The 144179-nt window shown below is 38.9% G+C and overlaps 2 protein-coding genes across 2 annotated transcripts in view; both read left to right on the top strand.

Moving 5' to 3' along the window:
- The first annotated feature begins 69659 nt into the window (after nucleotides 1–69659).
- LOC149230832 (uncharacterized) lies at nucleotides 69660–107444 on the top strand. Its single transcript, XM_089379060.1, has 11 exons — nucleotides 69660–69957; nucleotides 71786–71894; nucleotides 72072–72146; nucleotides 72267–72297; nucleotides 72520–72602; nucleotides 73047–73079; nucleotides 73587–73665; nucleotides 73791–73843; nucleotides 106187–106247; nucleotides 106812–106894; nucleotides 107044–107444. The coding sequence occupies exons 2-11, from the start codon at nucleotides 71874–71876 to the stop codon at nucleotides 107134–107136; spliced, it is 612 nt and encodes a 203-aa protein (XP_089235186.1). The 5' UTR covers nucleotides 69660–69957; nucleotides 71786–71873; the 3' UTR covers nucleotides 107137–107444.
- Nucleotides 107445–142089: 34645 nt separating this feature from the next.
- LOC149230831 (uncharacterized) overlaps nucleotides 142090–144179 on the top strand; it is a 2194-nt gene continuing 104 nt past the window's right edge. The window contains exons 1-2 of the mRNA XM_089381432.1: nucleotides 142090–143180; nucleotides 143842–144179. The exon at nucleotides 143842–144179 is cut by the window's right edge and continues 104 nt beyond it. Coding sequence (XP_089237558.1) covers nucleotides 142090–143180; nucleotides 143842–144179 — 1429 coding nt within the window. The remainder of the gene's footprint in view (nucleotides 143181–143841) is intronic.

Below are 144179 nucleotides of genomic sequence, written 5' to 3'. Positions count from 1 at the left end.
ATGGCATCCTTTTTCTCGCTTTTTCCTGACTCCCAACTGCACTTCCAAGCAAAGCCATCTTCTACCATCCCTACAAACTTTGTTGGTCCTATGAACTTTTTTGGGCCAGTGGCCTCCTCTAACTCTCCCTCGCGTGTCCAACCAGTTCACAAACTCATCAATGGTCCTTTAGGTCGTGTTTCCTTCATGAATGCATCTCTTCAATAACCTTATGCTCATTCCTCCTCTCTTTTGGTGCACAAATTCCCCTCCATCTCCATCCTCATTGGCTCCAAGGAGGATGAGGACGTTGATTTTCTTTAGTCTGGTAGTTTGGTTTTCCATTTCTTTGAGTTTTAGTCATGACTTGTTGATCTTCATGTTTGGCTAACAAATATTGTATCCACGTGATCATGCATGATGTTTTTTCCCACCCCTATGCAAGGAGCTCTTTGTTGTTGAGTTTGACAATGCTAAGATAGAGATCTGACCCTAAAAAATTGATATGTAGTTTTGGGGTAATGCATGCCTATGCTTGAAGCCTTAGTCTCCCTCTTTCAATCCTTAGACAAACTTTATGAGCACAACTCCTATTTGGGTGTGTCTCCCAAATCTGCCACTACATCTTTAGGGTTTATCCTCTCTTTTAGCTAATGGGTTTGCTCTTGGAAAGTTTCATTCTATTTCTCATGAAACTCAAAGGCAAAGTATTACAACATATACCAAAATCTCTGTGAAAATAGATTTCATCATAGAGCTCTTAACTAAATAATTTTGACTAGAAAGACTTTTCATAGACTCAAAAATTAGACTATGAGAGAGTCTCTCTATAGTGTATGGATTGTTTTGAATGAGGGCATATAACAATTCAATATCTAAATGGTTTTAAGAAAAATAAGAAACAACAGCAAAAATTAACTTGGTGGATTAATTCTTTAGAGGATTGCCAGCTAGTCCTATGGGATAAACATCTACCAATTGCTCCTTCACCATAACAGATTAGAATTTCCTAAGAAAAAAAAACAAGAAAAGGTTTCTGAAAGCCCAAAGATGAAAGATCATGTCCCACATGACCAAGGACAAGAATGTTATGGTAAGTCAAGCCCTTAGCTAGTGGAAAGTTTGGTAGATCAAGCTGATGAAGTCAAACATTTAGCTCAAGAAGAACCTCTAGATCAAGATCCTATTCCACCTACATCAAAAGAATTTTGGATAAAGGTAGGGAAAAATAACAAATTCCTATTGAATCTCAATTGATGGTGACAAGAAGTCAGACATAAAAAATAGTTTAATCATGTATTACTTTTTCCTATTGTTATGTAACCAATTAGTAAGAATATAACCATGTAGGAAAAGTTGGAATGTAACTCTTTTAAGCATTTGGAAAAATAAGTCAATCACATTCTTCTTGGGAGTGTTGGAAAACTCTAAATTAGAATTTCCTACCTTAGAACTTTGTCAAATTAGTACTTCTCGGTGTATTCAATTGTGTACTATAAATAAATAAATCAAAACCCTTTAAATGCCATGAGAACATTATTATATCAATTTTAAAAATTACACTTAGAAATTTAAAAAAAATGGGTGACTTTTTTCTTTAAAAGGAGAATAAGGCAGTACAAAAATCTATCATAATTTAGTCATTAACTAAATGTGAGGATAACCCCTAGGAGTGTAGATCGATCAACGATAGAGTGTATTTTTAAGGCACTCCTTGCAACGTCGTTGGTTCAAACCTCGCTTAACTAGTGTAGCATGCTTGGGAGTTGCGCAGTGCCCCTAGAGGTTGTAGCGGTAATGGTCATAATCAACCTTATGTTAGGCAAGTACCAACCCGACCTATTTGTTGATTCCCCTGGACAAAGAAAACACACTAAACTTACAAATGAGGATAGTCATCACTAGTTGTTATCCATGAATGTGAGTTGACTCATTTTCCTTATTTAAGAAAAACCACACCACCTAAAATGACCCACGGATAGTCCATAATGAGACAAACTTTCATTCCTATCAAATACTTTGAATTTTGGATCATTAACGTGTTTCTTTACCTCATAAAAAATAAATTTTGATAAATCAAAAACAATTTAAAATATTAGTTTAAAATATGAAGATTGTTTTCACCAAAATAATATTAATTACAAAGCAAGTGTCCATGGTCGTTATTACTAAAACTGCCTTTAAATAATTAGATATCATTTTTGGGGTTCAACTGTGTTAAGTAAGTCATTCATCTATGACCATTTCCATGAGAGGTAGTCGTAGCTAGCTAATTTCTCATGATTTTTGAATAGTCCACTTAGTACTCATTGCATCGGGTGATGCTCACAAGGGTGAAGAAATGGGATTGAAATTAGTGAAATGAATACATAGCATCAATCATCACTTCCGGGCTTGCACCCGGTAACTAGGACTTCCTAGGAGGTCACCCATCCCAGATCGCCTCGGGCTCAAGCACGCTTAGCTATGAAGTTTCCCCACAATCAAGCCCACTTAGCTTGCTACCCCACAATGAGGCACAATATTTGCTAAGGTTTTGCAAATGGGGTATTTCTCTATCGCTTGAGCCAAAGGCGATCTGGGGTGGGTGACCTCCCAGGAAGTCCTGGTTACCATGTGCAAGCCCCGAAAGTGTTGATTGACACTACGTGATTCATTTCACAAGTTTAAATCCTGTTTCTTCACCCATGTGAGCATCACTCAATGCAATGAGTACTAAGTGGACTATTCAAAAATCATGAGAAATTAGTCAATTACGACTACCTCTCATAGAAATTGTCATAAATAAATGACTTACTTAACGCAGGTGAATCCCAAAAATAATATCTAATATAATGCACTGCGAAAACCCCCAATAGTAAAAAAATACCTTTAAATAAATTATATACTTTTAAATAACCTTAATTCTATACCTAACATTATATTATTCCTATTTTAAATATGTATGAAAAAATATCAATATGAAACCCTTCCAACCTAAAAAATTATAAAACAAAATTCCAACCTCAAAAATCATAAAAATTATGCACACAATTAGAAATATTATTATAATGTATAACGTTCCCCACGCTCCAAAGAGAGCTTTATACTCGGGTCCCTCGCTTGAAATTATTTGTGGCAGATGCTAATTAACGCAACAAATGGGATTAATTATTCATAAGAGTGGATATGTGGGACGTTTTTTAAACTAAACTGTAGTGGAATGGTATTTGAGGTATTTCTCCATACACTTGAATTCTTAAATAGATGTTATGGTGGTCGTTAATAATGTAAGTTTTTCTTGTTTCATTATTCTAAAGATTGAATGTGGAAGGGGTGACACAATCATTTTTATTAACTTAATTAATGTAATGATTTTTATTAGCTTAATTTATATTTTAGGGTGATTTTTTAATTTATATTTTAGGGTGATTTTTTAATTTATATTTTATAATGATTTTTACGATGTTTATAGATAATTATACAATGTTTTTTATGATTTCTATAGATAATTTTGTGTTAGAAAAATTTAGCATAAAAAGATTAAATTAATGTAAATTTATTTTAATATTTGATTTTTTTTAAATTTTTTAACATGTAATTTTTTTATTATTTAAAATGATTTTAGGTTGTTTTATTTAAGATTTAAATTGGAAACTTATATGAAGACGAATATTTATAAATACAATGTTGTTAGTTTTAAGATATTTATATTGGTATTGTGATGTTTTTTTATGGGAAAATAATAATAATAATAAAATCGTAATTTTTATTAAGGAAATAAAATTACATTTTGTATGTGTATTATATGTACTCAAAATAAAGTTGTTCATCCATATCATATATTAAAACCATGGAAACAAACCTTACTTATTCTATATATGTTGTCAAAAAACAATCTCTTAGTCAAAAGATGCATGATACCATGTTTTCTACACAACCATAAACATCAAAAAGGGCTTGTATACCACAACCATATCACCTAACAATCAGCATAAAGAGTCCATAGAAAATAGTGTCCTGAAATATACAATACATTTATCAAAATCTATCAATCCCTATCATGTGGATGGACCAGCTAAAGGCCCTCTAAATGTGATGACATATTATATGATCAAAGGAAAGTTTTAGTTGTAAAACATCTTCAAGAATGGGAATCAATGTGTGCATGCAGTTTTTCTAAATTTCATTAAACCAATTTATAATTATCTTAATCTCAAAGATATGCAATGAATGACATCCTTTTTCAATGGCAAAAAGTAGAAGCAACTTAAGGCTTAGCAGCTCTACATAGTTGTTTATTCCGCTGCCTAGACCACTACGAAGCTTGAAAAAATGGTTTTCATGCATATATAGAACAACCCCCACCCCGCCCACGGCACAAACATTGCCATCTATAGAAGCCCTGTCAAAGTATGCCTAGGGCGAAGATGTGTCAATATCTTCTATTAATATTATCTGAGGGATATGTTCAAAAATCGTCAAAGGAGCACATAATTAGCCACGATTTTTGTGGCCACCCTATCAGGAATAGAGAATTTGTTGGAAAATGGATTTGTTTTTAGCGATTCAAATTCCTAGCATGTGAGAAGGGAATATTTCGACTCTCTTTTCAACCAACTTACTCCCACCATGACTTCCAAATTTCCAAAAATGAAAATCCTTGCCAATTTGTTCGCAATATCAGTCTATTTTTTATTGAGTTCCAAACTACCAAAGAAAAGGGGCAATATTGGAAAAGATGTTCCACTATTTCAACAACATTATTGCATAATGCATACCAGTTAGGGCCATTCATGTATCACCTTTGGAGATTGTCCCATTTCGAGGCCTTGTTTTCCAATAGGCACCATAAGAATAAACATGCCTTGAAAAGGTAATTAAGCTTCCATAGTTTTTCCACCATCAAGCCTCTTCGTCTGGATTCCTCTCATTGTTCAAGAACAAATAACTTGTTTTGGGAGTATAATCCCTAAACAGGGAATGGACCCACCATAGAGTGTCCTCCTCTTCCCAAATGCGCACATGAAAGGTGTTCAGGGCGACAATATAATTGTTCCAATGATCTATGAAATTGATTAGTAGATTGAGTTGGTTGGCATCAACCCATATTTGGGCCCAAATGGACGAATGGGCATGATTATCCAAATGTTTTAAAGAGCTCCTTCCATGTGTGTTTAAGAATATCCCGATCTTCCCCCGATCGGGGAGACGAAGTGGGAGAGTACGAACAAAATGATTGACAAGAGGAGAGGATGGCCGCCTACTGTCCTCAAGCTGGAATAGTTGGGCGTGGTGGCGTCCTGCATGACTGTGAGCACATCAATGGAGAGAGGTGGCATGATTATGAGGAGAGAGGTGGGCAAGAACGGCGGCGGTAGCAGGATGGGACGTAGGGTAGGTGGGAAGGGATACATGAGGGTGGCAGGACTAGGGAGAGAGCATAGAACGCGGAGAAGGGAAGACGGGAGCAGGGCAGCGCAAGCGTTGGGGAGCTCTGAGGCCGAGCACAATTCTGGGTATGTTTCTTTTCGCTTACCTCCTATAATTCTCTCTGAGAAGAATAGTATGTTGAAGGAGGGGAGTAAGCTTGGACACGTGAGGAAGGGGCTGCAACAGGGCAGGCCTGAGGACAGGGACGAGAGGTAGAGAGCTAGCTAAGATCCGCTGCATAATAGAAGCCAGAGAATAGACATGACTAGGGAGTGTAGTCTCAAGATAAAGGGTCGGCCCTGGGAAACTAAGGACGAAAATTTTTGGAAGGATTGGAGGTTAGATTGGCTGGCCGCCTCCCTTAGTCCAGGGTGGGAGAGAGCCATGACTCTCCAGAGAGATGGGAAGGGATTAAATAGGTTGGGAATTCTTAGAAATAAGGAAAGGCTGGAAGACTGGACGTATGAAGATCTTGAAGAGCTAACGTTTTATGTTGATAACTGTAAGCAGGAGTCTGAAAACGAAGAGATGGCTCGCATAGGCAGAGGTAGGGGTCGCGGGGGTAGAGGGCACCAGAGCCAGACAGTTAAAAAAGATCATACCACTACGGGGATTGCAGAGCCCAGAAGGGGTAGGAAACCCATCGAGGTGGTGGTCAATGAGGCAGCCCGAGCATACAAAGAAGGAACGGATGTCGACATCCATAAGTTGATCCAGGAGATGGAGGACATCATCATGGAAGAAGACTCCGAGCCAGAAATGGAAGAATGGGGGAGCATAGTCCCCGACCCAGGGCATACCAGGGGTAGGATGACTCTATTCAAACAAACCCTGCATATATACTGGGTCATGAAGTGCTTGCTAGCCAGAGCCCTAGAACAGGTGGCGGGTGAGATGGCAGAAATTTCCCAAGGCATGCCCAACCTCAAAAAGGAAATGAAGAATCTGCAAATTAGGATGTTTTTGCAGGATAGTAAGCTGGATCAGATCCAGCAACGAATGATGGAGCTGTATCTAGCGCCGGGTGACTCTACTGTTGTACCGGCTATCGTGGATTTTGAACAGGATTATGGCATGGAATAGCATTTTACCTTCCAGGTTTTACTGGTCTTTTTAGCGGATAGCCTTTACTTTTCTTGTCTTTGTATGTCAGCTCGAACCTTAAACAGTGTATTTAGTTGTGAAGTGTATTTATCTTGGGTTGAAAGACTTGTAAAATTTGCTACTGGATGGCTTATAAGAGACTAAGGTGGCCAACAGACTTAGTTTCCCATGTGGGCAAGTTGAGGCCACCAAGTTTTTGTATATGGAACAACTTACTTTTATAAATAGAAAAAGAAGGAACTACCGTAACTTACAATAAAAAAGAATATCCCGATCTCTTTGGGGAGGCAGAAGTTTGCACCATATCCTACCTACAAATCCATACCAATTTTCATTATTTCTCCATCCCCAACTTTCCACACCAAACCTCCCTCAATAACTGAAAAGGAGGATAGGACTGATTTTCGAATAATCGAGTTCTTAATGCATTTCTTGTAGAAATTACAATGTCTATTTGCAACTTCTCATGAAATTTTAATGAAGATCACACGACACAAACCTACTCTACTACTCTGTGGAAAGTAATTCATAGCCTAGAACAAAAAATTTAGACATGCAATAAGAAATCACACACATGCAACAAGTATTTTTCCCAAGGAAATCAAACTGCTAAAAACCCCAATGCATGCTTGCATTAAATCAGAAGAATAGAGATGTATTACAATTTCTTTACTCAATTGAGCACAACTTGCAAGTGCATAACCAATCTCTTTGCTCACTAAAAGCCTCTGACCTAGACTTATTCAAATTCTTCCTATGCTTGAGCTCTTATTTCCTTGAGTTGTTCCCTTGAGGAATTAGGCCGCTATTATTTAGGAAATTCTTGAAATTGATTGTGCAATTCCGTTAGGTTGATCCTATGATTACATGCAACACTTGTACACTCAACACTAGTCTACAACTGATGTTACATTGCTTTGGAATCTCCACCAAGCCTGGGGAGCTCGACTTCTCTGCATACACTAGCTATTTTGGGTTGACTGATCATTTAACTGGATAATCATTGAGTTTGACTGAAGTCCCACGGCTTAACTAACCTTCCACTAGTTCCACCAAAAGTAGGAACTAGTTTAACTGAAAACAACATGAGATCACTGACCTTGATTGCTACAAATTATAAATCACACATGCATAATTGAAATTTAACTCCTCCAACTAAAATTTACTAAGTAAACTAGGTGACACAAGCCATATCACACAAGTTAACATCATCCAAGTTGTTTGCTGACGTGGAAATTCAAATTTTCTCAATTTAATCAAGTAGAAATCAAATTGAGAATTTCTTGCTGCTTTTTTCAACACTCCCTCTCAACAAGAAAGGGATTATAAACCACCCCTATCCTGCACCTGTGGAACTCGAACTTCCCTCTTGACAAGGCCTTTGTCAAAATGTCAACATCTTGTTCCTCTATCGGAATGTACTACAACAACATTATTCGCCTCTGCACACAGTCTCGTAAATGGTGGTACCAAATATCTATATGCTTGGATTGATCATGAAAAATAGGACTCTCAAAGAGCTTTATGTAACTCTGATTATCACAGAAGATAACAATTGGATCCATTAATCTGACCAAATAATCTAACAAGTATCTTTCTCATCCTGATCGCCTCACATGTTGCTTGACTTGCAACCATGTATTATGCTTCTGCCGAGCTAAGAGCCACAAATATTTGCTTCTTGTTGTGCTAGGAAAAAACTACGGACCCAACACTAAAAATTCCACCTGATGTACTCTTTCAGTCTAATGGACTCCCCGCCCAATCTGCATTTGTGAAGCCACAAAACTTCACTCCCTCTTTTCGTCTATACCAAAGTCCAAACTGGGTAGTGCCTCTAAGGTACTGTAAAACATGCTTAGATGCCCTCCAAAATAATTTGGTTGGCTGAACCATAGCTTGGCTCAGTTGTTTGACTGCATAACATATATTTGGTTGTGTGTTCACAAGGTACATCAGTGAACCCACGAGTTTTCAGTAAATGGTAGCATCCACTTCCTCATCTGAGGTGGCATCCTTCTTCCTCTAGTTGGTCACTAGAGGTGTCTCCATGGGTTTGCAACTGTCCATGCAGAACCTCTGTAGTATCTCATTTGCATACTTTCCTTGAGAGACAAACAATTCCCTCTAGTCCGACCTGGCTTTAATACTTCATGTTTGACTTGTGTATTAGATACCAGAATGAATAACTTTCATGATGCTTTGTTAGGAGGATTCTAGAGCCCTCTCAATAATGGCCCTGTTTGGTCTTCTGTCATTCCTCGCTATCAAGTTTCCTTAACTGACCCATATATCAATGAATTCCTTAATGCTTATATACAGTTTTATGGTTTTGATGTTGCTCCCCAATCTCAAATTGCTCAGCTGCATGCATCTATTTGCCTACGGTTTGTCTCTACTTCTATGCCTGCACTCAATCCTAAGTTGAAAGACAGAGCTTTGAAAGAAGGAGTAATTGTTGGCCCTGGAAATAATGCTCCACTACAGATTGGCTTTTGTGAATGTACTTTTCCTGATGAGTGGAATAGTACTTATGTTCCATTATCACAGAAATACCCTCAGCTTAATACTCCAAAGACACCTCAACACTTGTCTTTGATTCAACATCCTGATGGTACATCTGGATTAAAGCTTAGTTCTCCCACACTTACTCGCTCCATGTCTGCTGTCAATGCATCTCCACTCTTAAGAGGTAGGGATCCTACATCCTCTTCCTACCTCTCTGTGCCCAGACACATGCCAGCTATCCCAAGAAGGATGACCCAAAGGTCCCAATCTCATAAATCTGTTGATTGCCAGTTTTGTGTTCCATCTACTTCCTTTCAGACTGAAGAACCTCATTCTCCTAAAAATGATTCTCAAGTCTTCATTCCTGATATTAAAATCTTTTCTCTTCCTAGAGCTCAATCTAAGATATCTGCAAAAATAAGTGAGAGACATTTAGAACCTGGAAATACTAGAAGAACATTCAGCAGTGGAACAAAGAAAGCAGATTTACAATGGTTATCTATGAAAGATATGTCTGATCCAGATCAGACAGAATCAGCAAAGTTACACAACTATACAAACTATCAAATTGTTTGTATGTTGCAAAATATTGATGATATAGCCAGAGATGTTTTAGAAGTCAAAGAGCATATTAAGAAATTGCACTCTTGCTACAATGAAATTTTGGGCACACAGAATGAACATACCCAACAATTGAATGATATTAATTCTAATATGGGTATTATTTCCAAATCTCTTGGTCATCTAAAAGATGCTCTTCCGACCCCTACTTCTCCTCCACATTACAGAGAAGTAGACCTGTCAAGTTCCAAATTAACATTTACTTCTTCTGAACATGAGTTTTCCAATAAAAGTATTCTTTTTAAGGGGTAGAGAATATTGGTAAACTTCAGATTGAAAGAATTCGGAAAGGAGTAGATTTAGCCAAGGAGAAAACAGAATTAATGAGAAATCGGCTAAACAGATTTCCTTCTCTTGATAGTCTAAGGCTACCAAAATAGTATGTTAGTCTCAAAAGTTTGATTGAAAATGGTCAACCATCTGCTCCAAAAGAAATATTAGCCATGTCTGGAGTAATTACTAACCAAGTAGAGTCAAGTTTTAAGAGAGATAGACATGAGCCTTATTTCTTTTCTCACAAAGGAAGGAAAGACCAAGAGGACACTACTGCTCATGAAGCTTCTGCTTCTAGTCCTTTTGGTAGATATTCAGAAAGATTACAGACCACCTCCACAAACTTAGATAATCCCTCAGGAAAGGGATATGGTAATACTTTGCTAGTGAATATTGATTGCTTAAGTAATGAAGAAGTGATTAATGTCCTACATAATATTCATGCTTGGGCATTACAAAGGAAAGCAGAAACTAAGGCAAGTTGGTCTGATATTGTTACCCAGATTGTTTGGTCTTTTACTAGTATTGCAAAAATGTGGTGGGATAAATTGTCTGATAGAGATATGACACAGATTGTTGAAAATGAAAATGATCCCTTGAAAGCCTTGTTTGATGCTTTAAAACATGAGTTTGTGGGATGGGTGCCAGAAGACTCAGCTCATCATGCCCAGTTATTCCTGTCTCAGAAATTATGTGATATTGATTATCTACAAGAATATTTTTGCACTATGCAAAAATTGCTTTATCAAGCTCATGACTCTCATAATGTTGCATATCTGAGATATTATATAGCCTCTATGCCAGGAAAAATCCCAGATCTGATAAATCAGTACATAGAGACTAATAAGGTCAATATTGAAAATTCATCTTTTGCAGCCGTCCATCAGATGATAGTCTCTATACTTCAAAGAGAGTGTGTTGCGGAAAAGGCTAAAAAGAATTTCAAGAAGCAGATGCATTTCAGCACCAAGTTATGCAATACTTTTCCTAAAACATATAATTTTGGTTGCCATTCAAAATCCAAGAACAAAGCATTGAAGAAATCTAAGGCTACTTGTTCATGTAAGCCTGAGAGGTATTTTCCTAAGAAAAAGAAACATTATCCTTCCAGAAAAACTTTCAGCAAAAGAAGAGTAGTATTTAGGAAAAGATCAAGACCTTCAAAGAAAGTTACTTGCTTTATTTGTGGGAAAGAAGGTCACTATGCAAATAATTGTAGAGAGAAGAAAGATAAGAAACAAATGAAAATTATGGATATTTTCTCTACAATTCATGATCCGAAATAATGGGATCTTATATCTCATTCTGAAGGTGAATATTTTGAGGTTTCTAGTTCCTCTTCATCTGATACTGAAGAAGATATTCCTGATATAAGAAGAATAGATCTGGATGACAGTTCCTCTGATTCAGAAGAAACTTTTATTCCTGACATAAAAATGTTTTACAGTTCTTCTGACAATTTACAGATGAAGATTGCAATAGTCAAAGCTGAATTGGCTCAGCTTGATCCAGTCCAGTTCACTGCAAGAAGAAGATTGGCAAAAAAACTTGAAAGTCTAGAAAAACAGCTACCTTCTGGGAAGAGGAATAAAGAAAAATTCACAGATGAAGAGTTCATAGAAAAAGAATTTGATTCCCTGTTCAAGCCACTCCAGATAAAAGAAAGTTCATCATCAGATTCAGGTATGGATAAAATCAGTTCTTTAAAGAACAATTAGAATCCTCAATTCATCATACTAGGTCAGAGATGATTCAGTTATCATCCAAACTCTAAATGCTTATCTCAGATTATGATGATTGTAATTCCAAATTATCCAGTTTGTTGCTTAAGAATGTTTCAAAAGAATTCCCTCAGAAAGATACCAGTATAGAAGTAGTCAAAGTAATGGGAATTGGGGATAGAGTGGTAATCCCTATAAATATCAAATTGCCAAAAATAAAAGATTACACTCTAGATGCTCAAATTGATTCTGGAGCCATGAGTAGTTGTTGCAAGTATGGTTCAATCCCTTCCTATTATTGGCAGCCAACTAAATTGCAGTTTAGAGCTATTACAAAATATGTGATGGAAATCAATCACATAGCTCCTGGTTTTCCAATTTATTTAAATGATGTCCAGGCGAAAGTTACATTGTACAGTTTTGATATAGGTTTTGTCTTTCTTTTAGGACAGGATTTTTTGAATGATCTATTGCCTGTCACTTTTGGTAAAGGCACAGTCACCTTCAGCACCTCTGAAGGTCCAGTTAGCTTGCCCTCGTCTAGTGATTATCAAATAAAAGTACAGCCGACAGACCAAGATTTAGTCTACCACAGCCTACAAGATCTAACCAAGATTAACAGGATTGTCAAGAATGCAGAACTTCATGGTCCCAAAACTTTGGAGAAAATATCAGACAAGCTTCGGAAAGATTGCACTGCCTCTAGGCCTGATGCATTCTGGACCCGCGAAAAGTATTTTGTGGCCCTTCCTTATAAAGAAAATTACGTTCCAAAGCCACAAAAAGCCAGTGCTAATCATATGAGCCCCTCAAAGCAAGATTTATGTCGACAAGAGATAGCACAATTATTAGAACAAAAACTGATAGAGCCTTGTAAAAGCCCTTGGGCTTGTCCTGCATTTTATGTGAATAAACACAGTGAGCAGAAAAGAGGTAAGAAGCGGCTAGTCATCAACTACAAAGCTCTGAATGATGCCTTGTTGCCAATCTAGTATCCTTTGCCCAACAAAGAACTATTACTTGCCAAAATTACTAATGCCAATGTTTTCAGCAAATTTGACTTAAAAAGTGGGTTTTGGCAGATAGGCATTCTTCCTGACGACAGATACAAGACTGCTTTTACAGTCCCCCATGGCCAATATCAATGGACTGTAATGCCTTTTGGTTTGAAAAATGCTCCATCAGAATTTCAGAAAAGGATGGAAGACATTTTTGGTGGGGAGGAGTACATAATAGTCTACATAGATGATTTGCTTGTTTTTAGCAGAGATGTAAATAGTCACAAGATGCATTTAGAGAAGTTTTATGAGCTGGTTTATAAGCATGGTCTCGTTCTTTCAGATTCAGAAGAAAAATTTCAGATTGGTAAAGTCAAAATAGATTATTTGGGACTGCATATAGAACAAGGACATGTAAATCTGCAACCTCATGTTCTAACCCATTTGTTGAAATTTCCTGACGTTATTCCAGATATTAAAACATTGCAGAGATTTCTTGGTTGCTTGAATTATATAAGACAGTTTTATGAGAAACAAGCAGATGATACAAAAGTCCTTCAGAAAAGATTAAAGAAGCAAGCAGCAGGATGGACAAAAGAGATGACCAATGCAGTCAGAAGCATTAAAAGCAAAATCACAGATTTGCCAAAGCTTAAGCTGCCAGATACTAATCTTCCATTTATTATCGAGACAGATGCTTCGGATCATACTTGTGATGCAGTATTGTTGCAGAAGCATGGAAGAAAAGAACTGGTATGTGCCTATTCCTCAGGTACATTTGATGATACTGAAAGAAAGTATCCTTCTTCACATAAAGAGATACTAGCTGTTAAAAGAGGAATAAAACGGTTTCATTTGTTCCTAAAATGTGTCAGATTCTTAGTCAGAATGGATTTGAAACATATGAAGAGCATTTTGGCAAACAAAAGACTGCTTGAGCAAGGAAGTACCAGGCTATTGAGATGGGCATTATGGCTTGATGGTTTTGATTTTGATATAGTCTATAAATCCGGTGCTGAAAATTATCTTGCTGATATGCTCACAAGAGAAGGTTCACAAGAAATCAAAGAAATCAAAATGTTCAGGCCATTACGACAAGATGAAGCTTCAAGTTCAGTCCAGTCTAGAAGAGTCAGTCAAGTAATAGTTTGTAGTCAGTGTCATTACCATTTTTGTTGGGATTGTTTTGTAAAAAAGTTTGAGTCTTTACCGTTAAGTCTTAGGGAACTAGTTCTGCAAAAATGGTTTGATTCTGAGGATAGCATGTGGTCATATGCTAGAGAGTTACCATATAGAGAGAGACCTTGGAGAGTTTATTATACCTTGTCTAGAGAAGCAGAGCCTTCATATCTTGCATTCATCCAAAACACTGACTGGACATGGCATGATTACTTTACCATTCATCAGAAAGCCAGGATACATGGGTCTGTCAGAGTCATATTTTTTGCTATAAATATAGATAGTGTTGTCAATTGGTGGAGTCCTTGGTTCAAAATATTTTTGGTCAAGTATATGCCAAGAGTCAATTGGATGTTAGAACATGATACTAAGTGTACACTTAGTACTCTAATGTGGGAATTGCATATAGCTGCTCAGAATGATTATGTCATAGAGTTCACATTAGTTCATCAGGATTCAATGGTAGTTGCAAATGAAAGAGACCAATCTTTTAGTGTCTTTGTAAGTTTCCAAGGTAGGATTTCTGTCGAAGAACAATACAGGCCTCAAAATATGTATTCATTCCCATTTTATTGTTGTTTCAAAGAACAAGATCCCCCATGGTTATACATTCCTAATGAAGTTTTTGCCCCTGAGTTAAATGGCTTAGTAGATTATTATCAAGAAAGGGATCCTCATCATCAACATGATCATGAAGAAAGGGCAAACAGTGACTGATTGCAAAAGATCACTCTAATGAAATCTTTGCAAATCACCTCTATTGAAATGGAATAATTGCTTTTGGTTTCCATGGGATTTGGTCCAGTTAAAAATCTCCACTGTGTAAATATTTTTGTAAAAAGAGCCGATGTCCTAGATTCTGGCCATTCTGTTGATAGGATTTGTTTTCCATATGTCAAGATTCGGTCCCCATATGGCCTAGCCTCTAAGGGACGAGATAACAAGTGGTTGTCCCCACTTGCCCGAATCTTTACTTTTAGTACATTTCTTTAGTCAGTTCTTGATTCATGTACATCTCATTATTGTACTCCTACATTCGGACTATGATATCTTGCATGATAATCTAGCCGAAAGGAGATTCTTTTGGTTTCCAGTTTCCAGTAAAAGTTATGACCGGATAACCAGTTCTAAGGCTATATATTGCTGAGCCTTGCATTGTAAAGATCATCCGAAAAATTAATGAAGAATTGTTCTGGGCAAGTGTTCTGTGTTGTTTTTTGAGTTTTATTCTTATTTTGGTTCTAAGTGTTGAGTTCTATAGCTCCCTGCTCTGCATCTGCGAGATTTATTCTTGATCTATTGATCTAGTGGATGAGTACCTTGCTGCTGGAGAAAAGGTATCCTCATAGTCAATTCCTTCAACTTGAGAGTACCCCTTGGCCACAAATTTGGCCTTGTACTTTTCTATGCTTCCGCCTGTTGCCTGCTTTATCTTGAAGATTCATCTCAAACCCACAATTGATTTATCTGCTGGTCTTAGGACCATTTCCCAAACATTTTTCTTTACAATGGATTCATGTTCCTCCAAAATTGCATCAACCCATATAGGTTGCTCTATTGATTCCTCAAAAGGGGATGGCTCAGTCATTATATCCATGTAGCTAGTGTACCAATCTAGTGACCTTCTCTGCATGCGCTAATTTCAAGGAGCAACCACATTCTCCCTCGCATCCAGCACAAGTCTCTTAGATTTCCTAGTCCTTTTCCTGCCTTCTATGGATGGTTCTGCTTATGTGGTTATCTCCACCCTCTTCTCCTCAATTTGTGGTTGCTCCACAACTGCTTGAGTTTCCTCCTTTGGAGCTAAAAGCTCCTCTTCTGGTGGGATCTGAAGCTCCCTCTCAAGAGAGCCCCACATCGCTTTCTCCTCATCAAACTTTACATCCCGTTGCACAACTATCATTCTAAGGGATGGCAAGTACACATGATAGTTGTGGGGAGTTTATGTGTAACCCACAAATACCCCCAATTCTGTTGTTGACTCTAGCTTCTTCCTTAATTCTTAGAAGACATGGAAATAAATAGAGGCTCCAAAAATCCTGAAGTGTGACACATCCAGCTTTCACCCCGAGAAATCCTCCTCCGGTGTAATCATGCCCAAAATCCGACGAGGATTCCAGTTCTGCAAATATATTGTTGTGTTGCATGCTTCACCCCACAAGTGTAGAGGTAGGCCTTGGTCATGAAACATCGCCCTCGCTACTCCCACAATGCTACAGTTCTTTCTCTCAGCCACCCCATTCTATTATGCATTGTGGGGTGTTGTCAACTCTCATCGAATGCCTTCTTTTGCACATAAATTTTTAAATTCATTCGACACGTACTCACCTCCATTATCACTTTTGAGAGCCTTCATACTCTTGTCGGTTTCTTTCTCAACCATTGCCTTGAATTATACAAACTTGGAGAATGTCTCATATTTCTTCCACATTAAGAAGATCCAACACTTTTGTGATAATTCATCTACAAAGATAACATAATATTTGTGTTTATCAATGGAGGTTATTGAGAAAGGTCCATAGACATCACAGTGGATCCTTTCAAGGACTACATGTGCTTTGTTGTCCCGATCATGGAAAGTGGATTTTGTGACTTCCCCAAAGTAAATCCTTTGCATACATCCTACTTCTCAAGTGCTCATTTGGGGAGGCCTGTGGTTATTTGTTTCATAATCTTCAAGGCGTCGTGATGCAAATGGCTAAGTCTTATATGCTAAATTTCACTGACATTGTGGCTCTTCACCTTCTCCACCTTGATGCTTAATGCAGCAAAATCCTCCACATCTAGCTTATACAGGTTCTTCACATGAACCCTAATCTTCTTCACCTATCCCATGGCTATGTGCCTCAGGAATGCCTTTCCTTTGTTTAAGATAACATCATAACCACGGTCTTCCAAAACTGCAACATAGGCAAGATTTTTCTTTAGGCCCGGACAAGCATGACATCCTTGAGCTTGACTCCCTCTAAAAGGTGACTATTCCAACCCTAGTCGCGCTATACCTTCCATCATCCCCCATCTCAATATGCATCTGCAAATCTTTCTTCTCGAGGTCACTGAAAAAGTCTCTACACCTTGTCATGTGAAATGATTTGCCAAAGTCCAAGTACCACATGCTCCCCATCATTGTGTTTACCATGAATGCAATGAGGGTAAAGTCAAGCTCGAAATTTGAAGCTAAGGCTTCACCTACCGCTCCTCCTAAGGTCTTCTTGCTTCACTTATTTTGTGGACACTTAGTGGCATAGTGCCTGAATTCATGACAATGGAAGCATTTAATTTTTGACAAATATTTCTTCTTGCCCCTTGCTTGGATTCTACTTTAGATTGGGATTTCTTCCCTTTTCACTTTTTTTCCTTTCTAGCCAATGCAAAGTTTTCTTCATCCTCGCCCTTGGATGAAGTCTCATCTCTGGTATTCTGCCTTATTTCCTCTTGTACCAAATTGGACCATAAGTGCTCCCAATTCAGTAGTTTCTCCTTCCCATTCACCGAAACTTGGTAGCTATGCCAGCTCTTGGGAAGGCCTAGAAGGGCTAGGCTTACCAGTCATATTATGCAATAGTAACACCAACTCCACCAAATTTATCATGAATTTGTGTGAAATTGCTCAGATACTACGGAATAGTGTCATTCTTTTGCATCTTTATATTTCGAAGTTTATCCTTGAGTGCCAACTTCTGGTGGTCACTACTATTCTCGAACAATTTTGTCAGTTCTTTCCACATTGTGAGTGGAGTTTCTTTTCCGTGGATATTTGAGACAATGTGATCTAGTACTCCCTCCAATATTATTCTCCTCACCTTTGCTACATCTTTCTTCCACTGAGAAAGTTTGTGGGCATCAGATGCTTGTAGTTTTGCAACATTTGTCTTGATGTATTATAGCAATCCAGTGTCATCCAATATTGACTCCATGTGATCCTTCCATGCAAAAAAATTAGAGGTTCCTTCCAAGGAATACTCTAGCCTTATTCCAATGAAGTTCGTCTTCTTAGCTCTGATGAGATCTTGTTGCATTGAACTCCAAATTTGAACCTCCTGAGAAACAACTTTGAAATTCCCGCTCTAATGTGAATCCTCCTTTGATACAATGTAGAAAGTACGATGCAGATTTGCAGTTACTCATGAATTTTTAATCAATATCACAAGAAATAAGCCTATTGTACTTCTTTGTGGAAAGTAATTCACAACCTTGAATAAAAAATTTAGACATGCAATAAGAAATCACACACATGTAACAAGTATTTTTCCTGGGGAAAGAAAATTGCTAAAAAACCCAATGCTTGTTTGCATTAAATCACAAGAATAAAGATGTATTACAATTTCTTTGCTCAATTGAGCAAAACTTGCAAGTGAATAACCTGTCTCTCTGCTCACTAAAGGCCTATGACCCAGAATTAGTCAAATTCTACCTCTACTTGAGCTCCTATTTCCTTGTGTTGTTCCCTTAAGGAATTAGGCCCCTATTATTTAGGAAATTCCTCAAATTGATTGAGCAATTCCTTTAGGTTGATCCTCTAACTGCATGCAACATCTGTACACTCAAGACTAGTCTACAACTGATGTTACACTGCCTTGGAATCTCCACAAACGTTGGGGAACTCGAATTCTTTGCATGCAATATTTATTTTGGGTTGATTGATCAATTAATTGGATGATCATTGAGTTTGACTGAAGTCCCACTTCTTAACTGACCTTCCACTAGTTCCTCCAAAAGTTGGAACTAGTTTAACTGGAAAAAAAAATGTGATAACTGACCTTGACTGCTACAAATTAGCAATCACACATGCAGAACTAAACTCTAACTCCTCCAACTTGAATTCACTGAGTAAACTGGGTGACACAAGCCATGTCACACAATTTAACATCATCGAAGTTGTTTTTTAATGTGGAAATTCATTTTTTCTCAATTAAATCAAGGCAACATCAAATTGAGAATTTCCTGCTGCATTTTTCAACACTTCTTGTCAGGGGATCGCAACAAATCATTAAGAGAACTAGGGTGGATATATTTCCTATGAACAATTATTTTCCATAAACTGTCAATAGAAAGAAGCCTCCATCCAACTTTTGTTTCCAATTCCTTGGAAAAGTAGGGGAGATATTTAAATCCCCATTGTCCCCAACCTTTCGGAAATGACATTTTATACCATTTCACCCATGGGAAGACCCTCCCATCATTTGAATCGAGCCATAAGAAATAGTTTCAAATCTTCTGAATAACAATCAACATACTAGATGAAATCTAAGATAATGACATCCATAAGACTGGAATAGCTTCCAAAACTCATTTGATAAGTACCAGTATGTCGGTTTTGGACAACCATCTAAAACTCCATACTTGAAGCCTTTTTTCAATCTTAGCAATTAACCAATTCCAATCTTCCTTCCTGTAGCCGTTAGGTTTAAGGTGAAAACCGAGATATTTTATACCATCATTAAAATGATATTGGTATTTTCATAATATTTATGTGTAAATCAATAATATTTATATGTATTCATAAAAAAGGTATTTATTTATTTAATTATTTTTATCTTTATATAGTCTTTTGTATTAAGTGTTTATACAAATCTCTCTTTTAGTTGAATTTATGTTTGGCTAACATATAGCAACATCATTATTATTATTTATAACTATTACATATTTTTTAATAATGACCCAAGTGTTACCTATATGACAACATCTCTATCATGTTGAGTTGTAGATGCACTTCACCACTCTTGATTTAATGATTTACCAATAATTATTAAGTAACAATAATAATAATAAAATCCTACCCTTTAACCTTGATTTTAATGCTCCATGTGAAGGTAGAACGATCAAATTAGGTAAATATCTACCAATAATTATTAAATAGCAATTAAAGAAATTTGTACCCTTTTCCTTTTATAATATTTCTTGATCTTATAAATTGAGTTTATCTCAAGTGGTTGGGAGAGATAATTATTATCCTCCCCACCCAAGTTCAATTCCTCCAAGTGTCTTGTTGGCTCATATTGAGTATATTGTTGTAATGGCTTCAAGCCTTGGTGTTGGATAACCTTGAGCCCTAAAGAATATCTTACCCTTGTTTATGATACATGGGGTGCTTGGTTACATGGGCAGGGAGTAGTTCTTACTCTTAAACTAAAGGAGAGGATTTAGGCAATAATATTTTCACCCAAATTAAAAGTCAATCTTTGAAATGGTTAAATCAAGTTTGTTTTGCTTGTTATAAGCTAAAATCTATGTGTTGGCTCAACGAAACATCACATAAATAAATATATTAGGGATTCCAACAATTCGTTACATCAAATTAAACTATTTTGACTTAAGAATGGCATGAGATTGAATACATTTTTAGTGTTTAGGAAAATTATCAATGTGGATTCAAATTATCCTCAAAAATTATTATTAGAGTTTATGGAAAAGAAGTAATGTGGATTCATATTATCTTAAGATTTATTATGTATTAAGAGGGATTAAATTATTTGTGTTAATGTGACTTATAAACAACTTGAACTTTTTTTTCTTTTTTCTTTTTTTCTTTTTTCTTTTTTTTTTTCTATGGAATTTATGGCAAGGTATTAACTACCAAATATGTTGGGTTGTGTTATATTCTTTCGACGACTAACCCACGTAGTTAATCGGGGGGTTAGAGGGGGGGCGGAGCCCCCCTTCGTTGCGCCGATTGTGTGGAGGGGGGTCACTGGGGGTTTGAGGTGTACCCGTAACCCCACTTTATGGGGTTCGGGGCAGTGCCTCAAAAAATTTTGGTTTTGGACCCTATGTTAGGTTGGGCGGACCCACCTATGGTTTTGTGCATGATTTTCACACATGTTTTTTGGACGCGATGGTTTTCGGTCCATGGTATTGGATGCTTCGGCATGTATAAATATGTATTATAACATTGAAAGGAACATAATGAAAAATCAAGCTGGTAGTCCCGGTTTTGGGATCTAGTGGGAAAATCTTTGTGTATATGTATTTTATGTGTTTTAGAATTCGTATGCAGGTAATTTCTGTACAGGGTTAAAACCTACATTTGTTATCAGAGTAGTTTTCGGCTTCAAGGGGATGCCTTTGTTGCCGAGGGGTTTCGCTCGGGCCTGTGGTAGACCCTGTTCAGTGGGAGATCTGCGAGATCGATTTTGGTGGTGAAAGAAGATGGTGAACAGTGGAAAGATAAAGATCGAGAAATTTAATGGTCAGAGTTTTGAGTTATGGAAACTCAAGATGGAGGATCTGTTGGTGGATAAAGATCAGTGGATCATGGTAGATCCGGGTACTAAATCAACGGGAGTGTCCGATGAAGAATGGAAGAAGTTGGATTGGAAGGCAAAGAGCACAATACAATTGTGTGTCTCAGATTCAATATTTCTGAATGTATCAGGGGAAGCTACGACGAAGGCTTTGCGAGAAAAGTTAGGGACTTTGTACCAATCTAAGTCTCTGGTGAATAAACTATTCTTGCAGAAAACGATGTATAACCTGAGGATGAAAGATGGAGACTCGGTGACAGAGCATCTGAACGCATTTAATACTGTGGTAAGTCAGTTAGCATCTGTTGATATTAAAATTTCAGATGAAGATAAGTGCATCAGTTTGTTGTGTTCTCTACCAAATTCATGGGATAGTCTGGTTATTGCAATAGGTAGCAATGCAAATGCCTTGCAGTTTGATGAAATAGTCTCATCCTTGCTGACGGAGGAGATGAGATGGAAAAATATGGAGAACCAGAATGGTATTGCCTTGTTTGTACGAGGATGGTCCCAGAACATAAACAAAAATAAGTCATCGAGTGGGAGATCTAAATCTCCAGGAAAACCTGTAAAGGTGGTGTGCTGGAAATGCAAAAAGGAATGGCACTACAAAAGGGACTGTAAATCTAAAGCTCCTGATAAAGGAAAGGGATCTGATGATGCTCCTTCTACAGAGGTGAAAACCACCTCAGATGAAGGTGGGGATGTGTACTTGGCTTCTTCAAGTACACATGTAGATCATGAGGCATGGTTGATTGACTCAGGTGCATCCTTTCACTTCACTCCCCATAGAGAGTGGTTCTGCGAGTATGAGAAATACGATGGTGGTGATGTCTTCTTAGGGGATGATAGGAAGGATAGAATCATTGGTCGCGGAAAAGTAAAGTTGAAGTTGCAAGGTGGAAGGGTTAGAACACTTCCGGGTGTTCTGCATATTCCTGCATTGGCCAGAAATCTGATTTCTGTAAGCAAGTTGGATGATGCAGGTGTAAAAAAAGTGTTCAAGAAGGATACCTGCAAGATGGTTTGGGGAGCACTGGTATTGATGTGGGGAGTTCGAATTGGAACTCTGTACAAGCTGCAAGGTAGCACTGTTGTTGATGGGTGCAACAGTTCTGTGGTTCCTGAAAGTGGAGCAGAAAATCTAGTGGTCTCTAGAGAGAAGACCATGTTGTGGCATCAAAGGCTTGGACATATTGGAGAGAAGGGCCTTTGAATACTTCATGGTAAAGGTATGGTAGAAGGTATGAGTAATATCTCTCTAGATTTTGATTTCTGTGAAAATTGTATATGGGAAGCAGAATCGGGTGAGTTTCCCCTCTAGTAGTAAGAGGGCGAAACAGATATTAGAACTTGTGCACAGTGATGTGTTTGGACCTATGAAGGTTCCATCACTAGGTAAGTTTGTGTACTATGTATCATTTATAGATGACTTCTCAAGGAATACATGGATATATTTCCTTAAGAAGAAATCTGAAGCCTTTGACAGGTTTAAAGAATTTAAGGCTCTCGTGGAAAATCAGACAGAGAAGAAGATAAAGGTGTTGAGGACAGATAATGGTGGAGAGTTTTGTAGCAATGAATTTGAAGAATTCTGTGAGAAGTGTGGTATAGCACGATAGAAGACTACTCCATATACACCTAAGAAAAATGGAGTTTCAGAAAGAATGAATAAGATGTTGATGGAAAGGGCAAGAAGCATGCTCAGTGGTGTCGGGTTAGGACAAGAATTCTGGGTAGAGGCGGTGGATACTGCATGTTACTTGGTCAACAGGTCACCTTCATCAGCGTTGGAGGATAAGACTCCACAAGAGGTATGGACTGGTAAGAAACCCTCTCTTTCACATCTGAGGGTATTTGGATGTGATGCATATGTACATGTTCCAAAGGAGAAATGAACCAAGTTGGATAGTAAATCTGAAAAGTGCATATTTATTGGGTATAAGGATGGTTTAAAGGGTTATAAGCGTTGGAACCTAGTAACAAAGAAGGTTGTGTACAGCTGAGATGTGGTGTTCAGAGAAGTTAAAGATGTTATTAAACATGAAGTCCAACCAAAGGAACCTGAGAAGATAGAGTTTGAGCTAAAGGAGGAAGAATCAGACTCTACAATAGAGGAGGAATCAGAAGATGAAGAGCCACAAACTTCGGGTGTAAGAAGATCAGTTCGAGAAAGAAGGCAGCCAGAAAGGTATAGTCCATCTGCTTTATGTTCAAATTTTGCTTTATCTATTACTGATGATGATCCCAGAACTGTGAAGGAAGCAGTAGATTCAGAGGATGGAAAACTCTGGAAAGAGGCCATGGTTGATGAAATGGCATCTTTGCACAAAAATGAGGCTTGGGATCTGGTGGAGTTGCCGGCTGGAAGGAAACCCATTGGCAGCAAATGGGTGTTAAAAAAGAAGACAAATGCGGAAGGAAAGGTGGAGAAATACAAAGCTCGGTTGGTAGAAGGTTATTCCCAGGTGCCGGGAATTGATTTTGGTGATATTTTTTCTCCTGTTGCCAAGGTAACTTCTATTAGATTACTTTTATCTATTGTTGCTGCTTTTGATTTTGAGGTAGAACAGATGGATGTGAAGACAACATTTCTTCACGAGGATCTGGAAGAGGAAATCTACATGAAGCAACCTAAAGGCCTTGCGGTGAAGGGTAAGAAAGAACTGGTATGCAAGTTAAAGAAGTCTCTGTATGGGTTAAAACAGTCACCAAGGATGTGGTATCAGAAATTTGATACATTTATACGGGGACTTGGCTTCACCAGAAGCAAAGTAGATCACTGTGTGTATTTTAAATTAATTGGTGACCGTGTTATTTATTTGGTCTTGTATGTGGATGATATGTTGCTGGTTGGAAATGATAAAGAAATTATCTAAGATTTGAAGACCCAATTATCCTCCAAATTTGACATGAAATATCTTGGTGCTGCAAACTATATTTTGGGCATGGAAATTAAAAGAGATCGGACAAAGAGGAAGCTCTGGTTAAACCAGAGGAAGTATGTCAAGACAATATTGTAGAGGTTTAATATGCAGGATAGTAAACCGGTGAAGTTTCCTATTTCTATAGGTGTGAGGTTATCTGTTGAATAGTGTCCCAAGACACAAGAAGAGGAAGAGGACATGTCCCGTGTTCCATATGCAAGTGCAGTCGGTAGCCTAATGTATGCAATGGTCTGTACTAGACCAAACATTGCACATGCAATGGGAGTATTGAGCAGGTTTATGTCAAAACCAGGGAAGGAGCACTGGACATCAGTGAAGTGTGTTTTCAGGTATTTGTGTGGCACTACTGATTATGGTTTGTGCTACCAAGGAAGACCAGGATTGGACAGAATGTTGGATATTCGTGGCTTTGTTGATGCAGACTGGGCTGGAGATCTGGATCAGAGAAGATCTACAAGTGGGTATGTGTTTAACCTATTTGGAGGTGCAGCCAGTTGGATGAGTAAGAAACAATCTGTAGTGGCACTATCAATTATAGAGGTAGAATACATGGGAGCCACTCATGCAAGCAAGGAAGCAGTTTGGTTGCAGAGATTGTGTTCAAGTATGGGGTTAGTACAGGGAGCTATAAGGATAGACTATGATAGCCAAAGTGCAATTTTCTTGGCAAAGAACCCTGCTTACCATTCAAAGACAAAGCACATTGATGTTCAGTATCACTTTGTGAGGGATATGATAGAAGACAAAAAGGTGTTGCTGGTAAAGGTGGACACTTTGAAGAATACTGCAGATGCATTGACAAAATCTGTGAGCTCTGAGAAGTTCTCTTGGTGTAGAGAGACAATGGGTGTTTTAGGGCTAGAAAAATGACTAAGCTCTATTGTGGCCCCCTTTGGAAAGAAAACAAGAAGTGGGAGAATGTTGGGTTGTGTTATATTCTTTCCACAACTTGCCCACGTAGTTAACCAGGGGGTTAGAGGGGGGGTGGAGCCTCCCTTCGTTGCCCCGATTGTGTAGCGGGGGGGGGGGGGGTCACAAGGGGTTTGAGGTGTACCCGTAACCCCACTTTAAGGGGTCTGGGGTAGCGCCCCAGAAAATTTTGGTTTTGGACCCTATGTTAGGTTGGGTGGACCCACCTGTGGTTTTGTGCATGATTTTCGCACATGTTTTTTGGACACGATGGTTTTCGGTCCATGGTATTGGACGTGATGGTTTTCGGTCCATGGCATTGGACGTGATGGTTTTTGGTCCATGGTATTGGATGCTTCGGCATGTATAAATATGTATTATAACATTGAAAGGAACATAATAAAAAATCAAGCTGGTAGTCCCAGTTTTGGGATCCAGTGGGAAAATCTCTATGTATATGTATTTTATGTGTTTTAGAATTCGTATGCAGGTAATTTCTGTACAGGGTTAAAACCTACAAAAAAGAGATTTGTGTTTTATTCTAGGGTTTCTCAAATCCATCTTACTCAATTCCAATATTCTAATGATATTAAGGGACTCCAAGATTATAATTTGACACCTTCATCTTGGTTCCTCTCTAGCAGATTTCAAGTTCAGCATCCTATTTAAAAGGATTCAATTCCATTTGAAATTTTTGAATGAGTTCACAATGGTCCATGTTTTGCGGCATAATAACTCTATAGTGGACCAATTAGCCTAACAAAGCAACATCATTAGAAGTTGGCACCCTTCTTGTAATGAAAGGGTGAGTCACCTATCAATTCCATAATATCATGACACGTAGAGGTGAGTGTTGGAATTGGTAAGTTATAAGGAAGTGACATTTGTGTATATGTGGAAAAATCCTTCAATGGAGCTAGTGAATCTCGAGGCACCAAAATACTCAGACTTGGCATTGAGTGGGAGTTCAATTTTGTTTGATATCAAGGTTGTATCAGAGAATTTACACTACTAGGATTTATAATATGGAAGTCTTGTTAAAATCATGCTATGATATCAAGCTTTTTGAAGAACTAGAAGTTGATAACCTTGATTTTTACTTTATGTATCCCTGATGTAAATATGCACTCCTGAGTGCATACTTTTTAATATAATATTTTAAATTAGGATTAAAAAAAGAGGAGTAAAATCGCTTAAATTGTAAACCATTTCTCAAATTTTAATGGTTTAAAAAATTTGCACATCCAAAAATTTGATCGATGAATCTAAAACGAGAATAGTTTAATATCTCTCAATCATTTAAAAAGATTTAGAAATAAATTAACTACTTAATCAACTAATTCATTTTTTAAATAAATTTATCTTAACCATCTTTATGTAGAAATTGCAACTTCTCAAGAAATCAAACTGAAATCAGGAGACACAAATTCTTCTCTACTAATCTACGAAATGGAAATCACAATTTAGAAAAACATTCATAGACATGTAATAAGCAAAACCACATGTACATGGTGATTTCTATGGGAACCCAACTGGGGAAAACCCCTCAAGCTTCTTTGCATTACTCAGTTGAATAGAGAAACTATTACAATTGCATGCTCCAACTCTTAGCACCACCTGCAAAAGCAAAATTGTTCTCTTTGTTGAATGAGAACCTCTGGCCAACACTTAGCCAATTTATGCCTCCTCTGGCCTCTTATTTCCTTGCACAATTTTAAGCTAATTTGAGCTCCTAAACAATAGGCAAGTCCCTATTTCCTTGCACAATTCCCAAAGAATTGATCTCCGAACTGCATACAATAATTGTACACTCAACTAGTATACAATTAATGTTACACTAGCCTTTTTCTCCTCCACTCCAGCTGAGCAATTTGAATTCCATGCATGTCTGGGCTATTTTGGGATGATTGATCAGTTAACTGACAAATCTCTGAGTTAGACTATTGTCTCACTGCACAAATGACCTTCAAGTGACTATTAATTGTTAGAGGTCAGTTATTGAGTACAACTGAAAATAACTTAACTAGATTGCTAAAATTTAGCAATCACCATATGCATGACTAAACTCCAAGCCCACTAACTCGAATTTTTTGATCTAACTAAGTGACAAGAGACATGTCACACTAGTTGATTGCCTCCAAGTTATCTTGTTGATGTGGAAATTCGATTTACTCAGTTTGACTAATGCTAAAGTCAAATTGAGCCTTTTCTGCTACACTTTCTAACACTCCCTCTTAGCAATAAATGGATTTTTCACCACCCCTATCTTACACCCGTGGAATTTGAATTTACCTCTTGATAATGCCTTTATCAAGATCTCAGCATCTTTCTCCTCGATTGGAGTGTAATGTAGCAACAAAATTCTCCTCTACACACAGTTCCGCAAATGATGATATCGAATATCAATGTGCTTGGACCAATCATGAAATATCAGATTCTTAGAGAGCTTAATGCAACTCTAATTATCACAATATATCACTGTCAGATCCATCTCTTAACTGAAAAGACCCACAAGTATTTTCCTCATCCATATGAACTCACATGTTGCTTGACTTGCAACCATGTATTTAGCCTCTATTGAGTTGAGCACCATAGATCTCTGCTTCATGTTGTACCAAGAAATAGTTGCGGACCCAACACTGAAGATAACACCTGAAGTACTTTTCCTGTCTAATGGACTCCCTGCTCAATCTGCATCAGTGAAGCCTTAGAGATTCACTCCCTCTGTCCTCATGTACCACAATCCATACTCAGTACTGCCTCTGAGGTACCATAACACATGTTTTGTTTCCCTCCAATACAGCTTGGTATGCCTCACCATAGCTAGACTAAGTCGGTTTACTGCATAGCACATGTAGGGTCTTGTGTTTACAAGATACATCAAAGACCCCACAAGCTTCCTGTAAATGGTAGCATCAACCTCTTCACCTGTGGCATTCTCGTTCTTCCAGTTTGTAGCTAGAGGCGTGTCCATATGCTTACAATTCTCCATGCGAAATATCTGAAGTATTTCAGAGGCATACTTCCCCTGAGACACAAACAATTCACCATCACCTTGCCATACTTCTAGCCCAAGGAAGTAATGCATTAAGCCCATGTCTTTCATCTCAAATTCCCTTGCAAGATCCTCTTTGCAAGAGCGGATCAATTGCTCATCCCCTGTCAATATTAAATCATCAACACACAAAACAAGAATAAGCAACTTACCATATACTACAATGAAATAGAGGTTTTCATCTACTTCACTTTTGGTGAAGCCTAATCCATTGGGATAATTGTTGATCCAAGTGTAACATGTTCGGGGTGCCAGTTTGAGACCATACAATGCTCTCTTGAGTCTACATACATGTGACTCCTAATCATATGTGTCAAATCCTTTTGGCTACTCTATATAAATTTCCTCCTCAACAACACCATTGAGAAAGGTGGTCTTCACATCCATTTAGTGGATCTTCCACCCCATCTATGCAGCCAATGCAAGAATTCATCTGATGGAGGAATACCTTGCCACAGGGGCAAATGTTTCCTCATAGTCAAATCCCTCTACCTGAGAAAATCCTTTGGCCACAAATCTGGCCTTGTACTTCTTGATGCTCCCATCAGCTGCATGCTTCACTTTGTAGATCCATCTAGAACCAATCACTAATTTCCCTTCTGGTCTCGACACCACTTCCCATACAGTGCTCTTAAAAATGGATTCATATTATTCCACCATGGCATCAACCCAAATATGTTGAGAAATAGCTTCCACAAATGAAGAAGGATCTGACTCAATGAGCTCTATCATGAGAGCCATGTAACCAGTGTACCTCTCTAGTGACCTCCTTTGTCTACGTATTGATGTAGGGGCTCCCACATTCTCCTTAGCATCCTACAACAATCTATTAGCTTTTGTAGTTCTCTTTCTCCCTTCTGTATGTTTCTGGTTGAGTGGGTGTCTCCACTCGGCCTCCTCTCTTCTCCTCCATTTGTGGTTGCTCCACAACTTCCTAAAGCTCATCCTAAGGCTCCTCCTTTAGAGCTATAAGTTCCTGCTCCAGTGGGATACTCATATCTCATTCCATATAGCATCTCATAGCCTTATCCTCATAAATATTGACATCTTTCCTCACCACTGTCATCCTCAGTGAAGGTAAATATACCCAAAAATTGTGTGTAGTTTCGGTGTATCCTACAAAAACTCCCAACTTTGTTGTAGGCTCAAGTTTCTTCCTTGAATCCTTGGAGACATGACAATAAACTGAAGCTCCAAAAATTCTGAAATGAGAAACATCAATATTTCTCCCAGAGAAAGCTTCCTCCGGAGTGGTCATACCAAGTACCCTATGAGGACTCTGGTTCTGCAAGTAAATTATTGTGTTACATACTTCTTCCCACAAATGTAATGGCGTCCCTTGATCATGTAGCATATCTCTTTCTCCAACTATGCTCCTTTTATTCCTCTCATCTACCCCATTCTATTGTGGGTTATGGGGTGTTATCAGTTCTCTTCAAATACCTTCTTTGGCACATAAATCCTTGAAGGAATTTGAAACAAATTCACCTCCATTGTCACTCCTGAGAGCCTTCACCTTCTTCCCAGTCTCCTTCTCAACTAATGCCTTAAATTCTACAAATTTGGAAAACACTTCATCCTTTTTCCTCATGAAGAAAATCCAACATTTTCTAGAGAAATCATCAATAAAAATTACATAGTACTTATGTTTTGTTGTGGAGGCTGTAGAGAAGGGTCCACAAACATCATAGTGGACTTGCTCCAAGATTGCATCTGCTCTACTATCTCGGCCATGGAAGGTGGATTTGACATATTTCTCTAATGTGCAACCCTTGTAGACATCTTGTTGGTCAAGGGATGTTTTAGGGAGACCAGTGGTAAATTGTTGCATGATTTCTAAGGCTCCATGGTGTAAATGACCCAATCTCATATGCCAAAGTCCTCCAACATCTCGACTCTACACTTTTTCTGCCTTGCTTCTCAATGCAGCACAATCTCCCACCTCAATTTTGTATATGTTCTTCACTCGAACTCCAATCGGATTCACTTTCCTGGTAGCTATGTGTCTCAAAAAGTCTTTCCCTTTACTGAAAATATCATCATAGCCTTTATCCTCCAATACTTCTACATAGATTGAGTTCTTCTTTAGCCCAGGTACAAACATAACATCTTTGAAACGAAGAGGGGAGGCTTTATCTATCTCAAAGTTGACAGTACCAATTCCTATAGCATTGTACCTTCCATCATCCCCCGATTCAATATGCATCTGGAGATCCTTCTCCTCCAAGCTACTGAAAAATGCACCCTGTAATATAGAACGAGGCACCAGAATCAAGGTAGCACACACTCCCCATAACAATGTTGGTCATGAATGCTATTAGGGTGAAGTCTAATTCGAATTGTGAAGCCATTGTTTCACCTCCTTCTCCTCTTGAAGGCTTCTTGTGTTGACATTTTGTTGCATAGTTCTTGTATTCGTGGTAGTGGAAACATATTATCTTTCTTAAGTATTTCTTCTTGCCATTATTTTGGCTAGATTCGGGTTTTCTTTAGGTCTTCTTTCCTTTTCCCTTCTTCCCCTTCCCAACCAAAGAAAAATTCTCTTAATCCTCTACTCTAGATGATACTCCATCTGGTATTTCTTCTCATCTCTTCTTGAACCAAATCGAACCACAACCTTTCCCAATATGATAATTTTTCCATTCCATTCACAGAGTCCTATTAGCTATGCCAGGATTTTAGAAGGCCTAGAAGAGCTACGCTCACCAGATCACCTTCTGCAACATTCTCCCCATCCCCTCCAAGCTCATCTCAAACTTGAGTGAATCTAAAGAGATATTGTGGAACGATATCATTTTTTAATATCCCAATGTTTCAAAGTTTTTCTTTAGAGCAAATTTTCTATGGTCACTGCTATTTTTGAATAGCCCAGTCAATGTCTTCCACATAGAATATGGTGTTTCTTTGCCATGGAGATTTGAGACCACATGGTCTCGCACACCTTCTAGAAGAATTATCATGGCCTTTGCAACATCATTCTTCCATTGGGCTAATTATTGCGCATCAGACTTTTGGGGTTTCATAATGCCAGTTTTAACATATTCTAACACACCATTATCATCAAGCATTGCTTCCATTTGGTCCTTCCAGTTTATTAAATTTGAGCCACCCTCCAAGGCATACACCAATCTCAGTCCGTTGAAATCCATTCTCTCGAGAAAAATTGCTACACTGAAGCTACAAATTCGAAATTCCTGAGGGACAAATTTGAAATATTGGTTCTAATGTGATTTTAGCACTCTGATACCATGTAAAAATTTGATAGAAATTTCAACTGCTCAAGAAATTTGAACTGAAATTAGGAGACACAAATTCTTCTCTACTAATATGTGGAATCGAAAACACAATTTAGAACAACATGCATAGACATGCAACAAGTAAAACCATAAGTACGCAATGATTTCTAGTGGAACCCAACTAGGATAAACCCCTCAAGCCTCTTTGCATTAATCAATTGAATAGAGAAACTATTACAATTTCATGCTCCAACTCTAAGCACCACCCGCAAAAGCAAAATTGTTCTCTTTGCTGAATGAGAACCTCTGGCCAACACTTAGCTAATTTATGCCTCCTTTAGCCTCCTATTTCCTTACACAATTCTAAGTTAATTCAAGCTCCTAAACAATAGGGAAGTCCCTATTTCCTTGTGAAATTCCAAAGGAATTGATCTTCTAACTGCATGCAACAATTGTACACTCAACTAGTATACAATTAATGTTACACTAGCCTTTGTCTCCTCCACTCCAGCTGAGCAATTTGAATTCCATGCATGTCTGGGCTATTTTGGGTTGATTGATCAGTTAACTGACAGATCTTTGAGTTAGATTGCTATCTCACTACAAAAATGACCTTCAACTGACTCTATTAATTGTTAGAGGTCAGTTAACTGAGTACAACTGAAAATAACTGATCTAGATTGCTAAAATTTAACTATCATCACATGCATGGTTGAACTCCAAGCCCACTAGCTCAAATTTTTTGATCTAAATGAGTGACAAGAGCCATGTCACACTAGTTAACTGCCTCCAAGTTGTCCCATTGATGTGGAAATTCGATTTACTCAATTTGATTAAGGCTAAAGTCAAATTGAGCCTTTCTTGCTACAATTTCTAATACTTTATTACTAGTTAAATAAAACAATTAAAACACCTAGATTTATCTAATTTAAATTCTTTAGACAAACTTTAACTTTCTCTATCATCCCACCACCATCGTTATAGGATCACCTTGATTGGAAAGATATGGGGCACCTAACCCAAATCACCTCAGTAACGGAAATATGCCAACTATGCAAATGAGAAGTGAGGAATGTAGTAAGTATAAGAAAAATATGTTAATAGTACATTGAAAACAAATGTGAGTCAATCTGTGAGTCCTACACCATGGCATGCTCATAAAAGGAAGTCCCTTTCTCAATTAATGTTGTTGTCATGACAACAAATCTTTATTCCACAAAGCCAAATTACTTATGAGGATCCTTAAACAACTAAATATGCATAGAGATAGGGAATATATATAAGTATTAAATATATATATATATATATATATATATATATATATATATATATATATATATATATATATATATATATATATTTATAAAATAAGATAATGAATTTAACTCTTAACCTTGAAACTTCTTGTGTGTTAGGGTCTTGAGAAGGGTTTTTTTTTCCTTAAGAGTTTTTTGGAGACCCTCTAAATGTTATAAATTGGTTCAATGTTGTCTAGAGGTGTCACAACCATGTTTTATTGCCTATTTTAGAAGAAATAATCTAGTTAAAATCAACTTTTAACTATATTTCATGTTGCCACATATACAGGGAACACAATGCAAATGAAGACACCCTATCTAAGGAGGGTGCTCAACAAGATTAGGGCTCTTGTCAGATCAACAATTCCATAGATGAAACAATTCACGTTTACCAGCATTTGTCTTACCTGGATTTTTTATGGTCATGAATATTTATATGGATCATTTTTCCTGTTGCGGTTTTTTGTTGCCATCTTATTTGATATTGGACACTTCTTATTTTTTTCCAGGCTATAATATTTATTTACATGTTTTATAGGGCAATGGGTGCTACTCATACATATGTCATAGTATAGGTTGTTTTGTCTTTTCATGACTGATGGGCGGTCTTTATTATTTTAGGACTAGTTTGGGCTAGAGGACCTCTACTTTTACAATCCAATTTTTTATTCATGCTCTCTATACTACTATATGGTGAAATTATTTAAGCATGTGCTTATATAAATTTATATATATATTAATAAAAGGTTACGATTTTTCTATCGATAAAATATATATATATCTATATATATATATATATATATATATATATATATATATATATATATATAATAATTTTATATTTTTATTATATGTTTTATTTTTTTAATAATCAAGATGAGAGTTTCTGTAGAATCAATAACTTCAAAATATCAGTTGTCACTATTACACCAGATACAACTATTTCATAAATTCCATAAATGGGCTCATTACAACATGTCTTCGAAGACTTGAGCCTACTCAAATAGGGAAACAAATTGCTCACCAAACCACTCAACCTAATATCCTTTAACTTAATTTAAAAAAGAAGACATGGGGGTGGGCTTTGATCCACTTATGTATGCACGGGTCATGAAACCATTTAATATAGTCTCTCTAAGTGCAACCACACTTTCAATCACTACCTCAAGGTGCTCCCATGGCTCTATGGAAGCCCTCATGGTAATTGAACCTTGCCCAAGGGTGAAAAACTCCTTGCTTTCTCCCATTGGGTCCAACCCCTTTGTGATAAAAAATTGTTTAACTTAATATTAAATTAAATTTGGCAAAAAAAATCACCAGCTGATATATTTTATTACAACAAAAAGGTTATAGAGCACTAAATTCCTTTTTAATTAATTTAAATATCTATGAATTTTTATATTAATTATCATAAAATATAATGATAAACAACTACATTTAAGGATAAATAATAATTTCATAAATGCTAAGTAGTTTAAGTGAGTCCAATGGTTAAGAACTTGTTTTTCCTCCTAAGAGGTTCTAAGTTTAAATCCAATGCAAGCTAGAGTATGTATGATCTAGGAAGATATCAGTGGCCACCTAGCTCTTCCATCGACTCAATGATTCTCTATCTTCTTGGCAATTTTTCTCATGATTTTTGGGTACCAAACTTTTGAGGATGTTTTGGGGCCCTAAAGGATGTTTTTTGGAAATTCAGGGGGCCAATGGTTGACAATATATATGTTGACCCCATCAAAAGTTGTAATCATTAGACAATTTTTTCCAATAAGATACTATGCACCCAAATGGATATTGCATGCAAAAGTTGTGTCGCTTGGAAGTGGATGTACCAAACTAACAACCTCAGACCCTACAAATCTTTTTGCACTTCATCTTCTAGGGTTAGGGTTTTGGACCTATGTGGTCCTTTCTTTATGTTAAAATGTCATTCTTTTGGCCTCTTGTAATTGCTTTTGCAAATATGTGTAGCCATCGTCTCTTTCTCCCCTTAGAAACAGTTGCTACCATCCTCGCTAGTTATGTGTTCTACAATGTTTACAATTTTCTTTATTAACTGAAGTTGGATTTTCACTATATTATTGTGTTATCTATTGTATTTATCTATGTTTGTTTCATTTACTTCCTTTCTTTTCATTTGATTCCTTGTACAACCCATATTAATGGTATCATAGCAATCTACTCCTTATTGTTTCAATATGCATGTCCTTGACGAGATCAGGGTATGGAGAGTTGGGTCTCGAGCTAGTTTCACTTTAGAACGATCAATATCACAAACCCAAGCCTCCCATGGTGGAAGAAGAGATAAATGAAGGAGCTAGATATCCTATCAAGTGATTGCTTGAGGAAGCACTCACACGATAGAGAAATTATATAATGGACATCTTATCCTAGATCCTTCGAAAACTTCCAACAATGGTTAAGGCACTTTAAACAAGCGATAATTTCGAATCTGCAACATTCTTCAAGGTATAAGTTAAGTTCCATATCCCATTATTTGAAGGCCAAATAGATGCATATGCTCTAGAGAAATGGTTAAATTTGTTAGAGGGATATTACTTTGTCCAAAAAAAATCAACAATGAAAATATCCCCTTTGCACTCCTAAAATCCATTCCTTGTGTCAAATATTGGTGGGAAGGTTACTGGGAGAGATATAATGAAGAAGAGTCTACATTAGTCAAGGTAGGACCCACTTGGAAAGATTTCGTTGATGTCCTCAAAGAGGAATTATACCTTATAGGGAACTACGATGACCAGTACACAAGATGGTCAATTATACAATAGGAGAGAGACTAGACAGTGCTAGAGGACACCAATGATTTCCATACCTTGTGTTCAAATTTGGGTATTAGAGACTTTAAGAAACACCTATTTCTAAAGTACCACAGTAGTCTACATAAGTACATCTAAAGAAATATGGATTTCTTGGACACCTCCTCACTAAGAGCTACTTATTTAAATGTTGTGCAAAGGAATGAGCAGGAGTTTAGGTATGAAAATGCATTGTGATAGAAACTTGGAAAAGGTGGCCCAAACTTTTAGAACAAGAGTTTTGGAAAGGATATCCAACCTTATGACAACCAAACCAAGTCTCAGGTAAATAAAGGTAATGGGAAGTCAAAAAAGGACAGTCTATAAAGTGATGTGAGTTCCACAAAAGCTCTTTGCACAAAATTGATGAATGTCTCCTGAAACAATCATTGTTGATAGAGATTAAAGGAAAATAGGTATATGTTAGCTTTGATTCTGATACAAGATAAATGAAAGTGGATCATCAATGCAAAACCTAATGCTACCATTGTGAATGCAAATATCCAACCAAAAGAGTTAGAGGAGCCTAAAGAGGGGGGAGTGCCTCTTCAATTCATAGATGTGAGTGAATGACACCCCACAACATTTCATTGTTGATAATGGGAGCCAAAACAAACTTACTCAGTTGAGGTCATGAAGAGATTGAAGTTGTCGACAATTCCACACCCCCAACTATACAACATTGGTTGGTTGAGCCATGGATGAGACATTTTTATCAGCCAACAAAATTATTTTTCCTATGATAACAATCCCTTCAAAGATGAGGTATTTCGTGATGTTCCCCACTCAAATTTTATTATTTTCTTTGAGGAAAACTTATATCTGGAAACATCATGCTTTTTATGAGTATTTCCCCATAATGTCATTGTTACTTTAGGAGCTAGCTTTATAGGGTACCCAATGTAGTTTTGACTATTCATCGGTCATAGCAAAATAATGATGAAAGGTAATCTATCACTCTACAAAGTTTGTCATTTTCATGGTTTATTCAAAAGGTGAAAGGAATGTCACTACAACCACCACATCCTTAGTAAGTGACCTATCTATACAACAAAAGCAAGTGGACAAGACTATAAACACATACAAATATATATTCACTCCACTTGTGGGGGTGCCTCTACAGTGCTAGGTCAAACACTTAATTGAATTGATACCTAGTGCTCTGTCACCTAATGGACCAATAGATAAACACCCTCTCTCAGAGAATGATGAGATAAAATGTCACATTCATGACATCATTCAAAAGGGTCACATTCTCCCGAGCTCCTCACCTTATAGGAGTCCAATAGTGTTGGTGCAAAAGAAGGATGAGACATGGAGACTCTATATTGATTATAGAGCCCTAAGAAAATCATTGTCAATAATAAATACCCAATCCCCCAACTTGATGATATTCTTGATCAACTTAAGGGTTCCAAGTTCACTAGTAAGATTGACCTGAAGTTAGACTACCACTAGGTCCCAATTCAATAAATTAATGTATGGAAAATAGCCTTCAAATCTAAAGAAGGCCTTTTTGAGTGGTCGGTCATGCCTTTGGCTTGATTAATGCTCCAAAAACGTTCGTGAGGATGATAGATATATCATATTTCCATTCACAAACTCTTTTGTGGTTGTATATTTGGATGACATCCTCATCTTAACAAAACCTAGGTAGAACATTTCCAGCACATTCAGTAGGTCCTAAGAACCCTGCAACACAAGTTGTATGCCAATTTAGAGAAATGCTCATTTGGCATGTAAATAAATCAATATTTGGGATACAGCATGGATGAACATGGGGTGCAAGTGAACCCAACCAAGGTCCAAGTCATTTAGGATTGGCTTGCCCTGACAACTCTAACAAAGCTTGTAGCTTCTTGAACCTTGTTAACTACTAGCAAAGGTTCATGTTGGGATTCACTCATATCACTTGGCTCTTAATTCAAGTGATTGAGGGTGGAGCTAAAGAAAATGTTTCCTGGTCAAAGTAAGAAAAAAAAAAAAAAAAAAAAAACATTAAAGGATCGGAAACATTACCTCTACTCTGCACCATTACTCACCCTACCAAGCCTGAAAACCCATTTGAAATTGAGATAGATGTCTATGACTATGTTATCAATGCAGTTATCACTCAATAGAGACATTTGTGACCTATCATAGTGAAGCATTCTCTAATATTTTCCAGAGATTCCCCCGCATATGACAACAATATGTATTCCATCATGCAGGCATTCTAACAGTGAAAGCATTATATTCTTGGGAAGGAGACAATCATCCACACCAATCATAGACCTTTGCAATTCATGCATAAGCAAGTAAATTTATTAAATGACTGACATTAAAAATGGTCCACATACATGCACTAATTCCAATTGAACATAAAATACAATAAGGGTGGAACCAATCAAGTCGTAGAAAGCCTAACTTGGCCACAATTATACAATAATGACTCTGACTTTGCTACCACATACTGGACTATGTTTATAGGAAAACAATCTTAGACTTCCACCTCCAATTTGTGCTCTTATGCTACCTGAGCCACCTTTGTGTTCCTTCAAGTAAGTTTTCCAAGCTAATTTGGGAGGCACATTATATTCAGGTGGAAGGGAACTTTGGTGTGGAGAAGAAAGTATCAGTACTTCAGAAGTATTTCTATTGCCAAATGTTTCAATGAGATTCCCACCGATATATCAGATTGTGTCTGACATGTGCCATTGTTAAACTATATATCAGTAAGTAGGGTTTGTACACTCCTCTACCTCCCCCAAGAATCCCTGCGAGTGAATCTCTATGGATTACATGTTAGGTTTCCCTCCACCAAGCATGATGATGATAGTGTGTTTGTGGTTGTCATTTAGTTCGAAAATGGTTATTTTGGAACCATACAAGAAGATTACCATAGTCAAAATCATTGCTAAACTCTTCTTTGAGAATGTTTGGGTTCATTTTGGGTTATCTCAAACCATTACTTTAGATAGTCATAATAGGATCCTCAGTACCTTCTAGTCCAACCTATCATCTCTGATGGATGTAGAGTTGATCAAATCGACTGCCTTTCATCCCCAAACAACTGGACAAAAAGAAGTGGTGAATATGATGATTATGCATACCTTGGGGATGTATAACTCCATGCATATGCATATATGGGAAGAAAGCATTACATATGCTCAACATAGCTATAATAGATCACTCCACAACTCTATTGGCAATAGTCTTTTTCAGGTGTGCTTGAGGTTCTAACTGTTTGCCCCAATTGATGTCGCTATTTCAATTGCATCTTCACAGGAATATTCCTCCCGTGCATAGGCTGACGCAAATAGAGAAACAATTTTTTTGAACTGATCCAACACCTCCAACATTAGGTTCATGATATAATGTAGAAAGACAATGCCATGTACAAGAAATGACATAACCAACACATGGTTCCACACAAGTTTCAGGTGTGGTTGCATTTATAGAAAGAGTGCCTCATAGTCTTACACATGAACCTCATACCACCCCAATATGGGCCTTACACAATCACAAAGGTTGTGGGTGAAAATGATTTTGAATTGAGTAATCCCCTTTTCCTTAGCTTGCACCAATATTAATGTGGAGCTACTTCGACCATATTTTCCACCCTCTGTTGTACACCTAAGAGGAAATGGAGCAATTGGTCCCCACATAGCTTAATATTAACTATAATTAAAAATCTATATTGGATTGAATCATGCACGACGAGATAAAGAATACCCTCCAACAACACATACAACTTTATTGAGTTGTCAAAGTAGGGTAACTTCTTCACCAAGGCAAGTGGCCCACTAAGAACCAAATTCAGCAAAAGTGTCCCATTTGATGAGGGAACTTGATAGATACCATTGCTTCCTAAGAGGGGATGATTGATTCAGGTGGATATAAGTGGCCACCAACCTCTTACACTGACTCAATGATTCTCTATCTTCTTGGTAATTTTTCTATGGTTTTTTGGGTCCTAAACTTTTGGGGTCATTTTGATGCCCTAATTGATATTTTTCATCAATTTGTGGGCCCAAAAATTGCCATGGTGTGCCTTGGCCCCAGTAAAAAATTGTAATTGTTGGATAGTTATTTACAATGAGCTATTGTGCACCCCGAACAAAGATTGTGTGCAAAAGTGTCACCCTCAAGAATTTGATGTACCAACTAACTAGCTTAGGGCCCATGAACCTTTTAGCATTTCATTTTCTTTGATTAGAGTATTAGAACTCTAGGATTATTTCTTTATGTCAAAAGGTCATTATTTTGGCGTCTTGCAATAGCTTTTGTGAATGTGTGTAGATGTGATCTCTCTCTCTCTCTTTAGAGATAGCTACTACTATTCTAGTTAGTTTTGTGTTCTATAATAATATGTTATTTTATTTATTAATAGAAATTGAGTTTTTGATATATTAATGTGCTATTTTCTATCTTTCCTTTTGTGAGTGTTTCATTAGCTTTCTTACATTTCATTTCATTCCTTATCCAACCTGGATCAATGATATCAAAGTAATTTTCTTCTTGTTGTCTCTCGATGCATGTCCTCAATGAGTTCAAGGTATAGAGAGTTGAGTCTCAAGCTAGTTTTACTTGGAATTAATCACTCTCACCAACCCAAGCAACCTCCCATGGTGGAAGAAAAAATAGATTAAAAATCGAGAGATCATATTGAGTTGTTTCTCGAGGAAGCACATATGCTACAAAGAAATGAGATGATGGAAAATTCCCCAAGATCCTTTAACAACTTCCAACAACGACTGAGGCATCTTTAACAAGTGGAAATTTCAAAGGTGCAATACTCTTCAATCTATAAGTTGAGTTTCATTTCCCCTTGTTCGAAGGTTGAATAGATGAAGATTCATTGAATAAATTGTTAAACATATTGGAGGGCTATTATTCTATCCAAAAAAATTATGACAATGAAAATATCACATTAACATTCCTAAAATCCTTTCCCACGTCAAATATTAGTGGGAAGGTTACTACGAGAGATAAAACAAAAATGATTCTATGATAAGGAAGGACCCACTTGGTAAGCTTTTTTGGATTCCCTCAAGGAGGAATTCTACCCTTTAGGGAACTATGATGGATAACACACAAGATGGAAAACTTTGCGACAAGAGAAATAGACCAGATAGTGATGGGGTAGACCAATATTTTCCATACCTTGCACTCAAAGTTGGGTATCAAAAACTCCAAGCACCTAGTCTTGAAGTACTACAGTGGTCTACATATGTACACCCAAATGAAGAAGGATTTCTTGGACATATTCTAACTAGGAGCCACTCACCGATATGCTATCAAAATTGAGAAAAAATTGAAGCAGAGGAATAAACATGAGTTTTGATCTAAAAATGTGCTACAACAGAAGCCTGGAAAAGACTGCCCAAACTCACAAAACAAGGGATAGAGCAAGGAGATCCAAGCTAAAAAAACAACCCAAGTCACAAGAAAAAAAGGGTAATGGGAATTCAAAAAAATACGCTAAAAAGGTGTGAGTTCCACATAAGACACTAGCACAACATTAATGAACATTTCTTGAAACAATAATTATTGGCAAATATTAGTGAAAAATAAATACCATTTGACTCTGATTCTGATTCAGAATCGAATAAATGAAAGTGAATCATCAATGTAGAACCCAATGATACCATATTGAATAATGGGAATGCCTCTTCCATTCACATATGTGGGTGAAGGGGACCCCATTACATTTCATTGTCGATAGCAAGAGCCAAAAAAACTTGATCACAACTAGGGTCATTAAGATATTGAAGTTGTTGAAATTTTTAGACCCCCAATCATAGACCATTGGTTGGTTGAGCCATGGGTGAGACAGTTGTTTCAAACAAGAATGTTTTTTATCCTACAACATCAAGCCCTTCAAAGATCCAATTCATTTGGGATTGACCATACCTGATGACTCTAATAGAGCTTATTGGCTTCTTGGACCTTGCTAAATTTTACTAAAGGTTCCTACTGAGGTTCTCACACAACACTTAGCCCTTAAATCAAGTGACCAAGGGTGGAGCTAAAGAAAATTTGTCCTTTTGTAATTCACAATAGAAAGTATTTTAGGATCTAAAACATCACCTCTACTGTGCTCCAATCCTCACCCCACCAGACCTACAATAGCCATTTGATATTGAGATAGACGCCTTTAACTATGCCATCAGTGCAATCCTCACTCAACAAGGAAATTTGATAACCTATCACAGTGAAACAATCTCTAGTATTATCTTAAGATACTCCACTTAGCAGAAGGAGACTTACTTCTCTGTGTAGGAATGCTAACGGTGGAAGTATTTTTTTCTATCAAAGGAGGTGATCATGTCAATGATTAGGAGCCTTTGAAATTCATGTAGACACAAGGAAATTCACTAAATTACCACCATAAAAATTTCTCCACATACTTCAAACAATTCCATTTAAACATCCAATACAAGAACGGGATCATTAATAATATTACACACTACTTAGGTCAACCCCCAATTGTGCTGCTAAACACAGTTCTTAACTCGTGTGTACATGAGACCTTCAGGTGGCCACAATTATACAACAATGACTCTAAGTTTGCTACCACATAGTAGACATTGGTTGCATGCAAACAACTTGTAAACTTCCACCTCAAGGATGTGTTATTGTGCCACCTAGGCTATCTTTATGTTTGAACAAGCAAGCATGGCAAGCTCATATGGGAGGCACATTACAAAAAGGTGGCAAGGCACTTTGGCGTAGAGAAGATAATAGTGTACTTCACAGGTATTCTATTAGCCAAAAATTCTACAAGATGTCCATCAATATATTGTTAGAAAATCTGAAAGGCATAAAGATTTTCTTATATGGATAATTAATTGTGATTATTTTATCTTTTAGTTCATCAAGCAATTACCAAAACAATAACACAAGGACAACGGATGTAGGCGGAAAGCCAAGGAAAAACCCCTATCTAGGGGAAAACCCAGTCAACAATTCTTCCTTCTTTAATTTCTTGAGATAATCCAAGACTCTAGACCCAGACATAGAGTCCCTCCACACCAAGTCGGCCCTCAATCCTTCTTGTATATGGCAACCCTTTCAAAGCAAATTCGACCTAGCAGCATCAGTAGTAGCTTCAACCCAGTAGAAACTTCGACCCAACAACAGTCGCTTCGACCAAACTAGAAAAACTTTGATCTCCCTTGATACACCTCAGAATTGAGTGAGAGTTGTCCCAAATTTTTGATCTTGAGTTCTTTTATCTCCTTCCAGAAACTCACACTTCTTTCCAACTCCTTTTCTATCCCTTTACCAACTTCGCAATTTTCCAACTTCTAACTTCAGAGATCGAACTATGAGAGAGAGAATGAGATCCTCCAAATGAATTTGAACTAATTTGTATTTATAGCCTTCTAGGGAGGTCGAATTACTTGTCTTGAGGTTGACTTTATCTTCTTGAGGCCGACTTGTTGTGGAGGAGACTAAATTCATTTTTTGACTCAAAAACAATTATTTTTACATGATTCAAAAGCCTAAGAAGGGTCTCTTTTAATGTACAATGACTCTAATAACTCAGAATAAATCCTAGAAGTCCTCAATGGGGACTTTGACCTAAAACATGATGACCCAAGCATGAAACCCATGCTTTAATAAGTCATAGAAATAATAATAAAAATATTTTCTTCATTCTTTTGATAAGTGTTGTAGCGGTTACAACCACCCTCCAAAATTTTGCCTTAGCTTCGTTTTGGAGCCTCCCTGCCATCCATCCTTAGCATCATGTCTTGCACTATCCAAGTACATATGCTTTAGTTGAGTTTTAATGGCTTACTAGCCTGTGCTTGTCGGCTTGTTTTCCTTCCATACGCAGGCTGACATTCTGGGACTTGGTCACTTTCTGGTTGTTATGTCCACCTGGAAAATTGCGCAATTCTGGAAGGGAACCAACCTTCCTCTCCAAAACTACACAATCCATCTAGGCTACCTGCTGCTCTCCATAAATGCGCAGAACAGCCAGGCATCCTTCCCTATGGAAATTGCGTAATGCAGCCCATCCCTAGGCTTGCTCTAAAAAATTCCACAATTCTGACAGATAGCCAGGGCTTCAGTCCAAAAATTGCACAATGCCTAAGGGACATCCAGACTTGCTCAGCCCAGAAACTGCGCAAAATTCATTCCCAGGTGTTATCACCTAGAACTGTAGTCACATGTACATAAATTGTGTCCAAAATTTCATTGTCAAAAATGGGTGTCAAATGGTTGTTGTCTTATGTTTACTACTTAGGGGTCATGTTTTTCAATGATATTGATGAGAATCATTTTCAAAACCGTTAGTCATCCTTCATCATGATTGATTAAGACATGTCTTATCTCGTATATGTCATTTGTCCTTTTCGCAGTTTCGCAACGCAGTTTGATTGGTTGATTTTGAAGCGCAATAATGTTTTAGCCTTTTCGTAGCGCCAGCCATTTCGCAGCACATGTCGCTAAGTTATAACTGTCTGCGCTACGAAATCGCGGATTCGGGGATTTTGCAGCGCAGATCCTTAAAATATCATGTCTGGGGATGAGTCATTGTGTCCGTCCAGTTATTGTCAGTTGGCGTACATTCTAAACACTTACGAGCCATCATTCCACCAATAGGTTCATAGTCATGTGCATTAAGTCCATTCAAATGTTTTTGTCATGCATAGTTGTGTCATGATGTTCTGTTAACATTACATGAAGTGGCCAGCTTATATGTTAAGATATTTGAATTGAAATGAACCCGAGTTTCTTCTTCAAAGGAGTTGCATTTCAAGCGAGCCTGCGTTCTAAAATTTGAACTTGCTTTTTGAGTTGAGGCTGCCGGTGTTTCTCTGTGCAAAAGATTTCAAAGCGTAATGGAGAAGAAGGAGCATCGGTCTGGAAGGTGTCAGAGGGTAGAGCCCGAAGGATTGGACCTGGCATTGAGGGATGAAGGTGTTAAAAAGGCCTTTAAAGACGCTGGTTGCTGGAGTTTCTGTGAAAAGCTGAAGGGAGGTCACACTCAGGTAACAAAAGAGTTTGCCTTGAATTTTACAGGCTTAAGTTCCAAGGTATCTATGTTAGAATTCCCAGTATCTCCAGAGGTTATTGCTAGTGTAACTGAGATTCCCAGAGGGGGGCAGGAGTGGTTTAAAAATTTCAAATTTGATATGAGCCCCTGTAAAGAATTCTTGAAAGAAGTCTATGTGAATGAAGATTTAACCAAGGCTGTGCCTAGAAGTTATGTTAAGGAGAGTTATGCTATGCTTCTTACTTGTATTCAAAAGTATTTAACTTGTGAGGGTAGATATAACAAAGTTTATTCCTATCATTTCAAGTTGTTGCTGCATTTTACGGGTAAAGCATCTATAGACCTCCCATTTTACTTGTTTCGTAGCCTCAGCAAGATGTGTGATAAAATCCAATTGAGGAAGGATGATTGTGAGACATCATTGTTTCACCATGGCCTAGTTAAACTGTTAGTGCTGGATGGTTTGCAGAAGATTGGTAGGGATTGGAATTCTTTCATCTATATGGCCGGTTTCCAGAGTAAGACAGGCCTCACCCCACAGCCACTTAGAGAAAGAGAAGAATCAGTGGAGGAACCTACTATTGCTGAGCTTAGAAAGGAGGCTAGGGAGAAAAAGAAGGTTAAATCTCAGTTGAACAAACCAGTCAAGCCCTTGGTTATTAAAGAGCCATCTCAGCCACCTCAGTCATCATCAAAGGAAAAGGTCAAGCACAAGAAAGAGGTACCTGGATCAGCTGGGTCTGAAAGTGTATCAAGAGTTAAAACAAGAGGTCAATTAAGCAAAGAGAAGGGCAAATCAGTAGCTGTGGAGGAAGGTCCAATTTCAAAGGCCAGCCTAAGTGATTTACTTGAGGCTATTGAATTTGAGCAGGAAGAACCAGTTCATCTTGAACCCATGCATATTGATTTGACCCAATCTTCTCCTGAGAGCACTAAGAAATCAAAAGCTTCAAAGAGATTAAGGTTTGATGAGCCTAGTGAGGAGTTTATGTTCAAGCCAAGAAGGCCAGTTACAAGGAAACAAATTAGAGAAGCTGAGAAAGTGCATAAAGGAGAAGAAGCTGTAAAGGAGAAAGTGCATAAAGGAGAGAAAGCTGTAAAGTCACCCAGAACAGAGGTAATTGAAGTATTGACCAAAACAGTGGAGGCAGTCAAACATAAAGACAAGAACAGAAAGGTTATCATCACCCAAGGAGGAAATGTGATTGCCATAAAGAATCAAGTGGGAGCAGCCAAAGAGGAAATTGTCAAAACAAAGAATGTGATTAAGGAGCATGCAGTTAGGTATGCCAACTATAGAAAAGTTGTGTTAAAGGGTAGCAGAAGCCTAGTGAGTCATGTAGATTCAGTGGCTGATGTATATACCTGGACGGTTCCAGCCCTCAAACAAGCTAAACATATCAGGAAAATGAACATGACCCTGAGAGCTAAAAACAAAGCTTTGAAGAAGGAGATTGCAAATTTGAAGACACAGCTAGGTCAACTAGCTCACTGATTTGAGGAAAAGGTGATATTCTTAGTTTTGGTCAATTTTGTTTAAGTTCCACTATTTTGAGATTACCTAAGTCTTTGACACCTGTAGAAGAAGTTTGAAAAGTCATAAGTTCAAACAAAAGACGCTTTAGTGCAAATGTACTCTGTTTTAGCAAAAACAGCAGTTTCGTAGCGCGCTACGAAACTGCTGTAGGTGTTGTTTTATAAGAAAAACAAAGAGTTTAATGATGAGGTCAACAAATTTTTGAAGGAAATGCCTCAAGAACATAATGGAGACCATAAAAGACTCTCCTAGCTATTCAGAGAATGACAGATGTACATTTTGGGAAAGGTGAAATATTTTGTTTTTAGCTAAAGCTTCGTTAAAGGTACTTTATGACCGAATTGTTAGGGTTCTGGTTAAGGTTACCAGAGATTTTGGTTTGTACACCTGTTCAGTCCACAAGGCTTCCAGCTCATTGGGGAGTATGGTGATATGCGTTGTTTTTGAAGAATTAAAGAGAGGGGAACATGTTCTTTAAGTAGTGAAGAATGATGGGAGACAAGGACCGTGAAAACAGGGCACTTATCTTGATTGATTAATGAGCCATCTACGCAGCCAGTATCCAAAGCCAGCTTGTTCAGTGTATTCTCCTCCAAGATATCTCGACCAAAACAGAAAAAAGACATGTGTCAAAGAGTCAGGAAGGAAGCATGATACGAGGAGGACAGATTTTGAGTTTTGAATAAATTAGGACCCTTTGTAGTTACAGTTCAGCAATTATGTAATTAATGAATTAGTTACACAGTAGATAGGGATAGTTAATAGCAGCCTTCGATGCTCCCCTCATGCTGGAGGAGGAAGCTCGAGGTGGTTAAGCATGTATTCCTATATATGGATCAGACTTGGATGTAATTGGGGTTGGATGTTTTGATAAAAGACAAGACTATTTTGGTTTATGTATAGCAGATTTTAGTAATGCAAATGACTGTTGTTTCTTCTCAGGATTCACAATAGATCTAATGGTTCAAATGTATGATGGTTTATTCACTTTAGTGTTCTTTTACAGCTTTGTTACTGCATAATCACTCAGAACTCATGTGTCATGCTCTGACTTCCTGTATGCCTTGGCAAACTGTGTTCTATGAAAGTTATGTTTGAACATTGGATGTAAAGTGCCCTGATTTCTATGAAAGGATAGTGCCATTGTTTACTAAGATTTTAGTGACTCCATAAGCCCAATGGGAATCAATTTGATATTTGTCCAGCCAGCTTATTTTCATGTGTTTTTTAAAGAGTTAGCCATCTTTCCTTGTCATTAGTCCATATTCATAATCTGTGAGAGAGCCCTGTCTGACTAAGGAGGCTAAGCCTTAGTCTAAAGCCTGGTTTGAAATAGTTATACAAAATCTTGCTAATTGGCAGCCCTTAGTACCTGATTTTGTGATAACACCAGGATTGCAATTTGTTGCATGAACTCCCTCTAAGGCTGAGCAACCTTGAGTTGCATGCATGGGCTTCTTTTTCCGAAAAAGAAAAAAAAGCAAAAGATAAAAAACATTCCTTGATTTTAGGGTTCCATTTTTAGTAGTCGTAGGTTACATGCAAAAGTCATTTTAGAAACCTCCCGCCAAGTGTTGCTTTTTCCTAGATTTGTGCCATGCGCGTCATAAGCCTTGATCTTATAAAAATTATTTATTTGACACTGCAGAGCTCATTCCTCACATCAATCTTGGATCTCTGGCATCACACATCACATCTACGAGCATTTGGCACACTCATCTCAGCTTTTTCCGAGTAAGTCTGCTTTTCATGTCTTTTGTTTCTTTTCTATCGCTTTTTGTATTTCGATTTGTGTGAGTTTTTTTTGCTTGGTTTCATTGAGCGCTTGCATTCTTTTTAATGCATGTTAGCTTGTAGAAGCATTATTTCAATTTTTCATTACATCTCACTCTTGTCGCATGCATGACATTATTTCTGCACTAACGGTTGTCGTTGCAACGACTCACTTCACACAATTACTTGTTTTCCTGTTTTATGAATCTTGCACTCATTGTTTGCATGCATGATCATTCACTCTTTCTTGCACTCAGCTTCTCCATGCATTCAACCTTTTATGTTTTCAGTTGCCCATTGGCGGGTCTGGGTTGCCTTGGCCCGGACCTTGCCTTGCCCAGCTTGCAATGCACATTTCTAAGAGTGAAGGATCTACCTTCCTCCCAAAAATTGCGCAAATTTGGCCCAACACTGGCCTCCAGGCTTGCTCTGCGCAATTCTGAGAGGCAGTGCTCTGCTGGCCCCAGGAATTGCGCAAATGAAATTTGCTGGTTGCAATCATTGTTGACTGAAACTGCGTATTGCGCAGCTTCAGTCCTCAACATGCCAAGATGGATTGTGCATTACGCAGTTTCAGCAGTCAGTGAGCCCGTTGACAGTCCAGACTGTGCTTTGCGCAATTTTGGCAGTCAATCTCCCAGCCTCCCGGTGAAAATTTTCGCAATCTCTCCAGTTAGTCACCCAGGTGTGTTGCATGTCAGTCCTTAGGTTGTTTTTGGTTTTCAACTGATAGATTTCTTGCCATGAGTGTTGCTCTGTCCCCAGGTATCACAAGTGTTCATCCATCTTGTTGAAGAATCTAGGGAAAAGTAGTGTAGAGTGATTCTTTGTTACTTGATAATAATTTGTGGAGTATTTTTACTTTTCCTTATTATCTTAATCTTCTTCTTATTATTATTAATGCATGTGTGTGTACTTCATCAAACTGCTACCAAAACATAAGAACAAAAACATAGATGTTGGCTCTCTGTCAGGGCCAAAACCTCTCTTCTCTTGAGAGGAAAACCCTTTAGTGAATTTCTCTTATTGAAGCTTTTATTGATCAATGTCAAACCCTAGACCCCTGACAAGAGTACCTCCAAGCACAAGTAAAGTCCTTCCTTCTTTCTTCACCTTATTTCATGGCACTTCTTCCGGCACTTCGTCCTCCTTCTTCCGGCACTTTGTTCTCTTACTATGATTCTTGTCTACAGATAGACCTTCCTTGAGTGAGTCTTCTAGATGAGGTGTTCTTCTTCTATCCCTTGCTCAAGTATACTTCAAATTTGACCAATTGAGATCTTTCTTGAGTGTAAGACTGTTATGTTGTTCTGTTGCCCTAGTTTTTCATGTGTGGAGAGTACCCTTAGTGAATTAGGGTCTTTCTTCCTTCGCTAGAGAGAGGGACTTCTTCCCGAGGTATCTCCCCAATGAACCCATACATATTCCTCAAGTATCTAGGGGGTCTAGATAGCCATCTACAGAAGCAATGGGTGCTCTTCAAACCCAAAACAATGGATGACGCCTATGTACATGCATGGTACCTAGAGAACATTAGCTAGAAGAAAGGGAAATCAAGTGGGGCAAAGAAGAATGAGCACTAGGAAGTTGGAAAGGAGGGGAAGAAGAAGTGGAGAGGGGGAAAAAAATAGAGAGAAAATAACCATAAAACATCACTACAAGAATTCCAACAACCACTATAACATTGATGGTCACACGAAGGAGACGTGTCGGAAGTTGCATTTGGAACTCAACCCAAAGAACCAAAAAAATATGCTAAGAAGAAAAATCTCATGACCATAGATTCAAGTAATCAGGTGGAAAGAAGCTCAAGTGTGGATGAGAAGATTTTTCTATATTAGTGTAGAAGGGGGTGAATCTAAGTAGCCTTAACCAACAGGAAGAGGATGAAATGATGATCCCTTCCATATAAAGATACAAGTCAAGAAGATGAAAATCGATGCTTTATTTAATCAAGATCATAGGGAAATATCATTGTAAGAAATCTAGTCAAGAAACTAAGACTAGACACTCATGACCATCCTAGCCCATATCTATTAGGACGGGTCAACACAGAGGCATAGATAAAGGTAAACAAATAATGCAGAATCAAATTTGCTATTACTGTTGATTCTATTGATGAAGTAGAATTGGGTGTAGTTCCACTTGATGAATGTAGAGTTGTGTTTGGGAGTCCCTACATGTAAATGTAGGATGCAATTTTCATGTAGATATCCAACCAATACCACCTCATCAAGGACAAAAGATCCTTTATCATCAATGTGCACAAGTGCAAGTCGAAGATTTCACTAGTAAATGCCAACTAGGTGAAAAGTTGATCAATTCTAGCAAGAAGTATGTTTTGTTATTTTTAAGAGAAAATTAGTATGTAGAAGAGTCCATGAGGGCTAATTCATCCTTAAAGGGTGTACTAAGGAACAAAAACAACAACTTGAAGAGTTTCTATTGGTGTATATGGGTGTGTTCTAGGACTCTAAAGGGATATCACCTATGCTTGAAGTGGAACGTGACATTTAGCTGTTGTCAAACTCTCCATTGTCAAACATCGGATTGTACAGACAGTTTGTTATAGAGGTAAACTAGGTGAAGAAGTAATTGTAGAAACTACTAGAACATGGTGTCATTTAAACAAGTACCTCACCATGTGGGTCACCCATTAAAATTGTGCTTATGAAGCATGGGACTTGGTAGACGTGCATTGATTACAATGTGTTAAACAAAATTATGCTCAAGAACAGGTACCCTCTCCTCATGATAAATTATCTGCTAAATCAGTTGCAACAAGCCAAATAATTCACCAAGTTTGACATAGAGTCAAGATGCCACTAGGTTTGTGTAAGGGAATAAGATATCTGGAAGATTTCCTTCAAAACTAGGCAAGGTTTGTATGGGTGGTTAGTCATTCCATTTGGCCTATGTAATGCACCTGCTCCATTTATGAGGTTAATGAATGATATATTGTGGCCTTTTATAAATTCATTTATTATTGTTTATCTAGATGATATGTGTATATAGTATTACTTAGGAGGAGCACATCTCATATTTGATGCATGTGCTAGAGACATTAAATAAGCACTAGTTGCTAGAAAATCTCAATAAGTGTGAGTTTCCACAATGACCTTTGGTGTGTCTAGGATATGTCATGGGTGGAGGATAGATCATGCCAATATGGAAGCCATAATGCAGTAGCAAATGCCTACTAATGTTTCTGAGATCGTGAGCTTTATTGGGGTAACACAGTACTTGAGAAAATTCATAGCCTCATTTTTAGTAGTGGCAACACCACTACACACCATAACAGTGAGTGACAAGAGTTTTTAGTGGGGAAAGGGTCAACATAGGGCCTTTGAGAAGTTAAAGAAGAAAACAAGTCAAGCATTGCTTATGGAATTACCAAAATTGCAATATCCCTTTGAAGTGGAGATAGATCTGAGTGGGTATGTTATGGAAGCAAACTTAATGCATGGAGGAAGGCATGTATGCTACCATTCCGAAGTATTTAATGGGGTGGTTCTTAACTACACTGTCTATGACAGTGAGCTCTATGCCCTAGTACAAGTTATTCAGAAGTGGAAACACTATCTAATGTGAAAGGAGACAATAATCCACACAGATCGCCAACCATTATAATACATGCAGGCCTAGCATAGGCTACAATAGACTAGACATTGCAAGTGAATAAAGTTTCCACAACAATTTCATTTAGCGATTAAGTATAAAATAACCACACAAAAAAGTTGGCCGACATGCTTTAAAGCCACCCACATCAAAGGACACAACTTTAGGAACTCTTATGCACTGGAACCTTTCACCCATGATGCATGCGAAGAGACATACACAAAGGATGAGGATTTCAAGGAGGTGTTTTAATACTTGTAGAGCTAGAGTCATGTGAATGATGGTGACAACATAGTTGACTACCATCTCCATAATGGGTTACTCTACATGTTAGATAAGTTATGTGTTCCTAAAGGTGAGTGACTGCAGCTGATCAAAGAGGCTCACACCTCCATGGTTGTAGGGCATTTTGGTGTAGGGAAGATAGTGGCCAACTTCAATAGGTGTGTGCATTGGCCTAAGATGCAAGAAGAGGTAGCTAGGTTCATAAGAGGATGCATGTTTTATTGTACTAACAAGCCTAATAATAGCAAACTTGGTCTATATCATCCCTTGCTTGTACTGAGTGGGAAAACATTTCCATGGAATTTATGTAAGCTTTACCAATTAACAAGAAGGGACATGACTATCAGTTCATGGTAGTTGACATGTTCAACAAGACATGTGTTCTAATTCCCTAGAAAAATACCATAAATGGGTAATAAGCAATGAACTTGTTCTTTGGACAAGTCTGGGTGTACTTTAGGATACTAAGGAGCATCATTTCATATAGGGACATAATATTTCTTAATGCATTTTACACTACATTGTGTGAGAAGATGGACACAAAGTTGAAGAGGTTTACAACATTCCATTCGTAGATAGATGGGAAAACATAAGTAGTCAACAAAACTTTAATGCAACTTTTGAGGGGTTATCATCAGAAGCATACAAAGGCTTGGGATGAAAATTTGGTATATATACGACACTCTTATAATAGAGCTCTCCACACTTTTAAGAGCGAGCTATCATTTTGAAACTTGTTTTGGATATATGCCACCTTCACCTTTGAATATTGCGTATGGACAACAAGGAGGAGTAAGGGAGGATATTACAGGGGATGCCTTAAAGGAAAAAAAATTGTTGAGAAGATTAAACAAATCCATCTATAGGTATAGGAGGCAGTGCAAAAGTCATAAGAAAAATATAAGGCCATGCATGGTTAGCATAGACAAAGAAGGCATTCAAGGTAGAAAACATGGGATGGCTACAATTAAACAAGGAGAGATTATAGGGCCTTAGTAAGAAAATCAAGGCTCTGTGATAAGGTTCCTTTGAGATACTTGAAAAGGTGGGAGATAACAACTTTAGACTAGTCTACCCCCATACATGTGCATTTACTTAGTAGTGAATGTAGAGAATCTGAAACTCTATGAACCTTTTATGTTGGATTAGGAAGAGGAACAAGTCCTACCTTCTGTGGAGGATTTAACACCATATGCTTAGGCAAAGTTGACAAAGGATAAAATTTTGTAGAATAGTTCATTCCAGGACTACAAGACAGGGGAAACGTGACCTTTGGTAGATTGGGTTGAAAGGATAGCCTCCAAGCAAGGCTAAATGGTACTCTAGGGAGAAGGTATAGGGAAAATTTCCTCGCCTCACAATAAAATATTTGAGGACCAAATTCCTCCCAAAATGGGGAGGTATGATCTAGATTGGATAATTATATTATTTGACATCCATCTCGATGCTTTAAAAGTGGGAAAAGTGGAGGAATCATCTCACATAACCATTTTTACTGGTAGGTCCCAATTTGGAAAATTAGGATATAAAATCTTTTGAAAGCATTTTGAGGCATCAAATGGATTTTTTTGGCGGAAAAACTTTGTCGCTTAAGTGTGCACCCATTAAAATATTCTACACATAAATACCTTTCCAATGGTGCAAGAATCACCTCAATTGGGATTCGTATGCAAAATTTATGTCGCCCAAAAGTTGACCTTATTGTTTTGTTCACCATGATTCAAGAGGATTCCATGTCAACCCCCATTACTCAAGGAAAATGGGCTAGCCACATGATCATCATGAAGAAGACTCTAGAAGATTCCACATTATAATGCTAGTTAAGACTTGAAGGAGTCAAACTTATCCACTAGGAGGTTATCAAGTTGTGTTATAATTGGGCCACTAGGAGGAAAAGGGGTTTCATTGTATTTGAGTGTATTTTGTTCCATAGATGAGTAGAGTAGTTGAGAGTGGATAGAGGGAGAGAAAACAAAGAGGGTTTGTATACTGTAGCAGCCTATGGGCCACATGTATCACTCCTCTGTACTTGCATCCATTTCCATTAGAGAAAGGGAGAGCAGAGTAGCCTCATCTTCTAGCTAGTTTTTCTTTTGAAAGGGTTTCCTAAGTCATGTCTTGTGTTCATTGTGGTTTGTGAGTTTTATTTCATTGTTCTCTATTTTTTGCATATTTTATCTATTGCATGCATAAGCATAACAAAGTAAATAACAAATCAAAAAATCAAGGAGAAGTTAACCCTCATATTGTATATTATGTATTTTAAGTATAATTTCATCAGTTATGTTGTGACAAACTCTATAACGGAATATCGACAAAATTTATGGATCAATAACTTATAAGATCATACTAGAATATAACTACGTTCAAGGAAGCATGGAAATAAAAGCTAAGAGAACTTGTAACTTGTTAACAATTAGAAATTTGTAGGGACTCGTGACCTTGTTGCATCTCCTTCTACCTAAAGAACTTTGAGTTACTTGAAAATATTGCTTTGGATAAATTGTTTTCTTCACTCAAGAATTGCTCACACATAAGTGAAGGATATTAACTCGAAAATATTAGCAACCTTTAAGATTTGATTCAATAAGGGCATAAGGGTGAGGTTTTGTGATAAGAAATACCTTTGAATTCATTCAATCACTAGCATTGATCCACCCATGAATGTAACTTAGTGAAATTTTTGCCTAGTGCCAATAGAAGGTTTAAAACTTCACAAAGTTTGGCCCAATTATTTATACCATGATGTAGTGCTAATTTGAATGCAATGGATGAACCATTTGGTAAATGTAAAATCCCTCTAGCACCATATGAACATGGATTGCCTTAGTTGTATCCACCAAGATAACCCCACGATAAAGACTTATCTACCTCTATAGGATTTGTAATTTTAAGTATCCTTTAAATGTAATGTCGCATCAAACCCTAATAAATATATTTAATTCTTTGGAAAAAAATAGCGCGGAGAAAAAATTATCCTAATATAGTATCACATTTTGAGTGATCCATAATGCCCAAGCAACAACAATGGGGGTGTTTTGTGATTTTCCAAGCCATAATTACTTAGCCAATTTTTTAAACTTTCATCCAAAAGAGATCCATTCCAAATCCAATTAGTTCCATTAGATGAATTTTGAACCTCTTTATAAACTTCTTTTGTAAAACGATAGTCCAATAAAATGTTAAGTGGTGCCCTGATCTGATTTAGAATATTCGATTGTTGTGCTAAGATCCTCTGAATATTAGAAACAAAATGCTTTCATTGTGCTTAAGGATTCATGAATTTTTTGCAAGTGAAATGATGAGTTTTTATGTTAATTTTATGAGCAATTTAACATAAATAAAAGGTTGAACAACAACATAAACATGTATAGAACAACATCAAAAACACATTACAATAGGAACATGATAAAGGAGTTCACCCCTCCCGGGCTACGTCTCCTTGGTCCAGCTTCCAATGACTTGGGCCTCTCTATTATGCTCAAAAGTGTAAAAAGATGTGTTTACAATGCTCAAATTCTTCTGAAACTTGCTCCAATGAGTCCAGCATGTCCAAAAAATGGCTATCTAGCCTCTTTTTGCATCCAATTTGGTGTAAAACTGAAGAAGTTATGACCTCTCCTAGTTTTCCCATTATTCGCTCCACAAATTGCTCCAAATGCGGCATGATCCTACAAATTAGCTCCAAAAAGCATTAACTGAGCGAAAATTTCGCCGCACGGCAGTCCATAATCTGTCAACATCGACTGTCCCATCGCAAATCGCAATTGGTGAGAACTAGTGGGCTTATGGTTTGTGAATGCGGCAGAGCAATATGTGATTGCGATATGGCGGACCCGACGAAATTATTAACTGGAACTCATAAACTTATCACATCTGGGATCATTTCGAAATTCACAATCAGCAAAGTATCGACGGTCCTTTAAATGCGGGACTCTATTTACTGCAGTGTGTGATCGTGATTATCGCATCGCAACTCTTCCCTACTCGGGGGTCGATTCTTTAATACCTTTCCACCTGCCCTATTGCGATGTGCGATTGCAATTATCACATCACACCCTGGCTTGTTCCGGGGCTGATTTTTAACACCGACCCACCTGCGACATGCGAAATTTGGGGCCCAATGGTGGTCTGCTACTTGGTGCTTCCCCATTCGCTAAAGAACCCTTCCACATCATCTTTTCCTACCATCTGTTCAAGTCAAACCTGAAATTTGACTTGATCTAACTTCTTCATACGAGCTCAGATTTGAGTGTCGTTCACACCATTGAAATCAAGATGACGAACTCTTCAATCTGAAGCTAAGTTTATAGAGATTCTGACACTTTGAGTTTTGAGCCTAATTTTGAGCACCTGATCACTCCTCCCCACTAGAAGCCTTTTGGACCCCAAAAGGATCACTTTCAATTGTCCAGCAAGTGAGGGTATAGTTCCCTCACCTTTCCAACCTCTATCCATTTGGCTTTTAAAGGATTTGTACCCTTGAGCCCCACTCGAAGATAATCGATACTTCCCCTTTTTTATGTCCTTGTTCTTCTGTCAAGTATAGTGTCTTGCTGAAGCTCATCAAGGAATTCTGGAGAAAAGTATTCAATAGATGGAATTTGAATATTCTCTCATTGATCTTCAATCAAAGGAGGCTCATACAACCTTAAATTCTCAACATTAACAACAACATAAATTTGCATATATGAAGGAAAATCCAACCTCAAGGCATTTTTACCAATCTTTTCCAAAATTATGAATGGACCATATCTAATTGGTTTTAGCATTTTACATTTTCCTTGGAGCCTCATCACCAACTTGGAACTTGTGATCTTGACGATGCTTGTCGTGCCTTGCTTCGTACTTTCCTTGGCTTTTCTCAAGCTGTTCTTGAACCTTTTGGTGCACTAATTGGATTTGTTCAATGAACTTTCTTGCTTTGTTTATATCTCTATGACCTTGAATAACAACATCTTTGCCAAAAATAAAATCCAAAGGAGATTTAGGCAAGTATCCCAATCATGCCTCAAATGGCGAAGTTTGAGTTGAAGAGCGTTTGACTCAGTTGTAAGCATGTCGAATATAGTGCAACTGTTCATCCCACAACTTAGGATGCTTGCTGCAATACCCACGAAGAAGATGTAACACTGTTCTTTTCACCACTTATGTTTTACCATCTGTTTGTGGATGAAAAGTTGTACTCTTTTTCAAATTGGTGTCCATGAATCCCCACAAGCTTGACCAAAAATTCCCAACAAAGCGAGAATCTCGATCACTAACAATGGATGTGGGCAATCCAAAATGCACCCAAACATTCTGAAATAATAACTGAGCAATTTGTTGAGCTGTAACTTTCTTTTTAAATGGCATCAAAATACACATTTTGCTGAACCTATCCACAACTACATACAAGTAATCATGACCTCTTTTGACAATGGAAGACCTCCTATGAAATCCATAGAAACACTCTCCCACGGTCGTGTAGGAACCGGAAGTGGTGTATACAATCCTAACTTCCTATTGCTAGGCTTACTGATTGCACATAATGAACATCCTTTAATAAAACGAGACACACTTTCAAGCATATGAGGCCAATAACAATACCTCTGTAGATGTGCCACCGTCTTACTTACACCGAAATGACCAACAATAAGAGAAGTATGAGCCTCTCTTATGATATTAACTCTTTCTCCCCGCGGATTACAAAACTTTCCAAGATGGTACAACAAGTTATCATGCAAATGATAATCTAATTCCTCTACTTGGTTACCTTGACTCAAGCTTGCATAAACATCTTGAAAGTCATTATCTGATGCATATTGCTCAATATAACTTTCATGTAAAACAAAATTATGCTTGAGTGAAGTAGTTGTACTAACAAGAGGCCTAGAAAGCATATCAACAACTTTATTGTAGATACCTTTCTTATACCTGATTACCAAGTGGAATTGTTGAAGAAAACCCATCCATTAGAAGTACCTTGATTGCTACAATTTTGAATGTGATTGCAGGTATTGCAGTGGTTGATGATCAATGTGAGTGACTATTTCCTTACCCATCAAGTAGTGTTTCCATTTTTTCACACTTTGCACCAATGCATACAATTCCTTGTCATATGTAGGATAGTTAATCACCACACCATTAAAAGTTTCTAAATTAAAACAGATAGGCTTACCATGTTGCATGAGGACTGCACCCATAGCGTAGTCACTAGCATTAGTCTGAATCTTAAACGATTGTCTCAAGTATGGAAGTGCAAGTACTGGAGCTATACTGATCTTTACCTTCAATGCATCAAAGGTCTTTAAATGTTTGCCTCCCCACTTAAAAACCTTTTTTCACGTTTGTCAACACATGTAAAGGAGTTGTTATAAGAGAATAATTAGCAATGAATTTCCTCCAATATTGGGCTTCTCCCAAAAAAATTCCTATCTCCGTAACTGTCTTGGGCCTTGGCCAATTCACAATGACATCAACCTTGGAGGGATCTATTTTCAACTCACCTCCTCCAACAATATGACCCAAGTAAACTAGAGAAGTTTTTCCAAACTCGCACTTTGACATCTTAAGATACAATTGTTCTTTCTATAAGACATCAAGTACTTTTCTTACATTCATGACATGTTCATCACGAGATTTACTGAAAATTAAGATGTCATCTAAGTAGACTATGACAAACTCATCAAGAAATGGCCTCAATACATCATTCATCACATGCATGAATGTAGCGGGAGCATTACATAAACCAAACAACATAACTAGCCATTCAAACAAACCCTGTTTTGTTTTGAATGCTATCTTCCAAATGTCTCCTTCAGCTATTCAAATTTGATGGTAGCCACTTCTTAAGTACAACTTAGTAAAATACTTTGCATATTTCAATTGATCAAGTAAATCATCTATTCTGGGTAATGGGTAACGGTTCTTTACCGTAATTTTGTTCAATGCACGAAAGTCCACACACATGTGCCATGTTCCATCCTTCTTTGGCACCAAGACAATAGGTGAACCACATGGCGAGGAAGATGGTTTGATGATCCCTTTGTTCAACAACTCTTGAATTTGATTCTTAATTTCTGCGCTTTCCATCACTGACATCCTGTACATGCTAATGTTAGGAAGAGGACAATCTTGCTGCAACTGTATCTCATGTTGGATTCCTCTCTTGGGAGGTAATCCCTTTGGTTCCTAAAACATCTCGTCATATTGGTTAACTACGTCAACCAATTCAGATTTCAAATTCGAATCACAACCTTTAAAAGCTTCATTATCAACATCATCCTTGGGTTTGATCATTAGAAGCACAAAATTCTTGCTCGAATTCACTAATCTTTTCATCTTCCCTGCATTAACAAGCGAAAGATTTATTTTCTTGCTATGAGCTCTCACAATATATTCTACTCCACCTTTGAATAAATGATATTTGTTTTCATGTCTATGGAAGATAACTTTTCTGTCATAAAGGTATGGGCTGCCCAAAACTATGCCACAAATATCTAACGGCACAACGTCAAGCTCCACTTCATCTATGAAATTTGCAGTAATGGCAAATTTCAGTTTACACTTTCTTGTAACCTGCAATTGCGCATTGTCACACACCCATCCAAGTGGATATGGTTTATGATGTGGAACGGTTTCCAAATTTAAACTTTTGACAATGTTTTCAGAGATAAGATTGGCTTGAGAGCCACTATCAAACATTGTATCAATCTTGTTGTGTTTTGATATCACCCTTATGTGAAAAAAACATATTCTCCTCTTTTCGTTTGGAGTTTCATTTTGTGAGTTTGAAGAACTAGTGCTAGCAATGGATTATTTTCCTTTTAACCCCATGGCTGTGATTTTAGTTTCATCACCCGAATCGGATCCCAAATCTTGTTGAGTGGTTGCAGTTGTCTTTTGTTTTCCCTTGTTGTTGTTTTTCTTTGGTCTCATTTCAGGATGAAGCTTCCAACAATGAGCTTCATCGTGACCCTCTCTGGAACAATATTTGCATGTAATTTTCTCTCCTTCTTTTTTGATAGATGCATTTTTCTTTGCCTTCCCTTTGAAAGCCTTTTCCTTTCCTTTACTCTTAAATGACTTTTTACTACCTTCTTCTGGAGTGTTTTTCCCTCTTGCCTCAAGATGAGTGGCTTGCACACACACATCATATAGATTATTGGGATTAAACATTAAGATAGTATTCCTAAGTGTCAGACCAACAGTAACTCCTCGAATCAATTCATTTATATTCATTCAGGTTGGTCTTTATTATATACACGAGGGAGAGACTGTTCACTTCATCTCCTGGTGACTATTCATATTTCTTATTATTTATTTACATCAGTTACATTTATTCACCCAATCCCGATGATTAGGTGTCAACATTCCCCCCCTTAATCTGAAGGGATGTTGGTAGTCCAAGCATCATTCTGAATCATTCAAGCTTTTCTCTTCCAAGTTCTTTGGTGAAGATGTCTGCAATTTGCTCATTAGTGGAACAATGGTGGAGATGGATTGTTTTGGCCTCAACATGATGTTGAATTAGATGATATTTAGTATTGATGTGCTTCTTTCGATCATGGGACTTTGGGTTCTTGGCCAACTTTATTGCCGAGATATTGTCAATCATGAGTGGAGTCGATTGTACTTGTTTTACCTGCAAATCTTCAAGAATTTTCCTGAGCCACACAATTTCTTTTGTTGTCTCAGCTGCTGCCACATATTCTACTTCTGTTGGAATCTACTAGAACTGATTGTTTGTGTGATCTCCAGGAGACAACTCCTGATCCAAGACTCATAGCATAACTTGAAGTAGATACTCCAGTTTCTTTCTCTCCATTGAAGTCTGAATCAGGGTATCCAATCAAGCTGAAGTCGTCCACCTGTGTATACTTGATTCCAAAGTCTTGAGTTCCCTTCAAGTACCTTAGAACTCTTTTTGCAGCGGACCAATGTCCCTCACAAGGCTTTTGCATAAACTTGGAGAGGATTCCAACAACAAACGAAATGTTTGGTCTGGTAGTAGTTAGGTAGTTGAGACTTCCTACAAGCTGTCTATACTTTGTTGCATCCTCAAATTCTTTTCCTTCAATGGATGTGAGCTTTAAGTTTTGTTCCATTGGAGTAGTAAGAGGATTGCATTCTGTCATGCCAAACCTATTCAAAAAATCTCCAATGTACTTCTTTTGAGAAAGAAATATGGACTTCAGATGTTGAGTTACTTCAATACCAAGATAGTAATGAACATAGCCCAAATCAGTCATTTCAAAACCTTTCCTCAATTCCTTCTTTATGGATGCAATGTAGCTTTCATTGTTCCCTGTCATCAAAAGATCATCTACATATACCACAAGATATACAACTGTTTTTCCAACTTTCTTGACAAATAAAGTTGCATCATCAAGATCATAATGTTTGAAATTGAGTTTCAGAAGATGATCAGTTAGTTTTTCATACCAGGCTTGCGATGCTTGTTTGAGGCCATACAAGGATTTCACAAGTTTGCGTACTTTATGTTCATTTCCTTTCACAGTAAATCCTTCAGGCTGGGACACAAAAAAATTCTCTTTTAGATCTCCATTCAAGAAAGTAGTTTTTACATCCATTTGATGGACTTTCCAACCGTTCTGAGCTGCTAGGGAAAAGAGTGTCCGGATGGTAGCCCATTTTGCTATGGGGGCAAAAGTCTCCTCATAATCAACCCCTTCCTTCTGTGCAAAGCCTTTTGCCACAAGCCTAGCTTTGTGCTTGTCAAATGAGCCATCAGCTTTATACTTGTTCTTGTAGACCCACTTGCAGTCAATTGGTTTGGTTCCTAATGGAGGATCAACCAGCATCTAAGTGCCATTCTTTATCAGGGCATCATACTCCTTTTGCGTCGCTTCTTTCCATTTATCATGAGAAGCAGCTTCTTTGAAGGAAGTTGGTTCGAAATCTGTAGATAAATTCAATTCACAATAATAAGAAACATCCATATCAACAGGTGAATCAGAGTCATCTACATCACCTCCATTTTGTCGGTTTGAATTTCTAGTTCTTGTCTTTCCAACCTCATCAGGATGAACACTTTCAAGTGTCTTTGTAAGCCACTTTGGGGGACCTTTCTCAAATGGTCTAGGCTGCTCCATTGATTGAGTTGGGACTGAATCAAGATTGAGTCTCCCAATTTTATCAATCACATCACTTAAAGTATCATCCGTTGTTGGAGTTTCATGCGGGGGAGAGAGTTCTTCAGAAGAAGATTCCACATGTTGATCTAGTATAGGAATCCCCCCTTCAAGATGTGGAATCTAATTATCAAATTCTTGAAATGATTTTGCATTTGTGAATCTATCCAAGCGATCAAGTTGCCGCTCAACAACATTGTCAGTTTTGGATGATTCAAGAAAGATTACATCTCTAGATACAACAAACTTTTTATTGACTTCATCATAGAGACGGTATGCTTTGGAGGTGTTTGAATACCCCAGAAAGATACACTTACGACTTCTTGCACCAAGTTTGTTTCTATGTACCTTTGGTATCAAGGCATAACAGGTGGAACTAAAGACCCTGAGATGCTTTACCGAAGGAACGTGCCCATACCACATTTCATAAGGAGTCTTGTTTCTGATAGAATTAGATGGACATCTATTCTTTATATATACATCACATAGAACTGCATCAGCCTAAAACATCAATTTTACATTTTTGAAAAACATCATGGAGCGCACCATATTTAAGATTGTCCTATTCATTATTTCAGCTACACCATTCTGTTGGGGATTATAAGGCACAGTTGTTTGATGTTTGACCCCATGTTGGCGAAGATAGTTTTCAAATTCATTTGAAGTATATTCTTTTCCATTATCAATGCGAATAGAGCCAATATGAGATTGTGCATCATTTTCAATCCATGTATGAAAGTTCTTGAATGTTTGAAAAGCATCAGATTTGTTCTTCAATAAATAAACCCAACACATTATGGTGTAGTCATCAATAAATGTCATCATATGTTTATTTCCATTTGTAGAAGGAACAGGCATTGGACCACATAAATTTGAATGAATGAGTTCAAGTTTTCTATGTGCTCTTGAATGTGAATCATGAAAAGACTGTTTGCTATGCTTTCTTAGAATACAAGCATCACATTGCTTAAGTTTCCTAGGAATTGTAGGCAAACCAATAACACCATTTTTCTTCAACAAGCGGAGGCTGTCGTAGTTCAAATGTCCAAATCTAGCATGCCATAATAAACTTGATGGAAGTGTACCTTCTTCATAATGAGAGTTGTATGAGAAATGTTGTGCACGAGCAGAGGCACCTTGCAACTTGAGAAGCCTTTCTTCTTCTATCCCCCTCATGACAAGTGAGTGGTCAGATGCTTTTCTCACCTCAAGCTTGCCATCAAACATATGAATGGAGTGACCTTACTGGCAGATGTGGACCAAGGACAACAAGTTTCTCTTTAGCTGTGGGAGATATAGAACATTATGTAGAAGAAAGTTTGGAAGACTAGGCAATTTGAGCCTGATTGTGCCAAGCCCTGATGGCTTGAGTTGTGATTGGTCTGGAAAGTATACTGCTCCATCAACATTGTCAGTAAATTCTTCAAAAAAATCTTTTCTATGAGTCATGTGGCAAGTTGCTCCTGAATCAATCAACCAATCATTTTTCCAAGAAGCAAGTGAAGCATTAAATAAGTCTTCATTTACTCCAATATTACATTGTGCCACAACATAATGAGCAAATTCAGGTGCTTTACCTTTGTATGTGTCATTAGTTTTACCTTTGGGTTGGTTTCTTTGCTGCTCAATTTTGTCCCAAGGTAACTTGCATGTAGAGGCATCATGTGATCCATTTCTTTTGCAGCTAATGCAGTGCAAATCTGACTTCTCTCCTTGAGAGTGTCTGGCCCCCTGCCTCTGAAATATCTTCCTCTTCCTCTTCGACCACCTCTTCCTCTGGAAGGATCTTGGGCAAGATTCTTTTCTTTATGAGCAAGGCACACAGCCTCTTCAGAAGATTCAGGGGCTGTCTTCTTTCCAAAAGCTTTCTCTCTTTCAGGAAATTTTTTCACACGAGAGTAAAAGGTAATATCTTTGAGATTTCCATTTGCTTGCAATGACTCAAGATAATTGGAGTAAGTAGGATAAAGTGCCTTGAGAAAAGCGATAAGAGGAATATCCAATTCAACCTTAGTGGCTTTGATATCATGCATTATAGATTTTACTTCGGATGCAAGAGCAAGAGGATCATTATTTTGTAATTCAAGAGTGAAGAGTTTAATCATGAGTTGAACAACTTCAAGTGCAGAATGTGATTCATAGAGTTCTTTCAGCTTTTGTAAGGCTTCGAAAGCAGTTGAAAATGGCGAAATATGGCGACTCACCTCTTCACTTATAGATGCTGCAATTAATGCATAGGCTTTGTTGTTCTTATTTTCCCAAATGGCGAACTCTTTGTCTGAGGTAGGTTGTTCTGGCTCTTTGTCTCCGTCTCCAACACACACTCCTTTCCACAACTCATTGAAAATGAGGGTGTGTTTTATCATCCGGGACCACTCAGGATAGTTCTCCTTGCCAGTGAGAACTATTCCCACAATAGATATGATTGAATGCATTGTAAAATCTGTGTGCTGTAAAAAATACTTCTGCTGGGAAGAAATGCACTTCTGGTGGTAATTTTGCAAAAAAAATTACAATTCAAAGGGGCATTGGTATGACAGTACTATATTGAAACATAGTACTATAATGAAAAATGTAGAGTATTCAAACTAGGCCCACTGCACCAAGATTCATTCAGCTACAAGTCACAATCCAAGTCAATGACTAAGTGCCAAGCATCAAGCTCCAAACCATTACTCTGTTCTTTTTCTAATGAATCTTATAAAACTGAATAGAACATTCTTAAAAACACTTCAAGATAAGGAGTGCACAGTTGAAGCTTTACAACCTTCTCAAACACGAGATGAACAAACGTTTTACCAAGTTAGATAACACAACCTTATGATTCCCAGGAATGAAATAAACCTAGAATGACTAATAAAATAAGGAAAAAAAACTTGAGCAAAATTGTTTCTTTCCAATATATTATCATGCTCAACGCTTCTTTTTTTTAGACACCAACGGTCTTTCCCTTGCGCCCAGTGGTCTTTGTGTGTTGTCCATGCACACGAAGCATCCAAAACCAGAGCAGGCTTCCGATATGCCTAACCTTCATGGTTTAGGGCAATCTCGGGCAATACCATGTGAGCCTTTGTGCCTTCGAAACCCATCATGCATTTGGAGGAGGGCTGTCGTATGGTCCGAGGAGCAGCGCAACGTGGTAGGATTTTAACGCAGCGTATGGAGTGAGCAGAGTGGAAGTCTGCGGATATCATATATTTCACAGTTACAATTCTGTTGTGCGTAACCCGGGAGTGGTATGGCCACATAGCGTATATAACAGGCAGCGACAGGCCTTTGTAATATGACAGCGTGCAAGTCGTATGGAGTATGGGAGGTGTTGGACAGCGTGGGAGTGATGGTATGGGAGCATATACTTTCATAACAATGCATTCATAATAATAAAAACGGTGTATTAAACAGCGTGAGGGAGGTGTTATGAATGATACTAGTGTGAGGGAGGTGTTATGAAAACAACGTTGAAAATAGTGCGGCTCAGAGCCACAATGGCACCACAACAGTTGAGTCTTGTCCCGTAGTGGTGTTCCCTCCTTAGCCTTCGATTTTGCTTCTGCAAGTTTTGGACTTAGTGGAGTTTTGATTTGGGAGTGCTACTATCCGAATCGGAGGTGTCAATATCAGATGCTGGAATAGGCACCACAGTACACTCAAAGGTGTCAGTTCTGCAATATGGGCAGAACATAGGCAGAATAGGAGTTACAAGGGAAGGAATGCTAAAAATAGAGTTGGCTCTGATACCATGTCAGACTAGGCAGTAACTCCTCGAATCAATTCATTTATATTCATTCATGTTGGTCTTTATTATATACATGAGGGAGAGACTGTTCACTTCATCTCCCGGTGACTATTCATATTTCTTATTATTTATTTACATCAGTTACACTTATTCACCCAATCCTGATGATTAGGTGTCAACACTAAGGTAACTGTGTAAACCTCCTATGTACTTCAACAATGTGTCCTGTGATTGCAAATCTACACCTAACATCAAAGACCTTTTTCTGAATTCTTGGGTGTAATCTTACATATTTTGACCTTTAAGCTGTCTAAAGTTATGCTAGTTCATGATGGCTTTCTGCATATAAGCTAGAGGGTAGAATTGTCTTCTGATTGCAACAATGAAATCATTCCAATAAATTGGGATCTTAGCATGTTTTTTAATCTCCTCTTGGGTCTTTGATTCCCACCATACTAGGGCTGCACTCTTCATTCTCAAGGAAGCTAACTGAATCTTAATGTCATCCTCTTGAAGGTTTTGAATCCTACAATAGACCTTCAATTAACGAATCCAATTATCAAGCTTCTCTACATTCACTTCACCATTATACATGGGCAGCTCAAATTCAACATCAAGTTTTAAAAAAGGTGATTTACCAGTTCCTTTTGAAGTATGATGATATGAGTAAGGGTTGTGTTAGTGGAAGAGGGTGAAGATGCTTGTGAAGAAGAATATGGTGTAGAGGGTGGACATTTGTCTCCATTTCCATTACCTCCTTTTCCATTGCCTCCTCCTGAAGAGCCTTCTCCTTTGGGAGGTTTGGAACTTTCCCCTTGCAACTTGGTATTCCTCTCTTCATAGAGGACCTTTACCATCTCTGTCAGATCAAATAAATCCTTTATAAAGGTCTTCTCATCTTCTGTCATGTTTGTAGGTTCTCCTTCATGAGACATGATCTCTGGAGTCTCAACTGCAACTCGAGGCTGAACTGGTGTTGGAGATTGTGGAAACCTTGCTCTCCTTCCCCTTGACCCAACTTCAGGGCTTCCAACCAGCTTCCTTTCTCCTCTTTTGAGTTTTAACATTGTAAGCTTGACATAAACTTGCAAACAGTTAAATCCTTCTTTCACAAAGAAAACCTAGAGCTCTGATACCAAAATGATCCAATTTAGAATATTAGATTGTTGTGCTAAGATCCTCCTCAGATTAGAAACAAAATGCTTTCATTGTGCTTAAGGATTCATGAATTTTTTTCAAGTGAAATGATGAGTTTTTATGTTAATTTACGAGCAATTTAATATAAATAAAAGATTGAACAACAAAATAAACATGTACAAAACAACATCAAAAACACATTACAATAAGAACATGATAAAAGAGTTCACCCCTCCTGCGCTACGTCTCCTTGGTCCAACTTCCAATGGCTTGGGCTTCATTATTATGATCAAAAGTGTAAAAAGACGTGTTTACAATGCTCAAATGCTTCTGAAACCTGCTCCAATGAGTCCACAATATCAAGAAAATGGCTATCTAGCTTCTTTTTGCATCCAATTTGGTGGAAAACTGAAGAAGTTATGACCTCTCCTAGTTTTCCCACTATTTGCTCCACAAATTGCTCAAAATCTAGCATGATCCTACAAATTAGATCAAAAAAGAGCTAAATGAGTGAAAATTTCGCTGTGCGGCGGTCCATAATCTATCGATACCGACTGCCCCATCGCAAATCGCAATCGGCAAGAACCGACAGGCTTATGGTTTGTGAACGCGGCGGGACGATGTGCGATTGCGATATGGCGGACCCAACAAAATTATTAATCAGAACTTATAAACTTATCGCATTCGGGATCCTTTCACAATTGGAAATTGGCGGAGTACCGACGGTCCTTTATATGCAAGACTCTATTTACTGCAGTGTGCGATTGTGATTATGGCATCGCAACCCTTCCTTACTCGAGGGCTAATTATTTAATGCCTTTTCGCCTGTCTTGTTGCGATGTGCGATTGCGATTATTGCATCACACCCTGGCTTGTTCTGGGGCTAATTTTTAATGCCAACCCACCTGCGACATGCAATTTGCGAAATGCGGGGGCCAATGGTGACCTGCCACTTGGCGCTTCCCCATTCGCTGAAGAACCCTGCCACATCATCTTTTCTTACCATTTGTCCAAGTCAAACTTGAACTTTGACTTTCTCTAACCTCTTCAAACGAGCTCGGATTCGAGTGTCGTTCACACTATTGGAATCAAGATGACGAGCTCTTCGATCAGAAGCTAAGTTTATAGAGATTCTGACAATTTGAGTTTTGAGCCTAATTTTGAGCACCTGATCATGCCCTCATTCATTCTACATAGGTAACATAGTTCTGGTCCCTGGAAAAGAAATGGACAACTATCCCAGCTTAAAAATTTATTGTTTATAACTAACCATTTAGAAATTTTAAATTTAGTAGCGCTCTGAGCTTCCATAATGGTTTCCAACAACAACATTCATTTGGAGCCCCTTCAATAAACATAACTTTCTATCCCAAGTTCGTTGAGTATTAATATAAATACACACACAAAGCATTGTGTATAAATAAAAATGGAGTATGATAATAGGTTAATGAATCAACATTTTGTCATTTGACAAAAATTATGAGAGCTTAAATCAAAGAAAATTGACAAGAATTTGACAAAAAACAATATTATTCAATGAAATCACATATATCAAATGAATAGATATAATCCAAGCGTAGGAGGGGTTTTTGAGGGCATTGAATCTATTTGTACAATCAAAATCTATAATTTGAATTTACATCATGGTGATTTTAATAAAGATTGTTTCCCCTGGTTTAAGTGATGACAATTTAGGAAATTAAAAATTTGTGGCTCATTGCCCTACTCCAACAAAAATGGGACATTAAAATTCGCTACCATAAACCAATACATTATAAACATAAAGTTAGGAAGTGAAATCATTTAACTATCACAAAGGATATAACAAGTAACATAATCCATGTTTTAAAGGTCACATAACTATAAAAGTGTAAAAACAAACATCTAAAATCTAAAGATTACTTAGCCATCATAAAGAAACACATTAGATGCAACAAGTTCCATTCTCATGTTGAGTGGCAACTTATATTTGTCAATGGGTTTAGACCTTAGCCTTTAAGGGTTGGCTCCTAAAGAGGGGGCTAGGCTCTCGTCCACTGTTAACATTAGGGTTAGGCGACATTTCCACTTCTAAATGACAAGCTCAAAGGGAAGAAATTTATCATCATTTGGTCAATGAGGAGGAGATCAACACTCAATTGCGGCATTCTCAACATTTACATATAATAAAATTAGCTATGTGTTAGGACAACCTTGGGTTTAGACCCTAGCCTTTAATGGTTGGCTCCTAATCAAGGGGCTAGTTTCTCGTCCACCATTAACATTAGGGTTAAGCGACATTTCCACTTCTAAATGACAAGCTCAAAGGGAGGAAAATTATCATCATTTGGTCAATGAGGAAGAAATCAACAATTAATTGCGGCATTCTCAAAATTTACATATAATAAAATTAGTTATGTGTTAGGACAACCTTCAAACCTACCAGACTAGACTAAGTAATGAGGAGACTAGACATATAAGGACTTCTAATTCATGGTGTAGGGAGTACCATCCCAAAACTAAAACAAATGACACAAATGTACCAACTCTAACATCACCTTGCATATATTTGAATTCGAAAAAAAAATTAAAACATATTAAGACACAAATCTATTTTTATGCTGAATATTTAAAAAACAAACATTTATTCCTTCTTTCCCTATAAAATCACACACTTGCTGATTATCACACCACATGAAATTCAATGAGCCCAAAAAAAACACCATAGTCTAACCAAAGTGCTTTTTTGCCCTGAAATCATGGAAATTCCGACCATATTTTGATAAAATCCGGTGGGAATTTTTCTAAATCTAACTTATAGCTGTCAAACTTCAATATTTTGGGTGTCCTAAAAGTTTTTGATGGTGCTGAATCTATTTCCACCATCAAAAACAAGATTCAAACAGTGCTACTGCAAGATTTTTTGAAATTTTTTTGTCCGAATTCCAACCACTTTTGGCCATCCAAACAATTCCTCCACCTCGACTCCAAAAAAAAACTCGATTCCAAAAAACACTCCATTAGTGAGCCTCCACAAATAGCGGTAGAGATTAACTTGGCAACATAGAATATAAGCCGAGTCCTCAGAAGTGCACCATTAGGGCAATTAAATTTGATTAAAAAAATTCGAATTATATAATCATATCTCGTATATGCAAAACAACCCAACACCAATACGTTTGAAGAAAGGCAGCATAAATTTTCACATAAATTGTGCTTACTGCAAAACAACCTAACACCCATCTTTTTGAAGATCAAGGGGCATAGATTGTGCTTTACCCTGCAAAAGTCTCACGGGATTTCATTTTCTGGGTTACTTGGAGTAGAGGGCTATTTATTCCAAAAGCCTCGTCGACTGTGTTGCTCATGCCCATGTCGGATTTGCTATAAATGAAGGGAACGCCTTTGAGTTGGAGAGAGGAAAGCATTTGCCGATTACGATTCTGAGAAGCCAATTTACGCGGTGAGTGTCTTGTTCGTTAATCCTCATTTCGCGAAACAGCTTCATTCCCCGATGCCACTTTGAAATTACGTGGATTTTCAGAATAGAATTTCATTTCTAATGAATGTGATCCTCATTGCATATACTGCACGAGGAGTTTCTACAGAGTCCATCAAACTCTGAAATATGCGAGTAAAAGTTTTCCTGAATTTTAAAAATATTCAACAAAAGAAAAATCCTTCAAAATGGCCTGATCGGAAGCAATACCCTGCAATTTTTTTACGCTTTGAAAAAAAAACCCTAATTGAAATGAATTTGTCGAAGAAGATCCTAACTGAAAGCAACTCTTTGGAAATAAAAGTTAAAACCTTCTACGGCTGAAATATTTGAGGAGAACACCCAACTCAAACTATATAAATTTTTGTATGGCATCTGCATTTATGAAACATGGATGAAAAACGTATAAAATTAAACATTCTCTTCAGAATTTCCCTAATTGTAATTGTCTGTAGGGTTCAGTTGTCGGACACAACATAAGGCTATTGACAGCAATACTAAACACCATGAACTGCGAACACTGTTAAGACCCCATTGTATTGCACTAGTAATATTGCTTTTATGGAGAAGTTACTGCGGAAACATTGTAGCTATCAGCCAATTCTTTCAAAAGTATTGCGACCAAAGTATCGAAAATCAACAAAGCAGGAGAAATTTAGTATGAGTTCGACTTCTCAAAAGCTCGGCGAATAAAACAATTTAAAAACTACTCAATTTTCACCCAGCGACTATCGGTGAGGCATGAATAAAATTGCTGTCCGGCGACTATAGGTGAGGCATGAATAAAATTGCTGTCTGGCTTGGATGTTACATTAAAATTGGATTATTGAAAAAGTACACTTTAGAACCCGTGCTTTAGTAAGGTAGAGTATGTATGAAGGGTGGAGGATGTAGGCCTTTGCAGGCTTTAGCAGTGAAATCTCTGCACGTGGTCACTTGTCCCACAAACAAGGGGTCTCATATTTAGTATCTGACTTGGTCCTGACTTTAAATTAGATTATTACTATTATTATTAAAATCTAAAATAATATGACTTGGACTCGTAAAAACCTTGGCAAATAAAAACCACTTGGAAAGTTCTGTATTTCACTCCAAAAAATTTGCGGGGTTAAGCACTCTGGGTCCGAAAAACTCCGACAAGTCTGAGTAGGGTTTCTTGAATTTTTTCTATCAGCAAGTGTTTGCACTAAGCCAGGTATGATACGAGTCTGAATCATGCATGGTGAATTCTGCTACCATGATTGCCAAACACTTTCTGAAACCAGACCTTTTGGGCAGACCCCCGTTTTGAATGTTGAGTGTAGTGATCAATTGTGGTGAATATTGCCTCTGAAAGAAAAGCTTATAAAAATTTAACATCAAAGATAAGTTGATAACGAGGAATGCCAAAACCATTGAAGTTATTAGCAATTTTGATTATCTTCTGATTCTGGAAGTGATCATTGCTTAAAAAAAAATACTTGTTGCACTGTCTTTTCCCTTATTACACTGATTTATCATATACAGACCCCAGGGCAAGTAAATCAATATATACAATTTCAAATCTATTAAAATTGACATTTTCCTCAAACTGGAAATCCTCGTTGAAACAATTACCGTTATTTATAGTGTGCATCTCTTATGCTTCATGGACATTTGTTTTCAGATTTTCCATGACAAATTGAATATTTTCGATGATTGAGTATGACTTGCAACGTGATTTGATATTTTACTTTTAGTCATAGTAAGCTGTGTTTTGGCAGTTTCATCCAGTAGAGATATACAACTATTTTAAATTGAACAATATGTGCAGGATTGCAGTTCTAAAATTATGATGTAAAGATCTGAAGCACTCAACGTTTTGGTGAAGCTAAATTTGGCAGACAACTAGCTTTGGTGGTATGGCTCAACCTAACAGTCATGTAAGTATGACTGATGGTGCAAAAATTGTTAGCAAAGTCTTTATGTAACAGTGAAGGATATCCTTCGTCATTCTCTTCTTATTCAACTAGTGACATCTTGCTGTTTGATAGGGAGTAAATTTTATTGATAATGTTGCTCTAATAGTTTCTTGTAAATGCTAATGTACATGTGCACAGGTCAATAGTGTAGATAATACATATCGAAGGAAATGGGATCGAGAAGAGTACCTTGAGCGTGCACGTGAGCGAGCTGTATGTGTACATCAGTTATTGTGCTTTTGAAATATTTTCATAGTCTAGAGATGCAATTGCCTTTTATGTGAGACTTTTGCAAACTTGTGATTTGTTTATCATTGACATGCGGGTGTGCAGGACGAAGAAGATGGAAGGTTGAAACCCAAAGGTCTGAAACTCCAGGCTATTACATGATTGTTACATTTCGTTTCTGTTACATTATCTTGTAAAAAGCACTTCAATTTAATGCATATCTCTATTTTCTGAATTTTTTTTAGGACTTGCATCATTGTCTATGAGACTCTATGACTTAAATAATAATGTCTCATATTCTATATTCAATGCAATCATCTTTCAACATTTAACCCCATAGAAATATTGTAATGTGCAGCCAAAGTTCCTCCCGTGCAAAGAAAACCCTTGAAACATCGTGACTATGAAGTTGATCTGGAATCTCGCTTGGGGAAGACACAAGTAAGTTTTTAATTGCCTTTTCTTTATAGGCCCATGTTTTTCGATTGCTATTTGGAAATTTGCGCCTCACTGTCTCACCTAATTCAAGCTTTTTGAGAGCATCATTTTCATGGATCTTAATAATGCTATCTAGATCTAGGGTAAATATATGTAGGAGCTCTTCTGGTGCTTTTTTGACTCTGAATATTCTTCACTTTTCCAGCAAGCATTTATGACGATTGTATTTTTTTTATTTAAAAGCTTTTGCCATGTGATTACTAGGTTCAACGATGGGTGAGCCTTGATTATAAGTTTCAACATTCTGAAAGTCATTATGATTCAAACTCCTATTGCTTTAATTAAGTTGAATATCGATTATAAAAACCTCAAAACAAAATTTGAATTATAATTTAAAGATTTTTCCTTGCACCAAAGTAATTGATGATGTTTTCCCCTTCTCCACAGGTTGTTACTCCGGTTGCCCCTCTGAGCCAGCAGGTATGCAGTTTATTTCATCAACATTTAAATGGGAAGAGACTATGTTTGGAAAGTGCCAATATTTTTAATTTGTGATTTTAAAGCTCCAGTTATTTTATTTTATTATTTCTGTTCTATTATTAAGCTTTTGACATATACTCTTTTTGTGTTGTCATAAATCATGAAGTTGAATAAAGAGAACAGTATTTATAACTGATTTAAAGAACATCATGACCTGTAAATTTCTAATTTTGGGACCCTCTTGAAACTGTCATAATTCTCTTTACTCCCTTGATCTCCAGTTCATGACTGTAAGCATTATTCATGAGTGTTTTCTGAAACATTTAACGAAGATTAGATGTCAAGATCTGGGGTTTCTTCAAAGTGTTGAGTCGGTGATTTAGATGTTTTGGATCTTAATGAAAACCGATGCTGCTTAACCAGCTCATTGGTCTTCTGCTTTTGAGTTTGATAACCCAGCTTTTTCAATATTTAATATTTTAAACTTTACTCTTAATTGCTTCGCAGGCTGGATATTATTGCAGTGTTTGTGAGTGTGTAGTAAAGGATTCAGCAAATTATCTGGACCATATCAATGGCAAAAAGCGTATGATTTCTGTCACTGAAAAGATTATTATTCTAGTGATCTTTGTACAAACTCTAGCATGGTCCTGACTTTACCATCTTACAACAACACATGATTCTTATGGTTTGTCTTTATATTTTAAATAGATCAAAGGGCATTGGGGATGTCAATGCGAGTGGAAAGGGCATCATTGGAACAGGTATATAGCATTATTTTCTTTCATGATAGTAATTGTTATTGTCAATGATGTTTGCTAAAATTCATTTTAGCTATAAATATTAGATACAAATAGTAAATAACGTTCTTATTTATTCAGAGGATCCATCCGTTTGTTGTTCCTTAGAATTCCTGTCTAAGTGTTCTTTAAGAATTTGTCTATAGTATTGTAATTTATTTTCTACCATGTATTGGGTTGTCAGTGTTCCTATCTACCTTTGTCACTTAGGAAGGCCACAAGCACGTGGTAATCATGGAGGACAATGTCATTTGTTAAGCCTTATACTCATAATTTGTTGGGAATGCCTTGGCAATCCATATACTATTCAGATGTATATTAGGTACCTTTTGATCACTTGGTTTATCAGTCAGTTGATGACATCCTTAGACAGGGGTTGGATACACTTATAGTGGTAAATTATCAAATAGGATAATGGAAATCTAGCTGAGTCCAATTCTCTTCAGTAAGCTGCAATTTTACATTTTGACTTTCTTGCAACCAAAACTAGCACCCGAGGTGGAAAAGGCCCAACCACCAACGTGCAAGCCCAAGTTGAACTTAGGAAGCTGCCTACTGTCACCACATCAACTCTTCCTCTCACTTTACGCTATCTCTTCTCTAGCACAAGAGAGGGGCTTACCTAAGGTAAGTTTAATGTGTGAAATGAAATGTTCAAGGTCCTAAATCAAGTCTAGTTTGAAATCAGGTTTGTGTTTTTAACGAGGTTTGTTTCAGATTTACAAACTAGATGCCAGTCTATTATAACATAGATATGAGTGAAGTGCTTAGGCTTGTTACATATCTGATTTGAAATGATGATATCATGAATGTACTTTTCAGATTTGCTAAGAAATAAAGTTTGAGCAAGTGTATCATCTGGAAATTAAATTTCAAATGCTCAGATGGAATCTGGAAATTCCAATTTCTGAATCAAATATGATGCAAGAATGCAGAAAATTACAACAGAACTCAAGAAGTTGAATTCCAGAATGCCTTATAAGTGAAAAGAGTCTAATTTAAGATCTAGAAATGCTGTTATCTAGACATTAATGCAATCTGTTTTTTGTTTTTTGTTTTTTTTTTTTAATTCATTTTTCATTTTTGATTCCGTTAAATCTGATGCTGGAAAAGCAGAAAATAGAAAACAGAAAATACAAGTAAATTTCTTGAATGCAAATATGAAGTAGATGACTCTAGTTTAGATTTGGGGATGATGTATTTAAAGTCAAAATGATTATGGTTATTGAAATTTTCTGTAGTACTAGTAAACTAGTTGCTGGAAATTACAAGCAGTGTAAAATAGAAATAAAATCAAAATTCCAAAATGCTTAATAAAGTTTTGCCTAATTTAAGGTACGAAGTAAGGTTTGTAGGCCAAAGTGCAATGTCGAAAATAATTTTTTTAAAGTCAATAAAGTGCTGAAACTTCCCAAAAATCAAAATTACTCTAGTTTGAGGTCTTTAAATGATGATCTTAAACTAATTTGTCTTACTGGAAATGAAAATTTCTGAAAATGGAAGATATTCAAAACAGAAAGTTAAAATCCAATTTCCAGAATAAATAAAGGGAAAAATGCTAGGAATTTTTTTATTTATTTTTATTTTTTATTTTTTAATTATATGTGGATGGATGGACGAGGAGTAGTTTTGTGCCTAGATTTTCCTTGGGTTGATGAAGTCATTTACAGTTCACAAGGAGGGCATGATGTCATCTAAGTTCAAGGATTAAAGGTTTTCCTAAATGTATGCTACAAAAAGCCTTATGGCTGAAAATTAAGAGTAGAATGTATGCAAGGAAATAACCATTAGAAGGCATCAATTTAATAACTAAGCCTAGGTATCGTGTGTCTAAATATTCCTAAGTCTAGTAATTATTATTTGAAGAAACTGGAGTAGAAAATGACAGGCCAGAAATGAATAATTTGATGCATTAAATAGTTGTCCATATTTACCTATGACTCTTCATTTCCTCCTAAATTTTATTTTTACAATACCATAATCCCAAGGATTAGTGATGTAAAATTCCCCCCCCTTTAATCTGAAGGAGTGTTTGTAAGTCCAAAAATATTTATGAACTTTTCAAACTTTTCTCTTCCAAGTGCTTTGGTGAAAAGTTCTGCAATTTGCTCACTTGTGGAACAATGTATCAGCTGAATGGCCTTGGCCTCTCCATGATGTTGAATAAAATGGTACTTTGTGTTGATGTGCTTGGTTTGATCATGGAATCCAGGATTCTTGGCCAACTTGGTTGCAAAAGTGTTTTCAATCAAAAGTGGAGTAGCATTTACCTGTTTCCTCGTCAGCCGAACAATCTCCTCTGCTTCTTTTGCAGCAACCACACATTTCTGCATTTGTAGTGGAATTTGTTGGAATAGAGTGAGTGTATCTTGTAATGGACCCTATCGATTAATTTCGCAAGGGAGGACGAAGTAGCCTATCCAATCTCGTAGGCTATAGTCATTGATAAAGGGAGAAACCCATTATCCAATGTTTTGGGGCAACATCGGGTAAATTTTGGGGTCGTTGGGGCAAAAAGCTCAAATTGGGGGCTACACTTCTAACCCCTTACATTAGATTAAGGAAGAAAAACCCCATGAGGAATCTATAAATGTTAAATTGTGCAACTAGGGCCAAATTCCACCTTGGTCAGCTCATTTGATGAAGATAATTATTGCATTGAATTCCTCTTTTCGAGAGGACCAAAATTGGCCTAAGGTTCACTCAAATCAAACAAGGAGAAGTATGTTTTTGAAGTGAAGCCCACACATGTGCAATTTGTCAAGGTCAGCCTCACCATTATGTAGGCTCATGAAGCCCAAGAGACATGTCTTTTGACCCACATTGATTCATATAAATAAGAGAGACCTCAAACCTCATTTGGCATCATCACAACTCATCAAATCTTCTCTCTAATCATTTGATTGGGTCGTACAAGTTGCAGGCAGCCTATTTCTCTCACACTTGTGGATTTCAGGAGGCATCTTTGATTGGGCGTTGACTTTTTGTTTCAGCCATATTTGACCAACATTGAATTCCGTGTTCCACGACTGCTCTAAGCATATTGATATTAGGTACCACTTTATCAAAGGTACAATGGGAAATGATAAGGCTCCAACACGTTAGAACAAATGAACAAGTTGCAGATATCCTTACGAAGCCGTTGGGGAAGGTCAAGTTCTTAGCCTTCTGAGAGAGACTTGGGAGTCATGGAAGGACCCTCCCATGAGGGTCCCAGTTGAGTTGGACATTGAGCTCTAGGAGCTCTTGGGGGCCTAGAGTACTTCTTGGAGCTATGTGCGACCATAGGGTGAGTGGTTCACCTTCCCCTATAGGTACGCTGTGTACAGGGTGAGTGGTTCACCTTCCCTTGTGATACCCCATGATGATATATGTGAGCATAGGGTGAGTGGTTCACCTTCTCCTATGGCATATGAGTAGGATGAGTGGTTCACCTTCTTCTGCGGATGCCCCAACATATAGCCTACCCTTGTAGTCTGGGACTCTTGGGAAGTACCTCTCATTTGGCTAATGAGTTGGGAAAAGTGGTTAGGGACCATAACACTACAGATGGACGCATCGTCTACTGCCCTACTCCATATGTCTAGGATGCATGATGTTCAACAACTTGATCCTTCAAGATCTAGTCTGATTGGGGTTCTACCCCTAGTTATGGGGACTGACTTTTGTGAGTGGTTCACCTTCTCCTATAGGTACGTTGTGTATAGGGTGAGTGGTTCACCTTCCCTTGTGATACCCCATGATGATATATGTGAGCATAGGGTGAGTGGTTCACCTTCCCATATGACTGATAATATATGCATAGGATGAGTGGTTCACCTTCTCCAATGGCATATGAGCATGATGAGTGGTTCACCTTCTCGTGCGGATGCCCCAACATACAATCTACCCTTGTAGTCTGGGACTCTTGGGAAGTACCTCTCATTTGGCTAATGAGTTGGGAAAAGTGGTTAGGGACCATAACACTACAGATGGATGCATCATCTACTGCCGTACTCCATATGTCTAGGATGCATGATGTTCAACAACTTGATCATTCAAGATCAAGTATGATTGGGGTTCTACCCCTGGTTATGGGGACTGACTTTTGTTAGTGGAGAGTGGCAAGGTCTTGTGACTCACTCTCGAGTGATCCTTCTTATTATCTATATCAATCTTTAGCAAAGATGAGACAGGATGCAAAGATGGTACATGATGACAGGATGGCATGATGATCGATAGTCAGATATTGGCAAATGGAATTCTCCCTAGTTGAGAGGGAGTGTTAAATTGTGCAGATAGGGCCAAATTCCACTTTGGTCAGCTTATTTGATGAAAATAATTATTGCATTGAATTCCTCTTTTCGAGAGGACCAAAATTGACCTAAGGTTCACTGAAATTGGACAAGGAGAAATATGTTTTTGAAGTGAAGCCCACACATGCAATTTGTCAAGGTCGACCATACCATCATGTTGGCTCATGAAGCCCAAGATACATCTCTTTTGACCCTCATTGATTCATTTAAATAAGTGAGACCTCAAACCTCATTTGGCATCATCACAACTCATCAAATCATCTCTCTAATCATCTTATTGGGTCGTGCAAGTTGCGGGCACAACCTATTTCTCTCACACATGTGGATTTCAGGAGGCATCTTTGATTGGGCGTTGACTTTTTGTTTCAACCATATTTGACCAATGTTGATCGAGGCTCTTTTGACCAGATTTGACTGCAATTTTTGGATTTTGGAGGACACTTTCTGTTTGACCAAGCTGCATTTATTGGCACAAAAATTGAGGACCTCTGGGTTTTGACTTGCATTGACCGCATGGATGACTTCGATTTGACCAAGTTTGACAGTTGTTTTACTGACTGTTTTGGGCTGACTTTGACGAGGAGGAAAGGCTGAATTTGACCAAGGTTGACCGAGCTCCTAAGGGTCTGTTTTGTTGCTGCGTTGACCACTGGTTAGGGCTGTTTGGCTGCTGTTGACTAGAAGCAAAAATTGCAGATTTGACAGGGTTGTTTGTTTGGTATTTTGACAGTGGTATTGGATCATCTTATTGTCAAGTCAACTTTGACTTTGACTTCATCATTGTACATTATTGGATTCTCTCTCTGTTGAACAATTGATAATAGATAAGTAGAAGGATTACAGGTTCCCCCTTGTGGGGTTTTCCCCTAGCATTAGCCAAATATTGGTGTTCTCTTTTCTTGGCTTGTCTTCTGCATTTTACTATTTATGTTCTATCTTTAGTTGCTATCAATGTGATTAATGGTTAATGTGATTGCTATTGGAAATTGAGTGGAAATTATCATTGGGTTAATATAAAGACATTGAAGTAATTGTTGCAAGCATAGAACATACCATTGTTATCCAAAATTAACAATAAATAGAGAGTTAGAATCATTTGATCATGATTGATTTGGATTGGAACATCTCTATTTCTTTTGAGCTGCAGCTCTGAGGGTTTTAAAATCCCTTTTTCCTTTTTCTAGTTTCAGTGGAGGTGATCCCACCCTAGCTAGCCACCTTGTTTTCTCTGTTTTGTTACAGTGTATTCTCTTGGAGCAACTTGGGTTTGTTTTGGCTAGCAAGGAAGGAGATTTCTGGGGTTATTTTTGGTTAACAAACGCTAGTTCAAGAACAATGGCAGTGTTTTGTGAGAAGAGTTGCTGGCACAAGTTTCTGGGTAGCAAGATCTTCTCTGTCTATAGTGCACTCGAGCCATAACTATAGGTTAAGAAAAGTAAGGCTGCATAGGTCCTCTTTGAGCCAAGCAGCAAGGTAGCGAGGCGTGTGAGGGTTCTATCCATAGGTTGCAGACCGCCGACAGGGTCGTAGGGCCAAGGTCTGGCAATTGTAGTAGTGAATTATTTGTTGCCATCAATCAACCACCATCTGGAGTAGCGGAGGCCTATCCTTAGTTCACGCAAGACATGAAGAATCAATGCAAGACATGAAGAATCAATGGTGACTTGTTTAAGTTTGAATTGGACCAATAAGACACCAGAGCAACTCTCTAAGGAAGTTGTTACACTTACACAACAACTAAACCAACAACCTTGAGATTGGAAGTTGTTGAGAAATCTAGGGGCAACTTGATTAGGTGATTTCTCTTACTTTGATATGTTCTTTTACTTAACTTGATGTACTTGTTATTAGTTCTTCTTTCACTTGATTATTATTGTGTTCTTATCATCAAACAATTACCAAACTATGAAGATCAATGAGACATGAGGACACAAAATGTAGGTTGCTAGCTATGGCCAAAACCTTTCATCTTGAGAGGAAAACCCATAAGAATTCTTCTCTTCTTATAGAACCTTCAAATGATGAACTCCAAGACCTAAGACTCTTGATAAAGACCCCTCCAAGACCAAGTCAACCTCTCCTTTGATGAGCTTCTCTTCTACAAAGTCAATGCCAATCAAACTTGCTTCAATACTTCAGATTTCAACCTCTGCTTCATATTTCAGTCACTGCTATAGGACTACAATTTTCGGCCCTTCCTGCAATCTCTGATTTTTCGCACGTGTGGATCGAATAGTTACTGAAATGATCTTCTCTCTCCTTCGCTTGATATGCTTCTTCTTCCTTGACAACTCGGCTACCAAAGTAGACCTTCTAAGTACTAAAATTTAGCATCTTGACAATTATGAAATTTGGTCTTGCTGCAACTCTAGGAAGCCCTAGTTTCCTCACACGTGTGGGAAGATTAAGCCCAAAATAGTCCTTAAAATCTGAGATTCTTCTTACTTTAGGTCTCCTTTTCTTCGCTAGAATTTCGGCTTCTTTTCCTTGTCTTCTTGTGATCGAACTTGTGTGTTCTCCAAATGAGGTCGATGGCACTCTTATATATAGGTCGAACGACCCTTTCATGAGCCCGACTTATCCTTGTCTTGTAGGCTGACTTGGCCTTGGCTTAGGTTGACTTGTCTTGGAGGGACTTTGACAAATTTTAAGACTACAATAATTCTCTTAACATGATACAATATGCCCAATAGGGTCTTTACATATGACAATGACATCTTTGACTCCTCGACTTTATGACAAAGCCCTAAAAGAACTCAATGGGTGCTTGACCTATAAATAAAATGATCTTGAGCATGGAACCCATTCTACAAAATAATAATGATATAATTTCTTTTTCTCTTTACAACAAATACATGAAATCATGATTACATTAGATATTATGAAGACCGAACCTAGTTACATGCTTCAACACTCCCTCTTAACTAGGGATAATCCATACAAGGTACTTGGACATTCTCATATTGAAGAATTCTCATAAGAAGAGTCGGATTGGTAAGCCATTTCATAAGCTATTTTATCAGCTTATATCGGTGCATTTCATCATATCAACTAGCATTGTCATATAACAAGGCCTTGACTAACAACTCTATCTCTCCACAAGAATAAAGCACAATTCTGGGGAGACAATGACTAATAGAAACCTTCATCATCGTCTCTCAAGGCATTTAACCCATTTATATGTTCACAAGGTATGTCCCTCTAGGCCCATTCCCATCTTGGATTAACACATCCTCATGGAATTTCGTCTTCGACTACTCTTACCTATTTGGATGCCCTGCCTCATCCTCAAAGAGTATCGGTATCAATCTCGAATGCTTACCCAATCCTCCATTCTTGCTTCATAACATGAAGGCAAGAATGATGTGTCTATCTCTCCCTCTCAACTAGGGAGAATCTACTCATTCCTATAAAAGGAATATACCTAAGCTCCCTCTTAACAAGGGACTTGTTACCAACAACAACTCCCTTTGAAGTTAGGTGGAGATCATGGTACTACTATCAGCTGCTTGTAGGGCTCCTCCTTTTGGCACCATGTCATGAACTTCAACTTCTTCATCATGGAGCCTTCTTCTTTGTAGGGCATTGACCATCTTCTTCATCACCTCCCTTCAATGAAACATAGTGTTGAACCAATAGTGACCTTCTTTGTCATCATCTGGCTATTCTTCATACAACTACCTCATCCAAGTCATCATTCTTTCGTCTTCTATCCAATCTTAGTTGAACTTCTATAACACTTCTTTCGGTAGCCTTTTAACAACCCAACCAGATGCTTTCAAAACTCAAAATGAACTTTAAATCAAAAGTTACCTCTTTATGATGGCCTTTTTTCATGACATCGGCTTCTTGTAACATCATAATCCTTTCACATATTATATGAATCCATCTCCTAGACATATATAACTAAGGTTCTCCTTTTTCCAACGTACATATTAAGGTCTTCATACCTTTTTCATGGAGATGTTATAGCTAATCCTTTTAGTTATCAAATGTTGATTACATATCTTACGTGACTATATCTTTCATGAACTGTTCTTTCAACCTTTTCACATATTGCTTCTATAGGATCTTCCATACATAGTTCCTTCATCACAGGAACCATAGTTGGCAACCTCCTCATATTCTCCATGAGGTCATATTATGTTGATTTCATCTTGTCAATATGTAGAAGAGTTCAAGGCATGTTGTCTACATGCCTTCACGTATCTTTCTAAAGGAAGATTTTTCTTCATCGTGCTCATGAGATAGAGCATTCTACCCATTTTATCTGCAACCATATGATGACATGACTTTATTTATTTATTACCAAATATATACATACCTCTTCCTTCATGTGGCCATCTTGACTTCCTTTAGTTTTCTTTCTTTGCTTGATGATGAAAATACTTCAACCTGACATGCTGCACATCTTTGTCATCATATCATCATCCTTCTTAACTGTGGATTCCACACCAGGTGGAATGTGACGCTTCTTCTAAGTAGAGGTGAATCTTTTAACAAAGATTCTAATGGAGGATCTTGATGATCCTCATTCTGCAAATGCTTCTCTCTAATGATGATGATATATAATGATTTCTTTTTCTTTTCCCATCTTGCTAGATGACTTTCTCCAATTATTCACCGTGTTACTTCAATGATCCTTCTATGCTTCCAATGAAGATGCCACGAGCTACTTCCTTTCTATCATGGTGATTGCTTCTACTTCGGTTATCTATCCATGCCTCTATGATGATGTCATCTCAATCTCTGCTACAATGCATCCTATCATGCTTGTGATGCTTTCCATCATGACTGCTATCTTCGACAACCTGAAAAGAACCAAGTATATAATGTTATTTCAGTCATAGTAAAGGTCTTTCACCTCTTCCTTCTTTATCTTTTCTTTTTAGGTTCTTCTACTTCTTCGGTGACATGGGCTTCATTTCTTTCCTTTCTCTTCTTGTTGTCCTTCTTGAGTTTAGGACAATTCCCCTTGAAGTGCCCATATTCATTACACTCATAGCATTGGATTTTAGACATGTCGATTTTCTTTTGAAACTTCTTTCGAGGCTCAAACTTTCCACCTTTCTTCCTTGCCATTGCTGCATATGCTTGTGTTTATTCATTTGATCCAACATTGTTTTTTGCCTTCAATATGGATTCTTCAATCTTGCATAATGACCACAAAGCACTGAATGGAGTGGTTTCCTTCTTCCCATAGATGCTAGATACAAAATTCCCCCATTCATTTGGTAATGGATTGAGTACTAGGGTGGTCATTTCTAGATCAAACATTTATTCTCCAAGTTCTTGAAGTTGGTCTTTAATTTGAGATGCCTTCATGAAATATGAAGCTATCCCTTCTTCCCTTGAGACTTTCATCTTGTGTAGTTCGATTCTTAAAGACACGATTTTTCTTGTAGTGGTCACAGAAAACAACTCCACCAATTTGTCATAGATTTCTTTAGATGTCTTCAACTTTGCCACATAAGGAATGAGAGAATCCTTGATTGACTCTATGAGGATTCTTTGAGCCCTTATTTCTCCTTTCATGTACTTTGATAGAGCTTGAGATTGTTCTTGTGATGGTTTGGCGATTGAGCCCTTAACATATTCAATAACTTCATTCTCCACGAGAATTAAATCAATTCTCTTCTTCCATGCAAGGTAGTTTGAGGTCCCAACCAATTTATTGTTCTGTTGCAAAATGAAGTCATTTGGTTTGTAGATTGAGACATAAAGTTTAAAGTACTTACTTGTCAAATGAAGATACCTCCTTTGATGGTGATATCTTCAACTTGATGTCTTTGATGATGATGACGATTAGTTCCTTGATGAACTTCTTTCTTCAAGTATGTTTGAGTTGTGATCCTTCTTCAATGTGAGGGAGATAATTTTGACTCCTTTGGACATGATGATGAAGTGCTCTTTCTTGCTTTCTTTGGTTGATGATTGTAGAATGTGTAGACATTCCCAAGAATGCTTTAGGTGTAGAGTCCTTCTTTGAATGGAGGTAGGGTCCTTTTGGCCTTCTCCTTCTTCCAAGAGTTATGATGATGTGATGGATGGTTCTCCTTGATGCTTGACGCTTCTTAGTGTGCTCAGCCCTTATGTGTCCTTCAATTCAAGCTGCCTCTTGTTGTTGTTGTTGTCACCTTAGCTCTGAAACCATGTTAGAAATCTAGGGGTAGCTTAATTAGGTGATTTCTCTTACTTTGATAAATATTTGTGATGTTCTTTTACTTAACTTGATGTACTTGTTATTAGCTTCTTCTTTCACTTGATTATTATTTGTGTTCTTATCATCAAACAACTACCAAACTATGAAGGTCAATGAGACACGAGGATACAAAATGTACGCTGCTAGCCAGGTCCAAAACCTCTCCTCTTGAGAGGAAAACCCACAAGAATTCTTCTCTTCTTATAGAATCTACAAATGATGAATTCCAAGACCTAAGACTCTTGACAAAGACCCCTCCAAGACCAAGTCAACCTCTCCTTTGATGAGCCTCGCTTCCATAAAGTCAATGCCAGTCAAACTTGCTTCAATACTTCAGATTTCTACCTCTGCTTCATATTTCGGTCACTGCTTCAGGACTACAATTTTTGGCCCTTCCTGCAATCTCTGATTTTTTGCACGTGTGGGTAGAATAGTGGCTGAAATGATCTTCTCTCTCCTTCGCTTGATATGCTTCTTCTTCCTTGAGAATTCGGCTACCAAGGTAGACCTAAATACCAAAATTTGGCTTCTTGACAATTCTGAAATTCGGTCTTGCTGCAACTGTAGGAAACCCTAGTTTCCTTGCACGTGTGAGAAGATTCAGCGCAAAACAGTCCTTAAAATCTCAGATTCTTCTTGCTTTAGATCTCCTTTTCTTCGCTGGAATTTCGGTTTCTTTTCCTTGTCTTCTTGTGATCAAACTTGTGTGTAGGTGTGTTTTCCAAATGATGTCGATGGCACTCTTATATATAGGTCGAACAACCCTTTCATGAGGCCGACTTTTCACTTTATAGGCTGACTTGTCCTTAGCCTAGGTTGACTTGTCTTGGAGGGACTTTGACACATTTTAAGAGTTACAGTAATTCTTTTGACATGATACAATATGCCCAATAGGGTCTTTACATATGACAATGACTTCTTTGACTCCTAGACTATGACAAAGCCCTAGAAGCACTCAATGGGTGCTTGACCTATAAAGAAAATGATCTTGAGCATGAAACCCATGTTACAAAATAATAATACTATAATTTATTTTTCTCTTTACATCAAATACATGAAATCATGATTACATTATGATTAAACATTATGAAGACCAAAGCTAGTTACATGCTTCAACAGAAGCAACATAGTAGCATCAAGGATCCTGCAAGGTTTATAAGGATAAATAATGTAGTAATATCAATAGATGAATACAAATGGTTATTGTTAGAACAATCTGTACATTTGATTATTGAATTAATTAGGGCTGTCCTCATTGTTGCAACAACGCTAGGGTAAAATTGAAATTTTTATATATCATCGAGCAATGTTCATGGTTTATATCAGTTTACCCTCTTATTTTATTGTTGAAGTTAAAGGTTATTGTGAAATCTGGTTAACTGTTTCAAAACCCGAAGGGCAAAATCCCCTTGGGACATTACAGTGGTATTAGAGCTGCGTGGCTCTCCTACCAGCTTGGAGGGTTATGAGAAAATGTGGCAGCAAGCTTTAGATTTCCCCTTGGGGAAGGAGAATGTTGAGTTTTGGCAAAAAATTGAAGATCGTGTCAAGGGCAATATAGAAAGGGAAAAATAGATTGAAGCATGGATAAAGGCACACCCAAATGATTGGTCATGGCCATACCATCCTAAAAAGAATAAAGGATCTCAATCTCTTGAATTGAGTGGTATAGGTAACTCAAAAGCTTCGCCTTACAATAGTGTTCGGGCTCAAAATAAGTCTGGAAATGATGAGAAGTCTGAACAATGTTTATCCAATGAACAAAATCTAGCTAGTGATACTGAGTTCTAGTGTTTAGTTGATGAATCCCAGGGAAATAAAGGTATGGTGTGGACACCAATGCGTGTTGTGAGTCCAAATGTTATGAGCATTGATAAGTAGAAATTGGATCAAATTGGTGTTGAAGTACAACCTTCTGGAGTCAGTAATGAGGTGGTGTTACAAAACCCTATAGAAAATAGAAGAGCTGAAATGGAGCGATATGTCCCAAAACTTGTTGCCTAAGAGCAAGCACAAATTCATTAGAATTACCACCAACATGTAGCTTCATCAGTATCAACTCAAGGTCAAATTGATCAATCATTTAGTCAACAGGGGACAACTAAAAATGCAGGTGTTGCTGAAATATGGTGACGACACTCATCTGTTGGCAAAAATAAAGGCCATTTAGTAGGAAACAAACATGCAAAACAAATTGTTTCTTGGCGTCAGAGAAATTCAAGTGAAATCAATAAAAGTCATAAAGCTTCTCATGTTTAGGAGAGTGTTGAGGTTCATAGAATGCCTCGTTGTAAGTAATTGAGGTCACAATTTCCAAAATTATACTGGCTTATGTTGAAACTTGGGATTTTAAGTTAGAAAGGAAGGGTGATGGCATGAATGTTCTTCAGCCAAATATTTTGGAACAACTCTCACCTATTGATAAGCATGTTGATTCTACTATTTCTCTTGGTTTTCATATTGATACTGCTTTTAAACATCAATTAATCCATAATGAAGTGTTGGCTAAACATGATTCTTTGACAATGAGTGTTGCTACATTAGATGGCCCTAGCAGTGAATATGGTTGGAATCTACCCATTGCTTTATCACAATGAGTTTCTGACTCTGTTGAAGACATTTATACTGGAAGTGAAATTGGTAGACAGGAAAAAAGCAATGTAAGCCAAGTTTCATAGACGCATTTTCAAGCACCGACTGACAAACACCTTACCTTAATTCTGGAAATTGATGCATCCTGTAAAGCAGAACAGGGGATAGCTCTTGTAAAGCTCCAAAGGAGTCTCGGCCATGTGCACAGATAACTAAAATTTCCAACAATGAATTGCACTCCAATCATCATTGTACTTGGGCCCAATACTCCAGCATTTCACAGTCCCGTTTACTCCAACAAGGTGACTATGCATAGCCTCAAATACATGCTGTCCAAACCATCTTGTAGAACAGACTTATTCCACACATCACCTAGCAATCATCATCATAGAAAACGCAGCCCAAAAGATCAACTCACTCCTCCTTTGACCGATCTCTGCTCAAGTCCATAGGAGTCTTGATGCAGTGCACAGCTAATTGAAATTTCAGCCTAGTTACAGACCTCTGCGGCCACCTCAATCCTTGTAACACTGTGGTAACCCTTCTTTCCAGCCCTATTACACCTGCACAACACCTTGATAAGGATCGACCCTTATCCCGGCTCCTCAACAGATCTCTGTTCATCAAAGATAAGGGTCACGACACTCCTTTTTTGCACAGAATACAACTTGGCTAGATCTCAAAGTTACCCTAACCCACATGCACAGGATCATGCCCTAAACCACACGTCCAACAACATCTACTTGCCCTGATCCAAAATATAGAAAAGAGATTCAAGCTCGTCCTACTTCACTCTCCAGCTCGACTCCTTTAGAAGTCTGCGGCTCCTTGGATTGTCCTCACTTAGACTGATTTCTCATGGATGATAAAATGAGCTTCATTTCACTTCTACTTGTAGTATATTTTGGTGGAGTCATTTCTCACCAAAAAGCACATCTTCTAGCCCAAGCCGACTTGAGCCTACATGTCAAAACCCACTAATCAGAAGAAACAAAATTTTATCATTTGGTTTTCCGCCACGTCATTGAAGCCCTAGGTGCCTCTTACCCCTTCAAGGGTGCCCCTCATGCTCTCAATGATTAAACTATTATTTTTCACCTTGGTCTTGCACCCACAACTTTTGGTACAAAGCCCACTGCTTGGGTACATTGCCCACAAAACCACTTTTTTGTGGTTCAACTCCTTATAAACCAGTACCCTAGGGGTTATCGGAGTACCTCCCAAGCTACACATTTCAACACTCCCTCTTAGCGAGGGAGTTACTTCCACTACTTGGAAGTAACTCGTCATCATCAGTGACACTAGCCTAATCTCTGGCGTTCACCACTGCAACATACCCTGTAGAATGAACCACACTATTCTCGGTAGTGTCCTTCCGTTGATCTCGTCAGAACCTGAAGATTCAAACTTCCATATGGAAGTTGACAATCCCTCGTAGTCTCCCTCTGAAGCTAGACTCCCTCTAAGTCTACACAACCTCCACTGGCTCACTTTGCTTTCCCTTTTGGAAAGTTTTGCTACTGAACTTGTGCCCTTCCAAGGTCAGTTCGAGCTACGGTCAAACACTGGATCTAATCACTCTAGACCACCACAAGTCAACTCAACAAGCAATCTCATCCTCTTGGGTCAAATAACTCACATGCACATGACTCCAATCTCGAATGTGCAACTTCACAACCCAATGAAGATACTAGCTTGCCATCATCTCGTCCTTCACACGAAGCTAACTCGTTCATGCCAAAGCACCCCTTGAGCAGTCCCAACAATCTTTGACAAGTCATCAAAAGTCCATGATCTGTAACCTGCCACACAACAAACTGTTGTTCACCAGGTTCTCCACCAATCCACCAAAACTCCCAGCCTATCTTGTCACCTAGCCAGTCAAGACCACATTTCCATGTTCTCAGCTGAACCTTTTGCTCCATGTTTTAGGCAATTTCACAACTCCCTCTTAAGCTACTTCGTTGTGCACACTTTGATTCAACCGTCCCTTCAAAGTAGCTTTGATTCCATGTTGATTTTTCATCGACACTTCAGAATCAGGTTTATGTCTGTTGGACACAGATTGTCATTGATGTCAATATGGCAATATTCAAGAGGAGGAGACAGAGCATATCGGAGCCAAGAGGAACGGACCAAGCTAGAGGAGCCACATATATCAGAGGAGTGCTAGAGCAAGAGGAGCCATATCGAAGGAGTGTCAGAGCAAGAGGAGCCATATATATATTACAAGCAAATAGGGCCATCGGAGGAGAAAACCCATATATATATGCCTTAACACTATCGACGGGCACATATTACAAACAACAATGCCAAAGGAAGAACTATCGGGAGTACTGAGGAGTATATATATATATATATATATATATAGAGAGAGAGAGAGAGAGAGAGAGAGAGAGAGAGGCGATATAATAACACGGACCCGCGGCTCCATTATAAACTGGCTAAATGTAATATCGCATCCGCTATGTCGCTGGTCTGAAAGGGCTGTCACTCCCGAAACCCCCGATTGCGATATACGGTTGTGGACCCAACGGGAATATAGACTGTGGCTTAATATCATATCGCATCCGCAGTGATCGCAAGTCATAAGGGATGGTGCTATAATCTGCCGATTGCGATAGAGGCATGGGCCCGATGGACTTATTAAAAACAATCTATAATATATCACATCCGGAATGTCAGAACTGTTCAAGGTGCAAGCTCCGAAATCCGGATTCGAAACTCTTATCAAGCAAAATAGAAAGCATATCGGGTCCGCGGAGCAGAGAATCCTTATCGCATCAGCGAAATCCGGAGCCGAAACTATTATCAAGTGAAGTGTAAATCACATCGGGTCTGCAGAACTCTTGTATCGCATCGGAGCAGCGGAGGTAGCGATCGCCGAAATTATATTTGGAGCAGCCTAAAGGAGATCGGGTCCGCAACCCATCAAGACTTGCCGATAAGGAATCCGCCAATATGACGGATCCGAATTCAGTTTAGGAAGAAATGTAAGGAGGCATCGGGTCCGCGTTACATCGGAGGAATGGGTCTATTGTTTACAGCGAACGCCGATGTTCATCGGACCCGAAACAATATTAAAGGGAGTCTAAAGCCATATCGGGTCCGCACCTCGTCGGAGGTCTGGGCTTAAGAGTTATTGCGACCGCCGAAATCTGGACCCGCCGATAATTGTAAAGGCGGGTGCATAATAATTGAAGTCCGGCATTTGAATTAGAGCGGGGGTTTATAATGTTTTCCGTGTATTATATGATACATGGCCGCGGGGTTAAGGTATATATTAAAACCTGTGCGATGGTTGATAAAGCCTGTGTGATGGTTGATTAATGGCTCGGGTGGTGGCTTTCGATGGTTGATTATTGATAGAAAGCGCCGAATAAAAGGTGGCTTCCGATGGTCGATTAAAGCGCTCGGTGATGGTTGATTAAAGCGCTCGGTGATGGTTGATTAAAGGCTCGGTTGGTGGCTTCCGATGGTTGATAAAACTCTCGGTGATGGTTGATTAAAGGCTCGGTTGGTGGCTTCCGATGGTTGATAAAACGCTCGGGTGGTGGCTTCCGATGGGTGATTAAAACGCTCGGGTGGTGGCTTCCGATGGTTGATTAAAACGCTTGGGTGGTGGCTTCCGATGGGTGATTAAACGCCTCCGATAAAGCCTGTAAGGTATTAACCACAGGTCAAGGGCCGTGTTTTATTTAAGAAAGGGGAGTTTGGGTTTTTCTACTCAGATTTTGGAACACTTGTATAGACAGAAGAAGCAAAGGAATGGAAGCCGAAGTGTTAAGCGATCAAGTGAGGAGGAAGCCAAAGAGCCAGCATGTAAGAGGAAACGAATGGACAGGGGCATGGAGCATATAAAAGCAACAAAAACAGAGAACTGTAGAGGTTGTTCGTGAACGGTATAACCTGAGGATGAGATAGTGAAAGCAACAGAAGAAAAGGGGGCAGCAGAAGCAGTGGAAGCTGAAAAGAGCGCAGCAGCACACCAGTGTATACCAAAGAGGTTGGAGCCTTAGAATTGAACAGGATTGAAGTCCTTGGGAGTTGGTGCTCCTAAGTCCAAGATTGGTGTCTTGGCAAAATAGAGTTGGTGCTCAGGAGGTTGGAGCCTCACCAAAGTCCAAGTTGGAGCTTGGCAACCAATTGTGACAATCTATTTATTGTATTTATTTTACTGCACAGTTATATTAATAAAAGCATTTATTCCTGCTGTTCATTTTGTGTTCTGAACATATATGTTTTAACTAGTAAAACAATAGTGAGAAAAAGAAATACTGATTCACCCCCCTCTCAGTATTTCCAACAATTGGTATCAGAGCCGGCTTCTTCATTCTAGCCTAACAGCTTGAAGAAGGATCAGCAACCATGATGAGAAATCATGAAGCATCAGGAAAACCTCCTCTGTTTGATGGCACTAACTTTGGGTTTTGGAAGAAAAGAATGACTTACTATTTAATGTCCCTTGGACCTGAAGTCTGGCATTTTTGTCAAACTGAATACCGAGCGACTTCCACTCTTCCAACAGACCAAGACGAGAGGAAAGCCTACATTGCAAATGCAAAAGCCATGAACTCTATCACCAGTGGAATCACTGATTCCGAGTTTACAAAAATCATGCACTGTAACTCTGCCAGAGAAATGTGGGAGAAGCTAGTTAGCTTGCACGATGGAGACTCAAAAGTCAAAAAGGTAAAGCTTCAAACTCACAGAAGACAATTTGAAAGTTTGAAGATGGAAGAGGAAGAAGATATTGCAGCATGCCTCCTCCGAGTAGCTGAAGTGGTAAATTCCCTGAAAGGATTGGACGAAAAGGTTGAAGAAAGTACTATTGTACAAAAGGTATTAAGGTCCCTTCCAGACAAATTTGACTCCAAAATAAGTGCTATAGAAGAATCAAAGGATCTTGACACCCTCAAAATGGATGAACTCCATGGAATTCTCACTGCCTATGAAATGAGGAAAGGTGGACCTAGCTCCAAAGATGCAGCATTCAAGGCCTCAAAGTCAAAGAAAGGGAAAGAAAGGAATGACTGTAGTGATGAGTCAGATGTGGAATCCGAATTGGCTCAATATGTACGAAAGCTGAAGAGAGGATCTAAGCTTAAAGGCAAGTATCCTCTTATCTGTTTTAAATGTGGTAAAATAGGTCATTATGCAGCAAAATGTCCTCATAAACAAGACAGTGATGATGAAAGAAATTCTAAAAGAATGACATACAAAAAGAAAGGGTTCAATAAGAAAAACCTTCTCTCCAAGCAAGGTGAGTCTGATGAGGATGAGTTTATGGTCATCAAAAAGAAATCAGATGAGGAAAGCGATCATGATGAAAGCCAAGAAGCATTATTCATGGCACTCACAGATGATGATGACTCGGGGCCAGAAGGAAATGTGGATGAACTGTTAATAAGTGCCATTGAAGAGAACGAGAAACTGCGGAACAAAATTATCTCTCTCAAAGTGGAAAATGAGGAAATAAGAAGGAGAGAAGATCTCTTGGAAACAAAGCTTAAGGAAAAAGAAGAGACTTGTGAAGAACGTGAGGCCGAAGTAGTATCTCTGAGAAAGGAGTTGGAGCAAATTAAAAAGGGTTGTAAAAGCTCTCAAATACTTGATACTATTCTGAAAAATCAAAAACCTCAACATGATAAGTCTGGAATAGGTTTCAAGGGAGAATCCTCAAGCACTAAGAATAGTGCGAAAAGCTATGCCGATGCACTTTCCTGCAACCCAAAAGATGAAAAAGTATCTTATCAAAAGTGCATCCCAGATTCCAAGAATAAAGAAAGAGTTACTCCAAAGAAGAATGTGGAGTCGAATCATGGACACTACAGCAAATACAAATCTGTACCCCACCAAGGGCCCATCAAAAATCCAAAGGACGAGGGAGGAGTAATTCTCAGAAAGGAAAGCGAATTAAACCGTGGTTACTTCAAAACCATATTTCTTGGACACTGTTTTCACTGTAAAAACTTCGGTCACCAAGCTAGACACTGTATGGCTCGCAGAAGTGAGAAGACAACGCAAAAGGACCGAGTAATCAACTCATATGCTCCCAAAAGACAGGGACAAATCAAAACCTTCAATTCATTCGATCCCTTGACTAAATTTGATCTGACTTGCTCTTTTTGCTACAATAATGGACACTATGAACAAAACTGCCCACTCAAAGGAAGAAAGACGAGCAGCAAGATCTCTACAATGGACAAATGCGGCCTGGCTCTATTTGCGCAAAATAATGGAAACCAGTGGTTTGTGGATAGTGGGTGCTCCAGACACATGACAGGAGACAGAAGGAAATTTATCTCATTGAGCAAAAAGGAAGGGAATGTGTCCTTTGGAAGCGGAACTGGCAAAATTGCAGGAAGAGGAACAGTTACTCTGATCAATGGAAAAGGAAAAGCTCAAGATGCTCTGCTGGTTGACGGACTCAAACACAACCTTCTGAGTGTCAACCAAATTTGTGATCAAGGACATAAGGTTGTTTTCAGCACCAAAGACTGTGAAATAAGGAACTCTGCCTCAGGGAAACTTGTGGCAAAAGGAGTGAGAACACCAGACAACATTTACGTTCTGAACAAGATTCAGGAAAACAAATGCTACTTGAGTCAGGCAGATGAGAGTTGGTTGTGGCACAAGAGACTTGGACATACCAGCTTCGAAAATCTGGTCAATATCAGCAAGATCAAAGCTGTACAAGACATCCCAAGGTTGTCCAAACCAAATCAAGCAGTGTGTGGTCCATGTCAACATGGAAAACAGACCAGAACCAACCACAAGACAAAGGAACACTATACATCAAAGCCCTTGGAGATCATACATGCTGATGTGTGTGGGCCAACTAGAAATCAAGCACTCCAAGGAGAAAGGTACTTTGTATTATTTGTTGATGATTATACTAGAATGATGTGGATATATTTCATAAAGTATAAATCTGAAACTTTTGAGTGTTTTAAGAATCTAAAAGCTCTTGTAGAAAATGAAAAAGATTCAAAAATTAAGTGTCTCAGAACAGACCGAGGAGGAGAATTCACATCAAACGAGTTCAGAGAGTTCTGCAATATTCATGGAATTAGAAGGGAATACTCAGTTGCCAGAACACCTCAGCAAAATGGGGTAGTTGAAAGACGAAACCGAACTGTCCAAGAAATGGCAAGCACCATGCTGTTAGCAGCAAACCTACAACCTAAATTCTGGAGGGAAGCAGTAGGGACATCTGTCTATACATTGAATCGGACTCAATTGAGACCAAATTGTGACAAAACTCCTTATGAGCTATGGAAAGGGAGACCTGCTTCAGTGAAGTATTTCAAAATATTTGGAAGCAAGTGCTTCATAAAAATAAATGATGGTTCACCTGGAAAATTTGATTCTCGGGTTGATGAGGGGATATTTCTTGGATATTCTCCACGGAGCAAGGCTTACAAGTGCTACAATTTTCGACTGAAGAAAATAGTGGAAAGCATCGATGTAAAGGTTGATGAATATCTTCCAGAAACGGAAATTGAAGAACAAGAAGATGACTTTCTCATTGAAGAAGAAGAATCTAAAGAAGAAGAGATAGATGATGAAGAAGAAGATGAAAGAGAACCACCTCATACCCCTTCAAAGATGAAGTATGTAGAAAGATATCATCCAGAAGAACAGATCATTGGCGATAAAGATGAAGGTGTGCAGACCAGAAGAAGGATAACAACCTCAACCAAGAGAAAAGCCATTGCCCTCCTATCTATGATAGAACCAGAAACATTCATAGAAGCAAGTAAGGATCCTCATTGGGTAAAAGAAATGGAAGAAGAAATGTCCCAAATTGAGAAGAACAAGACATGGGAGCTGGTACCTCGTCCAAAGGACAAAAACATAATAGGAACCAAATGGGTGTTCAAAAATAAAATGAATGAGGAAGGACAGGTTATCAGAAACAAGGCAAGACTTGTCTGCAGAGGCTATTCACAAATTGAAGGAGTTGACTTTGAAGAGACATTTGCACCAGTGGCCCATATGGAAGCTATCAGGATGTTCTTAGCATTTGCTTGCTCGAAAGGATTCAAAATCTATCAAATGGACGTGAAATCAGCATTTCTAAATGGCGAACTCAAGGAGGAAGTCTACATGGAGCAGCCAGAAGGTTTTGATCTGACAGCAGGAAAGGACCTAGTCTGTAAGTTGAAAAAGGCTTTGTATGGGTTGAAACAAGCTCCTAGAGCTTGGTATGCAAGACTGGATAACTATCTCCAACAACAAGGCTTCCAAAAGGGGGTGGCTGGAAGCAATCTATACATAAAGACAGATCAAGGTAAGTTACTAGTTGCTCTTGTTTATGTCGATGATCTGATTTTTGCTAGTAATAATGATGAAATGAGCCATGAATTTTCTCAAAGCATGGCAAAAGAATTTGAGATGTCAATGATAGGTGAACTGTCCCACTTCCTTGGACTTCAAGTATCTCAAACCAGAGCAGGATTGTGTATATCTCAAGCCAAATATCTAAAAGACATGCTCAAAAAATATGGAATGGAGGACTGTGCACCCATGAGCACTCCCATGACCGCAAACTGCAAACTGAGCAAAGATGATGACTCCCCTCTAGTAGATGCAACTCATTACAGGTCAATGATTGGAGCCCTTCTATACTTAACAGCCACACGACCAGACATAATGCAAGCAGTAGGAATGGTGGGAAGATTTCAATCGGCTCCCAAACAATCTCATTTATTAGCTGTAAAAAGAATTCTCAGATATTTGAAGGGAACTTCTGATTTTGGTCTCTGGTACCCAAAGAGTTCAACATTGACTGTAACTGCATACACCGATGCTGATTGGGCTGGAAACATAGATGATCGGAAAAGTACTAGTGGGAATGCATTCTTCCTAGGAGACTGTTTGGTATCCTGGCTCAGCAAAAAACAGTCATCCATATCATTATCCACAACCGAAGCCGAGTATATTGCTGCAGCAGACTGTTGCTCTCAGATACTTTGGATGAAGGAAGCGCTAAAAGATCTCGACATATGTACAAATCAACCGATTATCGTCTATTGTGACAACACTAGTGCTATCAGTCTCAGCAAAAATCCAGTGATGCACTCAAGAACCAAACACATACCAATCAAGTATCATTTCCTCCGTGAGCAAGTAGCTGAACAAAACATCGCTCTGGAATATATCAGTACTAAGGAGCAGATAGCTGATATTTTCACAAAACCTCTTCCTCGGGAAGCATTCGAACATCTGCGACAAAAGATGGGGGTTATTTCTTTATCATCACTCAAGTTCATTCATAAAGATGCAGCAGGACAGGGGGAGCAGTTCGACAGGGGGAGTTCGTATGCATTCCTTTGCCATTGATGTCAAAGGGGGAGAAAGCAGAAGAATATTGCCATCAATAACAAAGGGGGAGATTGTTGGACACAGATTGTCATTGATGTCAATATGGCAATATTCAAGAGGAGGAGACAGAGCATATCGGAGCCAAGAGGAGCAAAAGGAGCCAAGAGGAGCGGACCAAGCCAGAGGAGCCACATATATCGGAGGAGTGCCAGAGCAAGAGGAGCCATATCGAAGGAGTGTCAGAGCAAGAGGAGCCAAGAGGAGCCATATATATATTACAAGCAAATAGGGCCATTGGAGGAGAAAACCCATATATATATGCCTTAACACTATCGGCGGGCACATATTACAAACAACAATGCCAAAGGAAGAACTATCGGGAGTACTGAGGAGTATATATATATATATATATATATAGAGAGAGAGAGAGAGAGAGAGAGAGAGAGAGAGAGGCGATATAATAACACAGACCCGCGGCTCCATTATAAATTGGCTAAATGTAATATCGCATCCGCTATGTCGCTGGTCTCAAAGGGCTGTCACTCCCGAAACCCCCGATTGCGATATACGGTTGTGGACCCGACGGGAATATAGACTGTGGCTTAATATCATATCGCATCCGCAGTGATCGCAAGTCATAAGGGATGGCGCTATAATCTGCCGATTGCGATAGAGGCATGGACCCGATGGACTTATTAAAAACAGTCTATAATATATCACATCCAGAATGTCGAAACTGTTCAAGGTGCAAGCTCCGAAATTCGGAGCCGAAACTCGGAGCCGAAACTCTTATCAAGCAAAATAGAAAGCATATCGAGTCCGCGGAGTAGAGAATCCTTATCGCATCAGCGAAATCCGAAGCCGAAACTATTATCAAGTGAAGTGTAAATCACATCGGGTCCGCAGAACTCTTGTATCGCATCGGAGCAGCGGAGGTAGCGATTGCCGAAATCATCCGGAGCCGAAATTATATTTGGAGCAGCCTAAAGGAGATCGGGTCCGCAACCCATCAAGACTCGCCGATAAGGAATCCGCCGATATGACGGATTCGAATTCAGTTTAGGAAGAAATGTAAGGAGGCATCGGGTCTGCGTTACATTGGAGGAATGGGTCTATTGTTTACAGCGAACGCCGATGTTCATCGGACCCGAAACAATATTATAGGGAGTCTAAAGCCATATCGGGTCCGCACCTCGTCGGAGGTCTGGGCTTAAGAGTTATTGCGACCGCTGAAATTTGGACCCGCCGATAATTGTAAAGGCGGGTGCATAATAATTGAAGTCCGGCATTTGAATTAGAGCGGGGGTTTATAATGTTTTCCGTGTATTATATGATACATGGCCGCGGGGTTAAGGTATATATTAAAACCTGTGCGATGGTTGATAAAGCCTGTGTGATGGTTGATTAATGGCTCGGGTGGTGGCTTCCGATGGTTGATTATTGATAGAAAGCGCCGAATAAAAGGTGGCTTCCGATGGTCGATTAAAGCGCTCGGTGATGGTTGATTAAAGCGCTCGGTGATGGTTGATTAAAGGCTCGGTTGGTGGCTTCCGATGGTTGATAAAACGCTCGGGTGGTGGCTTCCGATGGGTGATTAAAACGCTCGGGTGGTGGCTTCCGATGGTTGATTAAAATGCTCGGGTGGTGGCTTCCGATGGGTGATTAAACGCCTCCGATAAAGCCTGTAAGGTATTAACCACAGGTCAAGGGCCGAGTTTTATTTAAGAAAGGGGAGTTTGGGTTTTTCTACTCAGATTTTGGAACACTTGTATAGACAGAAGAAGCAAAGGAATGGAAGCCGAAGTGTCAAGCGATCAAGTGAGGAGGAAGCCAAAGAGCCAGCATGTAAGAGGAAACGAATGGACAGGGGCATGGAGCATATAAAAGCAGCAAAAACAGAGAACTGTAGTGGTTGTTCGTGAACGGTATAACCTGAGCATGAGATAGTGAAAGCAGCAAAAGAAAAGGGGGCAACAGAAGCAGTGGAAGCTGAAAAGAGCGCAACAACACACCAGTGTATACCAAAGAGGTTGGAGCCTCAGAATTGAACAGGATTGAAGTCCTTGGGAGTTGGTGCTCCTAAGTCCAAGAGTGGTGTCTTGGCAAAATAGAGTTGGTGCTCAGGAGGTTGGAGCCTCACCAAAGCCCAAGTTGGAGCTTGGCAACCAATTGTGACAATCTATTTATTGTATTTATTTTACTGCACAGTTATATTAATAAAAGCATTTATTCCTGCTGTTCATTTTGTGTTCTGAACATATATGTTTTAACTAGTAAAACAATAGTGAGAAAAAGAAATACTGATTCACCCCCCTCTCAGTATTTCCAACAATGTCCAAAACATGTCACAAACACAATAAAATGCCACAACACTAAGCACTTTTCACAACGGAAAATGTACAACGGTGAATCAATGTAGTATGCAATAATGTTTTAACCCAAAACTTGTTATATTACACCTTTAATACAAAAAATAGGGCTCCCGAACCAGGGATCATGGCCCTTACAATTAGCCCTAATACAAGGAAAACTAGTGCTTGATGTCAACAACTTATGACTATCAAACTGCCGTTGAACAATATACACTTGACTTGCTGAAGGGGCATTCAACTTAGCGCTTTCGGTCCATGTACCTTGAACACTTGGTAGGTCCTTTGCCACCTCTTCTACTACTCACAAATACTTCTGCAACTTCAGAATTCTTGCATCTTTAGCTGACCAAAACAACTTCTATCAATCTTTTATCTGCTCCTAGAAGGATTGAACATAGTCTACCCTTAGCCCAATGAATCCCTTCTTGAACTCACTGAACTTAGGGCATACAAGCTGCCCTCTATCACCCTCTTGCTCCTCCAAGAATGCTTGCTTTTAGGGTCTTCAAAGTCTGCCCTCTATTATTCCTCTAGTTACCCTTAGATGATTGAACTTAGGGCTTCAAAGAGCAACCCTCACAATAGCAGTTTGCCACACCAAACTCAGTACTTAGGGTTTTACAAATTTGCCTCCTAATAATTCCTTAGTTGCTCCAATGATCACTGTACATGAGGTCTTCTTGACTGCCTTCTAACAATGAATTAGCACTCCAATCATCATTGTACTTAGGCACAAATACTCCAGCACTTCATAGTCCCTTCTATTCCAACAAGGTCACCATGCGTAGCCTCAAATACATGATGCCCAAACCTTCTTGTATGAAAAACTTATACCACACATCACCTAACAATCATCATCATAGAAAACGCAACACATAACATTAGCTCCACGCCTCCTTTAACTGACCTTTGCTTAGTTCCAAAGGAGTCTTGGCCTTGTGCACAAATAACTGAAATTTCGGCCTAGTTATAGACCTTTGCGGCCACCTCAGACCCGTAACATTGCAGTAACCCTTCTTTCCAACCCTATTACACTTGAGCAACACCTTCATATGGATCGACCCTTATCCCTGCTCCTCTATAGATCTTTGTTCATAAAAGACAAGGGTCTTGACCCTCCTTGTTTGCATAGAGTACAACTCGATATCTCAGAGATTACCCTAACCCACGTGCACAAAATCATGCCCTAAACCACATGTCCGGTAGCTCCTACTCTGTCTGATCCAAGATATAGAAAGGAGACTCAAGCTCATCCTTCTTCACTGTCCAACTCAGCTCCTTTAGAAGTTTGCGGTTCCTTGGCTTGTCCTCACTTAGAATGATTGCTCCTAGATGATCAAATGAGCTTCATTTTGCTTCTACTCATAGTATATTTTGGTGTAGTCATTTCTCGCCAAGGACACATCTTCTAGCCCAAGTCCGTTGAGAAATCTAGGGCATGAATAGTTAAACGATTTCTCTGCTTGATAATTGCCTGTGATTTACTTTTACTTCTTAACTTATAGTCTTTTCTTTGTTATATTATTATTGTGTTCTTTTCATCAAGACAATTATCAACATGCATAATAAAAGACAAGTGACACGGTATGTAGGCTTGTCAGCCAGGGCCAAAACCTCTCACCTCTTGAGAGGAAAACCCGATCAAAATTCTTCTTCTAGATCTTTAATTGATGAGTACCAAGACCATGACACAGATCCTTGACTCTAGTCTCCTTCTAAAAACCTTGTCACTAACCTTGATGTTCTGCCTCTTCCCTGTCTCGACTTTCTTCTTTATCTCGAACTGCTCTCCTCGGCTCCTTCAAGAGAAACTCGGTCTCTATTCTTCACACTGCTCCTTCTCGGCTTCTTCTAGAGAATCTCGGTCTCTAGGCTTTCACTAGTCTTCTCTAGAGAAACTCGGTCTCTAGATCTCTATCTCGGTCACCCAGAAGAATCATTCCTTTGCTGCCCCAGAAGAAACCCCTTCTTTGCTTGCCCATAAGTAACCTCTTCTTCACTTTCCCAGAAGAAATCTCTCCTTTGCTTGCCCAAAAGAAACCTTTCCTCTTTCTCTATGCCCAGAAGAATCTCTTTTGCTATGCCCAGAAGAATCTCTTTTGCTATGCTCAGAAGAATCTCTTTCGCTGCCCTAGAAGAGACCCTTTTGCTCACTTCTTCGCACTTCTTCACTGAATGTATGTTGAGTTGCTTGTCGAATTGCTCTCTTGCCTTCTAGCATGTTCTTCCATTGTTGTAGGCTGACTTGAAGAGGATAAGTGACAAGGTCTTGGAGGATACTTTACATAGACAAATTTGACCTTTTACAAAGTGTAACATGACTTCATTACATGACAATGACTCTATAATTTTATGACTAGATGACAAATAATTCCTAAAGACTCCCAATGGGAGTCTTGACTCAAAAATAAAATCTCTTGCTCATGAAATCCATGAAGCAAGCAATACAATAAATTTATTTTTCTTCTTTACATCACATTACATAAATTCATAATTACATGTCATTATGAAGACCAAACCTAGTTACACTTTTCAACAAAGCCAACTTGAGCCTACATGTCAAAACCCATTAATCATAAGACAAAAAATTCTTTCATTTGATTTTTCGTCACATCATTGGAGCCCTAGGTGCCCCTTAGCCCTTCAAGGGTGCCCATCACGCTTTCAATTATTAAACTATTATTTTTCACCTTGGTCTTGTGCTCACAACTTTGGGTACAAAGCCCATTGCTTGGGTACATTGCTCACAAAACCACTTTTTTGTGGTTCAACTCCTCACAAACTCAGTACCCTAGGGGTTGTGGGAGTACCTCCCAAGCTACAGATTTCAACATCTGCAAGGTTGAGTCCTATGAGGCTACTGAGGAAAGGGAGGTCAATATTGGGTTTCCGGTGGCAGTTGAGGAGAGCACTTGCAATGTGAAAAACATTGTAGCAATTAGTTAGATTATGGTTGATTGTCATGTGGTTGTTGATCAGAGTATCTGTAAGATGGATGCTATTGTTGATGCATGCACCAACATTAGGAAGTCTAAAGGTCAGGAGGATGCATCAGAGGAATGTTCTGTAGGTATAGTCTCGGAAGTTGCCAGTGATATCGACTATGATTGCGATTTTTATGAGGAAGATGATGAACCTGTTTCTTATACCGAAGAGATGATGGATGGGTAGAGAAGCTTTCTTCTTGTGCTGGCAAGTGCCACTCCCTATTCTCATGCATTGATGAATATGGAACAAACATTTGGTGAAAGCAGGTTAAAGATTGATTACAAGTACCACAAGGAAAATCAGATTGTAGAAACAGATATTCCTGAAGCTCATGGCAATCCTATAAAGGGAGTGATGTAGCCGCTACAACACCCCCCAAAATTCTAGCTTGTATACCTAAATTTTGGGTCCCCCTTTTACTTTTCAAGGTTTTAATGAGTGTTCCTATGGCCCCAATTGGTCAAAATCCTTAAATTACCTTGCTATTGTCATAGCTGTGGTTGTGTATGTTCTCATGAAGCACATTGCACATGACTACTCCCCTTTTTTCATCCTCATTCTCATTTCAGGGCCACGATGCTCATGCTCTATCAAAGCAAATGGGAAATAAGGCAATACATGATAGATTCAACTGTTTCAAAGAATAGAACCAATCCTCGAATACTTGGGCTTGTTGAGTTGTCTAGACCAAAAGGCATATAAAACTCTTACCAAGGAGTGGGGTCTCCATATTCAAGAAAAGGGCTATGGTCATTTGTAAAGCATTGCCAACGACATTGATGTGAATCAAACTAGATGTAACTGCAACAATTACGCATTTGAAAACTCCTGATCCGAAGGGCAACATAAGCAAGGTAGACATTGTTATAGCTTCTTTAGGAGAGACAATATGATCAGAGAAGACTGGATCAAATTAGGTGCTACTGTTATTGGGATTGGTGCAAATGAAAGTAATGACCTAGGGCAGAAATCCAAGCTACAGATTGGTAGGTGATGTTGCTTTAAAAAAGAAGAAAACTAAGGAGGTTATGCAGTTAAAAACTCACTCGTCATTATTTCAAGATCGAAAGCATTCAACAATTGACATTTTCTCATGCTCCCTCGAGGGATACTTGCATGATGTGTTCAGATTGTTTTGTCATATAAGATGCTATGTCAAACAAAGCCAGGACTCTTTTCAGCATCTCTTAGTATTGAAGTAACTCTCTTTGAATTACTGGAGAAGTTAAAATGGCCAGGGAAGCCTGCCTCTGCTCGTCTAAGAAGATTTTACACTCATCAGAAGATGCACAAAACTTTACGATCTCACATGGACACAAATTTGAATGAAAGTTTGCAGCCTATAGAATGTGCTTCCTGGGGATGTTGCTGGGGATGTTTGCTGTGTGGTGACATTGCCATAAACCCCAGAGACCATCTAAGGCTAGTGTATGAAGCAAAGCTGCTTAGCTTTATCGTGGAGCAGACTGGGGGCAGTGGATCTGATGGTAAACGTCAAATACTTGAAACTCAACCTACCAAACTTCATCAGAGTTTACCTCTCTTTCTTGGGAGCAGTAAATATATTTCAGAACTAGAGGGATATGGTGACAACCAGTAGGCCCTGGTTATGAAGTATGATATCAAGTTTCAGCTGAGTATTTGATTAAGATTATGGGATTGCTAGGCCAGGTTTGGTTTTGAGAACAATTGAGAGTTCTCAAAAGCTGTTAACATTGCAGTTAAGTTATTTGTCAAAGTTAAAAATGTATAAAAGGTGTTATAACAGAAGGTGAAATTTGGGATTTGTGTTGTGTATATCAAATTCCCAAACACACAGGCATATCTGCTGCTTTATCAAGAATGGTGTGTAGATATTTGTAGGATTGAAGGAACAACAACCCTTAGAATTTGGCATTTTGTACATTTGCAGCAAGGAATGAATTTGGTTGGGAGGCATCTCACCCATGTAGTTGTTTTAAGTTCAGGGCCAGCAACCATACAAATATGATTCAATGAACCCAATTTTCCTCAGCAAGATGGAATTTTAGGCTTTACACTGAATAAAATTTTTGTCCTTTGAAGTGCTTGAATCGATGCTGGCAAGATAATGTTTATATTGATGCAATAGCAGGCAAATTCCTTCATTTAATACTGCAACTATTTTCAAGGCATTTAACATGGTTATCAACAAGACTTACTCGTAAAAGGCATACAGAATGACAAACAAGCAACTCCCAATCGGCCATTCACCATATGTCTCTAGCATACCTCAACCTTTGAAGACATTCCTTGAGAGAAAGCGTGCCATATATTTGACAGAAAAGACAAGGAATGAAATTCTCTTGTTCACAACAGGAAGAATCAATGCACGATATAATGAGTGTGACAGACTACATGATGCAATTCTACATTTTGACTTCATAATCTGAAAACAGTTCATATTGCATGCCAACATGGAAGCCACTTCCTCACTGCCAGTTAATTTCCCAAGGAGGTCATTTTCCTATGTGAAAGATTACAAAAGAGAAGGGGAATATTCTTCTAAAGAGGCTCCCAGGTTCAGGATTATGGCAAAAGAGGGAACACATTCTTCTTAAAAGGTGTAAATGGAAACCTGACATCTGCTCTCATTATCATGTTGCTGGGACACCCTATGTTTTACTGATAGCCATTGGAGCAATGTTGTGAAAAGCGCGAGCGGGATTAAATCGGCGCCGGGAATGAAGCGGAAAAAATCGGAAAAAGCGGGAAAAAAGCAGAAAAAAGCGGGAAAAAAGCGTTTGGTACAAAAATATTCATTTTTTTTCAATTTTTTTAATATCTAAACCATCTACAACATAAAATAAATACATTGACACATAAATATGATAAAAAAACTAATATATAAGATGTTTAATATCATTTCTAGCGCTAAAATCACACATAACATTGAATCATGTCCTGAATAGTAAGTCCTGACTCCTGAGTCCCAGCTCAGCCTCAAAATATCAACAAAAAATATGATAATGTATCTCATCATGTCATAATGTCATATACAATAAAATGAGGTCTAATCCTATTGATTTCCTCTGCCCCTCTTGCGAGAAAATGCCACAACTTTCCCTTTCCCTCTAGATGTAGATGCTGGTGCTTGTGCTGGTGGAGATGGCAGTGGAGTCTGATGTGCTCTAGAAGCTGAAGAACTAGAAGTAGGAGCTATAGGAGGTAGACCACATCCTCTACTGGTGGCAGGGGTAGCCCGAGTAGGTGGTGTCACCTGGAAACATTACAATCTCCCAATCCTGAAATCCTGAAAAACTGATAAGTCTGCTGGATTTTAAATGAAATCTAAAATTCTACTTTCTCCATATGAAATCCAATGAGGCTGGAACCACTCTCAAACATCCTGAGTCATTTCATGGTAATGTTAAAAATTTAAGTAAAAGGATGAAAATGAAGATTAAGGAGAATGTCACTTTTACTTTAAGAATTTAACATTACCATGAATAGCATATCCATACTAGGGCCTAGACTTGATCATTAAGCTGCCCCACTCAAAAATTATTTGTTTCTTTCAAAAAAAATTGCATGAAAAAACCCAAATGACCAAATGAAAAACCAAAAAAAAAATTATAAAATCATGCTGCCCTGACACCCCGAGCTTTTTTCCGAAAAAAGCGCGATTATTTCGAAAAAAGCGGCAAAAATTTTTTTAGGCGCTTTTTTCCCATAAAAAGCACGATTAAATCGGCTTAGGGAAAAAAGCGCGATTTAATCGCGCTTTTAACAACACTGCATTGGAGTATATCTTGTAGTCTTTTTAAAATATTACTTATAATTAAATATGGGGTTATTTTACAATGAGAAGAAGGCCTACAGTAGTCGCTAGTCAGGCAATCAACTGTCATGACTCGTAGCCTTTAGAGATACCCGGTTGAATTAATACTGAAAACGCCACTAGTATGCTATAATAAGATAACTACAGTACTATAAATTAATGTTGCTCTCTGCATAATTATATTAACTATAATTGTTATGAAAAACCATGTTCGTTAGGCTATGATGTGAAGGGAACCAAGCAATGACATGTATAATAAATAATGATGTAGACAAAAACAGACATATCTAAAATTGAGTTTGTTCATAAATTTAGTTGCAAATTGTCTGACTTTATGTGCCACCTCCAATCTTCACTATGTGATCCCCTTCTATTTTTGTCTGTGCCAATGTGGGAACGGTTGTGGATCAATTCATTACTGAGAAACAGGACTTTAGGGAACAGAACCACTCACAACGGCTTGTGTGTTCTAGTCGCGACCAGGCATAGGTGGCATTAGAAATCTACTAGGTTCATTACCTCCTTTTATGCTGATTTATATGGATGTGTTTAATTCTTATACATGTTGCATTGCCTTGGTTTATCACCTGTCCATCTTTCCATTCTTGTTGATCAAACATCTTTAATATAAAAATAAATGGTTGCTTGCTTCCATCTTTTATCTTTGATTTGACTTTGGATAGGTTCAATAACGTTTTTCATTTCGTATGGGCATCTGTTATTTTTCAGGTACAACAGCGATTTGAAACATTGAAAAAAAGGAAGGTTGCCAGCAGCTTTACTGAACAAGGTGAGTGTTTATTAAACTTGTGAACTTCATGTCTTGGAAGTATGGTCATTTGTTATATTGCTTATGTTCAGAATATGTTCAAATAGTTATGCTTTATGTTTGCACGGAGTTTTTGAATTTAGCTAAGATAGAAGTAAAAGACTATTACAGGAAACATGTTTTGACTCGGGTTATGTACAATGAAATAGCTTGGCCCAAATTTCATGAAGTCCGACTGTTGATAATGCTGAGACAAACTCAAATTAATAGAAATACCGATAATGAAAATTTCATTAAGTCAAAGTAACAGGCCTTCTTGTAGACTGTCAGGCCGTTTGTGGTAACCTGGTCTTACATACAGAAAAATTGTGGCCCTGTTAGGATAACGCCTGTTTTGCTTGACGTTTTCTCTAAAAATTTTCGACATAATTCTTATAATCTATACGTGATTTCAAAACATCTTCATTTAGGCGTGATTGGTGCTTTCTATATGTACATGTCCCACATGTTAAGAGTGATCATCTGGTTACTTTATTTCTATTATCTTTATCCTCCTGAACTGATTTATTTGCTTTTATTTTCTAGATTTGGATAATAAGATACTCAAACAGCAACAAGAGGAGGAAGAAAGAAAACGGCAACGTAGGGAGAAGAAAAAAGAAAGAAGGGTATCCACAGAACTATCAGTTATTGTATTATGCTAGAGAGTTGGAAAGGGCCATTTTTCCTGATCTGTGCTGAGCAATACCATGCTTAAATATGTTTTATTGTGTAAATACATTGACATATTGCCTTTGCAATCATGTTTTTGGCACAGAAAGAAAAGGCCGTGGAGGAAGATCTCGAGGACTGTGATCAGGAGGTAGCTGCTATGATGGGTTTTGCTGGATTTGGATCTACCAAAAAGTAGACCACAATCTTCTAATGACACCAACATGATACTCCTGACAAAGTTGAGATGAGTGCACACATATATGATTGTCTAAAGTGCACATATTCCTCTTCAATAACTGACGTGTAGTTCGTTGAAAAATTCATCTGTGACCTGCCTTGAATGGGTTCGTTGAAAAATTCTTATCTTGACTGTATTGATACATTATATGAATGGCACTTTTCATTATGCTTTCTGGTGTTGGAAGAAATTGTATATCCAGTTTAATGTCATATAGAGTTCACATTCTTGTGCATTTCCGTGCCAAAAAAAAATGTTCCATTCCAGATTCCTTGACATTAGGAGTAAGTTTTCACACGTCTTTATTATTACATTACAGAAAGTTGCACTGTGAAGAAGAAATCAAATGGACAATAATGGTCCAAGTTAATTTGGGAATGCGTATGTTATCATCCTTTAATTTAATTATGGGATTTTGGACCTAGGTGATAATAAGGTCTATGGTTAAGAACATTGCATATTTTATTTTAGTGTTATGCTTCGTGATAGACAACTTTTATGGCTTTATCTGGATTCTAGGTACGATCCTTTTTAGTTGGTTGAGAAAGTTCTAATACACTCCTTTGAAATTTCTTGGTTGAGAGATTTTACTGTCTACCTCTCAACCTTATTTATGCTACTTCCCGGGTAGTGAGTGCTCCACTCATTGTTTTTCTGTGCTCTGTAATATGTTGCATCATCTTACTGAAGGCATTTGAAATGTAGTTGCTCCCCACCTTTGTGAAATGATGCATCAAGATCATGTCTCGTTAGCGATGATCCTATTCATTTGTTTCAGTCTTATTGTTTGGAATCCGTTTTTAATTTCCTTAATGTATTTTAAAATATCTATTTTTTCCTTTTTACCTCTTTGAAAAATTAGGTGCACCTTCCATCCATCCTCGAAACACGGCCCTTTGTCCTGCCATCCCTAAAACTTCGTGCAGAATAGGCACATACCTTTTAGGTAACATTATAGTCACTTTTTTCTCTTTGGATCAATTAAGCCCCAAACGTAATTTAGTCCAACATTGCATCTTTATGGTTATCACCATCTTGGTGAACTTCCTAGTAATCACCCTAGAATGCTTCTCAACCTTAAAACTTGTCTTTTTCTGTTGAAAGATTTATTAGGTCTACTTTGATGTGTTCTTTTGTACCATCTCATGGGAGTGTTCTTCTTTTCCTTCATCACCTTGGAGTAATATAAAAGATGAGGGTGCTTCCAAAAATACTCTATGCCCACCTTCAAAACCTCTATTATGGGAAGCGTGGGAATAAATGCACAGTTCGCCACAGGAAACTCTGCTCCAACCAAAAACTTTGTTTCTGCCAGTCGTTTCTCAGCATCATTGAGTAGGCTTATAAGTCCATTCATGTTGGAAGCCAAAGATCCCTGATCATTCAACGTTTCCTCCATGGCATGCATGGTTTGAAGTTTGTTGTGATACTTTTCCACCAAATCAGGATTTCCCACTAGACGAGTAATGACAACTGCCCTTTGAATTTGCTAAAAAATGAAGAGCATGATGACTTGGACAATAATTTGGTGTAAATATTTTTAATTCCCATGAATTGATCTTCTATAGCCACTCTTGGACCATGCTATAATGTTAATTTTAGGCAACAATGGTATGTTCTATGCTTTAGAGCAATTTTACTTCAATTTCTTTATGAGCCCAATATCAATTTCAGTTTAGCAATCACATAAACATGTAAGTAAAACGCTAATAGAACATAAACAAAAACAGTAGAAGACAGACCAAGACAAGAGGACACAAGATGTGACACCAGCCAGGGACAAGCCCCAATGTGGGGAAACCCTTGATCAAATCTTCTTTTAGTCTTCAATAGTTCAGTAGAGGGAGATAGTACATTTTACAAATTTTGATAATTTATAACAGCAGCAAAAGAGCCCTAACTAGAAAAGTCAATGTTGGTCAACAGGGCAGAATACATCCTCAATTTATCTCGGTCAAACCCAGTCAACTTCGCCCTCCGATAGCAAGTCTAATCCTCCCAAAACAATATGAAAAAGTCCTTTCAAAATTGGTCGACAAAAGTCAACTCTGTGGCCAACCCTAATACAGTGAACGCTGGTCAAACAAGAGGTCATATCGCCTCAGTTCTTGTGCCCAAATCTGTGTCTTGCTAAGACAGAATTCCTCCACCCAAAATTGCCCCAAAACAGATCAACTCTTTGTCAACATAGCCCAAAAATAGCCTCGGTCAAATCTAGTCAACGCTGAAACAAAAAAACCCTTCCTTCCCTTCGCACTTGTGGAGAGCAGCATCTGATTTTTTTTGTACCCAATCAAAGTAGGAGAGAGAAGATGAGTGAGTGAAGTGTGTCCAAATGAGGAGGCATCATGTATTTATAGGCAAACGTTGAGGATGAATAGACGTGACTGTTGGACTTCTGAGCCTACATGAGTTTGCTCGCCGACCTTGACAATTTGTCCATAATCAAAATAAATTCATAACTTCATTTGTACATGTTAGAATCGGATGATCTTTAGATCAATCCTACACCTCTTCGAGAGAGGAATCTAATAAAAATATCAGCTGTCATAAATAAGATGATCCATGTGGAGTTTGGCTTTAGTTGCCAATTTTGACACTCCCTCTCAACCAAGGAGAACTCCACCTGCTAATCCATCTGCCAATCTGTACCATCTCTGCCATCTATGCACTGCTCTACTGAACTATGAAGAAGAAGTGATCGAGAATGAATAATACCATTCTCTACTGACCCGAAGTCAGTCCCAATCAAAAAAGAGTGTCTCATACCACTCTTACTGTCCTGAAGTCAGTTCCCATTGATCCCAGATCAATATCAGACATCCTAGCATAGGGAGTACGGTAGTACAAGATGCGTCCATCAGTGGTATTATGGTCCCTTTCCTCATTTCCCTACTCATTGGTCAGATGAGAGGTACTTCCCATGAGTCCCAGACTGGATGGGTAGGATGTCTTGGCAGGAGAAGGATGAACCACTCGTCTTGCTCACATGTCGCCAAGGGGTATAACAGAGGAAGGATGAACCACTCACCCTGTACACAACAAACCACTATGGGAAGGCTGAACCACTCACCCTATGGTTGCTCACCGCTCCAAGAAGTACCGCAAGCCCCTCGGAGTTCTCAGAGCTCAATGTCCATCTCATACAAGACCCTCATAAGAGGGTCTCTCCACGACTCCAAGTCGTTCTTGGAAGGCCAAGAATTTGACCTTCCCCAGGGGCTTTGTTAGAATATCGATGACTTGCTCATCAGTCCAAATGTGATGGAGCCTTATTGCTCATCGTTGTACCATATCTCGGATAAAGTGGTACCTGATATCTATATGCTTGGAGCGATCATGAAACACGAGATTCTCTGATAATTGGATACCACTCTGGCTGGCGTAGAAGATCACGGTGGTATCCAACACATGTCCAAACAACTCACTGAAGAGTTTCCTCAACCAGATAGCTTCACAGGACGCCATACTAGCAGCGATGTATTCGGCCTCGGCAGTGCTCAAGGCAACCGATTTCTGCTTCCTGCTCATCCAGGATATCGAAGCAGAACCCAAAGAAAAACAACATCCAGAAGTGCTCTTGCGATCCACCGCGCTGCCAGCGCAATCAACATTAAAATAACCATGTAGCCTCACAATTCCGGTAGTGTATCTCAGTCCATGAGTGATTGTGCCCCAAAGATATCTCAAAAGATTCTTGGCGGGAATCCAATATATATGTGTTAGGTCCCTATAATACTAGTGATTACCCCATTACTTTTGTCATTGTATCCCTTATTGTCATCGTTGTGACCCTATTGTCCCCATATTGTTATTATTGTGCACCCCAGAAGCCCACTATTGTTATTTATGTGGCCTTATATTATTATGGTTAGGTTGGCTTGTGGGTTATATTGTGACCCCTTAGACTCCTATATATAGAAAGGATGTTTTGTCATTTGAATCATCAAAGAATTATTCATTTGTGTAATGTAAAGGAGGTTTCCTCCTCGAAGAGGCTTACTTTGAAAGCGTTAATATCTCTTTTCTATTTTTTTGTGAGTTGGTTTCATAACATTTGGTATCAGAGCTTTGGATTCTAGGGTTTCGCTACTCCAAATAGGTCATCGTGGAATTTTTGCTATAACTTTTTTTCTGCGACATTTCAGAAGTGAAAAAAAACCCATTTGAGAAGAAATTGGGATAAACCTTGGGTCCGAATTTCAGATCTTGTCTCGCTATATTTTCAGATATATAATCCGAGGAAGTTAGGGTTTTTGCAGGCTCCTGAATTACATCCCAAACAGTTGACCTTGGGAAAATCGTCATAACTTTCTCTCTGAGCATCATATTGCAATTTCGTAAGAAGTTATAGAAAGAGGACGACCTGTAGTTTTCGGTGTATCTGTTTCAGGTCCTAAGGTCAAAACAGTGATACCTGGCACTTCGTACAAGTCCGCTTTTGTGAAAAGGTATATAATCAGGTCATCTTGGGAGATTGTGCATAACGTTTTCTTCAAGAATCCAATTTTGATCAAACTGGTGGCATTGGAAAGAGGACATAGAGAGCTATCGCAGGTCCGAATTTTAGAACTGGAAGATCAGAAATTACAGAGATACATCAGATTCAATATTGAGCTCCTATAAAGTGAAAAAAAATGTGTATTTTTTTAAAATATTTCATAAGCTTGGTTTGAAAAATTAGTTTGAAGGAATTCAAAGGGCATAGTGAAGCATTATTATCGGTAATTGATGCCTCGAAGAAAGAAAATGGAAACACCTAGTAAACAACCTGAAAACTCTAGCATGACTCATGAAGAAGAGGAAATGCTACATGATATATCAAATTACGAGACCAAGTGTAACAAATATCACTCTCACAAAAGCTAACAGAAGCTACGATAAATTGCGTGGAATCTAAGATAAATGGTGTGAAAGCTAAGATGAATGGCGTGGAAACTAAGATGGATAGCATGGGAGCTAAGATGGACGGCATGGAAGCTAAGATGGATGGTATGAAAACATTGCTACTAGAAAGACTTCCTAATGGAAAAATGGTAGGAGAGGAAACTCATAATGAGAACAAAAGGAATGTTAATCATGATTTGAAGAATGACAACATGGAAGATTTGAAGAAAGACATTGAAGGATTGAAGGAAGGTTTGACAAAGTTGCTACAAGAAAGGCTTCTTAATGGTGAAAATGTTGTAGAGGAAACTCATGATGAGAACAAAAGAAATGTTAATCATGATTTCATAGACTCTAACATTGAAACAAAGACCCACCATGTTCCAAAGATCGATATGAGGAAGTTTGATGGCAAGGATCCCGTAACATGGATACTACAGATGGAGCAATTTTTCGATCTCCATAATGTGCAAAACACACAAAAGGTACGCATTGCAACTTTATATTTGGAACCAAACCAGTTTGTATGGTATCAATGGCTTTGCTCTCGTAAACAAATTGTGACTTGGACAATTTTTACGGAAGAAATGACAACACATTATGAGCATACGAAAAACAACACTCTTTTTAGCCAATTGATAAACCTCAAACAAAAGGGTTCAATGAGGGAGCACATTGAGGATTTCCAAAAATTGAATATAAGGGTAAAAGATATTCCAGAGGAGCATAGGATTGATATGTTCATAGGGACTTTAAAAAATAACATCCAACATGAGTTTTGCCCTTTGGAACCTGACTCATTGGAGAAGGCATTTAGGTTGGCAAGAAAAATGGAAAGCAAAATTATGGCAACAAGGAAGCCTACCACTCACAACTATAAGGATGGAAGTGTTGTTTCCCCCAGCCATCCACAACCTACAAGGTTGACACCCCAACAATTGGAAGAAAAAAGAAGCAAAAGGGCTTTGTTATAGTTGTGATAGCAAATACACTAAAGGTTATAAGTGTGTTGAGAAGAAATTATTTTACATAGATTGTGAAGAAGAGGAAGAAAAAGAACAAGAAACACCAAAAAAAGAGGATATACACCAGGTACAAACCCTAGAGAATGAAGAAATGAATCCAACCATATCTTGTAATGCATTGGCTGGAATTACCACTCCTCAAACTATTAAGATAGAAGGACATATCAAGAAGAAAAATGTCATAGTGTTGATTGATTCGGGAAATACCCATAATTTTATTCATTGTAAGATAGCCAAGGAATTGAATTGCTTCTTATATCCAGCACCAGAGTGTCAAGTGATGGTTGCAAGTGGAGGAACCATAAATTGCTTTGGAAAGTGCCATAATATCAAGTTATCCATGGGAGAATATGTATTGAATGGCCCAATGCTTTCCATTCCAATGGGTGGTGCTGATGTTGTACTAGGAGTCCAATGGCTACAATCCTTGGGTACAATCGCTTTTAATTTTCAAGAACTTTTCATGAAATTTTCTTCGGAAGGAAAGGAAGTTGAATTAAGAGGTATCGTAATTGCACACTTTTGTTCGCTAGAGGTTCCCACATTAAAATCATCTATTTCTCCAAATCTCCAAAAAGTCTTGGACAATCATTCCAAGGTATTTGAGACTCTCAAAGGTCTCCCACCTATTCGTGATCATGATCATGCTATTCATTTGATTCCAGGAAGTGTTCCTCCGAACATCAGGCCTTACAGATATCCCTATGCCCAAAAAAGTGAAATTGAACGTATGGTTGCAGAAATGCTAGACGCTAGTATAATTCAACCTAGTCAAAGTTCTTTCTTTGCTCCAGTAGTATTGGTGCACAAGAAGGATGGATCATGGCGCATGTGTTCGGATTATAGGGAGCTCAACAAGCTTACTATTAAAGATAAATGTCCTATTCATGCCATTGATGAATTATTGGATGAATTGCATGGATGATTTACTTCACCAAGTTTGATCTTTGTTCAGGGTATCATCAAATCAGAATGAAGACTGAAGACTGAAGACATTTGAAAACAACATTTAGAACTCATGAGGGTCATTATGAATTTTTGGTCATGCCTTTTGGCCTTACCAATGCACCTTCTACATTTCAAGGTTTGATGAATTCCATTTCCAAACCCTTAGAAAACTTGTGTTAGTATTTTTTGATGATATACTAATCTATAACAAGTCTTGGAAGGATCATGTTCAACACGTTGACAAGGTGCTCAACCTATTGAAGGAGAAACAATTATATGCAAAAAGTTCCAAATGTTTCTTTGGAGTACAAGAGGTGGAATATCTGGGTCATATTGTATCTCATGAAGGTGTTAAGGTAGACCCCAAGAAAATTAAAGCCATTAAGGAATGGAAAATCCCCACATCCATAAAGCATCTACAAGGATTTCTCGGGTTGACAGGGTATTACTGCAAGTTTGTTAAGAATTAAGGGAGAATAGCAGCGCCTCTAACAATATTATTAAAGAAAGATTCATTTTTATGGGCTCCAGAAGCAACAAAGGCCTTTAAACATCTTAGAGAGGCAATGTGCCAAGCAACGTTCTTAGCTACGCTGGACTTCACAAAAACCTTTATTGTAGAATGTGATGCCTCAGGAAATGGAATTGGTGCTGTTTTAATGCAAGAAGAAAGACCCATTGCTTTCGAAAGTCATCCAATCAAAGGAAAGTATTTACACAAAGCTATTTATGAGAAGGAAATGTTGGCAATACTACATGCACTTAAGAAATGGCGACCATACCTAATGGGAAGACACTTCAAGGTAAAAACGGATCATGATAGTCTTAAATACTTTTTAGAACAAAGATTATCTTCAGAAGAGCAGCAAAAATGGGTCACAAAGATGTTGGGTTATGACTTTGAAATCATCTACAAAAAAGGGAAGCAAAATGTTGTGGCAGATGCACTCTCAAGAAAGAATGAGGATGTGGAAGCATTGCTTTGTGCCATATTTGTTATCCAACCAGATTGGATAAACGAGGCAAGGGATGAGTGGAAGAATGACGAAGAAGTGGGGGCACTCATTCAAAAGGTACAACAAGATCTTAGTGCATATGATACATTTAGCTGGAAAAATGATTCATTATGGTACAAAGATCACTTATACCTATGTAAGAATTCCCAACTCAAACAAAAGATTCTTATGGAATTGCACGCCTCTCCCGTAGGAGGGCACTCAGGGTTTTTAAAGACTTACCACAGGGTTAAGAAGGAATTTTTTTGGGATGGCCTTAAATCTGATATTCAAAAGTTTGTGGCGGAATGTTTGGTTTGCCAACAAAATAAAGTTGAAACAATTAAGACCCCGGGTCTACTACAACCTTTATCCATTCCAAGTCAACGTTGGGAGGAGGTTTCAATGGATTTTATCACATGTTTACCCAAATCCGAAGGGAAGATTATCATCATGGTGGTAGTTGATAGACTTACCTAGTATGCACACTTTTATGCATTATCTCATCCATTTAAAGCGAGTACAGTTCTACTGCATTTATGGAAACAATTTAAAAGCTACATGGAAACCCAAAGATTATTGTAAGCGACAGAGATCCCATCTTCACTGGAAATTTTTGGACAGAATTATTTTCTTGTCTTGGTACACAGTTATCTCATAGTTCATCTTATCATCCTCAATTTGATGGGCAAACTGAGATAGTAAACAAGTGTTTGGAATGATATCTTCGTTGCTTTGTATCTGATAAACAGACACATTGGGTCAAATGGTTGCTTCTCGTTGAATGGTGGTATAACATTTCCTTCCATACTTCAACAAAAATGACCCCATTTATGGCACTTTATGGATATCACCCACCATCCATCACATCATATTTAAGAGAAAATTCTAAGGTTCAAGCAGTGGAAAATCACATCAAGAATCAACAACAAGTTCTCCAACTCTTAAAGGATAACCTCACCTTGGCACAGAATAGAATGAAACAACAGGCAGATCAACGCAACAAAAGAAGTTTTGATGTAGTTGATTGGGTATTCCTATGGCTACAACCATATAAACAAATGTCCCTCAAGCAAGCTAAGAAGGATAATAAATTATCACCAAAGTATTATGGTCCATACAAGGTGTTGCAAAAGATAGGTACAATGTCATACAAATTGGAGCTTCCTACAGCTTCCCGAGTGCATCCAGTTTTCCATGTTTCATGCTTAAAGAAGGTTATAGGTGACAAGCTCTCAGTTCAAACAATATTGCCAGAACTTGATGAGGAAGGAAAGATCATATTGGAACCTGAAGCAGTCAAAGAAACAAGAACTTGACAGCTACGAAATCGATCAATTTTAGAGTATCTCATCAAGTGGAAGAACTTTCCCGTTGAAGATTCCACACGGGAGGATGAGAATTTTTTACAGAAGCATCCAAAACTACTCAAGCGTTGAGGACAACACTTTTTTGAAGGAAGGGCATGTTAGGTCCCTATAATACTAGTGATTACCCCATTACTTTTTTCATTGTATCCCTTATTGTCATTGTTGTGACCCTATTGTCCCCATATTGTTATTATTGTGCACCCTAGAAGCCCACTATTGTTATTTATGTGGCCTTATATTATTATGGTTAGGTCGGCTTGGGTTATATTGTGACCCTTAGACACCTATATATAGAAATGAGGTTTTGTCATTTGAATCATCAAAGAATTATTCATTTGTGTAATGTAAAGGAGGTTTCCCCCTCGAAGAGACTTATTTTGAAGGCGTTAATATCTCTTTTCTATCTTTTTTGTGAGCTGGTTTCATAACAATAAGATGAGGCTCAACCATGTATTGGCTCAATGTGTTAACTGCAAAACATATGTCTAGACGAGAGTTCACCAAGAACATCAGTGTTCCTATGAGTTGACGATACTCATAAGCATTTTCCAATTCAGGGACAACATCACTACCACATAACTTCTTAAAGTTAAGCTCCATCGGAGTAGTCACAGGCTTGTAGTCCACCATCCCAAATATTTCCAATATCTTCACAACATATTTTCCTTGAGAGGAAAATTTCACCTGGCTTTTGCTAGACCTCCAACCCTAGGAAATAGTGCATTGGTCCTAGGTCGTTCATCTCAAATTCAGAAGCCAACTCCCTCTTACATTTGTGAATGAGAGGGTCTGCACCTGTCAAAAAGATGTCATCTGTTGAAATTTGGTACCGGAGGACAGGTGGTTCCCTTAGGCTTTGATCTTTGGCCTAGGGAAAAGTGTCCAAAAGAATTTATTTTTTCTCCTAAAGTGACTTTATAATTTTATAAAGTTAAATCTAATTTAAAAGTGACTTTAAGTGATAAAGTTACTAAGTCTAATTGTAAAGTGACTTTTATAAAGTCAATGAAAAATTAGAAAGGAAAAGTGACTTTGGAAATAAATGACTAAGTGGGTCTTTATTAAAGTGGGGTGAATTAAAAAATAAAAAGTGAGATTTAAATGAGCATTTAATCTCAGCCTTAGATCTCAATCTATTTCAGCCATTGGATTTAAGGATCACCCAAAAGTCACTTGGATCACCCAAAAGTCACTTGGGGTTAGATTAAAGGAGGAAAAGGAGGAAAATGTCATTCATTCTTTCATGAGCAGATTGAGAGAAGGAGAGCAAGGGAGATTTCTGGACAGTGAGCTGCGGAGTTTCAGCAGCGGAGTTTCAGCAACGGAGTTTCAGCAGAGCGGAATTTCAGCAGCGGAGTTTCGGCAGCGGAGTTTCAGCAGGGCGGAGGTTCAGCAAGTCTGTACAGCGGAGTTTCAGCAAGGCGGAGTTTCAGCAAGGCTGAGTTTCAGCAAGACTGAGATAAGTTGGAAAAGTTTGCTTGCTGATTTTTGCTGAATATTTCTCTTACTGTAAAAAGGTATTTTCCAGAAATAAAGAAGAGCTCTCAAACTGGTTTTTCCAGGGTCACATTGACTAAAAATCTCAGTGTTTAAATGTGTTTTAATGGCTGTTTATTACTGCTGATTTTTATTTCTGCAATTTCTAGCATTCTATAAAATTTCCAGAATTTGTGTTTTCAGCAAATTTATTTTTTCCAGCTTGTTAAATGTATGGTTATGGGAAATGACATTTAACTATATGGGAGAAATAAGGAGAAACTGAAAATCGGGGTGGGAAATGAGAAATTTCTACATGGTATCAGAGCTTGAGCGCTGAAGGACAGTTTGGGACAGCAAAAGGAAAAATTACAGCTGTTGATTTTTCACTCAGAAAATTTTAGCAAGCTGATTTTTTTCATAAACAGCAGTTTTATCTTTACTACAACAGTGCTATTTTTCAGTTTTAGGACAACAGGATGTCATTGGGATTGAGGGTGGAGGATAGGCTGGATGGGCATACAAATTACAGCGTTTGGAAGGAGAGAATGCATAGTATCTTTGAGGAGGCAGAAGTCTGGGATATCATGGTGCATACCACACAGAACCCTGTTGTTGTGTCTACTGATGCTACTCTGTTGACAGCTTATAATAAAAAGAACAACAAGGGTAAGCGGCTGATTCTAGAGGGAATCAAAGACCATTGCATTCCTCATGTGAGAGGAAAGAGCAATGCCCATGAGATGTGGACAGCATTGTCCAATCTCTACCAGAGTACCAATGAGAATCGGAAGATGGTCCTGAAGGAGAAGCTGAAGAACATTAAGATGGGTAATGATAGTGCATCTGGATATCTCACAAAGATTACTAATGTGAGAGATGAGTTGGCAGTGATTGGAGAGGCCATTCCACCCATTGAGTTGGTGCGGATTGCAGTGAATGGCCTTCCCCGTTCATGGTTGAACTTTGCTGATGGGGTTTGTGCACGTGAGACCCTTCCCACATGGGAGAGGTTTTGGGATGACTGCATTCAGACAGAGATCAGGGAATGTCAGCTTGGGGCAGCCAAGCCAGTTGAGCAGGATGAGGATGTAGCACTGGTGGCAGGAGGCAAGAAAGGCAAAGGGAAGAAGCAGGCTTCCACAAGCAGTGGTGGGGGCAAAGGCAAAGGTAAAGGTAAACAGGGGAACACACAAAAGGACTATTCCAAGGTAAAGTGTTGGAATTGTCAAAATATGGGACACTGTGCAGTTGTGTGTCTGGAGAAGAAGAAGAAGAAGGGGAAGAACCAGGACGTGGCAGCTTCAGCAGAGATTGAGGACTTTGCAGGTCGTTTTGACCGGGAGTTTGCGTTCACTACGTGTGAGTCCTCTAGTGCAGGATCACCTGCCACACAGGTTCAGAGGGAGCATGCTTTTCCCTCGATTAGCGGAGCATATTCAGGTATCTGGTATGTGGACAGTGGGGCTTCACGTCACATGACAGAAGTCTGTGAGTACTTCTCAGAGCTTTCAGATAGTGGCACTGATATAGAGGTAGTACTCGGTGATGACAGAGTTGTTAGAGCAGTCGGGGTGGGGACACTGACATTTCAGAGGGAGTCCAAACCTCCCTTGAAAGTGTCAGATGTTCTTTATGTGCCAGGGATGAGGAAGAACCTCATATCCGTCTCAGCTTTGGAGGACAGAGGATATGAGGTACTGTTCAGGGGAGGATAGGTGTTGATGTATCCCAGGGGCACTCCAGCTGATTCAGTTAGAGTGATAGGTGTACGCCATGCAAAGGTGTACAAGTTTGCATTCCAACCCCTTTTGGCATTGAGTAGTAGTACCGACAACAGAGCTAGCAGTTCTGAGCTGTGTGAGATTTGGCACCGCAGGATGGGACATATGTATCATGGAGCCTTGAGGACATTGCGGGAGATCACTACAGGTGTGCCAAATTTCAGTACTGATCACTTTGATACTTGCAGAGGTTGTGCGATGGGCAAGTTTGCCAAATCCCCTTTTCCCAGTAGTGACAGCAGAGCGACTGGGATACTTGATTTGATTCATTCCGATGTGAGCGGTCGAATGTCTCATGTTTCCTTGAGTGGATATGAGTACTATGTTTTATTCATTGATGATCACTCCAAGAGGACCTGGATTTATTTTTTGAAGACCAAGAGTGAGGTCTTCAAGCAGTTTCAGGAGTTCAGAGCTCTTGTGGAGACATAGACAGGTCGAAAGATCAAGTCCCTGAGGTCGGATAATGGAGGAGAGTACACCCTTGGAGAGTTTGTTGACTATTGTGCGGAGGCAGGCATTAAGAAGGAGTTCACTGTTCCTTACAACCCCCAACAAAACGGGGTTGCAGAGAGGAAGAACAGATCCATCATAGGGGCTGCCAAAGCCATGTTACATGATCAGGGGTTGCCATTGTTCTTGTGGGCAGAGGCCTACAACATAGTTGTTTACTTGCAGAACATGAGTCTGAATCGTGCTTTGGGGCACGTGACTCCGGAGGAGGCTTTCTTTGGGAAGAAGCCTGATATTGGTCATCTTCATATCTTTGGATGCATTACGTACTCCTATATACCCAAGGAGAAGAGGACCAAACTAGAGCCCACCGCAGAGAAGGGTATCTTTGTGGGCTACAGTGAGACCTGAAAGGCCTTTCGGATTTACATTCCTGCACAGAGGAGAGTTGTTGTCAGACGGGATGTGAAGTTCGAGGAGGACAGGGCCTTTAGGAGGTCACAGGAGTTAGAGTATCTGGATAAACTAGACCCTCAACAGCAGTTGAGTTAGTCGCAGGGATCCAGTGGGCAGGGATCAAGAGGATCAGGAGGATCAGGAGGTACATCTATGAGGATGTCAGGTCCGTCAATGAGTAGTGGCTCATCGAGCCAGAGGGGTGGTGCTCTGGGTAGCATGCAGAGCAGTGCACAGAGCGGTTCACTAGGGAGTCCACTGATGGATAGTTCACATGGTACCTCAGCTTCTACAGGTTCAGGTGTAGGCAGGAGGACAACAGACAGACAGTCAGGAGTTCAGGCCCCTGATGATGATGATGAGGAGGAGTTTCATTCTCCGGTGGGAGAAGTGCGCTCAGGGAAGAGGAAGCCCAAGTGGCTTCAGGACACCTTGAGAGATGCCTCATCTGTTGCTGAGCCGAAGAGGCCGGTCAGAGAGAGTAGACCACCTGAGAGGTTTTGTAGCTATATGGCGATGGTTACCAGCATCCTTGACTCTGAGCCTTTTAGCTATGAGGAGGCAGCTAGCGAGCAGGTCTGGAGAGAGGCCATGCAGGAGGAGTATTCTTATATCATGAAGAATGATGTTTGGGAGGTGGTGCCGAGGCCTGAGGGCAAATCCGTGGTTACTTCCAAATGGCTTTACAAGGTAAAGCATGTTGCAGATGGCAGCATTGAGAAATTCAAAGCAAGGTTTGTGGCTAGAGGGTTCTCCCAGGTAGAGGGAGTTGATTATGAGGAGACCTTCGCTCCCGTGGCTCGATATACTTCGATCCGCTCCATTATATCGATAGCAGCAGAGTTGGGTTGGAAGATCCACCAGATGGATGCGAAGACTGCATTTCTCAATGGCTTCATACAAGAGGAGGTGTACATTGAGCAACGACAGGGCTTTGAGGTGCATGGGAAGGAGTCCCATGTGTGCAGACTGAAGAAGGCCCTTTATGGCCTGAAGCAAGCTCCCAGAGCTTGGTACTCTAGGATAGATACATATTTGCAGGGGATGGGTTTCACAAAGAGTGAGGCAGATCCGAACCTTTACTTTATTGTGATTGGTGAGGAGCCTCTCATTCTGGTGCTGTATGTGGATGACTTGGTCATTACAGGTGCAGAGAGACTCATAGAGCACTGCAAGAGAGATCTTGCAACGGAGTTTGAGATGAAGGACATCGGCTTGATGCATTACTTTTTGGGCTTGGAGGTGTGGCAGGAGGAGGGGAATTTTTTCCTGGGGCAGGGGAAGTATATTGTGGACATCCTTAGTAGATTCCACATGGAGGATTGTAGACCCATGTTGACACCAATGATCACCAACTGGAAGAAGCTTCATGCTTCGGATTCCGAGTTGGTGGATCCCACATTGTACAGGTAGCTGATTAGTTCCTTGATGTATTTGGTCAACACTAGACCAGATATCTGTTTTGCAGTCAACACGATGAGTCAGTTTATGTGTGAGCCTAGGAAGGTTCACTGGGTGGCTGCAAAACACATTTTGCGGTACTTGCAGGGGACAGTGGATTATGGTCTGGATTACAGGCAGGGAGATAGAGTGAGATTGGCAGGATACACTGATTCTGATTGGGCAGGTTGTGCTTCTGATAGGAAGAGCACTTCAGGGTGCTGTTTTGGGTTGGGTTCAGCAGTAGTGTCATGGTTCAGCCGGAAGCAGCAATCAGTAGCACTGAGTTCAGCGGAAGCAGAGTATATGGCAGCCAGTCTAGCTAGTTGTGAGGCTATCTGGCTTCGCAAGATGTTGTTTGGCTTATTTGGTCAGCCGTTGAGACCTTCAGTGATTTACTGTGATAATCAGAGTTGCATTAAACTCACGGAAAATCCAGTATTTCATGACAGGTCAAAGCATATCGGGATCAGATATCATTTCATCAGAGACTATGTTCAGAAGGGAGCTGTGAAGCTTGAGTATATTTCCACTGATGAACAGGTTGCAGATATTCTTACCAAAGCCTTACCACGGGGCAAGCATGTCTACTTCAGAGACAAGATGGGTGTGGTGAGGAACACCTTCCTTGGTAAGAGGAAGTGTTGAAATTTGGTACCGGAGGACAGGTGGTTCCCTTAGGCTTTGATCTTTGGCCTAGGGAAAAGTGTCCAAAAGAATTTAATTTTTCTCCTAAAGTGAATTTATAATTTTATAAAGTTAAATCTAATTTAAAAGTGACTTTAAGTGATAAAGTTACTAAGTCTAATTTTAAAGTGACTTTTATAAAGTTAATGAAAAATTAGAAAGGAAAAGTGACTTTGGAAATAAATGACTAAGTGGGTCTTTATTAAAGTGGGGTGAATTAAAAAATAAAAAGTGAGATTTAAATGAGCATTTAATCTCAACCTTAGATCTCAATCTATTTCAGCGATTGGATTTAAGGATCACCCAAAATTCACTTGGATCACCCAAAAGTCACTTGGGGTTAGATTAAAGGAGGAAAAGGTCATTCATTCTTTCATGAGCAGATTGAGAGAAGGGGAGCAAGAGAGCAAGGGAGATTTTTGGACAGTGAGCTGCGGAGTTTCAGCAGCGGAGTTTCAGCAGAGCGGAGTTTCAGCAGCGGAGTTTCAGCAGAGCAGAGTTTCAGTAGGGCGGAGTTTCAGCAAGTCTGTACAGCGGAGTTTCAGCAGGGCGGAGTTTCAGCGAGGTTGAGTTTCAGCAAGGCTGAGATAAGTTGTAAAAGTTTGCTTGCTGATTTTTGTTGAATATTTCTCTTACTGTAAAAAGGCATTTTCCAGAAATAAAGAAGAGCTCTCAAACTGGTTTTCCCCAAGGGTTGTAGGGGGTTTTTCCAGGGTCACATTGACAAAAAATCTCAGTGTTTAAATGTGTTTTAATGGCTGTTTATTACTGCTGATTTTTATTTCTGCAATTTCTAGCATTCTGTAAAATTTCCAGAATTTGTGTTTTCAGCATATTTATTTTTTCCAGCTTGTTAAATGTATGGTTATGGGGAAGGGCATTTAACTATATGGGAGAAATAAGGAGAAACTGAAAACCGGGTTGGGAAATGAGAAATTTCTACATCATCCACATAAAGTACCAAAATGAGAGGTTTATCATTTTCAACCTTAAAGTAAAGGTTTGGATTGACTTCACTTCTGGTGAATCTCAGCTTTCTCAGATAGCTATCGATCCTCTCATACCAAGCCCAGGGTGCTTGCTTCAATCTATAGAGAGCTTTCGTCAACCTGCATACATGATATTCCCGATCATGAATTTCAAACCCCTCGGGTTGTTCCACATAGATTTCCTCTTTGATTGAACTATGCAAGGAGGCGATTTTGACGTCCATCTAATGTAGGCTCCATCCTTGTGAGGCAAAAAAGGCTATAATCGAATGGATGGTGGTGTATTGGGCAACAGGTGCAAATATCTCATCGTAATCTACACTTTCCTTTTGAGAGAAGCCTCGAGCAACAAAATGAGCCTTGAACTTTTCTGCACTTCCATCAACTCCATGCTTGATTTTATAGAACCACTTAGAAGTGACAATCGATTTGTCCTGGGGTCTAGGGACCACATCCTAGATATCATTCTTCATAATTGACTCGTATTCTTCAGTCATAGCATCGTTCCATACTTGTTACTTCACGGCTTCTTCGAATGATGAAGGCTCATTTTGAATGATAGTGCTCATGGCAGTCAAATATCCTTGGTACTTGTTCGGCTTCTTGCTTTCACAGAAAGTCCCCCTTGGTGCAATGTGCTTCTTCGCATTTTCGAGAGTCTCCCTAAGCCACAAGGGTCTCCTCTTGGAGGAGGAAGACTCATGAGGGAGTGGATCAATAGGATCCATAGGTTCATCAACATCAGACATCGTTTTGTCCTCTTTTTCACCCTGATTTCTTGTGTCAGCTTCTTTGTCCTTCCTCAGGATATGAAGGTTTTTGATCTTCCCGAGGACCATATTTTCGTCGAAGGTGACATCACGACTTATCTCAACTTCCTTTTGACGAGCCACATAAATTCTATATCCCTTATAATTTTCACTATAGCCCACAAAGATTCATTTCTTCCCAGATGCACCCAATTTGCTTCTTTTCTCTTTTGGCACATGAAAATATACGGGGCTTCCAAAAATTCTAAAATGAGAGACATCAGATTTCTTACCAGTGAACATTTCTTCAGGAGTCTTGGAGTCCAATGCTTGATGAGGGCATCGATTTTGAACATACACGACGGTATTTGCAGCTTCACCCCATAGAAACTTCGGAAGGCCTTGATCATGAAGCATGGCACAGATAATTTCTACAATAGAGCGATTCTTCCTTTCAGGCACACCATTCTGCTAAGGAGTGTATGGCATTGTAGTCTCCCTCTTAATGCCAGCTTCTCTGCTAGAATCTTGGAATTCATTGGATTCATACTCGGTCCCATTATCAGTGCTCAACATCTTGATTTTCTCCCTAGATTGGTTTTGATCAAGGCTTTGAAATGTCGGAACCAGGTGAACACTTCATCCTTCTTCTTCAAGAAGTAGATCCAGGTCTTGCGATAATAATCATCCACAAAGGTGAGATAATATAAGTATCCTCCCAAGGAGTTTATGGGCATCATACCAGATATGTCGGAGTGGATCAATTGCGATACGTCTGTGGTCTTGCTATTACTTGAGAGGAATGGTTCCCTTGTAAGTTTTCCTTCAGCACATCCCGGACATACACCTTCATGCTCTACTTTGAACTCCGGCATACCTGTCACCCTTTGTCTCACATTGGGTAGGGCCGTATAATGAAGATGGGCGAACCTCCGGTGCCATAGTTCAGATTGTAGAGATGTGTCGCAAGACATGGCTCCCAATGGACTTCTTCCAACTTGATAGAAATTGTCAACCCTGAACCCAAGAGTAAAATCATCCTTGAAATTTCTTTTCCAACGTGTACCTTTCCATCGATAAAGCCACCTTGAATCCTTTATCTTCCATTGCTGAAATAGACACCAGGTTCTTCTTGAGATCGGATACATATAGTACTTCTTGTAAATGAATAGTGTTACCTTGATTCAATTGAGGGGTAACATTCCCTACTCCCTTCATGGGATAGGTGGCATCGTCTCCAAGGATGATCTCCAAGTTTGTCTCCTTTTCTATTAGATTAGAGAGGGCTTCCTTGTATCTAGTGAAGTGCCTTGACGCACCACTATCAATCAGCCAATTTCCCAAAGTGTCCGGAGGAGACGCAATGGAGAGGGTTGATATAGGATAGTACTCTTTTTGCTTATTGTTAACAACATTGGATTCATCATACCCGAAGTTCCTTGATTTCTTGGAGAGTCGACCATTTACTTTATGTCTCGCATTCCTTTTTCCTTTGCCATTGGACCTGCCATTCCTTTGATCGTTGTTTGTTGTTGTTGAAGTTTCCCTTGGAGTTGTTATGATAGTCATCATCTCGAGGTGTATCCCTTTTATTAGACACTCCCTTGCATAGTGGCCAAACTTATTGCAAACAAAACACTTGCCTTTCCTTCCTCCCTTAGATCCAGGGTTTCCATGGAAATGACCTTTAGACCTTGCATTATTCCTCCTTTTGGCATGAGCAGAGAATGCGGAGGATAGTACTCTCCTTGAATGACTATAGCATCGTTTCTTCTTTAAATCAAGGAGGAACTTTGGCAAGATTGTGGACTTGAAGTCAATTGGATACAGAGTAAAGAGGTTGGAGAAATGAATGTTAAAAGACCTTTGTAAATTTTAAATTTTATTTGATAATTTCCCCTTTAAAATTCTTATTTTATAATTTTAAAAAAATATTAATATTTTTTTTTTAATTTGTTTTTAAAAATGTTTGGTTTGTTTCTATTTTTTTTAATTAATTTTTATTTTGAATATATTTTTTTATATTTGTTGAATTTTTAAAGATGAAATCTATATTTATTTGTTTAAATTTTATATTTTAATGTTGGATTCTCCTCTCTTCTTCTTCTTCTTTTGTTTTTTTAAATTAGTGTTTTCAATATTTTTAGAATGAAAAGACTATTTTTATTTTTATTTTTAAATTGATTTCCCTCCTTAAAAATAATTACTATTTTTCCTCAAATTTTAATGTATAAACTATTAAAAAAATAAATAATTAATGATTAAACAAAAATGATTTAATGTCACTTTTAGATTTATAGTTGATTTTTGTTTTTTTAATGACATCGGTGTTCAAGGTTGTAATGTCAATTAAATGGTAATTTTAAACTCAAAAATAAAATAAAATTTAGACGAGCATGAAAAACATTTTAAAAAGAAGCATTAAAAAAAATGAAAGGTAGACAACCTTCAAGTGCTAAGTTTTAGGCTTTTTTGGAGTTATGATATTTGGTCTTTAATGCCATGGTTGAAAAATGTTTGAATTTTAACACTAAAAGAAGGGGTGATGTTACATTGCCGCTTTTGCATTTCAGTGTGGTTTTTCATGATCACGATATTTGGTCTTCAATTGGTTAAGAAAATGTTGGAATTCTAACCCCGAAATGAAGAAGAGGTGGTGTTGTATCACCACTTTTTAGAATTGGCATGCAAATCATGATTTGATGTAACCTCTAAAAAACAAGAACTCGGTAAAGTTCTCGTTAAGTTGGTAACATTGTTAATACGCAGGGATGCATTTGAAGCAAATTCAATAGACAAATAAAATAATATAGTTCAAATGTTAGAGAGCTATAAAATGATTTCAAGAATTTCATAAGAACATACGAAAACGTTCACAATATTCCTACTACTTCTTTAAAAGTCTTAGAATCACAAATGGGATGTTCTCTCAAAAATGCTCTCTGCAAAAGTCAATGAATAAGTTTACAGATCTAAATAAAGTCAAGTGTCTAAAGCACCTGAGAAAACCTTACTATTTACTACGATGTAAAGGCATTTGTCCCCAAGGCGCTGGGATTGGGCTCTTGTGGATTGTTTAGTGGAAGGGTACTTAGAAAAAAGAAATAAAGTGCAATTAGGGATGGGATCAACAAACATATAAGAAAATTCATAAAGTTAGATGATCAAAGACTAGGAAGAAATGAATTGTTTCAAAATAAATAAAGAAAATTCACAAAATTGCGGAAGGACGAAGTTTGGAATAAGTAATGATGATCCATATGGCTGTTGTAGGAGCATGTATATATGTGGATGCTAGAAGATCATTAATCTAACTTTCTCAAGCAATATTAAAGATTAACAATTTCAGTTAGGGACTTTCTATGCCACTCATCAATGTATTCCTTTATTGATGGGATTGTTATATATTGCTTAACCCTTAACGTAAAGATTTCTTCCTTTTGGTCTTGCGCATCTCAACATAGTTGTTCCACAATAGCTATTTATTCCTTCTTTTCATTAACAAAAGTGACCAACCATTTCTTCATTTGAGCTTCAGGAAATTTCGCTAAGTTGTCAAAGTTGACACCCAATGAGACTTTAATAACTTCCAATTCTTCTTTCAATACATCTTTAGGGATGGACATGGAGTCCGTAATCATTCGTGGGCCCCATAAACTTCGACAACTTTAATAATTTTGAGGAAGGCGTTACTTCTGTGGCTATCAATACTCGAACACTCCATGATAGCATCTTGTAACATTTTTATTCTTGCAGACCAACCTTCCTTGATCTGTTTAATCCTTTTTTCTCCAAGGAGGTCTTGATGGTTTCTTTGGAAATTGGTTAGAGTATTGATTTTATTAATTAAAGTCAACAAATCATTATAAGCAACTTGTAGATCATGCTCAATATCTATCTTCAGATATTCAACGAATGAATGGATTCCTTGAGACAAGTTTCTTTGATGTTGAGAGACCTCTCATGCTTCGTCAATAATTTCTTGTTGCTTATTTATGTTCATTGCAACATAGGCTCTAATTCCATTTAGTAGTTGTGTTTTTTTTTCTTACTTTTTGGGGTGTGTCAGCTGTACTTGTTGCAACTTCAAGGGGTTGGGTAGCTAGAGGGATCATGAACAGTGGAGTGGGGCTAAGAGCTTATTCAAGTTCATTTATTCTTCTTTTCAAACTCAAATTCTCTTTGTCTTGGTCAGTGACAAAGTGAGCAAGGGCATCCCCTATAGTTTTGTTTAATTTCAAGAGTTAAGTAGGTTGAACTCTTGAAATATCCACCTTGGACTTCCATTGGTTAGTGATCTTCTTATTTTGCACGTGTACCTTCTCAAGTTGTAGCTTCTTTGTAGTCTTGTTATAATGAGCATTGTGCATGGTTAAACACTTGTCCTCTAAGGTGGTCGACCCTTCAACGACCAATTCTTCAACTAATTTTTGAGTCTTCATCATGTGCAATACCACCTAGTCTAGATCAGTAGCATTATTCACTTCCATATTCGTGGTTCCTTCTACGTGCTAGGACTCCTTTTTTGCTCAAGCTTTTACTCTTTGATGAAGTAACAGCGTGGGACCTTTCAAGGGTGACTCATGGGGATGGTTCTTCTCCATCTCCTCCACCAGAATTTTGTTCAATTCTCTCTCCTTGAATGACTATAGCATCGTTTCTTATTTAAATTAAGGAGGAACTTTGGCAAGATTGTGGACTTGAAGTCAATTGGATACTAGTTGGCTTCTTTCCTCTTTTCGTAGTTCTTCCTTCATTACTAATGTTTACTTCTTTAACTATATCATCATTAGGTGTAGGTGTATTGTTCTCTTTAAATTGGCTAGTGTGAATTTCTCTTCTTTCTTGAGTGGCTATGGGGAACAAATTTCCATATCCAACTAATGCCAGGTGTTTTGAAAATACCCCTTTCGGGTCAAATTCTTGGGCGGACTCAGCCTCAGTCAAATTAAAGGGCTTCAATGGCTAAGAGAATTTCACAAGATGAGAAGAATTCTTCATAGTAATGTCTCTAGTAGTAAATGCTGGTGTTATAAACTACTTTTTCTTCCTCTTAAATAACATAGGCTAGGGGTGATATTGTCAACAAACCTTTGCAATAAAATATCTGTCGAAGAAAAATTTGGGTAGTAATAGAGGTTTATCTTGATACCCATACAGTCCATGTGCGATATTGTAGAATTTCTCATTGTAGATCACCTGATAATGCAATATACTAAAGCAAAATACTTGATCTACTTCTACAAACAAACTTGTGGAAACTTAATCGATTTTGAGCAAGATCAAATAGAACACATATAACAGAGAATGAGAAATCAATCACACATGAAACACAGAAGAATACTCTGGGGAAAGCCTCAGCGAAAAACCTCGCTATCTGTATTATCATACAAGTGGAAATATCTCAGGATTATACAAAGCTTTAGCTCTCAAGCTATCCAACTCTCACTACAATCCCTCACTGCTACTCATAGACAAAATAGACAACACATATGCCTTCTCCTCTGTCCTCCAACCCTCATATTTCCTTGCACAGTTTTCCCTAGGTCCTCTAGCTGTAACCTGTGTGATTCTCACCTCACACACTGCTCTGACCTCTGTAGTAACTGTGCAATCCTCAAGGAATGAATTCCTTCTGCATGCAAGAGATATTCTCATAGGAATATTCTAGCAACTGATAGTACACTGTCCCTGCCTTTAATCTCAACTGGGTCTTTGTCTGAACTGACATGCATGAGTTATTTATGAGAGAATATTCAGTTATATGGAGAACACTAGTTGCATGCATGCATGCATTAATTGATTGAACTCACAATTAGTTCTGTTAGCGCTTGAAATTTCACCTCAGGCTGAAAAAGGTAAACTCCAAGGCAACATCAAACCACTTAGCCTCGTAGCTAGCCCTACGGGGCAGGAGAGGGCTCTCTCCGGTCTATCTCGATAAAGATCTTCAAAGGGTGAGATAACCAATAAGGAAACACTGATTTTAGGTTAGTAAACTGATAAAAGGTTTGAATTGGGAAGTTTTAAGATTTTGGTGGAAAATCGGGGAAAGGCAATTTTGGGTGCGGGGATTGGACACAGTTTTTGCAGGGGGTTCTTTGGGGCAAGGTAGGAGACTGTATTGATGCCTTTGAATTAAGTGAATGGATAGGAATGACTGGTGAGGAGCTAAAGAGAGCAAGAAACCTTCAAGGGTTCTCTTTAGACAGATGAAAACATAAATATTAAGCAAACTTAAAAGCAGAGCATGGCAATCATGAATTCTACTTTAACACTTCATTTGCCTAATTTGCAAAAGGAAGAGTAAGGAGGTGATTCACATAACAAACTTACAAGTACAAAGAGAAACACACCATCAATACATATAACCACAGGAATCCCAAAAAGGACTACATAACCCTGGTCTTTCTTCCTTTGCCAAAATTGCAGAGATACAATGAGTAATACAATAGAAGCTTTCTCCCTCAAGAGTCCAACCCTCCAACCCCTGAAAATGACTAAGAAAATACATAATATAGGCAAGCTAACACCTTTCCTTGCCTCTAGGGGTCGAGCTCATCCTTCTAGGAGCTGTTTCAACCAATTCTAAACTGAGCACTAAAATCTAGGCAGTCAAAACAACTTGCCTCTATAAGCTAGGAAACCAATTCATTCATTAAATGTTTGCTATTTCATGAATGAATCTTCTAGAATAGGTAAATAAGTGTCATGTAAACATGAAAATACATTAATTACATCAAAGAGGGTGAAAAATCCCATCACAAGTCAAAACTGGTCAAAGCTGGGCGAATTCCTGAGCTGTAGATGAATTCCTGTGAAAACTGCCCAACGGGTTGCGCATTTTTCCTGAATGGGTCGCGCTACCTTGGAGCTAATTTTGAGGTACTTCCAGGTGTCCAAATGAGGCAAAAGTGGGCTTGTTGGAAAGGTCTGGATGTCTACTTTCCAACCCAAGTGGAATCTCTGAATTTGGTGATCATTTGCCCCTCCAAAATTGCAATCTCCCAAGACTGCTTCCTATGTGTCAAAAATGTGGCAGAAAGTCATTTTTTGCTTGTTTTTTGACTTTCTGGAGGCCCAAAACTTGGTGAAATTTCTTGGCAATGGCTGAGCAAGTGTAACTTTCCATGACAAATCCAGAAATGCTGAGTTTTCCCAAAATGGAGTTGCCCAACGAAAGGGTCGCGCGCGGCGCGCGACCCATTGGTGGAGAAAACCTGTTTTTTGCCCAAAAAATCACAAATGACCCAAAATGCTCAATTTTTTTTGAAATTTGTGCTGGAGTTGAGTTATTTAGCATCATGCTCCTTCAAGGAAGCCTCAGCCAAGATATGGAGGGGATCGGACCTTTTCCTTCGTTTTTGTGCTTTGGCCAGCCGTCTTTGGAGCACCTTCATTTTTGCCTTGCATACGTGCATTCGTGCCCAATAGTGATTTTTCATGTTCCTGAGCAAGTCCTTATCTTGGTTGGCCTTGGCCAGCAACCTCTCCAAATGAGCATTGACCCGGAGAAGCATAGCCTCTCGCTCAACGGGTACCAAATCGCCGGGTCTCTTTCGAGCCAAGTTGCGGTCCTCATGGATCCTCCACAACTCATCAAGAGTGTGCTCCTCCTCAAGTTGCTTGTTGCGCTGCTCTAAGTAGGTGATTGTCCAATTTTCCCTTTCCAATCTTTGCTGCAATGAATCATTTTCAGCTCTTAGGTGCTGAATGATCTCCTTTGACTCTAGGCTAGGAGAACTAATGTCAAGATCAACAACCTCTATGCCTGGAACACTTGATGGCCCCTCATCAATCTTGGGCTGTTTGCCTCTCTCTGGTATCTCTGCTGCTAAAGAAGGTGAGGCCCCTTCCACCGGATGTGGAGATAACACTCGCTGAGCTGATGAAGACGACGAGACCCCTTCCACCTAATGTGGAGAAAATACTCGCCGAGCTGCTGCAAATAAGGCCCTGTGGCCTCTCTGATATGTGACCAATGGAGGAGAGCTGACATGTCTGGTCTCAGGAATATCATGCTGTTGTGAAGGCCCTCCCTCCTCATGAACAACCTCAGGGGGTGATGATGCTGATGCTGTGAAAAAATCCCGAGAGATAAAATCCTCCCATGGGATACCCTGCTGAGCCAACTGATGTATGACCACAAGCTGGATCAAACCATAATGATAGATGCTCCTGTGCTGCTGTGCTGGACTCCTTCTCTGCACCAAGGGCACCATCCTCTCAATATTCTGGCACAGGAAAACAGGGATGTTCATCATCCGTACCCGTGTGAAATGCATCAACAAACGAATATGGTATGAATACACACGTGAAAATCTGCCCTCACAGGTGAAATAGCGCATGATAAGCCTCATCAAGGAAACATACTCATCCCTCAAAAATCTAAAAGGAACTACACCAGTCATGTGTCTCATAAAGGCAAGTTTAATGTAGGACTCATACTGAAATCTATCCAACAGTTTGCGCTTGTTCCACACTTCTCCAACATTAGGTATCCCTGTTGCTTGGGCAATTATCTCAGGTGTCAATGTGAAACCCACCCCTGCAAGGTTCACATGCCCATCATGCAAATGCAAAACAAACAAGCGGGCCAATTCCCTGTGATGCTGGATTTGAGAGATCCTCTCACAAAATTCATAACATGACAGATAGCGGAAACATGTGACTGCAATTGGACAAGCCTGCAAATCGGTCAAAGAGGTGGGCTCCTCTCTCTTATGGTGACCACTCTTACCACCCCTGTGAGGCCTCCTTTGTACCTCAACCTCCGGAGTTGACTCACGGTCATCACTTTGCTCATATTCGGTCTCGGTTTCTGACATGGTTTTGAGAGCAAAGAGGCTGGAATGTACTGCTGCTTTTGCTCAAAAATCAGCTGTTTAATTATTGAAATGTTGTTTCAAGGGGACAAATAGCACAAGGGAAATGTTAGGGAAGGGAAACTTTTAAGGGAAATTGGGAAAAATATATGAAATAGGGAGTTTAAGGGAAGGAATGATGATATATCCCATCACACAATTATCATTTGCAAAGTTTTTATGAGAAGCAGGGTTTAGGATTAGATTCTTGATTTTTTAGGAATAGGGGTAGGGTTTTAGGGCTTTTGGTATTTTTGGTAGAGAGATTGAGTAAAAATGATGAGGGAGGTGGAAATAGGATGTAGGGAAAAAGTGGGGGTGAAAAGGATAACCTTGAAAACAACAAGACAAACCCTAGCTCAACCAACACTTTGACCTTCTTGAGCAAATATGCATTGGATTCATTATTTCAAAATGATGACTTTAAAATACATTCTCATGCTTTTCAAGCTTTGGCAAACAATGTATTTTAATGATAGGAGGCCTACCTGCAACCTTGAAGCAATCCGGGGTTATTTAGCAGCTTACTGGCGAAATTTGGCAGAGGAATTCCCAACAGGTCGCGCGCCCTCAACGAGTCGCGCCTGTGTAATTTCTGAACTGGAATGGGCAGCTTGACGGGTCGCGCTCGCCCAACGGGTCGCGCGCCAGTCTCAATGGGTCGCGCGCAGGCAGACTAGACAAACTCGCCCAAATTTTCTTCAAAACGATTCTCTCTATTGCTTTGAGGCACAATGAGGACTAAATGGAGGGAGAAAGGGGCTTTATAGTCTTGTTTTAAATTAATTTCTTTTCAAACCCTCTTTCTAATGTTTATCATGACACTTTTTCAAACTTTGAATGCTGCTGACTTTATGGTTTCCTTTTGTCCTGAAATTGGTTGAATTGATGTTTTTCTTGAAAATTTTTGCAGGGATAGCTTCTGAGGAATCTTGGCAAAGGGGACCAGGGCTGCATGCTGACTTTCAAAGAATTTTGAATTTTTACAACTTTTTACAAAAATTTGAGAAAATGACCTTGGGTTTTAAAAACAGGGTTTTTTAATCCAAGGTAAAAATTAGCTGTACAAGATGAAATATTTTTGAAGAAACACTTCGATAGTCATCCCTCTGGCCTGCTGGGCATTTATTGACTTTTAAAGACCTGACCTTAAAGACAAATTGGACCCAAACCCTAGACCTAGGACTTTTGACCTCAAGACAAGACAAGCAACCTTAAAAGAGTTTATTGACTGAAACAACTTGATCCAGCAGTGCCAAGAGGGGAATAAAGACACCAGCTCCTCCATCAGGGTTATGGCATGCCTAATGGAATGCAAATGAGATGACTCTGATGAGACACCTACTTATGCAAATGCAAAGAGTTTTGATCGTTGAGGGAGGGCTACTAGACCGACTCTAACAAGTTCCATAAATTCTTTGGAACTAATTTAATTGGACTTAACTCAGTTAACTGAGCTAACTAATTACAACTCAAATACAACTCATTCTTATCTCCTTAATTAAGGGATAACTTCCTCAATCAAAGGGATATTTGTTACATGAATTCACAAAGACTTCATGTTTGAATTTCACCAACTAATTAACTCAAGATGAATTAATTAATTATTTTTCAAACAGCTGGTGAAGCTAAATTCGAATTTTAATTCTCAATTTTGATTCAAGGACAAATTAAAATTAGAATATATCCTGAAATGCTATCTATAGCAATGCTATTTTTAGCATTTCTTGTTGCTATTTTCAACACTCCCTCTCAATAAGAAAGGGATTATCTGCCACCCCAATCTCGTCTCTATGGAACTCGAATTTACACTTTGACAATGCCTTAGTCAAAATGTCAGCATCTTGCTCTTCGATCGAAATATACTGCAACAACATGATCCTTTTCACCACACAGTCACTGAGATGATGATACCGAATGTCGATGTGCTTGGACCTATCATGAAATACTGGATTCTCAGAGAGTTTGATACAACTCTGATTATCACAATAGATCACAGTTGGATCCATCCTTTGATCAAACAAACCAACTAGAATTTTCCGCATCCAAATGGCCTCACATGCTGCCTGACTTGCAGCCATGTATTCAGCCTTTGCTGAGCTGAGTGCAACTGACCTCTGTTTCCTGCTGTACCAAGAAACTGCAGCTGAACCAAGGTTGAAAATTCCTCTTGATGTGCTCTTCCGATCTGATGGACTCCCTGCCTAATCTGCATCTCTGAAGACCTGTAGTTTCACTCCCTCTGACCGTTTGTACCATAATCCATACTGAGATGTGCCTCTAAGGTATCTCAAAACATGCTTCGCTGCCTTCCAAAATAGCTTGGTAGGCTGAACCATAGCTTGACTCAGCTGGTTCACCGCATAGCACAAATCTGGTCATGTGTTCACTAAGTACATCAATGAACCCACAAGCTGCCGATACACAGTAGCTTCTACTACTTCTCCTGAAGTAGCATCCTCCTTCCTCCAGTTACCTGCTAGAGGAGTCTGCATGGGCTTGCACTTCTCCATGTGGAATCTCCTGAGTATCTCATTGGCATACTTGCCTTGAGACACAAACACTTCCCCATCCTTCTGCCACACTTCCATGCCTAGAAAGTAGTGCATGAGACCCATGTCTTTCATCTCAAACTCTCTTGCAAGGTCCTCCTTGCAAGACATGATCAATTGATCATCACCTGTCAATATCAGATCATCAACATAAAGAACAATGATCAACTACTTACCTTCCACCATGATGTACAAGTTCACATCCGCTTCACTCTTTGTGAAGCCCAACCTGGTGAAGTAGTTGTCGATCCTGGTGTACCAAGCACGAGGTGCTTGCTTCAGCCCATACAAAGCTCTCTTGAGTCGACACACATGCGACTCATGATTGAAGGTCTTAAAACCTTCTGGTTGCTCTATGTACACCTCTTCCTCAATCTTGCCATTGAGGAATGCAGTCTTCACATCCATCTGATGGATCTTCCAACCCATCTGTGATAATATTCCACAACAAAGTTCTTGTAGTTGTCGATATTGACAACGAGTTCTGTCAAGGTAGGAGAGATTAATCTTTTCTCTACAACTTTTGTCAAGCTACCACTTTTTTCAAGTTATCAAATTTCTTTCTTATTCCATAGGCTCCAACTGCGAGATAAAAAAAAACACATCAAGTTTGTTGACCCCAACACGCCAAGTAGCAAGCCTCAATCATATTATATAAGAAAGTATTAGGTATCCCAAGGGCTTAAAGGGGATCTAATTGAAAGAAATGACCATTGTGAGAATCCTTCCAATCAATATATGAATATGTAAATGTAGATTTATTATTATTTTAATTGGAAATCTTCAATTAAATAATAAAATTTAACTACGTCTCTCCCAATCTAAATTGCTTATTAGCATAATTCACTACCCTCATAGGTCTCGCATTTTTTAGCAGCGTTGTAACATGTAGATTAATTTCCTTTTTGGTGAACAATCTCCACCTTTTAGAAAAATATGGTGCAGTGGCTCCAACCCGTACAGATCATTAGGACAAACTAAGAAAAGCACAGAAAATGAAAGGTTGTACAAACCAACTTATTTTTCAAACAACTAATCCAACATCAGTATCTAAACTTTTTCATGAAGATATCATATTGAGAATGTTTGAAAAATGGTGAGAAATCTTCTACGAGGGTGATGTGGAAAGAGTGATAAGGTTTCATTGTTTTGAATTTTTTTTGTTAAATCAGAAAAAGTTAAAAACCAATATTAATGGAGATATTGGTATTTTTTACTAAATTTTGTGAAGTGACTAAATGTAGCTTTAACCATTCACCTTAAGATGTTTTTACAATATAATTTCCTAAGTCTATTTAATATCTTCATTATCATAAAAATCAACCTATATCCATCTTAACTCCATATCTACCACTCTTAGGGGGATGAAATCTATTTATCCCTCTGAGCACTTGGTATACCCAGAATTAAGATGGATCTAAGATGATAGGATTTCCCCTTTAAACGGTCCATGCTCACATGAATACCATGGGTCAATACCATGGGTTATCATAAACTTGGAGCTTAAAAATTACTATTAGTAATTTATAAAAATTAATAAAATTAATAATTGATTTTTATTTTATTTTTTATTCTAACCTAGTTAAAATGTTTAACATACATTAAATTACAATATCCATTTTTACTCTTGATCCACCAAGCCCCGAGAGGGATCAAATATTTTTTCACTCTATGCTAGTTTGCATATCACGATATCTAATACCTCTCGGGGCTTAGTAGATCCAAAGTAAAGATGGATCTATGCTAGTTTAATTCCCCCATTTAAATAGGCTACATTCCAGGTGAATACCATGGGTCAATACCATGTGCCATTTTTGTTTTTATTAATACTAATATTAGGGTTGATAATGTTTTTTGCATGGTATTAATAATAATCTAGCCCATAATTTTTATTTTTATTTTTCGCTCTCGCTCTGCGCTACAGAGCCTGGGCGCTGCTCGCTCAGCGGTCTCTCGCCCTCAGGGACTCTCGGCTCTATTCGGTTCCCTCTTTTCCCTGCTCCTCCCTCGGGGACTCTCTGATCTGTCCCTTGCCGGATCTGCTGGGTTTCGCTCCTCTGCCTCGGGGCCGCTTCCTGCAGGGTCTAACCAATTCTTTTCCTGCTTCTCTTCGGCTCTGAGATGCTTCTTCTTCTGCTTTTTCTTTGTGCAGTTTGGGTTTTTCGCTGCTGACCAGATCTTCTCGGCCATGGAGACCCAGGGCTCGCCCCTCGGTCCTTCGCATTCTTCTCCCCCTGATGCTGAAGCTGCTTTCTCCTCTTTGCTAGCTTCGTTGCCTAAGAAGAAGAAGTCTGAAGCTGCCAAGTTTGTCAAAAAACTTGCTGATGTTCCTGAGGTAAACCTTACTTCTGAGGGCCCGATCCAGGTCGCTTTGTCCCTGGTGGGTTAGTTCACAGGTCTTTGCCCCTCGCCAAAATCAATGGAAAATTGGGTTGTTAAGAACTGGATCCCGTTGATAAAGAACAAAGTCACTTCATATTTCCTGGGAAGAGGTTATTTCCTGTTTGAGTTCAACACTAAGGAGGACAAAGACTTGATCTTCAGGAATGGGCCCTATTTCATGGGCCCTTAGGGTCTCTACCTAAATAAATGGACCCCTGACTTCGATCCGGCCGTGAATGTTCCGACGGTAGTCCTTGTCTGGGTTCGACTCCCTAATCTTCCAGTGCACTGTTGGAACTGGGAGTCCCTCATGCACATTGGCAATGCTTTGGGAAAGTTCATTGACAAAGCAAATAACAACGATCAGTACGATTACGCCTGAATCTGTGTCGAGGTGGACTTAGAGGTGGGACTCTCGAAGGCTATCAAAATAAAGGTTGGTAGTTGGACGCATGTGCAAGTGTTGGACTATGAGCAACTCCCTTTCAAATGCCGTAAATGTCACGTCTACGGTCATTTTTCAAGAGGGTGTCCGAACAAAGTGGAATCAGAGAAAGGAAAGGAAGATGGTTGGAATCAAGTTAAGCGGTCAAAGACCTCTCACAAGAAATCTGGGGCCCCAAATGGCCAAGGCTCCTGCCCTGCCTCCACCCAAAATGTTCCTCAACCAAAAAGTCAAAAAAATCGGTATGAGCTCTTAAGCTCTGAAGAAGAGGTTCCTCAGGAAGAGGATAGGCAAGATAAACCCTCAGAAAAAATGGCCTCAACAGGATCAAGACCTGAAGAAAGTGCCTTAGCAAGAAATAAGGATAAGCAAACTGAAGCCTCCGAGGAGGAACATGACTCGGAGGAGTCAGAGGAGGAAGGAGAAATATGGGATACGCAGACAATGGTCAGAAGATCATCAAGGGGCCGCAAAACTGCAAGAGAAAAGAGAGATAAGGAAACTTACAAAGACAAACTTCAGGGTAGTCAGCCCACGCTGGAGAAACTCCTTGGAAAAAATCTGAAGATACCTAAAAACCAAGCACAGGGTTCCAAGGGAGCCCATCATCATAAATCTAAATGATGAAGATCGTCTCCTGGAACTACAGAGGAATGGGGAGTAAAGCGAAAGAAGAAGCAACGAGAAGCCTCATTAGAAGAGAAGCCCCAGATATTCTCCTGATCCAGGAGACCAAAATGGAGGACAATGAGTTTCTCCAAACCAGTAAAAAATTCTGGAAGGGAAACAGAGGCCAAGCAGTTTCAGCACGGGGAGCCTCTGGGAGGCTGGGCTCTCTCTGGAATCCTCTCAGGTATAGGTTGGTCTCTAAGATTCAAAATACCCATTGGCTGTTCTTGAAGCTACAACCTGTGGACTCGGGGGAGACATTCTGCCTTTTTAATGTCTATGTCCCAATAAATATAGGGGAGAAAAGAGAGGGTTGGGACTTCGTCAGACACCTGTTGGAGTCTAAGAACTTGGAAAACATCATTATTGCGGGTGATCTAAATCTCACTCTGCGCATGGAGGAAAAGCGAGGAGGCACAATCGTAAGGGACCCAGCAAGGGAGTGGGTGGAGGATCTCATGCAGGACTGGGATCTCCTCGATATCCCCTCAGAAAATGGTAAGTTCACCTGGTCCAATAAAAGAATAGGCCCCGGTCACATTGTTGCTAGACTTGATAGATGTTTTGTGCAGAGTTCTTTTCTTTTGTTGGGCTTAGAATCGAGATTGCGTATCCTCCCTTGCAGTGTTTCTGATCATAAGCCTATTATGCTTGAGATGTTGGATCACAAGGATCTTGGCCCCATACCTTTCAGATTCAATTCTCTTTGGGTCAAGGATCCTGAGTTCCTGAATATGGTTCAGGACAGTTGGAAATTGCCAGTGAAGGGTTCTCCTTTCTTCATCTGGGAAGAAAAACTTAGAAGAACGAAAGCTGTTCTTAAATCACGGGCCAAATCTCTCCCCTCCCCTGCAAATGAGAGAAATCAGGCCCAGGACAGACTTGCTCAGCATCATGCTCAAAGTGAAGATGTAGAAATCACTAAAGAAGTGTTAGATAAGGAAGCCGAGCTTCAGCAAACCTTCCATAAACCTTGCCTTTCGGAGGAAGAGCACTGGAGACAAAAGTCTAGGAGTTTATGGCTTAAAGCGGGAGACAGAAACTCCGCCTTCTTTCATAAACAAGCTCAAGCTAGAAAGAGCTTCAATTCTATTGCAGAAATCAAAGAAGGAAACTCGACTCACAAAGAATTTGGGAGCATAAAGAGAGCAACTTTCAATCACTTTAAAAATTTGCACAAAGAAGAGGGAGTGACTGACCCAAACTCTAAATTTTTGGAAGCGGTTCCTCCTTTGATCTCCCCTTTAATGAATCAGCATCTAGAAGCTAAGATCTCTATAAAAGAAATAAAAGATGCTCTCTCCGACATGGAGCCCGACAAAGCCCCAGGCCCGGATGGCTTCACTGCAAGATTCCTTCAAGTCTGTTGGCAGATTGTGGAGAAAGACCTCTACAAAATGATCTTGAAATCTCAAAATTGCCAGAAAATAGGGGGCAGCACTAACTCTGCCTTCCTTGCACTCATACCCAAAGAAAAGGGTGCTAAAGATTTTAATCGGTTTCGCCCCATCTCTCTTTGCAATATTGGTTATAAAATAATCACAAAGGTGATTGCAAATAGGCTTAAAGGCATCCTCCCAGCCATCATTCCGGAGAACCAAGGTGGGTTTGTTCAGGGGAGACAACTTGCTGACAATTTCATTCTAGTGCAAGAGGCGATTCATTCGAGCCAACTTCGCAAAGAGAAAGGTATGGTAATTAAACTAGACTTGGCAAATGCTTTTGATCGTGTCAGACTGAGTTTTCTTTGGGAAGTCTTGCATAAATTTGGCTTTGGAATGGGCTTTATCAATTGGATCCGTGCTTGTATTGTCGATCCCTGGATCGCTCCCTTGGTGAACGGGAGAGCAGCTGGCTTTTTCAAAGCTTCTAGAGGGCTTAGGCAGGGTTGCCCCCTCTCTCCGCTTCTCTTTGTCCTCCATGTTTCTGTCCTGAGCTTCTATCTTGACCAGAAATTGGTTGATCAAGAGATCCTGGGGCTCAACATAGCCAGAGGGGTAAAAAATGTAAATCATACTTTGTTTTAGATATCATTTTGGGATTCAACTGCGTTAAGTAAGATCATTCACGTATGACCATTTCCATGAGAGGTAGTCGTAACTGACTAATTTCTCATGATTTTTGAATAGTTCACTTAGCACTCATTGCATCGGGTGATGCTCACAGGGGTGAAGAATTGGGATTGAAACTAGTGAAATGTGGAGAATGAATCACATAGCATCAATCATCACTTCCGGGGCTTGCACCCGGTAACCAGGACTTCCCAGGAGGTCACCCATCCCAGAACTCCTCTGGCTCAAGCGCGCTTAACTGTGGAGTTTTTCCCCACAATCAAGCCCACTTAGCTTGCTACCCCATTTGCAAAACCTTAGCAAGTATTGTGCCTCATGAACCATTCAAGTAGAGATCCCTTGACTCTTTTTGAATTTAAGTATGGGGGTTTTACGTAGTGCATTATATTAGATATCATTTTGGGATTCAACTGCGTTAAGTAAGATCATTCACGTATGACCATTTCCATGAGAGGTAGTCGTAACTGACTAATTTCTCATGATTTTTGAATAGTTCACTTAGCACTCATTGCATCGGGTGATGCTCACAGGGGTGAAGAAGTGGGATTGAAACTAGTGAAATGTGGAGAACGAATCACATAGCATCAATCATCACTTCCGGGGCTTGCACCCGGTAACCAGGACTTCCCAGGAGGTCACCCATCCCACCCAAAATGATATCTAATATAATGCACTGCGTAAAACCCCCATACTTACATACTTTGTTTGCTGATGACACCCTCTTGTTAGGGGCTGCCTCTGTCAGATCCGCCTTAAAGTTCAAGGAGGTTCTGGACAATTACAGCAAAGCTACAGGCAACAGTTTGAACAAAGGTAAATGCAAAGATTTTTGTTGGAATATCTCTGCCTCCATTCTTTCGGCCATCACCAGAATCCTTGGCTTTTCTGCCTCCCTCAGTTGGACCTCTTTTACCTATCTGGGCCTTCCTATCTTCCGAAAACTAGCTTACTGCAGATACTGGATCCCTCTATTGGATGAATTCAAGGCTAAAATTCAAGCATGGGGATTCTCATGGTTAAACCTTGCCGGAAAATCTGTCCTCATCAAATCTGTTCTCAGTAGTCTCCCCATCTTTCAATTCTCTGTAATCCTTGCTCCCATTGGCATCATCAAGAAAATGGAAGCCTTCATACGCAAATTCTTCTGGAAAGGTGGCAATCTCAATGACAGGAAAATCCCTTTGGTAAGCTGGGAGAAAATCTGTAAGCCTCAGAATGAAGGAGGCCTAAATTTCAAAGATCTCAGCCTCCAAAACACAGCCATGGGAGCCAAGATTTTCTGGAGAATCATTGGTCCTCATCCAGGATGGGCGCAAAGAGCTTTATGGAGGAAGTATTTCATGGGGAAGCGGAAAAGATGCCTGGAATCCTCACTGCCCACCTCAGGATCGCAATTGATCAAACTCTGTCACAAAGCAACTCCTTTAATCAGAGACAGAGCGTATTGGATACCTGGCAATGACAAAGAAGTCAGAATATGGGACGACAGCATCATGATGCATCCCCCATTATCGAGCTACAGTTCTCTGCAAGTGCTACGACCGTGGTTGGAAAGAGCAGGTTGTGTTTCTCTTTGGGACATCTCGCTGTGGGCTGGCAGCAACTGGCTGCGATGGAGACTTCCGCCTGTTCCTCCAGAGCTGATACAAGAACGCGATCTCCTTCTCACTCTGCTGAACGGTAAGGCGCCTCTGCGCGTTGGAAGGAAGGACGCCCGTGGTTGGGGAGCCGCCCCAGGGCTGTATACTGTTGCGCAGGGGTATAAAAGCCTCCAAGATCGTCCTCACGTCCCTCCAGACCCTGTTGTGTGGAAGGGGCTCTGGACTTATAAAACCATGCCAAAATTTGACTCATTCTGCTGGCTGTTATGCCACAAAGGAATTTTAACAGAAGACAGATTGAAGAAGAAAGGATTCCAAGGTCCCTCACGATGCCACTTGTGCTGTGACAGTGAAGAGAACGCCCAACACATAATCTTGGGCTGCAAATTCTCAAAAGAAATCTGGCAGAACCTCTTGAGTCATTGGAAAACAAAATTCATCTTACCTACGTCTATCTTTGACTTATTTGCAAACTGACGAAACTTCTACCCAGAAACGCTCCCAAAAAACGAAAGTTTCAAAGCTGCATGACTCTCCTTGCCGAAATTTATCTGCTGGCAAATCTGGCTGGAGAGAAATAAAAGAGTCTTCAGAGATGAGAGCTTAAATCCGCAGTTCACCATCATCAAAATAAAGTCTATGGAAAGAAAGTCCGGGGGAGCATTTGTCGGACTCGAACCTAAGCCAGCAAGACTTAGACTGGGGTGCCTTGTTGGATCTCCAATTCTCTGGAGAAACAAGGCAACACAAGGATACAAAAGAGTGGCAATTCAGAGGGAAGGAGAATGAATTATCTAATTTGCTCATCATGCAAGCCAGATACACTCTGTTCTTTGATGGGGCAGCGAAAGGCAACCCCGGATTGGCTGGGGCAAGAGGAGTTATAAAGAATAAGGAGGGCAGAATTGTGACTAAGTTCGCTTGGGGATTAGGACAATCCACCAGCATTCAAGCAGAAGCCTTGGCACTTCTTCAAGGTCTCAAGCAAGCAAAGGCCTATGGTCTATCAAATGTTCATATTATAGGAGATTCTCAGTCCATAATTAAAGTCTTATTGGAGGATTCTTCTCCTGCAGATCTTAGATTGGCAAGAGTGATTTCAAGAATCAGAATTCTGGTGAAATCTTTCCAGACTGCAAATTTCCTTCATGTATTGA

This window comes from Pinus tabuliformis, chromosome J, assembly GCF_031772625.1.
Source record: "Pinus tabuliformis cultivar Carrire ecotype Pingquan chromosome J, CPIR1, whole genome shotgun sequence".
Lineage (NCBI taxonomy): Eukaryota > Viridiplantae > Streptophyta > Pinopsida > Pinales > Pinaceae > Pinus > Pinus tabuliformis.
This window is presented reverse-complemented; position numbering and strand designations above follow the sequence as displayed.

Bases quoted from the DNA above. Each gene is read 5' to 3' on its own strand.
- LOC149230832 (XM_089379060.1), top strand. From the start codon at position 71,874: ATGGCTCAACCTAACAGTCAT. The intron at 72,603-73,046 runs GTAAGTTTTTAA...CCTTCTCCACAG, and splicing joins CTCGCTTGGGGAAGACACAA to GTTGTTACTCCGGTTGCCCC. The intron at 73,080-73,586 runs GTATGCAGTTTA...ATTGCTTCGCAG, and splicing joins TTGCCCCTCTGAGCCAGCAG to GCTGGATATTATTGCAGTGT.